This window comes from Cervus canadensis, chromosome 26 (assembly GCF_019320065.1).
Source record: "Cervus canadensis isolate Bull #8, Minnesota chromosome 26, ASM1932006v1, whole genome shotgun sequence".
Classification (NCBI taxonomy): Eukaryota; Metazoa; Chordata; class Mammalia; order Artiodactyla; family Cervidae; genus Cervus; species Cervus canadensis.
In genome coordinates, this window is record NC_057411.1 from 921929 (window position 1) to 1052469 (window position 130541).

The following is a 130541-nucleotide window of genomic DNA, read 5'->3' on the forward strand; positions in this document are numbered from 1 at the left end:
ATATGATCCAGCAATCCCACTCCTAGGTACATACCTGGAAAAGACAAAAATTTGAATTTTGAAAGATACATGAACCCCAATGTTCATAGCGGCAATATTTACAATAGCCAAGACATGGAAGTGATCTAAATGTCCATGGACAGATGAATGGATAAACATGTATATATATTTCATTGGTACAATGGAATTTTACTCAGCTATAAAAAGAAATGAAATCTTGCCATTTGCAGCAACATGAATGGACCTAGAGATTATCATACTAAGTGTAGTAAGTTATAAAGAAAGACAAATATTATATGATATCACTTATATGTGGAATCTTAATAAATGATACAAATGCACTTATTTATATAACAGACAAATATAGAAAAGAAACTTATGGCTACCAAAGGAGAAGGGGGGAGGGATAAACAGAGAGTATGGAGTTAACAGATGCACACCACTGTGTATAAAATAGATAAACAACAAGGACCTACTGTACAGCACAAGGACCTATATTCATCATCTCGTAATAATCTATAATGGAAAAGGATCCAAAAAAAGAATATAGATGTACACATATATATACATAGCTGAGTCATTTTCTGCATACCTGAAACTAAAACAGTATTTAAAATCAACCATATTTCAATGAAAAAAGAAAGAGCCTCTCCTTCTTAAAATGTACAATTAGTTTTTTAGTATGTTCACAGACTAGTCCAACCATCAACACGCATTCCGCAACATTTACATCACCCAAGAAAGAAACCCCGTAACCCGTTTGCAGTCACGTCTGTTTCCTCCTCCTTCAGCAGTCACAAACTTAGCTTCTGTCTCCACAGACTTACCTGTTCTGGACACTTCACATAAACAGAATCACGTAATACGTGGCCTTTTGTGACCAGCTTCTTTCACTTACTATAATGGTTTCAAAGTTTGCCCAGACTGTAGAATATGTTAAGAAAGCACTAAAAACCCACTGTATATAAAATATCCAGTATATTCAGTATATAAAAGTCCACTGTATATAAAATATACAGTCTATTGTTTACAGGTAGAAATCAGTAGAATTGGAAGATTAGAGATCTCTTCAAGAAAATTGGAGATACCAAGGGAACATTTCATGCAAAGATGGGCCCAATAAAGGACAGAAATCATATGGACCTAACAGAAGCAGAAGACATTAAGAAGAGGTGGCAAGAATACACAGAAGAACTGTACAAAAAAGGTCTTCATGACCCAGAAAACCATGTGGTGCAATCACTCACCTAGAGCCAGACATCCTGGAATGCGAAGTCAAGTGGACCTTAAGAAGCATTACTACAGACAAAGCTAGTGGAGGTGATGGAATTCCAAATTCCAAATCCTAAAAGATGATGCTGTTAAAGTGCTGCACTCAGTATGCCAGCAAATTTGGAAAACTCAGAAGCGGCCACAGGACTGCAGGTCAGCTATCATTCCAATCCCAAAGAAAAGCAATGCCAAAAACTGTTCAAACTACTGTGCAATTGCACTCATCTCACACGCTAGCAAAGCAAAGCTCAAAATTCTCCAACCAGACTTCAACAGTACTTGAACCGTGGACTTCCAGATGTTCAAGTAGAATTTAGAAAAGGCAGAGGAACCAGAGATCAAATTGCCAACCTCCGCTGGATCATTGAAAAAGCAAGAGAGTTCCACAAAAACATCTACTTCTGCTTTATTGACTATGCCAAAGCCTTTGACTGTGGATCACAACAAACTGGAAGATTCTTCAAGAGATGGGAATACCAGACCACCTTACCTGTCTCCTGAGAAATCTGTATGCAGGTCAAGAAGCAACAGTTAGGACTGAAGATGGAACAGCAGACTGGTTCCAAATAGGGAAAGGAGTATGTCAAGGCTGTATATTGTCACCCTGCTTCAGTTCACTTCAGTCACTCAGTCGTGTCTGACCCTTTGTGACCCCATGAACCGCAGCACGCCAGGCCTCCCTGTCTATCACCAACTCTCAGCGTTTACCCAAACTCATGTCCATTGAGTCAGTGATGCCATCTAACCATCTCATCCTCTGTCGTCCCCTTCTCCTCTTGCCCTCAATCTTTCCCAGCATCAGGGTCTTTTGAAGTAAGTCATCTCTTTGCATCAGGTGGCCAAAATATTGGAGTTTCAGCTTCAACATCAGTCCTTCCAATGAACACCCAGGACTGATCTCCTTTAGGATGGACTGGTTGGATCTCCTTGCAGTCCAAGGGACTCTCAAGAGTCTTCTCCAACACCAGAGTTCAAAAGCATCAATTCTTTGGTGCTCAGCTTTCTTTATAGTCCAACTCTCACATCCATACATGACTACTGGAAAAACCACAGCCTTGACTAGACGGACCTTTGTTGACAAAGTAATGTCTTTGCTTTTTAATATGCTGTCTAGGTTGGTCTTAACTTTCCTTCCAAGGAGTAAGCGTCTTTTAATTTCATGGTTGCAGTCACCATCTGCAGTGATTTTGGAGCCCCCAAAAATAAAGTCAGCCACTGTTTCCCCATCTATTTGCCATGAAGTGATGGGACCGGATGCCATGAGCTTAGTTTTCTAAGCCATCCTGCTTATTTAACTTATATGCAGAGTACATCATGCGAAATACCAGGCTGGATGAAGCACAAGTTGGAATCAAGACTGCTGGGAGAAATATCAATAACCTGAGATAAGCAGATGACACCACCCTTATGGCAGAAAATGAAGAAGAACTAAAGAGCCTCTTGAAGAAAGTGAAAGAGGAGAGTGAAAAAGTTGGCTTAAAACTCAACATTCAGAAAACTAAGATCATGGCGTGCAGTCCCATCACTTCATGGCAAGTAGATGGGGAAACAATGGAAACAGTGAGAGACTTCATTTGGGAGGGGCTCCAAAATTACTGCAAATGGTGACTACAGCCATGAAATTAAGACACCTGCTCCTTGGAAGAAAAGTTATGACCAACTTAAAGAGCATATTAAAAAGCAGAGACATTACTTTGCCAACACAGGTCCATCTAGTCAAAACTATGGTTTTTCCAGTAGTTATGTTTGGATGTGAGAGTTGGACTGTAAAGAAAGCTGAGCACCAAAGAATTGATGCTTTTGAACTGTGCTGTTGGAGAAGACTCTTGAGAGTCCCTTGGACTGCAAGGAGATCCAACCAGTCCATCCTAAAGGAGATCAGTCCTGAATATTCATTGGAAGGACTGATGCCGAAGCTGAAACTCCAATATTTTGGCCACCTGATGCAAAGAACTGACTCATTTGAAAATACCCTGATGCTGGGAAAGATTGAGGGCAGGAGGAGAAGGTAATGACAGAGGATGAGATGGTTGGATGGCATCACTGACTTGATGGACATGAGTTTGAGCAAGCTTCGGGAGTTGGTGATGGACAGGGAGGCCTGGCATGCTGCAGTCCATGGGGTTTCAAAGAGTCAGACTTGCCTGAGCGACTGAACTGAACTGAAAAATCCACTTATTTTCCTTATTTAAAACAAAATAAAACTTCTTATTAGCTTCTGACAGAAAGGTGTCTCCTGCCCTCTCCTTTTCTTTCCTTACGCCTTTCTCTCTCACTCATACTCTCTCTCTCTCTTTCCCTCTTTCTTTTGGAGAATATCTGTCTGCCTGCTCTGGCTTCTCCTGATCTTAGCATATCTTAGCTGGGATGTCCTTCACCTCTTTTCCCTTTCTTCAGTCACCATTTCTTCCATTATTAAAAAATAAGAAGGGACAATCTCTCTCTCTCTTTTTTAGCCACAGCTTTTGCATTTGTATCTGCTGACTGATCATAAGGAAACTTACCGTATTGTGGGAATGAGAGGGGAAGACTTCCTTTCTGGACAATGTTGTATGAAGGGCAGGCAAGCACTTTTTTACAGAATTATCTTAAACAACCTAGAAATATGCATTGTCTTAGTACATGGCACCATAGGAGTTGCTCTGTGGGATATGAAGATGGGAGGACCAAAGACCCACTTTAGGTAGCTTGTATTCTAAGAAAGGATCTGAAACATTCTTGATAATACTGCCCGATAGTCACCCATGAAATTATACTCCTTCAAGGGCTAGAACCATGTTCCGTTAACCTTCTCCAAAACTGCAATGCTTGGCACAAAGCAGGCCTTGTTTTTTGTTAGGATGTTTTAAAGGAGATATGCGTAAGGTACTGAGAAAGGTCAGGTGAGGTAGGGGTTACTTCTGGCTGGAGAGCCCTAAGAAGGCTTCATGGAGAAAACAGTTTGTGTGGTGAGCAGTGAAGGAGGAATGGATTTAGGCCCAGAGTACTGGAAAGAAACTTCTAGGGAAAGAGAAAATGCATAGAGATGAAGCTGTGCGAGGTGTGGAAAGGGAGTGTGAGTCAAGTGAATGAGTTAACTTTGAAGCAGACAAAGAGGAAGTGGAGAATTTCACATCAGATGCCCCAAACTTCCAAGTAAGGAAAGAAGCAAGAGTGTCTTCAAAACAGGAAAGGAATGGGAGTGGAATCTGGGTCCAAAGGAGTGTGAAAAAGGTTTGGCTGTAGGATGTGCTTGGAAACTCAACTGGACACAAGGCTTGAGACCTTGAGGTGTTTGTGGGTCATACATATGGAGACATCGACAAATACTGAATCATCTAGGTTATCATTCAACCAATATCTTAAATATATTGGTACACATATTTTGCTTTTTAATAAGTTGCATTCTATTAAAATTAAAATATAGCATACATTCCTTTTCTTACCAACTAGCAACAGATGTTATTAAACACTGTTTTAGACTCCAGAAACATAGCAGTGAACAAGATAGACAAGATTCCTGCCTTTTTGGACATTTACATTCTAGTGGGGAGTGGGGAGACAGAGAAGAACAAAACAAGTAACAGAAAGGTGTGTAGTAATAGCAGAGACAAGCATAGCTAAACATCATTAATTCAGAACTGTTTATTCAAAATAATACAGAAACATTAACAAAGACTGTTTTCTAGCTAACTAATCACCATTTTCTAATATAAATATTGGAAAATCCAAACATAGTTTATTTACTCATGTTTTCTCAAACACTTCGTGTGTCAAATTCACAAGGTTTTATTGTACCAAAGTGAAAAAGTTATTCAGCACAATATGAAAAGCAATTTGAAAATGTCTGGGACATGTCAACACAGAGTACATCTGCAATTAATTTCCAGAAAACTGTGCTAGGAGTCATAATGTCTTGGTAACAATAGATAACACTGTGTAATTTTTTCCTTGTGAATGTATTTATGTACATAGTTAGATGCAAAAATACATAAGACACCGTTCCTACTTTCAAAGATCTCCCAGCGTATAGGAGGAAAGAATCCATTAGAAAGCTAGCAAAATACACGGTAAAAAACTGGTCCAAGTCCCCTCTGAGGTGTGCTAGGCCTTGCCTTGAACCTTCACTAATGTCACAGAACCTGACCTTGAAGGATTCGGGATGGGGATGCAAGAGGTCTGCATGGTAGAAAGAACTGCATTAACAAAGATGAGGCAGAAGCAGGTGTAGAGAAAAGAACTCATATTTATTGAGTTCCGAGCTCAACCTTATGTACATAGTAAGCCCTTTGTAAATGTTCGGTGAATAAGTATTCTTGTAGAAAAAGGATCATTAGAGCCATTTTGAAGACAAAGAAACTGAGGCTCAGAGAGATTAAATCGTAGTTCTAAAGTCACCTAGCTAAATGTGGGAGAGTTAGATACTGACCCCCTAGGCAGTCTGCCTAACAAGATTTTGTTCTTTGCCCTGTCCAGACGGATGGCTCAAGTCTAGGGCATGCAGTGAGGGGGCAGAGTGGGCATTGTAGCCAGAGGGGAACTTAGACACACAGGTTGGGACTGAACTGCAGCTGTCCCTAAATGACGTTCTAGGTAACACACGCTGGTCTTAGAGAAAAGCCACCGAAGATCTTAAAGTGGAAGAGTAATGTCATCAGTCTTTATTTTAGAAACAAAGTCAGTCAGTTCAGTTGCTCAGTTGTGTCCGACTCTTTGCAACCCCATGAACCACAGCACGCCAGGCCTCCCTGTCCATCACCAATTCCTGGAGTTTACTCAAACCCACGTCTATTGAGTCGGTGATGCCATTCAACCATCTCATCCTCTGTCGGCCCCTTCTCCTCCTGCCTTCAATCATTCCCATCATCAGGGTCTTTTCCAATGAGTCAGTTCTTTGCATCAGGTGGCCAAAGTATTGGAGTTTCAGCTTCAGCATCAGTCCTTCCAATGAATATTCAGGACTGATTTCCTTTAGGATGGACTGGTTGGATCTCCTTGCTATAAGTGGGATAGGGTGAAAGTAAGAGGGTGGGGATGGAAGCAATGGCTATGAAAGTAGACTAATAAGTTAAAATATGCTATTGAACAGAGGTGATGAGGAGGAATAGATTTGAGACTGAGCAGGGGCTGTGGAAATGGCGACTCAGGGGGAAAGAGGCCTGGAAACATGTCGGAGGAAGCGTAACCACCACTCACAGGCCAGATGGACTTGAGGGGCAGCAAGGGATGCAAGATGGAGCTGGGATGTCTAGCTTTAGTAAAGGGTGATGCTGTGAGCTGAAACGGAGAAAATAAGAAAAGAAATGCAGTTGGTGGGCAGAAGATAATATTTTAGACATTTCTGACTAGAGTCACCCAAAGAGAGATGTATAATGGACAGCAGGGAATACAAGATGAACAGAAAGGAGAGTGGCCGGAGCAAGAACATGTTGGAAGCCGTCAGTCTCCAAGAGACAGTTAGGACCAGAGGATGGGAGGTCCAGGGAGAGGTTTAGAAGGAGAAGAGCAGAGAGGAGCAGGGCGCAGGAGGGGAGGTCACAAAGGAATGGCAGAGAGGCCACAGGAGACCCAGAGGGAGAAGGTTGTGGAGGCCACGGGAAGAGTCTAGGGGAGCTGGAATTGGCTGACTGAAGCTTCTCAGAAGAATGGATAGGGCTGAAGCCAGGGGAGGAGTGAAGAGTGAGTGAATGAATAGGGAGAATCAGTAAGGTGGATTCTTTCAGAGTTTCCCAGCAATGAGAGGAGAGACCGGGTAACTTGAAGGGAGTACAGAGGAGAGAGAAACCTTAGCGTGCTCCTGTGGGAAGTCTGTGAGCTGTCAGCCGCCTTGGTCAGCCACCAGAGGAGGAAAGTGGGTGAAGCAGAGTTCTTTCTCATCTACTCTTGTGCAAAGTAGCTTTCTTAACAGGGAGGGGGAGAATCTGATTTAGTAGCAGCATCGTCTCTACCACTGTTAAAAGACTAGAGTATTGCAATATTGCGCTTCTCACAGTATAGTCTACTGATCGCTTTATAATGATGTTCTCTTTGGGAGGCGTAAAGATAGAACTGGACTTGTAGCAAAAGGTTATTGGAGGCGGCCAAGTGCTCCGATTCTTGAACCAGGTTGCCTAGACTCAAAGCCCAGCTCTGTCACTTGCTATGTGAACTTATCAATTATTTAACTTCTCGGAGGCCCAGTTTCCTCGTCTGAAAACAATAATAATAATAGTGCTGCAATAGTGATGGGTTGTTGTGAGCATTATCCGAGACAATATGAAGAACTTAGAACAATGCCTGGCATACAACCAGCCTCATGGAGGTACTGGCTATTATCCTTAATGGTTATACCAAGGATCTTGGGCATCAGTGCTGGAAATGACCCAGGGACACTGACCCTGACTTTTCCACCTGCCACCAGCTCATAACAGTATAACTGAATAAATAATTATAATACTGGAGAGGAGGAGTCTACATGCTATTGAATATCTGACTCTTATTTTAACTGATTAGGGAAGCTATATTTATGCTTCATACACTTCTTAAAGCATTCTTCCTCTGAAATATTCCAAAGCACGGAGGTGAAACATCTGGCACCAGGCAGTATGCAAAATAATCTTTTGCTGTTATTTTTCATGGCAGTGTGAGCTTACTTGGAATTGTTCTACCTCACTGCCCCCTGCTGGTCGAGACTCTACAAACCAAAGCCCTGTCACCACACTGGTTGACTTCCGATTGTGTGCTCCCCACAGGCAGCGAAAAGATAGCCCAATTTCTTCCTATTAAGAAAATAAATTGCTGGGACTTGCCTGGTGGTCCAGTGGTTAGGATTTTGCCTTCCAATGCAGGCGGTGAGAGTACAATCCCCAGTCAAGGAGCTAGGATCCCACATGCCTGGTGGCCAGAAAACCAAAAAACATAAAACAGAGGCAACCTGTAACACATTCAATAAAGACTTTACAAATGGTCCACATCAAAAAAATCTTAAAAAAAAAAATGAAAAAGGAAAATAGATTGCCATTTTAACTTACTTCCTGGTCAAGTACTGGTTTTGTGGAACTTGTAGTTTATTCAATTCGGGGGACCCTCTAAAAGATTAAAGAATACAAAGTAACAAATATAATGTCAAAGGTGGAAGAAAATATCTACTTTAAAATAAGAAAAGAAATGACAACAGATTACAGATTTCAAAATGCTGACAGCTGCCACAAGCATTGCACTATCCAGAAAACAAAATATTTTGTATTAACTAGCTGTCTTACACACCTCCCAACCTCTCTTTTATCTTACATTAAAAAATTCTTTGCCTCTTCTTTTTAAAAAAGGTTTTGCAATGTTTTCTGTGGTGAGAATAGAAAGACAATTCAGATTTTCCTCAATGATGCTTCATCTTTTTTTTTTTTTAAACTGTTGATGGTTGAGAAGAATTTCCCTCAACTTCACAATCCATTTGCAATGTTCTGTGTATTTCAGGTTGATGGTCAAATTTGGTAGTCAGTTTCTCAATCATAAAAAATCTATGATTCATACATGTGGTTTCAGGACATTTTCTAGTTTTCTACTACAATATGTAATCTTGAATACTGCTTGAAATAGGTAGCACTTATTAACCAGTTTATCTCTATGTCCCCCTTGCAGTGGATACAATTTCTGTTTTTTAGATGGCAGCATTTCATGTTAAATTAGCAAGGTATCTAAATACTTTTCTAATTAAGTGTATTTTCACTTCTCTTCCTTAATGGAATCATCAACCATCAATCAGTCCAAAAACTGATTACTTCTGTTTGACACTTGTCTCTTCTTTTTTAAAATTTATTTTTATTTATTTATTTTGCTGTACTAGGTTTAAGTTGCAGCATGTGGGATCTAGTTCCCTGACCAGGGATCGAACCTGGGCCCGCTGCATTGGGAGTGCAGACTCCCAGCCACTGAACCATCAAGGAGGTCCCTGTCTCTTCTTCTTGATGAATTACTGCTTTTGGTATGATCTGGAATTTTTTGGTCGCAATTTGTTTTTCAATATCAGGCTAATTTCTCCTGATTTCATTCTTCTTAATAACCACTTTTCTTTCATATTCCACTAAATTTACTACCTTAATTTTCTTTCAAAATGGTAACTGTGTGAGGTGGGTGTGTTAACTAACTTTTTGTGTTAATCATTTCACAACAGATATATATATCATCATGCTGTGCACCTTAAGTTTTATACACAACTTTGTACATACTTTACACAACTTTGTAAAGTATGTCTCAACAATGTTGGAAATTATTTTTTCAGTTCTTTAATAAAATAAGTAAATGTCTATTGCTTCTCACTTATTTTTACAGAAAATTTCCAAAACAACATTCAAAATTGCAGCTGACACTTCACCCCCTCAGTTTCTCCGCAGCAGGACCCACAACTGCCTGCCGCCACTCTAATGCCTTTGATATGAGAAAATGTGACAGACAGGACGTTGAAGTGGAAGGGACAGCTAGCTGGCTGGACCAACTGTGTTTAAAATAGCTTACTTTTGAAAATTTTATGTAAACGGATGACCACGTGAGCACAGTGCTGGAGCCCCTCACAGGCCCATTAACTCCACAGGGAAACTTCCACGTCTCTCTGTGATCCCTCCTGTTTCCAGGCAGTGCCAGGGTTTGGGGACAACTCTGTATGGCTTATTGAGTCCATTCTGCTGTTCCTGTCCTTGCAGAAAACTGTCTTAATTTAAATCAAGTGGATGGAAAGTGAAAGTCGCAGTCGTGTCCGACTCCTTGCAATCCTTCAGACTGCAGCCTGCCAGGCTCCTCTGTCCGTGGGGATTCTCCAGACAAGAATACTGGAGCAAGTAGCCGGTTCCCTTCTCCAGGGGATCTTCCCAACCCAGGGATCGAACCCAGGTCTCCTGCATTGCAGGCCAATTTTTACCACCTCAGCCACCATGGAAGGCCGTGGATGGAAAGTCAGTCTAAAGGAGAGAAAATTCAGAATTAAGAAATATTTTTAAATGTACCTTTAAAAAAATAGGCAGATCCACAATTATATTAGATGATTTCACTCTCTCAGTAATTGATAGAGCAAGCAGTCAGTAAGGATATAGTAAACTTGAACATTTTGAATAAGCTTGTCCTAGTTGATATTTGTAGAATACTACATACTTGAATATGTATATTTTAAGGTAGGAAATAGAAATCAAGAGACTGGTCTAGTTTGTCCCTTCAATAACTTGACGTTGGAGTATGTCACTTATTTGTAGAATAAGAGAACTGGGGTATCTGCTTATCTAAAAAATGGATTGTTTCTAAGATCCCTTTTAATTCTAAAACTCCATGAACTTGATGTACATATTAGACACTAGGATGATTGCATGAAGAAAGCAAATCAGACCATTTTTGCTATTATGAAAATGTATTACTATCATGCTCACCATCAAACTTATGTTCTTGGCCTTTCCTTCTAGCCTTTGTACAAGGTCAAAGAGAGACACTGGCCACTTTGACAACCTGAAACTGGACTCCAGGAATGTCACCAACAGCATGACCTTTGCAACCAAATCCAGCAACCAGAACTTCATCCTTTTCCTCAATAAAATTCAAACAGCCATCATTGGTACAAAGGTTGCGATTTTTTTTTTTCCTGCCATTTCTGATCACTGAACCCTGACACACTTCCTAACGGCAGAATTTGGCTCTGGCTTCAACTCCTACTTTTTCAACCACAATTCCCTAGGCATGACATGCACCTCCAAAAGGGTTGGCTGTCAGAGTTGTGCACAAATGGGCTTTCTTATACTGTTTACTGGGGCTTCCCAGGTGGTGCTAGTGGTAAAGAACTCTCCTGCCAATGCAGGAGCAGTGCAGGGTTGGATCCTTGAGTGGGGAAAATTCCCTGAAGGAGAGCATGGCAACCCACCCCAGTATTCTTGCCTGGAGAATCCCATGGACAGAGGAGCCTGGCAGGCTACAGTCTATAGGATCACAAAGAGTCGGACGTGACTGAAGCAACTTAGCATGCACGTCCTGTTTATCAAGTCATTTCCAGTCCAGTCTGTGGCTACGGAGCTTCCTGGCAATATGAAGGCCAGGATACTTGCCCGTCATCCACAGGCCTGAGCAAGAGAGCGAAGAAGCACAGGAAGGAGCCACAAGTCACTGCAAGCCCAGACCTTAAAAAAATGAAAGAACTTGCACACTTGCAATAATTAGTTGTAATTAGTGTGACTATTGCTTGTGTGTTATTAGGCTTGAAAATTCTGTTTTTCATAAATGGACTAAATGTTTGCTCTCACTATATTATTATATTGCAAATATTATATCATATATAGTATTAATTGACTTAGAACCCACATTTTTCTGTTGTAGTATACGATTTACTTAGCCCAGTTCTGTGGTAAATTACCACTGATTTAATATTGTCAGATTAATTTTGTATGTATATATTCTTAGGCAGAGCATCACTGGGTCATTAGACTTCCTTTTTATTGCTGAAAATGTTCACCTTCTAGGATGAAAGGCGGATATTTTAGGAAGGTGGATACTAAATGAAGGAATGCTTTAAGGAAAAAGTATTGTTTTTAAAATAATTTAAATAGAAAATAAAAGTCTTGTTGCTATAATCTGCTTTGTATTCTCAACTTTTATTTCTTCTTGGAAAGATTGATAGTATATTCATCTAGGCAGCCAGTTTGCAAGACTTCAGATTTCTAAAAACAGGTATTGAGGCCCAAAATGTTGGGATTCCAACTCATTCTCTCTCAGAAGGCTCTGAGGTCCTTATGCAAATTCCTTCTACTCCTCTCCAGCAACCAACTTTGCATACTAGAGACCTCCAGGAGGAACAGTGCCAGGATTCCTTCTGATGCATCCTCTGCCCTCCTCTTAATGCCTCCTGGACAATGCATCTATCTCATAAGTATTAGTTTGGTACAGAAGTAATTGCAGTTTCGGACTGTGAATTTTAAAGCATTATGACTAGGCTCAAACACATCTTTATTAATTAATAAGAACCATTATAATCAACACATTTTTGCCAATGAGAAGTGTTTGTTTATTCTTGTAGTGTAAAAATCCTCGTTTCAGGATTCAACGAACACTTGGAAAACATTCTGCCTGCTGTCGTTATGGAAGGGTTTTCCCTGCAAACGTTGTGGAGATGCTTGAAGAAGTGGTAGTCAGTTGGCGAGAAGTCAGGTGAATATGGAGGATGAGGCAAACTTTCATAGCCTAATTCATTCAACTTTTGATGCATTGGTTGTGTGATGTGTGGTTGGGTATTGCCGTGGAGATGAATTGGGCACTTTCTGTTGACCAATGCTGGCTGTAGGTGCTGTAGTTTTTGGTGCATCTCATCGATTTGCTGAGCATACTTCTCAGATGTAATGGTTTCACCAGGATTCAGAACACTGTAGTGGATAAGACCACAGCAGAGCACCAAACAGTGACCATGACCTTTTTTGGTGCAAGTTTGGCTTTGGGAAGTGCTCTGGAGCTTCTTCTTGGTTCAAAAGCTAAGCTGGTCATTACCGGTTGTTGTATAAAATGCACTTTTCATCACACATCACAATTCAATGGAAAATGATTCATTGTTGTTGCCTAGAATAAGAAGATGACACTTCAAAGTGATGATTTTTTTTGGTTTGTGGTCGGCTCATGAGGCACCCACTTACCGAGCTTTATCAACTTTCCAATTTGCTTCAAATGCTGAATGACTGTAGCAGGGTTGACGTTGAGTTGCTTTCTTTTTTTTGGCAATTTCTTGTGTAGTTGTAAGATGATCAGCCTGGATGATGGCTCTCAATCGGTCTTTGTCAGCTTTCGACAGATGGCCACTACACTCCTCATCTGCAAGTCTCCCGTCTCCTTGACAAAACTTCCTGAACCACTGCGGCACTGTACCTTTATTAGCAGCTCCTGGGCCAAATGTGTTGTTGATGTTGCAAGTTGTCTCCACTTCCTTATGACCCATTTTGAACTCGAATTAAAAAAAAACACTCAAGTTTGCTTTTTGTCTAGTGTCATGTCTATAGTCTAAAATAAATATAAAATAAACCACAAGTAATGTCAGTAGCAAAAAACATAAAGTGAGAAATATGCATTAAAATGATGTATAACGTAACCCATTTATTTAGCATGTATTCCAATATCAAATGGCAAAGTTCAGCAATGTAAACCATGATTACTTATGCACCAACCTAATAAAAGGGGCTAATCAATTGATTCTTACCAGGACAAAAAGGTGCACTTTTGGCTCCTATCACTGGACAGAGGATCTGCTAGAATAACTGAGCACTTTTGCTCAACAGACCTCCTGTTTCTTAGTTTGGCCTTAGCAAGGTCCCCATCATATGGAAGGAGAAGGAAATGGCAACCCACTCCAGTGTTCTTGCCTGGAGAATCCCAGGGACGGAGGAGCCTGGTGGGCTGCCGTCTATGGGGTCGCACAGAGTCGGACACGACTGAAGTGACTTAGCAGCAGCAGCAGCATCATATAGAAAACCCAGTGCACACATGGTTAGTGATGCTATATATGGGGCAGATGTCTTGGCCTCTAGGGACATGTTGTAGGATAACACATCTGTCCTCTTTTGCCACCTTGCTCCAATCTGCTGCTAGGAGATGCTGGTCGTCTGGGAAGGAATTGCTGGTATACAACCCTCACACCATCTTCTTCCTTTTCTTTCTGGGGTGGCTGCAGAAAGTACCTGTCCTATTCTGCAATTAACTACCCAGTAAAAACTCTGCCCAGTGGGGTGAGGCCTGTGGTTTTCTAGGCTTGCCTGTGGCTTACTCCCTCAAATCTTGCACAGGGGACTAATCAAGATGAAACGAATCAGTTCCTTCCCAGGACGATCTAGTAATTATGAAGATATATACATTAGAAACTTGTGAGTCAACCTACACCCCAAACTGGGTGATCCCAACCCTTTCCCACTTAATCTACTAGCATAGGTTATTCCACCTCTGGATGAATCATCTCATAGGACTACTCCCAGCTTAACTGCATACAATGGTGTGGGTGGTGTTGCAAAAGGTTTTTTTAATGCCTGTTAGAATGGGAGAGGATAGGGAGGTGAGGGAAGAGGAGGAGGAGCCAAACTGGAAACATTGCAAGCTGACTCTGGAGCTGAACTGGTTTTCACTAGCCAGGGTGCTGTGGAATGTATCATCACACCTGCCTCATCCTGTTTGTGTAAAGTCAGCAAGCTTCACTTAAGCATGTCCTAAGTGGGAGGTACATTTCACATTCTTTGTCCTTGGCTTCAAGCTCCCTTCATTAGATCATGCCATCATATGTGGTGAAACTTCTGAGTTCACCTGAACGTCCAACACAGCTTCGTTTTTCCTGACTTTGTCTCTTTTCTAGACGTTGCTCCATTTACCTGGATGGCCTTCCCCCAGTTCCTGCCCTTTGTAATCTTCTCCATCCTCCCAAACCCACTTGCCTTGATCATCTTAGCTTTTGCTCTGTGTAAGAAAGACCCATCCTTACTGTTTCTGATTCGGTTTCCTTAGTGAGTCACCAGCAGAATTTGACTTTTTTCTCCAGGTTTCTCTAGTGGGGACGTGAATTGGCTTCTCATAGTTCTGTCATGGCAGGAGTCTAATGTGTAGTGACCTCACAGATACAGAAGCAATCTCTTCTACTTCTCAAAAAAGACACATCTCTAGATAGCTACTTAATTGATTTGTTCATGTATCTTCTTTCAGTTCAGATTATATACTTTTGGAGGGGTATATATTTTGTATCTTCTAAAATACTGTTTCAGTGAAAAGAAAAAAAAAGAGGACTGAGTTTTTCTCTTTCCCTTTCCTGAGAACAAAGAAGATAAAGAGAACAGTGAGCAGGTCTGAACATTCCTAGCTTTTTAAATTTTAACTGCTCTTAACTCTGCATGTCTGTAGCTAGGTTTGCTTTTCTGCCTCCTAACTGTACAGGTGCTACAATTGACATTTTTTCCTTTGACTCTATGCTAAATACATCCCCTATCTTGTGTTTACCCTTGCAACACCCTCCCTTGTAGTTACATATCAGAAAAAAAAAAAAAAGGCCAAAGAGCCACCACCAAACTGCCAGACTCAATTACCGGGTTACTGACGCCAGTTTATGACAGTCTTTGAAATAATGCAAGAGGAAAAAAATCAAGATCCTATCACCTTGTTCCTCATCACTGACTCCTGACTGTGAGCCCTTGGCTTATGTAAGTCCCTAGAATCCTCATGGAGCAGGGAGCACAGTTCTTGAGGCATAAGCCTTGTGTTCTCTCTGCCAGCTGAGAATCAAAGCCATCTTTCTATTTCCTCCAAACTCTGTCTTTGTATTTTTTTGATTCAGCTTTGGTGGATAGAGAAGGCCAAGAGTTTGGCCAGCAACAATACTTATTTAACAACTCATGTTCAATTAATTGCAGAAGAGAAGGAACTAATTCCACCTGGATCCTGTAAGACATAAAGAAGTCTACCATGAGCCTGCAAAGCTTTATCCTAAAACTTTGTATGCATTTTACAGCACTGTCTGTGGCTTACCCCTGTTTGTTTTAACATGAAAATGTTATGAATTGCTTACACTAGGTAAACTTATGGGTATCCCAGGTGGTGCTAGTGGTAAAGAACCCACTTGCCAATGCAGGAGACATTAGAGATGTGGGTTTGATCCCTGGCTTGGGAAGATCCCCTGGAGGAGGAAACAGCAATCCACTCCAGTATTCTTGGCTGAAGAATCCTATGGACAGAGGAGCCTGGTGGGCTACAGTCCATGGGGTCGCAAAGAGTCAGACACAACTGATGAGACTTAGCATGCACAGAGGTAAACTTAATGCTTTGGAAAGATGTGCAATATTAAATTTCTGAGTCTCTATATCCTCTTATGGGCTTCCCAGGTGGCTCAGTGGTAAAGAATCTGCCTGTCAATGCAGGAGATGCAGGAAACTCAGGTTTGATCCCTGGGTCAGGAAGATCCCCTGGAGAAGCGAATGGCAACCCACTCCGGTTTTCTTGCCTGGAAAATTCCATGGACTAAAGAGCCTGGTCAGCTACAGTCCACAAGGTTGCAAATAATCAGACACGACTGAGTGACTGAGCACTGGGCACATATCCTCTGATAAACTGCTGCTCACCCTTGTTGTATATTCCAGTTAAGAAAGCATGGCAGAATGGAGAAATATACCATGTTCATGATTGGAAGTATCAATACATTGAAAATGAGTATACTACCCAAAGCAATCTATAGATTCAATGTAATCCCTATCAAGCTACCAGCAGTATTTTTCAGAGAACTAGAACAAATAATTTCACAATTTGTATGGAAATACAAAAAAAACCTTGACTAGCCAAAGCAATCTTGAGAAAGAAGACTGGAACAGGAGGAATCAACCTGCCTGACTTCAGTCTCTACTACAAAGCCACAGTCATCAAGACAGTATGATACTAGCACAAAGACAGAAACATAGATTAACAGAACAAAATAGAAAGCCCAGAGATAAATCCACACACCTATGGACATCTTATCTTTGATAAAGGAGGCAAGAATATACAATGGAGAAAAGACAACCTCTTTAACAAGTGGTGCTGGGAAAACTGGTCAACCACTTGTAAAAGAATGAAACTAGAACACTTTCTAACACCATACAAAAAAAATAAACTCAAAATGGATCATAGATCTAAATGTAAGACCAGAAACTATAAAACTCCTAAAGGAGAACATAGGCAAAACACTCTCTGACATAAATCATAGCAGGATCCTCTATGACCCACCTCCCAGAGTAATGGAAATAAAAGCAAAAATAAACAAATGGGACCTAATTAAACTTAAAAGCTTTTGCACAACAAAGGAAACTATAAGCAAGGTGAAAAGACAGCCTTCAAAGTGGGAGAAAATAATAGCAAATGAAGCAACTGACAAAGAATTAATCTCAAAATTATACAAGCAACTCCTGCAGCTCAATTCCAGAAAAATAAGTGATCCAATCAAAAACTGGGCCAAATAACTAAACAGACATTTCTCCAAAGAAGACATACAGATGGCTAACAAACACATGAAAAGATGCTCAACATCACTCATTATCAGAGAAATGCAAATCAAAACACAATGAGGTACCATCTCATGCAGGTCAGAATGGCTGCTATCAAAAAGTCTACAAACAATAAATGCTGAAGAGGGTGTGGAGAAAAGGGAACCCTCTTACACTGTTGGTGGGAATGCAAACTAGTACAGCCACTATGGAGAACAGTGTGGAGATTCCTTAAAAAACTGGAAATAGAACTGCCATACGGCCCAGCAATCCCACTGCTGGCCATACACACTGAGGAAACCAGAATTGAAAGAGACACGTGTACTCCATTGCTCATCACAGCACTGTTTACAATAGCCAGGACATAGAAACTATCTAGATGTCCATCAGAAGATGAATGGATAAGAAAGCTATGGTACATATACACAATGGAATATTATTCAGCTATTAAAAAGAATGCATTTGAATCAGTTCTAATGAGGTGGATGAAGCTGGAGCCTATTATACAGAGTGAAGTAACTCAGAAAGAAAAACACCAATATAGTATATTAACCCAAATATATGGAATTTAGAAAGATGGTAACGATGACCCTATATGCGAGACAGCAAAAGAGACACAGATGTAAAGAACAGACTTTTGGACCCTGTGGGAGAAGGCGAGGATGGGATGATTTGAGAGAATAGCACTGAAACATGTATATGTGAAATAGATCACCAGTCCAGGTTCAATGCATGAGACAGAGTGCTCAGGGCTGGTGCACTGGGATGACTCCGAGGGATGGGATGGGGAAGGAGGGTGATGATGGGGAACACGTGTATACCCATGGCTGATTCATGTGAATGTATGGCAAAAACTACCATAATATTGTAAAGTAATTAGCCTCCAATTAAAATAAATTTAAAAAAAATAATAAAATGAGAAATCACAATGCACAGAACTAAATTTAAAAAAAAAGAAAAGAAAGCATGGCAGGGACTTCCCCGGTGGTCCAGTGGTTGACTCTGTTATGCCAATGCATGGGGCATGGGTTCGGATCCCTGGTCAGGGAACTAAGATGCCATGTGCCACACAGAGTGGCAAACAAAAACAAAAAAACACCCTGCACACACACAATGTAGACTAGCACAATAAAACAGAAACACTAAAATATACATAATTTAAAAAAAGAAAAAACATGGTGAATTAAAGTTAAATGTTTACAGGATGAATAAATGAATGGAAAATCTGATATTGAAACCTATTTAGGCAACTTCTTGCAGAAGTTTATATATTGGCAAATATATAAACAGCCTTCCAAGGGAGTCAACTCACCAACAAGAGTCTGGTCTGTATTTCTTTCAAGTCTGGCCAGCTAGCGCACAGATGTGATCACTTCTTACTATAACTAGCTTCATTTCACAGGTGGGAAAGTGGAGGCTTAGGCAGGTAAATGGGCTTCCCAGGTGGCTCAGTGACAAAGAATCCACCTGTCACTGCAGGAGACACAATTTCCATCCCTGGGTAGGGAACACCCCCTGGAGGAAGAAATGGCAATCCACTCCATTAATCTTGCCTGGGAAATTCCATGGACAGAAGAGCCTGGTGGGCTACAGTCTATGGAGTCTCAAAGAGTCAGATTCAAGGGAGCATGCACACACGAGGCAGGTTAACAAGCCCCACAGTAGCTGGAGCTGTAAGGAAGCAGACCATACTACCAGGGCTCCCAGGCTCCCCAGGAGACTCAGGCCGCTGGGCCAGCTCCCTTCTGTGGAACTCCAGCACCAATTCAGGACTTCACATATACTTTTCATGCTGGGTTGAGATTATTGGAGCACTTCAGACTCCACCCCGGGTCAAGAGCTCCTCCTTGCTGGGACTATGTCTTATTCACCTGTCTCTGTGCACTCAGCCTGCCACACAGAGGGTTCCCAGGAAGTATGAAAATGAATAAGTAAAAATGTATAAATCTAAGAAACTGATGAATGATTCTTCATTTTACAAGCCTATCTTTTTAGAAAAGTTTTTATTGGATTATCGTTGCTTTACAAATGTGTTACTTTCCACTGTACAGCAAAGTGAATAACTTATACCTGGACATGTAACCCCTCCTTTTTGGATTTCCTTCCCATTTAGATCACCACAGAGCGCTGAGTAGAGTTCCCCGTGCTGTAGAGCAGGTTCTCATTACTTATCTATTTTATAGTCGTGTATATACATCAATCCCAATCTCCCAATTCTTCCCACCTCCCCCTTCCCCCTTTAGTTTCCGGAGGTTTGTTCTCTACATCCGTGTCTCTATTTCTGCTTTGCAAATAAGTTCATCTGTATTATTTTTCTACACTCCACACATATTAGCAATATTATACGATATTTGTTTTTCTCTTACTTCATTCTGTATGACTGGATAGCCTCTAGGTCTATCCACGTCTCTACAAATGTCCAGGCCTGTCTTCTATAAGCCCTTTTGTGTTTAACTTGTGCCAAGATTATAAGTCTAAATGAAAAAGAATCTAATGCTTATATGAGAACGTGAACTCAGTGTTTCTCAAGATTTTCTTACTGTTTTCACTGTATTGAAAATGTTCACTCAAGCAGATCTTCTTGACTTTGGATTGATCTCCTTTTACCTCTTTGGGAAACCCCTGTGACCCAGGACACAGTGATTGTTTCTGTCTCAGAACAGGCACTTCCTATTCTGCTACTGCAGGAACACAACTTGCCTGTCTTCTGTGGTGGTGGTTTAGTCACTAAGTCGTGTTCTACTCCTGCGACCCCATGGACTGTAGCCCGCCAGACTCCTCTGTCCAGGCAAGAATATTGGAGTGGGTTATTTCTTTCTCCAGGGAATCTTCCCAACCCAGAAACTGAACCTGGGTCTCTTGCACTGCAGGTGGATTCTTTACCGAGAAGCCCTATGACATAGATCATCTTGGTCACCACTCTCACAGGACCCCAAGTTAAATCAACTTCAGGTAGATACAGGGAGAATCCCTTCTTAACTATGTTATAGGTACAAATGGTAATTCTACAACTTAAAATAGTTTTTAAAAGCAGCTTTATTGAGATATAGTTCACATGCTATGAAATTCACCTATTTACCCCATTCAATGGCTTTTGGTATGCTCAGAGTTGTCTGAAGTTGTCATCACCACCTTCCACTTTGGAACTTCTCCATCACCACATAAAGAACTTCTACTCTTTGGCCGTCACTTTCCAACCTCTCCCAGGGCTGGGGGTGAGGAACTGGTCATGTGTATGAGGAGAAAGCTCTGTGGCAACACAGGCATCTATTTTGCTTGGCTATGAATCAGTCAAGATCATTGTTTTCAAGTGACAGAAATATGAATCAAACTGGCTTGGACAAAAGGGAGCATTTATTTGGTTTTTTAATGTTGATTTTTTTAATTAAAAATTTATATTGAACTATAGTTGATTTGCAATATTGTGTTAGTTTCAAGTGTGCAGCAAAGCGATTTAGTTATACATATTTTTGACTTAAATGTATAACATGAGAGTTGCAAGTTAAGTTTTATTTGGGGCAAAATTAGGATTGCAGCCTGGGCGATGGCACCTCGGAGAGCTCTGAGAGACTGCTTCAAAGAAGTGAGGGGGAAAAGGTCAATATATATGATTTTTGGTGGAGGAATACATGCAATCTAGCACATATATTTCCTTAAGGTTTCTACTAGTCTTGTGACGCTCTGCTAGTCACGAGGAGCAGTCATCACCATGAAGGATTTCAGTGCTTTTCTAGATATGAGAAGATACAAGAACTGAACTCATATAATCAGCTCCTGAAAATATCTAAGTATCTGAAGACCTGAGACCTGTCCTGCCAATTTTTCCCTGAGCACAGAGTACCTCATTTCTGCTCTCCGCCCTGAATTCCTTTCAGGGGGTATTGAAGGTCGGCAGCTTCAGCAGCACATGGCTTAATCCTTGTAGAGGTAGATAGGTAGATGGCAAGTGCCAATTTATAATTCACAATACACATATATCTATTCTATTTCAGATTCTTTTCCCATATAGGTTATCTTAGAGTACTGAAGAGCGTTTCCTGTGCTATACAGTAGGTCCCTGTTGATCATCTATTTTATATATAGCGGTATGTATATGTTAATCTCAGTCTCTTAAGGGAGCATTTGTTGACCAACAGGATCCATGAAGTTTGAAGCGAGCCATGGGAAGGGCAAACAGGCAGCTGGGTCTCAGAAACAGAAGAGGGGTTTGAATACTGCCAAGACTCTTCTTTCTCCTTTGCCCTTCTTTTCATCTTTTTTTCTCAATGAAACCATTTTCCTCCATGTGGCAGGAAAGAGCAGCATCTCCGTTTCTTCATGTCACATGCTCTCTACCACCAAGAAACGTAAAAATAACTTGGAAGCCTAAAGCCAACAACATAGGAAAATTCCCCTGGTCAAACTTCAAAAATTATTGATTTGTGAGGTGAGTTTTCTTCTGGGGGTAGAACGACAATTCATCTATATGACAGAAAAGGTGGTTGATGACAGCTGACATCTGGTTATAAATTAAAGATAGAAAGTGATACAAATTAAGAAGCATATTTACATCATACCATGTGCTTAAAATCCATTAATAGTCACGATGCAGATATAGGGGTACCACAAAAATCTGTTGTAGATACCATGAAAGTAAGCATAAAATAAGGATAGAATGTTAACACAATCACATGACAAAGTCCTCATCAATGGGATATAAGTGGAAGCAGTGTGTGCAACTTTTAGGAAGTGTCCTTCAAGGGTGTCCTTTTTCCTTCCCCTTTCTTATTTTTTTTTTTTTAATTTATTTTGTAATTAGAGGAAAATTGCTTTGCAATGTTGTGTTGGTTTCTGTCATACAACAATGTGCATCAACCATAATAAGACGTACATTCCCTCCCTCCTTAACCTCCCTCCCCTCACCCTCTTTCCCCTTTCTTATTCTTGACAGTTTGAATGAGGATGCAAAGCCTGGCACTGAAGGAGTTATCTTGAATGGTGAAGTGGATTCTGTCTGTAGAGGATAGTGAGCAACAAGATTGAAATGGCCTGGGTTCCCAAAGACTGTGGGGCCATTGTAACAGCCTAGGATAACTTTATTAAAAATTTATTTAGTTATTTATTTATGGCTGTGCTGAGTCTTCGCCACTGTGAAGGTTTTTCTCTAGCTCTGGAAAGTTTGAGCTACTGCCTAGTTGTGTTGCATGAACTTCTCATTCCGGTGGCTTCTCTTGTGGAGTACAGGCTCTACGGCTCACGGGCCCACTAGTTGGGATTCCTGGGCTCTGGAGCACAGGATCAATAGTTGTGTCAGTTGGACTTAGTTGCTCTGCAGCATGTGGGATCTTCCTGGCCCAGGGATCGAACCCATGTCTCCTGCACTGGCAGGCAGATTCTTTACCACCATGGAAATCCAGCCCAGGGTTACACATGTCAACATTATTAAGAGAAAGACAAAACCTGAATCTTGTTCAAGCCACTGTTATTTTAGAATTTCTGTCATACTTGTTCAAAGCTTGGGATAAAGATTGAAAAAAAAATGTTTCCTATTCTAATAATTTCTCAATCTCAATGGATTGTACTGACAAGGTAAGACAATAAAATTTGCAGGTAAATCCTCAAAAAAGGAAAAATAACCAACTTTCTGGTGGCTCAGTGATAAAGAATCTGCCTGTAATGCAAGGGACCCTGGTTCATTCCTCAGTTGGGAAGATATCCTGGAGGAGGAAATGGCAACCCACTCCAGTATTCTTGCCTGGGAAATCCTATGGACAGAGGAGCCTGGCAGGCTACAGTCCACGGGGTTGCAAAGAGTCGGACATGATTTAGAGACTAAACAACAGCAATGTACTCTTTTTTAGGAAATCACGGGAGTAAACCAGTTAAGAGGAAGACACAGTCCTGGCAATGGAGAATCCAACACAGGAGACAGGTGAAAGTATTTCTCAAGTGGGACTCGAGGGAAGCTCCAGGACAACAGGCATGCAGCCAACCTGGGAAGCAGCCTGTTCAGATTAGAGAATGAGCAGATTCTTCTCAATTATAGAGTCTTCTCCATTTTAGGTCATTGTAAAATATTGACTATAGTTCCCTGTGCCATACAGTTGGACCTTGTTGTTTATTCTGTATGTAATAGTTTATATCTGCTAATCCAAAACTCCCAATCCATCCCGTCCCCCTTCCCCTCCCTGTTTGGCAACACAAGTCTGTTCTTCATGTCTGTGAGTCTGTTTGTTTCATAGATAGGTTCATTTGTGTTGTATTTTATAAGTAATATCATATATGTTTGTCTTTCTCTATCTATTTACTTCACTTATATTACAAGTCCATCCATGTTTCTGCAGATGGCATTATTTCTTTTGTTCTTATGGCTGAGTAGTATTCCATTGTATATATCAATACATACCACATTTTCTTTATCCATTCATCTGTCAGTGGACATTTAGGTTGCTTCATGTCTTGGCTATTGTAACTGGTGCTGCTCTGAACATGGGGGTGCATGTAACCTTTCAAATCAGAGTTTTCTCAAGATGTATGCCCAGGAGTGGGATTGCAGAATCATACTGTAACTCTATTTTCAGTTTTTTAAGCACCTCCCATACTGTTCTCACAGAGGCTGCACCAACTTACATTCCTGCCAGTAGTCTAGGAGGGTTCCCTTTCTCCCCACCCTCTCCAGCCTCTATTGTTATAGACTTTTCGATGATGACCATTCTGACTGGTGTGAGGTCCCCTCTTAACAGTTGTATTACGCTCCTCACTTTGCCAGTTCAAAAGAGCGTGGCATTTCACCTGTAAGCTGAGTTTAAAATCTGAAAAAGGACTCTGGGAGTTGAGCAGATAGGCTCCCTGCCTGTACTGACCCGCCTAGGTGTTATTTACTAAACAAATATTCATTCAAGGCAGCATAACAATTTCTAGAGGAGAAATTATTTTGAGCACAACACTCATATTTTGTAACTTGAATATTCCTCTTTCTCTCTTTCCTGTGCTCAGAGGGGCATAGGATGACTGCTGAAAGGTATTCCCTTTATTATTATTTTTTAATTTATTTTAATTGGAGGCTAATTACTTTACAATATTGTGGTGGTTTTTGCCATACATTCACATGAATCAGCCATGGGTGTACACGTGTTCCCCATCCTGAACCCCCCTCCCACCTCCCTCCCCAACCCCATCCCTCAGGGTCATCCCAGTGCACCAGCCCCGAGCACCCTGTCTCATGCATCGAACCTGGACTGACGATCTGTTTCACATGTGATAATATACACATTTCAATGCTATTCTCTCAAATCATTCCACCCTCGCCTTCTCCCACAGAGCTCAAAAGTCTGTTGTTTACATCTGTAAGGTATTCCCTTTAATTTGTATACCCTTTAGCCTCTGGGGAAAGCACTGGGTGGGATGTCTTGGTCAGGGCAGTGCTAGTTCAGTAATGAATAAGCCCCAACACAGCTATGGCTCAGTCACACAGAGCAGCCTGAGACGCGCGCCCCCATCAAAGGGCTGGCTTTCCTCTTGGCAGTGATTCAAGGACGTAGGCTCCCTTCTTCTGGTGGCTCAGCCTTTCCCGCAGGCCTCCTTATCACAAGCAGAAAGGGAGAGACAGGAGAAATAACACTTTCTGCTGGGAGCTGCCGGGACGAGAAAGGAACCTGCAAGGCAGCTCGTCCCTTTGAGGTTGTCCTAGTTACGGGACGAGAAAGGAACCTGCAAGGCAGCTCTTCCCCTCGAGGTTGCCCCAGGGGCCCGGTATGTCCCTTTCTTCCTTCTGTCTTACTGTTGTTGGGCTTTCTATTAATTTTTGGAAATTATAATATATAGTAATAAGGCCTCGCTGGAAAAGTCCAAGCCTTTTTGGAAATGCTTAAGATTGCTCTGGCTCAGGACACGACCATAAACATCAAGTCATAAAAGAAAAGGCCATAGGTATAGTTTGGCTGCTTGCTTAAAAGATTATAATGTTCTAGAATAGAAAAGAGTAGAGGTGTTTAGATTTAGAAGTAGATATACTGCTTTAGTTTACTTTCTCCTTGGTTGAAAGGGTTTTCACTATTGCTATTTCCTTGCTGCTACTTGTTCATTGTTTCCCTTTCTTTAAACCACATGGGATATTGTGGGTATTTTTGTAAAGTTAGAAAATGGGGTATATAAGATTTTAATAGAAGATTTATATTAACCAGCTTTACTGCCATTATTTTACTATTAATAGAGGTGTTTTGCTGCTTTAGAGGTGTTTTTGCTGTTTAATAGTTAATTGTTGTAAATTGAGATTTTGTGGTTTCAGGTAAAGAAAAATATCAGGTTTTTCTCATGATACTATTTTCAGAAATGTCAAACATGTTACTGTAACCCTTCCCATGTATTGTTTTATTGTCCAAAGAATTTACACTATACCTGAGATTTATGAAACATTGTTTTTGTTAGAGTGAGAATGTTAGGCCATTGAGGCAAGAAGATTATGTACGGGATATTTAAGTATAAACCCTGTAATTGGAAACATTCTAGATGAATGCTTAGGGGAAAAACATGGGGAAAAAAATATTGACGGAAGCATAAACCAATATCTGATGTAACATGTGGTGACTTAAGGGGGAGGTAACATTCATTCTATAAAAACTGAGCTATCCTAAAAATAAAAAAAGAAGCTACCTCTTCTACTCAACGTCTCTGTGTGTGTGTCTGTCTGTCTTCTCTCGCCGACGCCGTTCATCCTGAGGGTTCCTCTGGATTCTGCTGGGGCTGGACCCTGGCAACTTTCTAATCTCCTTGTCTGGCAGTGACACGTATTACTTGGTCACCTTCTGCTGGTGACAACTAGTCACTCAAGACTCCATGAAAATGGCAGGGGAGCTGGGAAACACAGCCCCTGTCTGGCAGCCCCTTTCCAGTAGCAACTCTACTGTGTCACAGGGAGGACCAACAGGGAAGTTTAGTAGATAGCTAACCTTCTCTGCCATAGGGAGATTCCATTCAAGAAAAGACACTTATCTGTGGAGAAAGGCAGGCAAAGCATATTCCTCCATTTCCCCATAGAAAGTCTAAAGTCTGATAATCGCAAGCAAAATCGCAAGCCAGTGCCTTGAGACTTGGCTAAAACAGGGTCGAAACCCACCACCTTCTTAGAGAAGTTCATTACTTTTTCCATTTATCAAAGACAAATAACCTCTCTCTCTCTTTTTTGATATCTATTTTTTCTAATTTTATTTTTTAAATTGAAGTATAGTTGATTTACAAAGTTGTACAAGTTTCAGGCATATACATACATACATACATATATATACATATATGTATGTATATATACAGCACAGTGATTCAGTGATATATATGCATATATCCCTGGTGGTTCAGCTGATAAAGAATCTGCCGGCAATGCAGGGGACCCCGGTTCCATCCCTGAGTCGGGAAGATACCCTGGAGAAGGGATAGGCTACCTATTCCAGTATTCTTGGGCTTCCCTGGTAGCTCAGACAGTAAAGAATCTGCCTGCAATGAGGGAGACCTGGGTTGGATCCCTGGGTTGGGAAGATCCCTGGGTAAGGGACCAGCTACCCACTCCAGTACTCTTGCCTGGAGAATCCCATGGACGGAGGAGCCTGGCGGGCTATGGTCCATGGGGTCCCAAAGAGTCGGACACGACTGAGTGACTTTTCATTTTCACCTATGTATGTATCAATATGTGTATATTCTTTGTGAGATTCTCTTCCCTTATAGGTTATTATAAAACACTGAGTATCCAACAAGGACCTATATGGTAGGTCTATTTTATATCTATTTTATATATAGTAGTATGTGTGTGTTAATCCCAACCTTTTAATAACCTCTCTCTCTTTTGAATAGACTGTATGAAAAAAAAAGGTGTTCATGATTTCTAGGTATTGAGTCTGTCCATTTGAATGTAACCATAAACAAAGCCACTTAAATATCAAAAGAGGAACGTTAAGTAAATTAGACATAACCATGCTATGGAGTATTAACCAGCTGTTAATAGTTATTGTGCACAAGACACTTTATCAACATGAGAAAATATTCATAATGTATTAGGTAAAAAAAAAAAGCAAAGAAACAAAGATAATTAAATAACTACTAATCAAAGGCTAACTAAAATTAAACAACTAACCAAACTATACATATCTTCTTCTTGTTTTTTTTTAAGAAAAGAGAATTGTAACAGACTGCATTATTATCCAAAAACACTTTCCACCTCCTCGAGCAGACTCTGCCCCATTGAGACTGGCTTGGCCAGTGTAGGTGGAGGTGATGTGGTCCTCCCAGGAGACCTGCAGGTAGGCACTGCTCCTAAGCTTGCGTCCCAGATGCACGATGATGGAGCATAGGTGCCGTCAACCCACTGCGGACACACGATTCGAGCGAGAAATAAACACTTGTCAATGTAAAACAGGAACTGAGCTTATCCTAGAGTCAGAGAATAATCTTTTTTTGAAAAAATTAATAAGCATAATTGAGAGCCTGAAGTAACATGGATGGTTTCTCCTTATTTCACCTCTTCAAAGAAAAACACTTCTGTTTTTTGCTAGATCAGAACATCTTTATTATACCATAAAAGTACTATCTGTTAGTAGAGATTCTTGTCTTCTGATAAAAAGAAAAATAGTCTCAACATGTTCTGACTGAACTTGATGTGCTCATGCTGCAAGAAATAGGGGAGGCAGGAGGAAGCAGTGGGCAGTGCCAATAACGGGCTTCATTCATTTCCATGCAGAGTAAGAATGCAAATGGCGATTTGAGGTCCTAGAACAGACTCCGACAGAAATGAAAAGGCCATGGCCTTTGAAATGAAATTTAAACCAGGCAGATTGTAAACACAAAAACTGAGGTAGCAGCAATGAATTTACATATAATGGATGCATTCACAGAGCAGGGCAAACTGGATGATGCTGTTATCAGTTATACAAGTAACTCATATCCTATGTGTGATGAGTAAAAAAATATACAGTAACTGTTTAAATAGCAATGACATTCAATGAAGAACAAGGTAATTAAAAATTCATATGAGCATTCTATTTGACTTATGATATTTGGGAAATAAATTAAAAGCAACTTCATAGTTAACTGACTATAGGGACAATATAATTCAGACTTACAAGGTACAAAGGAAAGGATCTGGAATCATAAAATTTCTTGCTATGTGCCACCAAGGGACAAAATGATAAATCATAATAATTATTATAAATTAAAACATTACCTTTTTGTAAAAAGGGAGGAGGAAAAAACCTCTGATGAGATGGCCCTTTGCATCCTGATTACCTATCTTGTTTCTGCAGTTGGAAAAAAAGTCAGAATGAGAGAAAATCTGATTAAGTGAAGTGAAAGTTGCTCAGTCGTGTCCAACTCTTTGCGACCCCCTTGGAATTCTCCAGGTCAGAATACTGGAGTGGGTAGCCTTTCCCTTCTCCAGGGAATCTTCCCAACTCACGGATTGAACTCAGGTCTCCCACATTGCAGGCAGATTCTTTACCAGCTGAGCCACAAGGGAGGCCCAAGAATACTGGAATGGGTAGCCTATCCCTTCTCCAGCAGATCTTCCTGACTCAGGGATTGAACTGGGATCTACTGCATTATAGGCAGATTCTTTACCAACTGAGCTATGAGGCAACCCCCAGAGAAAACCTAGCAAAGGTAATGATCTCAGGATGGAGAGGTAACTGATGTAATTGCCAAACAAGCTTAGCACAAGGCCCACAGGATATATAAGGTAGGTTTTTACAGCAGAAATGGACGGCTGCTCACCAAAACTTGGTTTCTTTCCTTTCTGGGCTCATAGCTAGACGGCATTTTCCAGACTCCTTTGTAGTTAGCGGTGATCAACCCTATCCCCACCCCCCACCACACCCTACCCCCTCCACGGTGGGGAGCAGGTAAATCTGTTGGAGATTCACCCAAAACTCCAAGACAAGAATAGCAAGACAATTAAGGGAGGAGGCTGGGCCCTGCCCAGACAACATATTTCTCATTCTTGAAGTCAGGAGACCTCCCTGACCCGCACATGTGCAGAAGGCTCCTCGGAGGTCAAAGGGGAATGATGCTAATACAAGGCTACCCATGGGCCTTTGAGGTAGAATCCATCTTGGCTAAGAGATGTGTGCACACACATGGGAGGGTCCTGAGATATACCAGCTATGGACTGTGAATTGGGCAAATTGAAATGACTGGCCTTGGCCTCCCTGGTGTTCCAGTGGTTACGAATCCACCTTACAGCATTTCCCATCTTCCCTTTCGATCCTTACAGTTGGGGGAACAAGGTCATGAGGAAGCAGCGCGCGGTTTGCAGCCGCCATTTCTTCCGCCTTCAGTCTCTGGATCTTTTGTAGAGCTTCCAATAGCGCTATGTTGGGACAGAGCATGCAGAGGTTCACAACCTCTGTGGTTCGTCGGAGCCACTACGAGGAGGGTCCAGGGAAGAATATACCATTTTCAGTGGAAAACAAGTGGACGTTACTAGCTATGATGACTTTGTTCTTTGGGTCTGGATTTGCTGCACCTTTCTTTATAGTAAGACACCAACTGCTTAAAAAGTAATCCATGAGACAGATAGGAAGAGGAACATATTAAGAGGTACAATCTCTTAAAAGGATCAAACCCTTGAACTCAGCATCCTAGATATGTTTGTAAATAAACTTATGGCATAAATCCTTAACGCCTCTTCTCTGAAATATAGACCATGATAATTGAACACGTGCTTACATTTTATTTGGGTAATATTGCATTATTAGTTTCTTAATTAAATATGTATTTGATTAAAAAAAAAAAAAGAATCCACCTTACAATGTAGGGGCATTTGGGGTTCTTCTTATGTCTGGTCTGTCACCTCACTGTATGCCCAGAAATCTACTATGAGAATTTCTCTGCCTCCTGGCCTGGCCCTCAAGCCTTGAACCCCATGCCATCTTTCCTAATCCCCTTAAGAAACATTTATATTTAATGGTCCATTTTCAAGAATAAAGGTTAACTTAAGAATGAGGAACTATTAATAACTAGCTTGAATAATGACATTGCTGCTGTAGCAACCGCAGGAGTTACAAGACTGGAAAGTCTGGGCAAACAACGGGAAGGTGGGATACCTAGGGTTTCGGGCGGGCTCATGCTATTGGTGAATTCAAAACTTAAGAACAGGAATAACTGCATGGGAAAGAGGAAAACAAGATGCTAGTGAGGGGCCAGCTCATAAGGAGGAAGGGAATAAACTTAGGCAACCTCTGGGAAGACTGTCCACCCCATAGTACTCAGCCAATGAGGAACTGGGGGAGGGACTTGCACTAGAGAATAAATTGTTGCTGAAACTGTCCTGGGTGTGCCTGCTCACCAGACACCTGATCTTACAAGACAGTCACTAAAGTCTTGCTTTCGCTGTGTTTTGTGTGTCCAAGTCCATCCTTTGGTTTTGGGCTAGTGAGCATGTTTCTCACATGCCTATCTCCAAGTTTTCCAAGGGTTCCTCTTTGCATCTATTGGCTCCCCTTCACTCCAAGCCTTGGCAGCCTGCACATTGCTACAGACAGCCTATTGGGCTGGCAGCTAACCAGAAGCCCAAATTATAAACTTTGTGGATGCTCAGTCTCAAGAAATACACTCCAGCATAAACTGGAGGGCATAAGCTTTACAGACAAGGGATCTCTCTTCAGGAAAGTCCTGGAAACATATCTGGACTGGTTCAAAAACACTTCTCTGGCTGTACTGGGGCAGGCACCTAGTGCAAGGTCACAAGGAGGGTGTGAGACGTCTGATCAGAAATCAACTGGCGCATAGAGGATGCTTGAAACTCAATCTGGTTCGAAGGGAATTTGGGGGACACCCTAAATCCCTTCAGGTTTCCTGGTCAATGCTTCTAGGATTCCATTTTAGGAGTGCTCTCTTTTTATTGGTTGTAGAGTACTACATGGGAGAATCCCTTTCTAAGCCAGAAGAAACACCTCTGGAGTGTATCCTTAAGAATTGGAAATTCTTTGAAATCAGAGGATTAAAAAGGGAGAAGCTTCAGGTCTACTACAGCAGTGCCTGGTCTTTGTATAATTTGGGGAACAGAGACAAATGATCTGAATATGAGTTTCTAAAGTATAATGCCATTCTGCAACTGGATCTTTAATGCTGCAGAATGGGAAAGTGGAGTGAGATTCCCTATGTTCAGGCCTTTGTGCTCCTTTACCAAAATCCCACCCTATACAACTCTTGTCATTTAAAACCCGGACAACCAGAAGACTCTCCTGACATTTTGGATGTTCCCCTTCTAAGCTCTCCTGTCTCTCAGCAGGGCAACTGAGCTCTCCCTGCTCCTGACAGTATTCCTACCTCTCCCAAGTCACCTACTTCTCCTGGCCCCTCTGACCAACTCCAAACTCCACCTCCCTATGTCCCTCAAACTCCACCTCCCTATGTCTCTCCTTACCCTCTGTTACCTTAAGAAACAGAGACTAGTCCTTCTGGGGTAACACACAGTGGAGCTTCCTATCGCCCAGGACCAGAGAAATTGTATTGTCTTAGGGAAGTGGCAAATGCTGAAGGGACAATCAGAATACTGGTGCCCTTCTCTTTAACCGAGTTAGCCCAGTGCAAACAGGAACTGGGTAGATTTTCTGAAGACCCTAGTAAATTTGTTGAAAGGTTTCATGCCCTCATTCTGGTCTATGATTTAACTTGGAAGGATGTGCAAAGAGTTCTATCTACCTGCTATACTCCTGAGGAAAACAGAAAGTCTGGATAGTAGCTCGGGGCGTGCTGACCAGCTTGCCGGAAATCAACCTGAACATGATGCTGCGAGTGAAGATGCAGTCTCAAATCAGGAACCCTCTTGGAATTATAATTCCCAGAAGCACATGATCCAATTAGAAGGGATGGGAAAGTATATATAAAAAAGTCAGTTAACTAGGAAAAGGGTTAAGGAGTGACCCAGGAAGAAAAGGGAAATCCAGTCCTTCTTCACGGGCGGCTTATGGAGACATTTAGGAAACATACCAGTAAAGAGCCCTCCAGCTCTGAAGGTCAGTCCCCGCTGGGAGCATAGCCAGTCTGCCCCTGATAATAGGAAACTCCTAAAGTTACAATTTGGCTCACAAACGCCCATGCCCCACTCCTGGATGTGGCCTTTGGGTGTTTAATAACAGAGAGCAAGCTCAGGAGAAGAGACAGCCCAGTGTGAGAAGAGACAGGCCAGGGCTCCTGTGTAACTGACAGCCGTTGCTGTCAGCCATACCTGTGACCCCAGGCCAACCCAAGGGGTCTGAGAAAGTCCAGCTATCTGTCTGGAGTTAAGACCAACAAGGAGCAACATTATAAATGCAAGTTAACTGGCCACTGGGCCTGGATTGCCAGAAAGAGCCCCCCAGACCATGCCCAACTTGCAAACAAAGAGTTCATTGGAAGAGAGACTGCCCTCAGTCCTGTAGGAGAAGGCAGCTCCTGCTCCTGAGACAGCCGTGCTGGATGACTGAGGTGGCCCGGGAATTCTGATGGGTCCCCCCCACCTGCCAATGAGAAGTCTATCTCTATCAAGGAGCCTTGGGTAGTCCTTGACGTGACAATTGATTAATTGATATGGGAACCACTTACTCTGCCTTAATTTCTCATGTTGGACCTCTCTCCTCCAAAAGCTGCACTGTGACTGTTGTCAGTGGAAAGCTTTGCACCCATTATTTCACTGGGCCTCTCACTTGCCCAGTGGTTGATTTCACACGTCTTTCTAGCTATACCTCAGTGTCCTACCCCTCTCCTTGGGAGGGACCTCCTGAGCTCCCTTGGTGTCCATTAGGAGGCCATTGAGAAGCCCCTTATTTTGACTCTAAGACAGACCAGCCATAAGAGCAATTCTATTCCCAGCTATAGACTACAGGCAGTAGACTCTTCAGTATGGGACAAAGGACTCCCTGGAAGGGCCATAAATGCCCAACCTCTAAGGATTAGCCTTAGGCCAGAAATTGCCTATACTAACAAGGGACAATATCCTACAAAGTTGGAAGTGAAGAAGGGTTTACAACCCTTCGTGGATAAAATTCTAAACACGGCCTCTTGGTGCCCTGCCAGTCTCTGTGCAACACTCTTATTCTTCCGGTTGTTAAGCCAGAGGGGGATACAGGGTGGTGCAAGACCTGACCACGGTGGTCCCTACACAACCCCTCCTGGCCAATCAAGCATTTTAACCCAAATCCCTGAGGACACCACAAGAGTAAGGGTAAGGACTCTAGTAGTGTCCTCAGGAATTTGGGTTAATATGTTATGATTGGCCAGGAAGGGGATGTAAAGGGACCACTTTATTTTCTTGGGCTCCAAAATCACTGCAGATGGTGACTGCAGCCATGCAATTAAAAGACACTTGCTCCTTGGAAGAAAAACTATGACCAACCTAGACAGCATATTAAAAAGCAGAGACATTACTTTGCCAACAAAGGTCCATCTAGTCAAAGCTATGGTTTTTCCACTAGTCATATATGGATGTGAGAGTGGGACCATAAAGAAAGCTGAATGCTGAAGAATTGATGCTTTTGAAGTGTGGTGTTGGAGGAGACTCTTGGACTGCAAGGAGATCCAACCAGTCAGCCCTAAAGGAAATCAGTCCTGAATCTTCATTGGAAGGACTGACGCTGGAAGCTGAAGATCCAATAACTTTGGCCACCTGATGTGAAGAACTGACAACTTTTTACAGGGAAAGGGCTCCTGGAGACAAAAGAGCTACTTAAGCCTGTGCCCTTTGAGCCACCCATAATCCAGGAGGCAATAAGCCTCTTCCTCTTGCTAGTCTTGTCTCGTGATATGGGACGTACCCAGGAGAAGACTGGCAAATAGATTTCACTCAGATGCTCTCTTTCCAGGGCTTCAACTACTTATTAGTCTTTATAGATACGTTTGGGGGCTTCCTTCGTAGCTAAGTCCGTAAAAAGTCTGCCTGCAATGCAGAAGGCCTGGGTTTGATTCCTGAGTTGGGAAGATCCCCTGGAGAAGGAAGTGGCAACCAACTCCAGTATTCTTGCCTGGAGAATCCCATGGACAGAAGAACCTGGCAGGCTACAGTCTATGGGGTTGCAAGAGTCGGACACGACTGAGTGACTAGGCACAACATACATACCTTTACTAGACAGATAGAGGCCTTACCCACTAGAACAGAGAAGGCAGCTAAAGTGACTAATTCACCGTTAAAGGAAATTATTCCTAGATTCAGATTGCCCCGTCACCTTCAGAGTGACCAATGGACCTTTTTGGTAGCAAAGGTCATGCAACAGCTTTCACAGGTTTTAGGAATTAATATCATCTCGATTCATTCTGAAGACCTCAGTCCTCAGGAAAAGTGGAACAGGAAATCATACTCTAAAGAAAATCTTGGGTAAAAACTCTGTCAGGAAGTGTCAAAGTCAGGGTATGGGCTCCTGCCAATAGCCATCTTAAGGGTCAGGGAAACTCCTAAAGCAACCACTAAGCTAAGCCCTTTTGAAGTGACATACAGAAGGCCATTCCTTACTCTGGATGTGCTAACTGACCCAGAAACTCAGGCTCATCTTAAGTACATTATAAATCTGGGCCAGGTCCAGAAGGCTATACAAGAATATGGCAGCAGAGTGCAGCCTGCTCCAGATGACAGTCCCAGCCACCCTGTTGTAAAATGTGGAGACTGGGTACTTTTAGAGACCTGGAAGAATGAGTACCCTGGCAACCAGCTACTCCCCAAACGGAAGGGTCCTTACCAAGTCTTGCTGAGCACTCTTATAGCAGTCAAACTCCAGAGGGTCACCAGCTGGGTTCATCTGTCCAGGATTGAACCTGTCCCCAGTGATAGGTTACAGGAACCTGAAGAACCACATTCCAGCCACCCCTGTGAATCCACCTCTTCCTCTAAGTCTCTACAGGATCCAGAAGACCAGAACAGCCTGAAAATTCCAGGTGGATGGGTGAGCCACTAGAAGACCTGAAGCTACTATTCAAAAAGAAAATAAACACTTCTTAGACTCTAGGCTTCTCTTGTGGTTCAGCTGGTAAAGAATCTGCCTGCAATGCAGGAGACCTGGGTTCGATCCCTGGGTTGGGAAGATCCCCTGGAGAAGGAAAAGGCTACCCACTCCAGTATTCTGGCCTGGAGAATTCCATACAGTCCATGGGGTCACAAAGAGTCAGCCACGACTGAGCGACTTTCACTTTGTACTAAAAAACCTAAAACAGACTCTAGGCTAAGTACAGGCTAAGTACCCATAGTTACTATCTTCATTTTGCCTCCTGGTACTCCAGTCCACATACAGAGTAATTGATATGCTCTGGTAACTTCAGATAAGTATTGTTTTCTCTGTTCTCACTCTTGCTCTTGGAATTCACTGAACTTCTCTGCCCATGCTGGGTGATTTAAATATGACCCTGACTGGTGCTACTACGAAGCTACTAATTGCCTTAGCTTTTCTATGTGTATTTCCCTTATCTATAGGCTGGACAGAAAACTCTGGTTCACATTGCACAAACTCTTGCTTCCTCTACTAGGTTGACAGAATGCTGGATTTGTTTACCCAGAGCAAAGTTCATCATGGGCCATGGCGACCCCTTTATCCATCCCATAAGGGATTTTAGCCAAATTCCTGATGGAAAATGGTCTTCTACTAGAGACCCAAGTCTCCAAACAGTAATGTACAGGGTCAGAATTGTTCATTTTCCTACTGAAGAAAATCTAATGTCTCTTGCCTAACCCAGCCCTCCCAGAAGGAGACCTGGGACCAACAGGTTCAGAGCTTCCATTTTGGAAATAGAGAAAGATATGCTGACCTTGTACAACCAGATTCCTACCCTTGCTTGAGCCTCTGATTATAATAGTCTTACTGATCTTTAGCCCCTGCTTCTCTAATCTAATTATTTAGTTTGTTTTCTCTAGAGCATCACAGGACAATGATGCTATGCAGGGACTCCAGCCACTCCCCACAGCAGATCCTGCTGAAACCACAACAGAAGTCACACTGGGGCCCATTTAATAAGACAGAGTGAGAGCTCTATGACCCCAACTAGGTGGCGTCTACAAGCCTCTATCTAGCCTGAAGAAGTTACAGAAGACAGACCTTCACTCTTTATTTTCCCAATAAAGTTTTTTTTTGTTTACATCTCTCAGGGGGGATTTGAGACAGGGGGTAGACGGGCACCCCCCAAGGTAAAGTGATTGGAGATTTACCCCCTAAGGACCAAAACTCCAAAATAAGAATAGCAGGACAAGTAAGAGAGGAGACGGCCCTGCTCAGACCATATATTTCTCATTCTTACAGTGAGGAGACCATCCCAACCACACATGTGCAGAAAGGCTGCTTGGAGGTCAAATGGGTGTGATGCTAACTAAGGCCAGGCCACCCATAGGCCTTTGAGATAGAATCCATCTTGGCTAAGACATGCATGTACACATGCATGGGAGGATCCTGAAATACACCAAATATGGACTGTGAACCAGATAAATAATAATCGGCTCAAGGAAACCTTGGAGAAATGCCCCATATAAGTGATTTAAACTGCCATGAGGGTACAACTCACAGACTCTTCCTCTGAGTCTGCCTGTGTGTCTATCCATATATATTGTACTCTTTCCTCCTAATAAATAAAACTTATTTCACTACTTTCCGTCTTCAGGGGAATCATTTCTGCAAAGCTGAAGGGCCAGGGCCCTTGTCACTGACCACTGGTTTAGTGGCTAAAATTTGGTGCTCTTTCCACCGTGACCCAGCCTCAGTCCCTGACTGGGAACCTAAGTCCTGCTTCAAGGTGTTGCTGGCTGAGGTCACCTGAGATCAAAATTATTAAAGATTTTAAAAAACCCCAAAAAACCACTAAGACAAAAGTTGAGCTTTAAGTGGACAAGAAAACACTTTGCATCCTTAGTAGAAACAAAGTTTTTCCTACCACTTAGCTTAGAAAAGGGACAAATTTTGAAGGGCACCCACAGAATTAAATGCTTTTCATATAGGTGCCTGGAGAAGAAACATATTTAGGCAAAGAGAAAGGAAAGTGCAATGTCTGATGTTTTCAGTCCCTGAAGTCTCTCACACGTTAAAGAATGGGTGATACTAAATGACTGGGATCCAGTCAAAACGTTTTTACGTGATGTAACTAGAATGACTTGCATGTTAAAAGTTGTCTTACTGAGATATCACTCACACTCCGTATAATTCACCCATTCACTCAACATGCACAGTGCTGTTTTTAGCATATTCACAAAGTTGTACAACCGTCACCCATCTAATTTTAGAAAATTTTCATCCCCCTTGGAAGAAACTATATACTAATTAATTCCTTTTCCTTCACTATCCATTCCCACAACCCTAAGTCACTTCAGTCGTGTCCGACTCTATGCGACCCCATAGACGGCAGCCCACCAGGCTCCCCCATTCCTGGGATTCTCCAGGCAAGAATACTAGAGTGGGTTGCCATTTCTTTCTCCAATGCATGAAAGTGAAAACTGTAAGTGAAGTCGCTCAGTCGTGTCTGACTCTTAGCGACCCATGGACTGCAGCCTACCAGGCTCCTCTGTCCATGGGATTTTCCAGACAAGAGTACTGGAGTGGGGTGCCATTGCCTTCTCCATCCTCTACTCTAGATCACTACAAATTTGCCTATTCGGAACATACAAATGGAATCATATAATATATGATTTATTTATTGGCTGGCTCCTTTCACTTTGTTGTTGTTTAGTCGCTTACCTCTATGTTTTTGAGGTTCATCTATGTCATAGTATGTGTTGGTACTCCATCCCTTTTTATTGCTGGGTGACATTCTATTGTGTGCTTATACCACATTTTATTTATCCATTTATCGGTTGCTGAATATTTGGGTTGTTTCCATTTTTGGCTATTATGAGTAATACTACTCTTTGTCCACAAATTAGGTATGTTTCATTTCTCTTGGGCATAAACACCTAGGGGCCTTCCCCGGTGGCTCAGTGGTAAAAGAATCTGCCTGCAATGCAGGAGACCTGGGTTCAATCCCTGGGTCAGGACAATCCCCTGGAGAAGGGCATGGCAACCCACTCTAGTACTCTTGCTTGGAGAATCGCATGGACAGAGGAGCCTGGCAGGCTACAGTCCATGGGGTTGCAAAGAGTTGGACCAGACTGAAGCGACTTAGTACGAGCATTCTTGCCTGAAGAATTCCGTGGACAGAATAACCAGGTGGCCTCAGACCATGGGGTCGCAAAGAGTCAGACACAACTGAGCGGCTAACACATACATAAACACCTAGAGGTAGAATTGACATGTCATAAGGTAATTCTACGTTTAATCATTCGAAGAATTATCAGACTGTTTTCCAAAGTGGCTGCACCATTTTACATTCCCATAAGCAATGTAAGAGTTTTCACTTTTTCCACAACCTAATCAACACTTGTTATTTTTTTAAGTTTTATTTTAATTGGAGGATAATTACAATATCATGATGGTTTCTGCCATATGTCAACATGAATCAGCCATAAGTATACATATGTTCTCAATACTTGTTATAATCTGACTTTTTGATTTACAGTCATCTCAGGGAGTGTGAAGTGGTATATCACTGTGGCTTTTTTTTTTTTTTTAGTAGCCAAACTCTTTTGTCCCGCAGTATTTTTCTCTGATTACATACTTATGATGACATCTTTTATTTTTACAAAGTACTTTTTTTTTTTTTCATGAAAATTATAGTAGCTTTATTCATAACCACCCAAATTAGAAGCATTCACGATAGGCTTCAATAAGTGAATGGCTAAAAAGACTGTGGCATGTACATGCGACAGAACATTATTCAGCCACAAAATGATATAAGCTAATCAAGCCACAAAACAACACAGAAAGTGAAAGCGAAGTCACTCAGCTGTGTCTGACTCTTTGCAACCCCACGGACTATAGCTGACCAGGCTTCTCCGTCCATGAGATTTTTCCAGGCAAGAATACTGGAGTGGGTTGCCATTTCCTTCTCCATATCACTGTGGCTTTGATTGGTATTTCCCTAATTAAATAATGTCAAATATCCTTTCCTGAATATATTTTGCTTATCGGCTACTTGTAGATGTTCTTTGCAAAAAAGCCTATCAAGTCCTTTGTTCATCTTTAAAGTGGCTATTACTGAGTTTTAATTTTTAAAAATGTATATTCCAGATACCAGTTCCTTATCAGATGCATGAGGGCTTCCCAGGTGGTACTAGTGGTAAAGAACCCACCTGCCAAAGCAGGAGATCTAGGAAACTCGGGTTCAATTCCTGAGTTGGGAATATCCCCTGGAGGAGGGCAAAGCAACCCACTACAGTATTCTTGCCTGAAAAAATCCATGGATAGAGGAACCTGGTGGGCCGCAGTCCATAGGGTCCCACAGAGTAGGAAATGACTTAAGCGACTTTAATTCAGTTCAGTTCAGTCACTCAGTCGTATCCAATTCTGTGACCCAATGGTCTGCAGCACGCCAGGATTCCCTGTCCATCACCAACTTCCGGAGCTTACTCTAACTCATGTCCATCGAGTTGGTGATGCCATCCAACCATCTCATCTTCTGTCATCCCCTTCTCCTCCCACCTCCACTCTTTCCCAGCATCAGGGTCTTTTCCAGTGAGTTAGTTTGTATCAGGTGGCCAAAGTATTGGAGTTTCAGCTTCAGCATCAGTCCTTCCAATGAATATTAAGAACCGATTTCCTTTAGGATTGACGGGTTTGATCTCCTTGCAGTCCAAGGGACTCTTAGCATGGGCTAGATGTATGATTTTAGAATATTTTCTCCCATTCTGCACATTGTCTTTTCACTTTCTTCAACTGTCTTTTGAAGCACAAAACCTTTTAATTTCCATGAAGTCTAACTATTATTTCTTTTTTCACTTGTGCTTTGCTGTTGTATCTAAGAATTCACTATATAACTAAAGATAATGAAAATTTGCTCCTTTGTCTTGTGATTTTTACAGTTTCATCTCTTACATTTAAGTTTTTATCCATTTTGAATTAATTTTTATCTATTGTGTGAAAATGGGGGGGTGTCCTATTTGTTCTCTTTCATGTGGATATTCAATTGTCCTAGACTGATTTGTTGAAAAGACCAATGTTTCCCTCATGTATTTGTTGAAAATCATTTGACCTTAAACAAGCCGGTTTATTTCCAGAACTCTCAATTCTATTCTGTTGATCTTTATCTACTGACAATGAGAACTCTGCTTAAAACTGCTATGGACTTACCCCAATAACTTCTCTTCACCGATTCTTATGCTTTTAGACAATCCATCATTGCTTAATTCCACGGCAAATCTTCCAGAAATGCTAAATGACAAACTGTCCCCACCCCCCAAATTAAAGCGAATTAAAGTACATCTGCTTTGAGAAGGTTCTAAAAAAATTCCAAAACACTCTGGGGTGTGGTAGTATTTGAGCAAGAAATAACCGGCCTGGTTCACTGGCTCCATTGTTTCTTAGAATGTCTCTCCCTGTCTCCTCAGGGATGGGCACTCTCAAAGATCATTATCCATAGAGAGGAGGAGGGCAGAGTTTCCACTACCATTAGTTGCTTTCTTTCCCATGAGCAAGCGTTGGGACGTCTCTGAAAGCCAAAGAAAATTCTGTAATCTGTAGAATTTTTCAACCACCTTTCCAGAATGTGATTTCTTAACTGCCAAAGCTAAGAAGGAGAAGCGCACACAGGTGGCCGTCGCAGGTGCCCGCCCGCCCGGGAGCGTCGCCGGGCCTTAGGAACGCCAAGGTCCTGTTGGCACCTGCCCGCCGGAGGCGCCAGAACCCCTGGCTGCTCAGCTCCCCATCCCGGTCTCAGCTTTGCCCCCTCGCCACGCGCCCTCGGGCCTGCTTTAAAGAGCACCGCGGGTCCAGAGTTGCCACGGTGCCGTCCTCCTGCGCGCTCGCAGCGCGCCATCCCCGGGGCTGCTCAGCTGGCTGGCGGAGAGATCTGTTTTTTACCCGGGAGACAGGTGGGAGGCCCCCGGCTCCTTCGCGTTGGCTGCGGCGGTGGCGCGGGGCACCTGGCGCTCAGAGAAGCCCCGGGGCCGGGCGGGCGGCGCCGGGCGTGGCGGGGCGGAGGCGGCGGGCCCCACCCTCGCCAGGGCCGGGCGTGCGGGCTGGCTGGTGCCGGTGGCGTGGGCGCAGACTCGGGAGGACGCGGCGGCTGGCCCGGGACGTAGGGGCTGCGGCCATGACCTCGCCGTGGAGAGAGGTGCTCCTGGAGAGCCTCCTGGGTAAGCCGAGGCCGCCCGCCGCGCATTCCCCGGTCGGTCCCCCTTGCCCTGCAGGGGACCACGATGCTCGGCGGGCTTGGCTGAGCCCCGGGAGGAAGGAAGGCAAGCTCGGAGCCCGGAATAGAGATGCTTATCGCCCCCTGTCACCTTCTGCTGCTGAAGGAATCTAAAAAAGAGAGAAAAGCCCTAGATTGAGGTTCCGAGGATCCGGCGCTCCCCCGAGTCGTCCCGAGCTCCTGCGCCACCCTGGTGTTGCGCCCAACGGGCACCCCGAGTCCCCTCACCCATGACCTTTACCTGAATAAATTTCAGTACCGAGCTTTGGCTTCCCAAGCGGCTCAGTGGTAAAGAATCTGCCTGCCAATGCAGGGGACTCCATTCTGGGTCAGGAAGATCCCTTGGAGGAGGAAGTGGCACCTTTCAGAAGGGGGCTCCGTTCCCCCCTCCCTCGGCGCCCTGGCTGTAACACTCAGGGCCGTGCCGCTTGGGTTGGCCCGGCACGAGTGGGCTTGGGTGGTGGTCGCACATGTGGGCATTTGGCCAGAAACATCCGACATGGGACACGAGTCGCGTCGTGTGCTTCCTTAGCAGCTTTGCAAAAAGTACCAGGAACAACTGCTGTTGTTAATATTGTCTGAGTTGTGTGGTTGAAATCAGAACTCCCAGGCAAACGTTTGGGAGATTGGTAGTTCACAATGAAAGGAAGGGGTGCCTTCCTAAGAACTGGGTTTTCTGGGAGCTGGTAATGCTGGGGGGTGGGGGGTAGCGGGGAGACTCATTATTTGGCCCAGTCTGTATCTCACAAGTACACGATGTAAAAAGAATTGTGCACTCAGTAGGTACCTAGGGTGCTAGGTACTCTGTGTACTTGTTCTTTTTTTAATCCTAATAACTCTGTGAAGTGGTTAAAAGTACCGTTTTCAGTGATTAAGAATAGTTTGGAACTGGATTCCTTGGTTTTCAGTTCACTGCTATTTGCTACTTTTGTGACCTTAGGCAGTTACTCAACTTTCAGGATCTCCAGAGTTTTTGTTGTTTGATTTTGCATTTGTAAAGGAGGAGTAGAAATAGTGTCAGTTTCATAGGACACAGGTTGTCTGAGGAATCAGAAAGAAGATCCCTGTGAATACTTAGAGCCTCACATGTGTTAAATGTCCATTGGTTAATTGTCATCACTGTAGAAGATTACAAGGTCGGCAGATGTGACAGTAACTTCAAATCTGGTTTTTCCACTACCCCACACTGCCTCCTAAGGCTTAGGCTTAAAATAGCCTACTCACAAGAAAAGGATTATTTCCTAACTAACCTGCCTTTGGCTGTAGTCTGGAGTGGGAGGAAGGAGTTCTATTCTTTTTGCTCTTTTTGATTTTCATCATATTTCTCATTGAAGAAAGGTCAACTTAGTTGAAATTTTTGCAGGGTCCTGACAGGAAACCAGATTGAACCTAGATGGCTGAGATGAAGAGCCTTTAATAAAGGGATTGCCACCTTACAGGGCTTCCTTGGTGGCTCAGGTGGTTAAGAATCTGCCTACAATGAAGGCGACCTGGGTTTGATCCCTGATTTGGGAAGATCCCCTGGAGAAGGGAATGGCTACCCACTGCAGTCTTCTTGCCTGGAGAATTCCACAGACAGAGGAGCCTGGGGGACTACAGCCCATTGAGTTGCAAAGAGTCAGACACCACTGAGCTACTTTGACTTTACCTACATGTATGAACCTAGACAGCATATTAGAAAGCAGAGACATTACTTTGTCAACAAAGGTCTGTCTAGTCAACGCTATGATTTTTCCAGTAGTTATGTATGGATGTGAGAGTTGGACTCTAAAGAAAGCTGAGCGTTGAAGAATTGATGCTTTTGAACTGTGGTGTTGGAGAAGACTCTTGAGAGTCCCTTGGACTGCAAGGAGATCCAACCAGTCCATCCTAAAGGAAATCAGTCCTGGGTGTTCATTGGAAGGACTGATGCTGAAGCTGAAACTCCAATACTTTGGCCACCTGATGCGAAGAGCTGACTCATTGAAAAAGACCCTGATGCTGGGAAAGATTGAGGGCAGGAGAAGAAGGGGATGACAGAGGATGAGATGGTTGGATGGCATCACTGACTCAATGGACATGAGTTTGGGTGAACTCCAGGAGCTGGTGATGGACAGGGAAGCCTGGCGTGCTGTAGTTCTTGGGTTCTGAAAGAGTCGGACATGACTGAGTGACTGAACTGAACTGAACTGAACTGATGAATGAGGTTAAAGGGACAAACCGGGGATATTGAGGGACTGAAAACAGCTGGAAGCCATTCTCATCCTGGGCCTGAGAAGGGGGTGGAATTCTCTTATTGGAACCCAGTTAAGGCCAGAGTCATGAACGAGGGCAGCCAGTCAGAGCAGTTGTAGGAGTCGTTGTTGTTGTTGTGTAGCTGCTAAATTGTGTTCGGCTCTTTGCAACCCCACGGACTGTAACCCGCCAGGCTCCCCTGTCCGTGGGATCCTCCAGGCAAGAATACTGGAGTGGGTAGCCATTCCGTTCTGCAGGGGATCTTCCCAACCCAGGGATTGAACCTTGCATGTGTCCCCTGCATTAGCAGGTTAAGTCACCAGGAAAGTAGTCCAGTTGTAGCGGAGGGAAGGGCTGTTGTCTGAAACAGACTTTCTCTCTCTCTTAAAAACTGTTTTTTCCCTTTTTCCCTCCTAGGATATGTTTCTTGGTCTCTCTGCCATGACCTGGGCCCAATGATCTATTACTTTCCCCTGCAAACACTGGAACTCACTGGGATGGAAGGTTTTGCTGTAGCATTTCTTTCTCCATTAGTCGTCACAATTACTCCTGTCTGGAAACTGGTTAATAAGAAATGGATGCTAGCCTTGCTGCGGATAATTACAATTGGTAAGATTTAAAAGTGATTCCTTAAGTTTCTTTTTTTTTTTTTTTTAGTTAAAAATCCAGGGAAAATATGTAGACTGTTCTTTGAATACTAAATGATTAAGTAAAAAATAAAAGATGTCTCTTTCTCTTATTACTGCCTTGAAGAGTTTTAGTAGAATTGTAAGTCTAGACCAAGAGTCAACATATTTACATTTTTAACTTTTCTGTCAGATTGAAAAATTTTAAGGACCCCTGAACTGAGAGGGGAAAGATACCTTGGGGAAATGTGAAAGTATTAAATATGTTTTTGTTCTTTTTTCCAACTATGATACAAAACTCAGAAGTCATTAAAAAGTTGTTAAATGATAATGCATAAAATATGGAGATTATGCATGACGAACATTGTAGTAAGCAAAGGCAATCAATAAGTTAGGAAAAATATTGCAACTCTTCTAGTCAAAGGGCTAATTTCACTAATACATGGAGTTTTTACAAATCAGTAATAAAAGGACCAATAACTCAATAGAAGAGAAAGCAAAGAGTATGATCTCAGGAAGATCCACTGGAGAAGGGATAGGTTACCCAGTCCAGTATTCTTGGGCTTTCCTTGTGGCTCAGCTGGTAAAGAATCCACCTGGAAAAAAAAAAAAAGAATCCACCTGGAATGGGGGAGATCTGGGTTTGATCCCTGGGTTGGGAAGATCCCCTGGGGAAGCGAAAGGCTACCCACTCCAGTATTCTGGCCTGGAGAACTCCATGGACTGTAGTCTATGGGGTTGCAAAGAGTCGGACACGACTGAGCGACTTTCACTTTCAATAAAAGGACCAATAACTCAATAGAAGAGAACGCAAAGGATATGATCAGTTTACTGGAAAGGAAATATAGTTGGATCTTTAAAAGATACTAAAGGGTGTAGAATACAAATCATATATATATATATATTTATAGATAGTTTCTCATATCAGATTGATAAAGAACAAACTTGAATAACACTATTGTAAGCATGGGAAAACAGGCACTCATGCACTGCTGGTGGGAATGTAAATTTGCACAGTTTCTGCAAAGGATAATTTGGCAGTGTTTATCAAAATTACAAATCTGTATTTTTCACTCAGCAATTCCACTTCTGGGCATATATCCTATAGATAAACTTACGTGTGTGTCAAATGATAAAAATAAAAGGTTATTTAATCACTGTAGCAATATTTATAATAACAGTGTCAGAAATAATCTAAATGTCATCTATATGGGATAGGTTATGTTAAATAAATTTTGGTTATGAAACTGGGAGTACTATAGAATACTATGTGGCTATACTAAAGAATGAGAACATTTATGTAAGGAAATGGAATGTTCTTCAATATTAAGTGAGAAAAAAAGAAGCACTAAACAGTATGTTCAGAATGCTAACTTTTGTGTTAAATAGGGTAGATGAAATATATTTAGTAATTAATTGAACATGCATTAAATAGGTCCAAAAGTATTTTAAAAAACACTGATAAAATTTTTGTTGCTTCTAAGGTGAAAAATTTGATATTGAGACAGATATAAAGATGAAACTTTGCACTGTATACCTTTCATAGTATTTGAATTCTGGATTTCAATATGTTACATTGCCAAAACCCAGTAATTAAGAAATATACACTTACTATCACAAAGACTTGAGGTTATTATATTAATAAATATTGAGAGACCCTGGAAAAGTTCTGGAGGCAAAAAAAAGTAAGAATGTGAGGTCATGGAGAAAAAGTTTGAAAAACAAAAATACCAGACTCCAGTCTGGTTGAATCTGTAGCTGAAGAGTACTGCCTGTCTTGCCCTTTTGCTATAACACAATTGGTTTCTCTGAGTTTTCCAAGTGGCATTTGTTCATGAACCAACCATGCTGTGTGCATTTCTTCTGTCTAGGAACAGTGACTGAAATCACTAGGAAATTCATCTTCTGTTTTTCTGTACATCAGTCCCTGAAGGAGGCACAACATGGTTTAGTGAGTGTAGCAAGCTCTGTGGTTGCCCACAAAGATCCGAAGCCCTAAACTGCAGTGGGAAAGACCACTGGAAAGTGCACCCTTTTAAAAGATGATGTCCGTAGAAATGAAAAGAAATATCAAACGATCATGAACTTTTCAGCTCCAGAAATAATAAAGATGAAACTTCCTTCTTCCAGAGTATATGTAGTAACTAGTTAAACTATCCTTGGCTCACAGAACCCTTTTATGAATTCTTTTATGACTGGCCTCATCACACTCCTTGTCTGGCTTTATGGGGCGGAGCTCATCAGGGCGCTGTTTTGTTGCCTTTGCTCAGCGCTGCCTGTGACAGCTTTACCTACAGGGCCACTCACCACACAGTTTCTGGGACAGTTTTTTGTTTTTAGTCTAGTTCTGGCTCAGTAGCCTCTGGAGGCTGTGATGTAATGGGAAATAACTGGAGAGTGTGGTGTCTGAGATACTTATTGTTGGTCCCTTTCATCTCTTTTCTCCCTGAAAGCCCATTACTTCAGTAAAGGTAGAATTGTATTTGAGAAAGAGGAGTGGGTAGGAAAGTGACTTCAGGATGAAGAAACCAGTTTGTGTCATATGCTCTTCCAGTTGCCCACTGAGTTTGATGATGCCAAAGAGAGGCTGAAGTAAGTCATGCTTTGCCTTACACTCTATTTTCAGGTACTTTTTTTTTTTCTGACTTCAGATACTTAAGAAGATGAAACAATGTTGTTTTTTACAGAGTCCCAAGGGATTCTTACACAAGGACAAAGATGATCTGAGTGTTACATGCTGTCTCATTGCTGTTCCTTAAGATATTTTAGGTTAATAAGTACATATTTAACTATTAAACCGTTAAACTAGTTCATACTATTGAGTTGGTCAAAAAGTTCATTTGGGTTTTCTTTAAGATCTGAAAGACCCGAATGAACTTTTTGACCAGACCAATACAATTGATTTAGATTAGTTTTGATCTTAATTACTTTGAGTCACTAAAATAGCCCTGATTAAAAAGATTAAAGACAATATTAAGTGTTGACAAGAAGATGAAGAAACTGAAATCCTCACACATTGCTGATGGGAATGTAAAACGGTGTAGTTGGTTTGGAAAACAGTTTGGCAGTCCCTCAGGATGTTAAACATAGTTGTCATATGATCCAACAACTCCACCCCTTGGAGTTAGACCCAAGAAAAATGGAAACATTCACGTAAGACCTGGTACATAAATGTTCTTAGCAATATTACTCATAATACCCAAAAGGTGGAAACAATCCAAATGCTCATCAATGGGATGAATGAATAAACAAGAAGCAGTATATCCATGCAACAGAATTGAAGCTCTGACATATGCTACAACATGAAGTTTTTTTTAAAAAAGGTTTTTATTTAAGTTTAATTGGTTTACAATGTAGTGTTCGTTTCAGGTATAGTTGTGCAACTTTGTAAACATATTAAGAACCACTGAGTCATACATCTTAACACAGTGAATTTTATGGTATGAATAATACCGCAATAAAAATGCTCAAAAAGATTTATACATACACAAAATTATACATTAACTCTACCTTCCTGAGTGTAGACATGGTATTAGACACAACAGGCATCAGAGGCAGATCATAACTAGCAGGGCTTGCTTACCAGAAATGTCTAGCTCTCCTTACAATTTGTTTGTAGGTAGCATCGCCTCCTTCCAGGCTCCCAATGCCAAACTTCGGCTCATGGTCCTTGCGCTTGGTCTGTCTTCCTCCCTGGTGGTGCATGCTGTGACGTGGTGGACAGGAAGTGGCTTGCAAAGGTATACTTGCATCTTGTGCAACAAGTGTAGTCAGTTACCAAAGGGAAGTTGGGACCGGGCATTCCGAGATATAGAATTTAGCTTTCAGGAAGGCCTTGTCGAAATCTCACTTTTTTTCCTTTTCACAAAACCAGGATATGAGTATTTGCCATTACTCTCAATAATGTTGTGAGAGTGGAGAAATTATAATGAGCTGCCCAGGTAACGGGCTATATAAAGGCTAAGTTGTGTAGATTACCAACAAAACTACCTCATATACTCCTTCTGTGACACTGTGAAATTCACAATGGAAGGAGTACATTGAAACCACTCACAAAAAAAGTTGTTAAAAATATTTCTGTACTTACAGGTACTTCAGAATCTGGGGATTTATTTTAGGACAGATTCTTCTTCTTGTTCTCCGCATTTGGTACACGTCACTGAACCCAGTCTGGACTTATCAGATGTCCAACAGAGTGATACTGACGTTAAGTACCATTGCCACACTTGATCGCATTTACACAGGTAAGCATAGGCCCAGTTTATTTAGGGGTTTTTCTCTCTTGCAGTTTATTTACCTTTCTTATCTGAAGGTCACAAGTCTGCTTTTCCTCCCTCTGCAGGAGTAGCTGGCCTAGGAAGTGGGCTATCATCTGGGCAGAAGGCACCTTTGCCTTGGCAGCATAGAGGGTGGCTGTAACCGTTCATCTCTGACTTGTCTCATTGTGGAGTGGGAGAGTAGACCCAGGCCTCACGTTCCCTGCTGGCTTTCAGCACTGTCTTCTCCTCCTGTCCTCTGAACAGGGCTTTCCAGAATGAGATCCGTCAGCCTTCTGCCTCCTCACTGACCCCAGCCCATCTGTAACACTCTGAAAAGTTATTTGTTAGCAAGGGCTGTGAGAACTGCATCAGTTTAGTTCAGTCGCTCAGTTGTGTCCAACTCTTTGCAACCCCATGGACTGCAGCACTCCAGGCTTCCCTGTCCATCACCACCTCCTGGAGCTTGCTTAGACTCATGTCTAATGAGTCAGTGATGCCATCCAACCATCTCATCCTCTGTTGTCCCCTTCTCCTCCTGCCTTTAATCTTTACCAGTGTCAGGGTCTTTTTCAATGAGTTGGCTCTTCGCATCAGGTGGCCAAAGTATTGGAGCTTCAGCTTCAGCATCAGTCCTTCCTATGAATATTCAGGACTGATTTCCTTTAGGATTGATGGTTTTATCTCCTTTCAGACCAAAGGACTCTCAAGTCTTCTCCAACACTATGAGAACTGCACGGGTTTGTTTTTTTTTTTTTCTTGGTTTGTGTTTTCCTTTTGCTCCCCTCCCCCAACTCACCCCACCCCACCCTGCCCTGCCCTGCCCTTAAGTCTGAAGGTATTTAAACTCCAAACCTGAAACGTAAAAAGAAAGGAAATCCTGAATATTCATGTGCGGGCTAAGTCGCTTCAGTCACGTCTGGCTCTGTGCAACCTTATGGACTGTGGCCCACCAGGCTCCTCTGTCTGTGGGATTCTCCAGGCAAGAATACTGGAGTGGGTTGCTGTGCCATCCTCCAGGGGATCTTCCTAACCCAGGGATCGAACCCTTGTCTCTTACATTTCCTGCACTGGCAGGCAGGTTCTTTACCACTAACTCCATGGATATTCATACCACCTTTTGAATCACCTGTCCGGAGCTTGCAAGCAAACCTGGACATTTGCATTACATGCTAACTCCAGACTTCTGAAGAAAAGGAAGGAGTGTTGCTAGATTCTACTTACCTTGCTCCTGGCTTTGTGTGTAACTCTTAATGAGTCACTGTACTTCTGTGAATACAAGGAGAAATCTCACAGATTAATAAAAGTTTAGAGAGTTTAGCTCACCATGAACAAAGAGTCTGTTTAACTCCTCCAATTTTGGTATGAAGTGGGAATAGTGAGAACAGGGGAACATCATGCACGTAAATTGATCAAGAGACATTGATATTGATTAGAACATTTCGAACTCGGTTCTAGTGCCCTAATACATGTTTTGTATTTTATAAAATGCTCACATGTGAAGTAGAAGCTCAGGCAGCTAACTTCACAGGGACAGCCTGGTGAGGATCTGGATTCAGGGTACCCCTTACATTTCTGGACTGGAGTTTTCTTTCTCGATTCTGTTTTACATTTTTGTGACCCAGTTGTTAGTCCCTTCCGGTTTTTGCCCTGTGCCCCATTTACGAAGTTCGACTCCTCTCCAGCTTTCCCAGGATCGCTTGTCATCCCTGGCGATGTTTTTGGGGGTAGTTTGATTGAAGATTTGCTGCGTCTTGCGAGGAGAGTCACACACCATAGTGTGCGGCAGTGTTGTTACTCAGGAAATTCAGCTTAAGCTGCTGTCTCTTCCAGAGACTGTCTCCTTGGCCTCCAGGCCCTGGTCACCATCTGTCTTCACCACCCTCTCCTTCACACCCATAGCTTTCAGCTCTGCTCTTCCTCCCCTTCACTCCTTTCTGGACAGAATGGCTTTCTTCCTGCCTGTGAAATCATGCTTTCATTCCCACAGGCAGACTCTCAGGTGTCCTTCTGTCCTGAAGCAGGCTTCCCAGCGTCATGAAGCATCCGCCCAGCAGGCTCTCTGTTCCTATAGAGGCATTCTTTTGCCAGCATTTTCTGCAGTTGGTACATTTCTGTATGTGAAGTCACTAATGCAACAAACTGAGACCTCACCATTAAACAATCCTAGGAATCACAGTAGGGTAAAGTACACAGGTACTGTCTAGGCTCTCTCTACCAGCTGTGTGATCTTGGATCTGTTTTCTCTGGGCCTGTCAGTTTTTCAGTCCGTGAAATGGGGTTAGTAATAGAGCCTGCCTCGTAAAGTTGCTGTGAAGATTAAACGAGTTCATGTGAGGGGCTGGCCGCAGTAACTGCTCAGTCGATGCACTGTTAACACTCTGGGGGCTCAGAGGGTTAGACGAGGACCTTGTTCTTTTTGGGAGAAGCAGCCTGGTATACTGGGAACGTTCTGTTCCAGGTGGACTGCATTTGTTTCCTGAACTTACCTTTCACTTTTCATACAGATATTTTAGCTCATAACTGTTTGTTTCACAAGAAGTACATAGCTTTCTGCATTTTCAGTTGTCAGATTCCAAAATGATTTATTCTCCTGAAATCCTGATCTAGCTTCCCACTCCCTGCCTCCTGGCATGTTCTGATTGTTATGGGGTCTCACCTTCCCCTCTAAAGTAAGCTCCTTGAAGCCAGGTACCATTTCCTACTTGTTTAAAGTCTGCTAATATAGAGGGTAAATTTCTGTGTAACTGACCCTTTTCTGTTTTTTATTCTAGATGGTGCCTGCTGTAAACCTCAACAGAAAAAGAATGGTGAGGCAGCCAAGGCAGTGGCTTCTTCTCTGGACTGGTTGTTGGCGGGCGCTGCCTTTGGCAGCCTCATATTCCTCACCCACTGGATTTTTGGAGAAGTGTCCCTTGTCTCCAGATGGGCAGTGAGTGGACATCCCTATCCAGGGCCAGATCCGAACCCATTTGGGTGAGTTTGGGTTTGGAAGCAATCCAGAAACTGGCTGGTGTGGTTGAAGACCTTGCTTCTCTGCGTGAGCAGCTCGACAAGCAGGACATCACTGTGTACTCTGGAGATGAAGGCGCTTGAGGGCTGTTTGCCCCCATGCTGAGGGGACGCTGGGAGGTGACAGGGGCGATCGAGGACTGTGTGTGGCCAGGTGAGCGGTTCCTCGGACTGTGAGCATGTAAAGGCAAGGGCTTTTTGTTCACAGACGCAGCCCAAGCCCCTGGGACAGAGCCTGGCACACAGTAAGTCCTCGTCAACGTTTGTTGTTGACTTGGAGATAGACAGTGATCAGCCGTGTCCTCTCAGGCTTTTTGCTGTCTTCTGAACACCAAGGGCCATCCTTCACCTTAGAGGGAGGGAGCAGGCAGGAGAGTGGCTGAGAGCCTCACTCCAGAGCCGGAGGGCCTGTTTCAGATTCTTTGTCCCACGTGGGCGGCGATGTCTAATATCCAGCAGGTTACTCAAGTGCTCTTTTCCCCAGTGTCCTCCTCTGTGAAATGGGGATAATTACAGCATTTATTTTGGGCTTCCCCTGTGGCTCAGACAGTAAAGAATCTACCTGCAATGAGGCAACACCTGGTTTCGATCCCTGGTTTAGGTTATTCCCTGGAGAAGGGAATGACAACCCACTCCAGTATTCTCTTCTGGAGAATTCCATGGGTAGAAGAGCCTGGTGTTCTACGGTCCATGGGGTCGCAAAGAGTCGGACACAACTAAGCAACTAACACTTTCACTTTTTCATAGCATTTACTTTACAGACCTGTGAGAATTAGCTGAGCTAGTATATGTAAAAATCTTCAAACAATTCCTGCTATCTAGTAAGCACTCTATATTTTTTAGTTTATTTATGTTATAGCTACTTCATTGAGTGCCATGTTGTAATTTCCCGCTATAGTTTAGTTAAATTCTTTTTTTAATATTATATTTATTTATTTCTTATTAAAATTTATTTGGTTGCACTGGGTCTTTGCTGTAGCATCCAGGATCTTTAGTTGCAGCATGCAGACTCTTAGTTGTGACATGCAAACTGTTAGTTCCAGCATGTGGAATCTAGTTCCCTGACCAGGGATTGAAACTGGTCTCCCTATGTTGGGAGTGTGGAGTCTTAGCCACTGGACCACCAGGGAAGTTGTGTTTAGTTCAATTCTTTTTTCCCTCCCCATCTCCTACAAGTTTTTGCCAAAGTAGTTAAAGAATGAAATAGTTTGTGGTTATTTTCAAAGACACAATTTATAATTATTTATCAAACTCACCTCAGTCCTAGGGAGGCAGAGACTATTGATAAAAGCAGGACTGAGGTTGAGAAGAGAATGAAAAGAGGTACACTAAATAGAAACTATTCCCAGTGACTTTTTCTTTTTGACTTCGGCAGAGTCATTTAAAATGTCCCATGGCCAATATGAACTATAATAGTCTGAGAAAGCTCAGTTGCTTTGTTGACATTGACCATGAAAGGCACAGATGTCAGTCATGACAAGTCAGAAGTGCTCTTATGTCAGTGTTCTGGACGTCTGTAATATTGTTTCCCAGTGGGCTTCCGTGAGCTCGTTGGTTGCCTCACACTCACGTTGTCTCTTGGATGTGCCTAGAGGTAGAAGATACATTTCCATTTTATATTTGGGGCAATGGAATAGTAACAGATGTCCTGTAACATGTCTGTTTTTTTTTTTTTTTTTTTTACAGAGGTGCAGTTCTGCTGGGCTTGGCGAGTGGATTGATGCTCTCACCTTGTTCATGGTTTCCTGGTTCCAGTTTAATCTGGTGGATTACAGGTGTGTGGTTTCTCTGCAGAAATGCTTGGTTGTCCAATTTACTCATGAGTACGTGCCCCTGGGATGGAAGGAGATGACCATATAGGCGTGTGCTCTTGTGGGTGGGACAGTCTCACCAGCTGCGGCCCCTGGAACTCAGATGTAACCCCCCTACCAGGGGTTACTGGCTCCAGGCTCTTGCTTCCTCCTCCTCATTCCCCCACTCCTCCTTAGCTGTCTTGTCTGCCTGATGATGCTGACATCCTCTCCCTGTCTCCTAGATAACTTATCTGGGTACAGATGTCTGTAGCAGTTTTACAGATGGTCTGAGGAGATGGAGGGTTGGACATGCTATGTGGCCAAACCGCTTCCCCTGTCTTGCTTCTCTGGTTTTCAGGAAATGTGCTCCTTTGGGACTTCACAGTGAAGTTCAATTTCCCTTTCTCTTTTGCGGGTAACAGTTTCACTCCCTACTCCTCTATTCAGCCTTGGGAGGGTCCACGTTTGTTTATTCAAAAGCCTGTACCCTTTCTGCCCAGTCACATCCTTTAGGATTGTAGACTCTTGATGAAGACTATCATATTTCCAGAAAGATCTACTTTTGTTTTTTTAAGGTTTTTTTGGTATGGACCATTTTTAAAATCTTTATTGAATTTGTTACAATATTGCTTCTGTTTTATGTTTTGCTTTTTTGGCCCCAAGGCATGTGGGATCTTAGCTGCCCACCCAGGGATTGAACCGTCACCCCGTGCATGGGAAGGTGAAGTCTTAACCACTGGATGGCCAGGGAAGTCCCCGGTCTACTTATTTTAATGATTGTGACTGTTTTGTTTGTAAGGTACAGTTCTGGCGAGGCAGAAAAGGAAAGACGACCTCAACAGAAGTAGGTTACCTTTATTCAGGCAAGGAGGGGCGACAGTCGGCCTAACGACCAGGCTGAGCACCGAAAGGGATCAGGGAGGCTTCATACTTATAGGGAGGTTTGTGGAAGTGATAAGGGAAACGTCAATCAGGTGGGATATTTTGAGTATTCTTTTGTTGAGATGACACTTCTAGTTGGGCAGGGGGTGATAAGTCTTCTGAGCGGGTGTAGGGGGTGGTAGGTTTCCGAAAGGGGGTGCTAAGTCCCAGATAGATGCAACTGGCCTGGAGCATCAGGATGGAACTAAAGTTATGCTTTGTTTTCTCTGAAGTTAGATGATTCAGCAAGGGGCCTTTGAGACTGTTGTTCTCTTTTCTAGGCCCAAAAGACTCCTTCATTGTTACTGTGACTGAATTATGCAACTCTTTTCCCTTCCCCTTAAAAGGCGGGACTGGTTAGAGTCAGTTTTAGTGTTAAGTTAAAAAAGAAAAAAAATCCACTCTGCGACAGTGCAGATGCTGTATTTGGTTTATGTGAACAGAGATGTCCTTACACATGTTAATGAAGCAGGTGATTCAGAGTTTTGTACTAGATGCTGGGTATGGGTTTGTGAGATAACGTATAACGATAATGGAAGATAAGGTTTAATAGCCTCATAGGTGGTGGTGGTTGTGGTTGTTAAGCCGCTAAGTCACGCCCAGCTCTCTGCAACCCCATGGACTGCAGTGGTCCAGGCTCCCCCGTCCTTCAGCACCTCCCAGGATGCTTCTGTACACCCTCTGTGCCGTCAGCCCCGCATGGAGGCGTGTGTCAGCCCACTGCTGCTGCTGCTGCTAAGTCACTTCAGTCGTGTCCGACTCTGTGCGACCCCATAGACGGCAGCCCACCAGGCTCCCCCGTCCCTGGGATTCTCCAGGCAAGAACACTGGAGTGGGTTGCCATTTCCTCCTCCAATGCGTGCAAGTGAAAAAGTGAAAGTGAAGTCGCTCAGTTATGTCCGACTCTTCGCGACCCCATGAACTGCAGCCTACCAGGCTCCTCCGTCCATGGGATTTTCCAGGCAAGAGTACTGGAGTGGGGTGCCATTGCCTTCTCCGGTGTCAGCCCGCAGGCTGCGCAATTCCTGAGGTTAACCAGGTCCTCATCCTCCCGGAGCTGTGTGAGCAAACTGTTGCAGTCATGTTGAGCTGATTTTACTTGTTTCTGTATTTTCAGGTAGACATTCCTTAAGGGAATACTTGGTGTGAATATAACATTAGGAGTGACCTTTCTTCTCATCAAAGAAATGCCTCCTGTAATTGCACGCAAAAATGGCCAGAGAACCTTTCAGTGCTGAGTGTGCAGTGAGCATATATAGCTTCTTAATCTGTATGCAATTAGGAAAAAAAACATGAAATGCATTGAAAGTTGTTCAGCATTTATATCATGCCTTTTCTCATGGCATAGGAGCAAAATGTTAGTTGGGCATGTAATTAGCAGCTTCATTTTATTTTATTATTTTTTTTTTTTAGCAGCTTCATTTTAAACCTGGGAAAACTGAGGTCCACAGAAACGTAAAGAACAGGAAGCCTTGAACTTATAGTTTTATGCTTATATTTATTTCCCCAGATAAGTAAGCAGAGCCTGACGCATTAAACCTAATCTAGTTTGACTATCTCTCTGAAGTATTAAATAAAAGGCCCTAGGGGCGAGCCGATTTAAGGCTTCTAATGGCTATTTGCACTAGAGAGGAAAGCAGGGCTGTAATTCATGAACTCGATCACCCTCTCTGCGTGCTCACCTAAAGTAAGCTGGAACTCACACTTAATTATCTGGAGATGGTGCCCACTTTTCACTGTGATTCATCTCTGGAAGACATCTCAAACTCGAGTGAAGAAAAAGAAATCATATATTTTCATTGTACAGTTTAAGTCCCAACTAGATCCAAGTATGAAATTCATTATGGCAGCGACCAATAGAATTTCCCAGATGCGAAGAGGCAGGAACTTTTGATCTTGATGCCAATTAAATTAGTAAAATCAAAGTTCTATTTAAAAAGACATCTATGTCCTAAATGCACTGATAGGACCCCAGGGTACTATACAGAATGCTTATAATTTCATTGTATGAGGAACTTGGTCAATTGAAAAGGAACGTGTTGGTTATTATAAGTATCATTGGAATATTCAATTATTATGAATTCTGCTTGTTGTCTTAGATATTATAAAGATTTGGGGGAGATTATTTGGTGTTGGTCCTTTAATGGACCGGAACCTGGTGGTCTGGAGTCGACGATAAGAAAGTAAGAGAGAGGAAGAGGCTGACATCCCCTGGTTTATGCGGAAAGCCAATAGAGCCCTGTTCTTGGGCTCACGCTGCTGCACGTAGGCACCAGGCGCCCTCTCGAGGGGGTGAAGGCACAGGCGCCTTCTCAAGAGGGTCTTAGAAGCCCGGGCAAGAAAGTGAGCTCAGCGGGCCTCCGCGCTCCAAGGAATTAGCCAGAAATAGAGAGAGAGAGAAAGAAAGACAGACACGGGGACCCAAGCTCTGATGGAGCAAAGGTGTTTTAATCAACATGGTGTGGGCATATATACTGTCTTACAAGGTAGTTATTCTCAACAAAGATAAAGATTAAAATTCCAGACTTACAAAACACAAGGCGATCCCTATCAAAGAGAGAAGAGGGTACTTATCACCATAATGAGAAACTAACGAAGGAAATGCCTGGATTCCTCAGCCCCAGGAAAGGTGTGCCTCTCCTCTTAATTAGGAATTAATAAGGGCCAAAGGTTTCCTGACAGATCCAAAACAGCACACAGGAAGCCTCCTGTTAAATGCTTCCTGACAATTTGGGAGGACTCAGCCTCAAACAAAACACTACTTAAGCTACATGGTTAAGAGAAATAGGCAAAGTAACAGTGTATCGTATGCTCCCAGTGGTGTACAAAAATGCACACATATGCCTTTTTCTTCCTGTGTACAGACCGCCTCCCGGAGGATGGCAAAGAAAATACTAACATTGGTCTTCTTCACTAAGGGGAACTCATAGGGGACCAGAGGGACTCTTTTTCACCTTCCAGATTTTTGGGTTTTGAATTTATAACCTACTTAAAAATACAATTTTAGTGGATTGAAAATATGTAGCCTGTTTAAAAATAGAAATGAAATTAAAAATGAAAGTGATCACTGTCAAGGGTAATTTGAAGAGACATTTTCTTTCCCTTCTTTGTAGTAAGATGGATGCAACAATGTCATAGATTAAAATATCTAATTAGGACTCATTTTTTGGGAAAACAGTCATTGTAAGCTGGTAAACTTGGAGCTTCTCTGGTCACTCAGCTGGTAAAGAATCTGCCTGCAATGTGGGAGATCTGGTTTGATCCCTGGGCTGGGAAGATCCCCTGGAGAAGGGAAAGGCTACTCACTCCAGTATTCTGACCTGGAGAATTCCATGGACTGCATAGACCATGGAGTTGCAAAGAGTGGGACATGACTGAATGACTTTCACTTTCACTTAAATTGGTAAATAGAAAAAATCCCTCTCCCTAATAATCCTGATGCTGGGAAAGATTGAAGGCAGGAGGAGAAGGGGATGACAGAGGATGAGATGGTTGGATGGAATCACTGACTCAATGGACATGAGTTTGGGTAAACTCCGGGAGTTGGTGATGGACAGGGAGGCCTGGCGTGCTGCGGTTCATGGGGTCACAAAGAGTCAGACAAGACTGAGTGATGGAACTGAACTGAATAATCAACTAAACAAAAATCAAAGTATGCTATAAATTTCATCATTAATTTGGTAAAACTTTTTAGAAAGAAATGCTTTTGGCAGTGTTTCTGGAGGAAGTGAGGACTGCTATAATCTCTCAGGAAAGCACCACAAGTACTGACTCTTTAAAATGCTTTTGTCTGCTGACGCGGCAGTTGTACTTCTAAGAATCTTTTTAAGAATTATTTTAAGGAAATAATCAGAGATGTAGTGAGAGATTAATTGACAAAGAAAGGTGTTCCTCACAGTGTTGGAAGCTTTCTAAATGTCCGTCAGTAAGAAAATGATTGTTTATTTTTTGTTGTGTATTTATCCAGTGGAAGAATATACATACATAAACATGTTTTAGAAGAAAAATATTAATGACATGAAAAAAATGTTCTTGATATAATGTCCCACAAAAAGCAGAATATAATCCTTAATATGTGGCTTGGTTTCATTTTTTTTATGTAAAAATACTTCTGTATATATACAGAAAATGACATAGGGGAAATATATAGGAGTATTAGCGGGGATTGTCTTATCTCAGTCCTATGTGAGCCTTAATTGCTTCTTTACAGTTCTGCATTCTTAAACTTCTGTGGTGAATAGGCTTTACATTTATTTATTTCAAATTAAAAAAAAATTGCTCTTGAAATAACCATGTTAAAAATTTGAAGGTCTAACGATGTAATTAAACTCTGTGGGTTGTAGCGGGCCCTGGAGCCGGGTTCTCACTGTCATCTGAGTGATGTTCTTTCTGAAGCGGGGGAGGACAGTCCCATGGCCGTGTCCTGTGATGGTGCAGGGGCGCTTACCGTGGATGAGAGCCATGGGGTGCCAAGATGCTGGCTGGACCCTCTTCCTGGAATTCTCGCCCCAAGCAGTCAGAGGCTACTGTAGACATCCTTAAAGGGTGGGTCTCTATTATATATACTATTGACGGAAATGTCCAGTGTCTAGAAAATGTCATATTCTGTGCAAAGGCATTATATTGATGGTTCCAAAATGGGGTGCTGTGCTGCCATCTCAAAGCCGATTTCATAGGAATATGGAGAAAGGTCATATTCCTTCAGATCTGGCTCAGTGAGTTAGCAAACATTTACCAAGTGCCTCCAATGGACCAGGCAGATTCCACAGCCCCCAGCACTTCAGAGGCTGATGTGTGCATGAATGAACTGCCTGCAGAACTATAAAGCAGTGAGTCCAGGAATGCAATCTCAGTCACAGCTTCCTTTAGGACTGTGAGATTGAGAAGGTCAATTTATGTATTGTGGGTTGAGGGGCAGCATTTACATGGATGGAACCTGCTTTAGAAAATTTCTTAACAAAAATGTTCAGAAACTACACTGGCTTTACCTGTTTTCTAATGTCCTAGATCTGGCTGGTTAAATTAAATTAACATATTCTTGGTATTTCATATAATTTCATTTTTTTTTTCAGTTTTGGCTGTATGAATCTTTACACAAATAACCTAAAAATGCCTTCTTCTCTTCCACTGCTCTTCTCGAAGACCTAGCACTGGACTGAGATTTCCTGGACCTACATTCCACCTCCAGCCGTGCAAGTAACTAGCTGCGTGACCTTAAGCAAAGCATATTAACCTTGACAAGACCTTAGTTTCTCATCAGTCTAGAAATTGAACCAGCATGCCCCCTGAGGTCCCTTCTGGCTCTGAATAGCATCCTATAAGTTTATTATTCTTTTTTTTTTTTTCAAAGAAAGTGGAAGAGACTATTACTGCTTTCCTGTCTGACTGGTTTTCCTTCTGTCTCTCACAAACAGGAGCGACCTCGGCGGCAGGACTCCTTTACCTGCCCACATGGGCAGCCGCTGTGTCTGGCTGTGTGCTTGCCCTCTTCACGGCATCCATGTGGCCTCAAGTGCTTGGACACCTTGTTAGCTCAGGCTCAAGCCCTGGGAAAGCCATGACCACTGCCATGATGTTTTATCTTCTAGAAATATTTTTCTGTGCCTGGTGCACGGCTTTTAAATTTGTCCCAGGAGGTGTGTATGCCCGAGAAAGATCTGATGTGCTTTTGGGTGAGTACATTTGAAAGATCTGCATTCAAGTCACTACTCAAACATTCCCTTCAGGACTGACTGAGATTTAACACTTTACATGACTGATTAGAATAAATAGGATGATTTTGTCTTTCTTATTGAAATAGACTGTTTTGGTTAAAAAAAAAAAAAAACAACACTAGAGGAATGTCTTAAATTACTATTTAAAAAGAAATTTCTTGGGACCTTCCAAGCGTTTCAGTGGTTAAGACTCCCTGCTTCCATTTCAAGGGGTGCAGATTCAATCCCTGGTTGGGGAACTAAGATCCCACATGCTGTGTGGCTTTAAAAAATGTAAGTTGAAAAAAGAAAGAAATTTCTTATTTCATTGATGACTTTCAGTAATATTTATTACTGCAAAGGCCTTGGAAGTAAATTTGTTGTTTAGTTGCTGAGTCATGTCTCACTCTTTTGCAACTCCATGGACTGTAGCCCTCTGCCCGCGGGATTCTCTAGGCAAGAATACTGGAGTGAATTGCCATTTCCTTCTCCAGGGGCTCTTCCAGGCCCAGGCACTGAGCCCAAGTCTCTTGCTTGGCAGATGACTTCTTTACCACTGAGCCACCTGGGAAGCCGTTGGAAATAAATAACTGTGAAAAAACCAAGTTTAACCCATAATAAGGTATAAAAGAGGCCCATGAAACACTGTATTATATGATACGTAAGGAAAAAATATGAGCATGGTGCTCATATCGCTATTTTGATGGTAGGCTTGTAAATATGTATATAGGAAGTACTATTTTTTTGGTTCTCCTGAATTTTATGTATGGTTTTTATTTACCCTCTTTTTACCAATAAAATAGATTTTGCATATGTGAATCTTAGTGTAAATGATAAATGATAAGTGAAATGTAAATGATAAAATCATAGAGTTCATATCTTCCATTTCAATTATTATGACCTTACATACCAAAATTAAATTTCATAGGCTTAGCTCAGTTTAATATTTCAGAAATTGTCTTCTGGCAGTAATGAAATTACTGATGTGTACCAAGCAGACACAGATCAAATGTTGCCTGTCATTTCAGTTTTAAGTAAAACATGTCCAATGCCTCCAAGATAAAATCTTTGAAAAATTGAGGAGATAAAACATATTTTAATAAGGGATTCCCTGGTGGCTCAGATGGTAAAGAATCTGCCCTCAATGCCAGAGACCTGGGTTCAATCCCTGGGTCAGGAAGATAAACCCTGGAAAAGGAAATGGCAACCCACTCCAGTATTCTTGCCTGGAGAATTCCATGGACAGAGGAGCCTGGTGGGCTACAGTCCACGGGGGTCACAAAGAGTTGTACACGACTGAGCAACTAACACTCAGTTCTTGTTTGTTCACACATTTTTCTACTTGTTCATTTATTCATTAAAAAATTATCGCGCATCTACTGTGGTCCAGGCCTAGTGCCAGGTACCGGAGATTTAAGAGACAGAATCCTGGCCACCTGGAGCGTCTGTGTTGTGGGGGAAACACCACGCATCACATTAGACAGACACTTAGGGAGCTATGCTGGGGTGAATGCTGCATGGAAGTCTGGGCTTGACTTGTGTTTGTCTGTCGGTCCCCCTCGTGCCCGTGGAATATATCCAACCACTCTGTGCATGTGCACATAAACTTTTCTTCTCTGTGAGCTAGACATTTGTCAGGACAGTCCAGTTTGGAAGAGGTATTTTTTAATTATGTGAAATACTTTAAAACAACTTTTGAGGATTTGCTGATTTTGGTAGATATCAAAGCTGTGACCCAATCAGAGATATACACTGCTGTATTTCCTCTGCGGTAGTCTTGGCTTTGCGAACTTTGTGTTTTTTCTGATTTCTTTCAGGTGTGTGTGCTCTGTCCTGCTCTATCTTCCTGTCCAATGCCCTGCTTTTTTTCTTACTCCATCTTGCTTGGGGGTCTGCCATGTGGAGCAATGGAACGAAAGTAAGAGCCATTCTAAGCGTATGTTTCTTTCTTTAGAATGTTATGAGCAACAGGCATTTTGAGTTCCTTCTAACTACTTGTGGAATTGCAGAAATCATGCTTTATTACAGCTTCAAATACCTAAGAATTCTTTTTAGTAATAGTGACATTATGTTGATAAGGCCACAGAAACTGAGGAACATCGGTGAAGTTCAGAGTAGCTTTGAATAACCATTGTAAAGAATCTGTATTAGATCAGAAACTAGTTATAAAAGTATCGTCTAGGTTTCTCCTGCTGTTTCCTAGCACATAACTGTTTTTTTAGCCTTCCACCTAAGCATCTTTTACCTGACTCCCTAATTTATATATTGCTCAGTCACACCTCTAATTCTCATTTTATACCATGTTAGAAATATGCAGACTTCACGTGTAAGCTACACAGAAATGCATCCCAGTTGAGCTCATCTTTCTCGGCTCCGTGTGAGTTCCAGCATGCATCCTCTGCTTGGACACACAATCCAGGCCGTGAATGCTGCCATATTAAGAACCTCTTCTTGTTATTAATACTCTTCATATTAAGTGTCCTCTTCTTGTGCTTCTCAACTCGGTGCATGTAGTCCCTTCTGTGAAGACCAAGTCCTTGAGGCAGTCCAGAAGATGACTTTCTTTTTGTCCCACCCTTCCCTGGACGATCAATAGTCAGTAACCAAAACTACTGCCAACCTAACAACTATGAAATACTCAGGAAATTATAAGAAGCCCCTTATCAAGAAAAGATTGGGGTCTTTTAATGTACAGCTTAATTTCTAGAACCCTTCCTGATTTCTAATGATTATCCCAATAATTAAAAGTAATATTGGAGTAACTGCTTAGGTACTGAGATAACTCAGTAACTGAATTTTCAGGATATATCCATTTAAATGGAATTTAGGCTCCTGGAATTTGCCACTGGAAATAGTTTTGGATCAAAATGTAATATATTCATCTTTCTTTTTTGACAGGGACAGTGATGCTAATTATTGGGCTGAATATGCTATTTGGTCCCAAGAAAAGCATTGATTTTCATTTTCAAACAAAAAACAGTCCTAAAGTGCTTTTCAGGAAGAGTGAAAAATACGTGAAACTTTGTGAGTATAGTTTTGCTTTATTTTAAAAAGCATTTTATTATGAATATAAATTTTCAAACATGTGAGATTAAAAAGTATAATGAACCCGCATGTACCCTTTAACCCAGTTCCAACAATTATTAACATTTTGCCCGTGTTGTTCATACCTTTTTTTTTTATGAAATACTTTAAAGGAGATATTTGATTATTGAATCATTTCAACCATAAATACTCTGTGTTAGTTTTGTTTCACTTCTAAGGTAGATTTAACTAGGATTTCCAGAATATTTGTTGAAATCGTTGAGACTATTTATTTTGTTTCTTGTTCTCCTTTTTTGGAAATTAAATATGTTAGTGTTTGAAATACTGTTGAGCAGAAACAAATATCAAATTAGTTTACTATTCAGTCTGACTCATCTCAGAATATACTAGATTAAATAAAAACGTTTATTGAATGTATAACATTTGCAGATAGTGTCTTAGCACACACCCATCCATACTTAGTCATGTCTCTGCGACCCCATGGACTGTAACCCACTAGGCTCCTCTGTCCACAGGATTTCCCAGGCAAGAATACTGGAGTGGGTGGCCATACCCTCCTTCAGGTATCTTCCCGACCCAGGGATTGAACCCAAGTCTCCTGCGTTTCCTGTGTCTTCTGCGTTGCAGGTGGATTCTTTATCACTGAGCCACCGGAGAAGCCCCAGTATACTGCATTGTTGCTGCTGTTTAGTTGTGAAGTCGTGTCTGACTTTGTGATCCCATGGACTGCAGTGCTGCAGGCTTCCCTGTCCTTCACTATCTCCCAGAGTTGGCTCAAACTTGTGTCCATTGAGTCGGTGATGCTATCCAACCATCTTATCCTGTGTCACCCCCTTCTCCTCCTGCTCTCAACTTTTCTCAGCATCAGGGTTTTTTCCCAATGAATCGGCTGTTCATATCAGCTTCATTGGAGCTTCAGTTTCAGCATCTGTCCTTCCAATGAATATTCAGAGTTGATTTCTTTTACAATTGACTGGTTTGATCTCCTTGCAGTCCAAGAGACTCTCTAGCACCATTAGTTTGAAAGCGTCAATTCTTTGGCATTCAGCCTTGGATTCTAAAAATTTTAATATAAGAAATATTTTGGGCTTGATTCTGCACAGGGTTTTTGCAGTGGTTCCTGCTTGTGGAGAATTGTTTTCTTGTATATACTTATGATTTTATTTTATTTATTTGTTTTATTTTCGTGGTTCTTGGAAATGTTTTTAGCAAAGCTTCTTTGATGTCTGAGTTTAAAGTATGGGTTATATATGCATGTCAAACATGAAAATTAACCCGAGAAATAGACACTTCCCCTTTACATAAAATCCATGGCTAATAAATTCAATAATTTCATTAAAACTATTAAAAAATAAGCTTAGTTTCTTCTTCTTTTTTTTGATGTTAATAATTGTTGTATTAAGTGTTTTTTTTTCTTTTTTTTTCATTTATTTTTATTAGTTGGAGGCTAATTACTTTACAATATTGTAGTGGTTTTTGCCATGATTGACATGAATCAGCCATGGATTTACATGTGTTCCCCATCCCGATCCCCCCTCCCGCTTCCCTCCCCATCCCATCCCTCTGGGTCTTCCCAGTGCACCAGCCCTGAGCATTTGTCTCATGCATCCAACCCGGGCTGGTGATCTGTTTCACCCTTGATAGTATACTTGTTTCAATGCTATTCTCTCAGAACATCCCCCCCTCGCCTTCTCCCACAGAGTCCCAAAGTCTGTTCTGTACATCTGTGTCTCTTTTTCGGTTTTGCACATTGGGTTATCATTACCATCTTTTAAAATTCCATATATATGCGTTAGTATACTGTTTTGGTCTTTATTTTTCTGGCTTACTTCATTCTGTATAATGGGCTCCAGTTTTATCCATCTCATTAGAACTGATTCAAATGAATTCTTTTTAATGGCTGAGTAATATTCCATTGTGTGTATGTACCACAGCTTCCTTATCCATTCATCTGCTGATGGACATCTAGGTTGCTTCCATGTCCTGGCTATTATAAACAGTGCTGCGATGACCATTGGGGTGCACGTGTCTCTTTCAGATCTGGTTTCCTCGGTGTGTATGCCCAGGAGTGGTATTGCTGGGTCATACGGCAGTTCTATTTCCAGTTTTTTAAGGAATCTCCACACTGTTCTCCATAGCGGCTGTACTAGTTTGCATTCCTACCAAGAGTATAAGAGGGTTCCCTTTTCTCCACACCCTCTCCAGCATTTATTGCTTGTAGACTTTTGGATAGCAGCCATCCTGACTGGCATGTAATGGTACCTCACTGTGATTTTGATTTGCATTTCTCTGATAATGAGTGATGTTGAGCATCTTTTCATGTGTTTGTTAGCCATCTGTATGTCTTCTTTGGAGAAATGTCTGTTTAGTTCTCTGGCCCATTTTTTGATTGGGTCATTTATTTTTCTGGAGTTGAGCTGCAGGAGCTGCTTGTATATTTTTGAGATTAATCCTTTGTCTGTTGCTTCATTTGCTATTATTTTCTCCCCTTCTGAGGGCTGTCTTTTCACCTTGCTTATAGTTACCTTTGTTGTGCAAAAGCTTTTAAGTTTCATTAGGTCCCATTTGTGTATTTTTGCTTTTATTTCCAATATTCTGGGAGGTGGGTCATAGAGGATCCTGCTGTGATTTATGTCGGAGAGTGTTTTGCCTATGTTCTCCTCTAGGAGTTTTATAGTTTCTGGTCTTACATTTAGATCTTTAATCCATTTTGAGTTTATTTTTGTGTATGGGGTTAGAAAGTGTTCTAGTTTCATTCTTTTACAAGTGGTTGACCAGTTTTCCCAGCACCACTTGTTAAAGAGGTTGTCTTTTCTCCATTGTATATCCTTGCCTCCTTTATCAAAGATAAGGTGTCCATAGGTTCGTGGATTTATCGCTGGGCTTTCTATTCTGTTCCATTGATCTATTATTTCTGTCTTTGTGCCAGTACCATACTGCCTTGATGACTGTGGCTTTGTAGTTAGAGCTCTGAAGTCAGGCAGGTTGATTCCTCCAGTTCCATTCTTCTTTCTCAAGATTACTTTTGGCTATTCGAGGTTTTTTGTATTTCCCATACAAATTGTGAAATTATTTGTTCTAGTTCTGTGAAAAATACCGTTGGTAGCTTGATAGGGATTGCACTGAATCTATAGATTGCTTTGGGTAGTATAGCCATTTCACAATATTGAGTCTTCCAATCCATGAACACGGTATATTTCTCCATCTATTTGTGTCCTGTTTGATTTCTTTCATCAGTGTTTTATAGTTTTCTATATATAGGTCTTTCATTTCTTTAGGTAGATATACTCCTAAGTATTTTATTCTTTCTGTTGCAATGGTGAATGGTTTTGTTTCCTTAATTTCTCTTTCTGTTTTCTCATTGTTAGCATATAGGAATGCAAGGGATTTCTGTGTGTTAATTTTATATCCTGCAACATTACTGTATTCATTGATTAGCTGTAGTAATTTTCTGGTAGAGTCTTTAGGGTTTTCTATGTAGAGGATCACGTCGTCTGCAAACAGTGAGAGTTTTACTTCTTCTTTTCCTGTCTGGATTCCTTTTATTTCTTTTTCTGCTCTGATTGCTGTGGCCAACACTTCCAAAACTATGTTGAATAGTAGTGGTAAGAGTGGATACCCTTGTCTTGTTCCTGACTATAAGGGAAATGCTTTCAATTTTTCACCATTGAGGATAATGTTTGCTGTGGGTTTGTCATCTATAGCTTTTATTATGTTGAGATATGTTCCTTCTATGCCTGCTTTCTGGAGAGTTTTTATCATAAATGGATGTTGAATTTTGTCAAAGGCTTTTTCTGCATCTATTGAGATAATCATTCAATAAATTCAGTAATTTCATTAAAACTATTTTTTTTTTTAATTTTTTTATTAGTTGGAGGCTAATTACTTCACAACATTTCAGTGCGTTTTGTCATACATTGATATGAATCAGCCATAGAGTTACACGTATTCCCCATCCCGATCCCCCCTCCCACCTCCCTCTCCACCCGATTCCTCTGGGTCTTCCCAGTGTACCAGGCCCAAGCACTTGTCTCATGCATCCCACCTGGGCTGGTGATCTGTTTCACCATAGATAATATACATGCTGTTCTTTTGAAACATCCCGCCCTCACCTTCTCCCACAGAGTTCAAAAGTCTGTTTTGTATTTCTGTGTCTCTTTTTCTGTTTTGCATATAGGGTTATCGTTACATCTTTCTAAATTCCATATATATGTGTTAGTATGCTGTAATGTTCTTTATCTTTCTGGCTTACTTCACTCTGTATAAGGGGCTCCAGTTTCATCCATCTCATTAGGACTGGTTCAAATGAATTCTTTTTAACGGCTGAGTAATATTCCATGGTGTATATGTACCACAGCTTCCTTATCCATTCATCTGCTGATGGGCATCTAGGTTGCTTCCATGTCCTGGCTATTATAAACAGTGCTGCGATGAACATTGGGGTGCACGTGTCTCTTTCAGATCTGGTTTCCTCAGTGTGTATGCCCAGAAGTGGGATTGCTGGGTCATATGGCAGTTCTATTTCCAGTTTTTTAAGGAATCTCCACACTGTTTTCCATAGCGGCTGTACTAGTTTGCATTCCCACCAACAGTGTAAGAGGGTTCCCTTTTCTCCACACCCTCTCCAGCATTTATTGCTTGTAGCTTTTGGATAGCAGCCATCCTGACTGGCGTGTAATGGTACCTCATTGTGGTTTTGATTTGCATTTCTCTAATAATGAGTGATGTTGAGCATCTTTTCATGTGTTTGTTAGCCATCTGTATGTCTTCTTTGGAGAAATGTCTGTTTAGTTCTTTGGCCCATTTTTTGATTGGGTCATTTATTTTTCTGGAATTGAGCTGCAGGAGTTGCTTGTATATTTTTGAGATTAATCCTTTGTCTGTTGCTTCATTTGCTATTATTTTCTCCCAATCTGACGGCTGTCTTTTTCACCTTACTTATAGTTTCCTTTGTTGTGCAAAAGCTTTTAAGTTTAATTAGGTCCCATTTGTTTATTTTTGCTTTTATTTCCAATATTCTGGGAGGTGGGTCATAGAGGATCTTGCTGTGATTTATGTCGGAGAGTGTTTTGCCTATGTTCTCCTCTAGGAGTTTTATAGTTTCTGGTCTTACATTTAGATCTTTAATCCATTTTGAGTTTATTTTTGTGTATGGTGTTAGAAAGTGTTCTAGTTTCATTCTTTTACAAGTGGTTGACCAGTTTTCCCAGCACCACTTGTTAAAGAGGTTGTCTTTTTTCCATTGTATATCCTTGCCTCCTTTGTCAAAGATAAGGTGTCCATAGGTTCGTGGATTTATCTCTGGGCTTTCTATTCTGTTCCATTGATCTATATTTCTGTCTTTGTGCCAGTACCATACTGTCTTGATGACTGTGGCTTTGTAGTAGAGTCCTGAAGTCAGGCAGGTTGATTCCTCCAGTTCCATTCTTCTTTCTCAAGATTACTTTGGCTATTCGAGGTTTTTTGTATTTCCATACAAATTGTGAAATTCTTTGGTCTAGTTCTGTGAAAAAATACCGTTGGTAGCTTGATAGGGATTGCATTGAATCTATAGATTGCTTTGGGTAGAATAGCCATTTTGACAATATTGATTCTTCCAATCCATGAACACGGTATGTTTCTCCATCTGTTTGTGTCCTCTTTGATTTCCTTCATCAGTGTTTTATAGTTTTCTATGTATAGGTCTTTCGTTTCTTTAGGTAGATGTACTCCTAAGTATTTTATTCTTTTTGTTGCAATGGTGAATGGTTTTGTTTCCTTAATTTCTCTTTCTGTTTTCTCATTGTTAGCATATAGGAATGCAAGGGATTTCTGTGTGTTAATTTTATATCCTGCAACATTACTGTATTCATTGATTAGCTGTAGTAATTTTCTGGTAGAGTCTTTAGGGTTTTCTATGTAGAGGATCACGTCGTCTGCAAACAGTGAGAGTTTTACTTCTTCTTTTCCTGTCTGGATTCCTTTTATTTCTTTTTCTGCTCTGATTGCTGTGGCCAACACTTCCAAAACTATGTTGAATAGTAGTGGTAAGAGTGGATACCCTTGTCTTGTTCCTGACTATAAGGGAAATGCTTTCAATTTTTCACCATTGAGGATAATGTTTGCTGTGGGTTTGTCATCTATAGCTTTTATTATGTTGAGATATGTTCCTTCTATGCCTGCTTTCTGGAGAGTTTTTATCATAAATGGATGTTGAATTTTGTCAAAGGCTTTTTCTGCATCTATTGAGATAATCATTCAATAAATTCAGTAATTTCATTAAAACTATTAAAAAATAAGCTTAGTTTCTTCTAAACAATTATTTTCTGTTTTCTGTTCAGTTTTGTGGCTGCTTGTTGGTGTGGGATTGTTGGGATTAGGACTACGGCATAAAACCTATGAGAAGAAATTGGGCAAAGGGGTAAGTAATTAAAAGTTTTGATATAGAATTTTAAGTGATGCCTATGTATATGCATGCCTTTGTATACTTCACCATTATGACTGAACCCTACACCTGGGTCTGAGGACTTCAGGGCTCTGGATTCCACATTCTTAACCTTTAGGTTGGGCTTCCCCATTGGCTCAGTGGTAAAGAACCCTCCTGCAATGCAGGAGACCGTATTCGATCCTTGGGTCGGGAAGATCCCCTGGAGAAGGAAATGACGATACACTCCAGTATTTTTGCCTGGATAATCCCATGGACAGTGGAGCCTGGTAGTTACAGTCCATGGAGTCACAAAGTGTTGGACACAACTGAGCAACTAATCAGCAACAAAAACAGCAACAGCAAACCGTTAGATCACAGGCTGACAACATAGTGGAACTGATTTATGAAGTTAGGTTCTTGGGACAGGATAGACCCATATATTAGAGTTAAACTCATCATAATTTCTTATGTAAAGTTATTTTTGTCATTCAATGACTTAACATATCCAAACTATGAGATAAAAAACTATTTTATAGTGGACTTCTTTGAACTGTTTGGTATATATTTCTGAAGGCAACATATATGATTCTTTAAGAAAAATCTTAAAGATAATTCTAGATTTTGTGGATTGTGCTTGGTATTGATGGGTCATGAAAGTTTTCTCATCTCTTCCTTTCCTCTCTTGTCTATAGTTTAATGTTTTATTGTCCTTTTCTCTTCTAGGCAGGTGGGCAGAAGCAAGAGTAAGTCATTGCAATATGGTGCTTTCCATCTGCTCTGATTAAAAGTTTGATATGTTTCATAATGCAGTTAGAATTATAGGTTGCCAAAAATAGAATTTGAGGGTTACCTTTGAATTTTGGCAATCTGAATTATCAGGCAAATTTTCCCATTAATTAAAAAGCTATAGTGAGGATGAAGCCCATGCTCCTTTTATTTAGCTTTGTATGTCCAGCACGTCACAGAGTACTTGGTACATAGTAAAAACTCAGTAACTATTAAAAAGTAAATAGTTCATTACATGGTCTCTTTCTTTTGCCCTTCAATTGTTAATTTAGTTATTGTAACAAGATGTCAATTAGAAGAAGATCCCCAATGTCAGTAAGGGGTTCTTTTAAAAAGGAATCATTTCATTTAGATTTAATGCCTGTTTTTTTTTAATTAGCTCATTCATTGATTAATTCATGTGATACATGAATGTTACTTGATAAATGCTTATTGAATGTCTCTTATATGCCAGGTATCAGGGATATAGAGGTAAACTAGTTGGACAAGATTCCTGCCCTCATGGTAATGTAAACTCATGGAGTTTACATTCTAATTGGGGAGAAAGATGGTATTCAGAGGAATGAGTAAATAAAGACTATCACTTTAGATCTGGTGGCTCTGAAGCATGTAAGATGATGGAGTAGAGAGTAACTGGTCTGGGTGGTTAGAGAAGGCTGGTCTGAGGACGTGACGTTTGAGTTGAGATAAGAGAGCTAGGAGTAAGGATTCAGGTAGAAGGAACACAAGTAAAGAATGGAAAGGAAACAGACTTGGAGTGTTTGAAGGGCATCAGAGTGGGCATTGTGGCTGAATCTTGGCGAGCAAAGGGCAGCGTGGCAGAAGATGAGGATTGGGACACAAGTGAGATCACATCATGTAGGGCCTATAGAGCACAGGAAGGAATTCCGATTTTAGTTTTCTTGCAGTGGAAGCCACCAGAATATTTCAAGCATTAGCACAAAGAAATATGATATGATATATATATATGTATGTGTGTGTGTGTGTGTGTGTGTGCATGTGTGCTAAGTCAATCCAGTTGTGTCAGACTCTTTGTGGCCCTATAGACTATAGTCCACCAGGCTCCCATGTCCATGGGATTCTCCTGGCAAGAATGCTGGAGTATTGCTATGCCCTCCTCCAGGGAATCTTCCTGACCCAGCATCTCTTACATCCCCTGCATTGGTAGGCAGGTTTCTTTACCACTGGCACCACCTTGGAAGCCTGTATATATAAATTTGGCTGCTTTGTAAAGAATGGATTAACGGATTGTAGAGTGGAAGCAGGGAGATAGGTTATAAGGCTTTTTCAAGTGTCCAGGGGAGAGACCCTGGAATTTTGGATGGGTGCCATGGTACTGGAATTGGAGAGGAGTGGATAGACTTAGAATATATTTTGAAAGTAGAGCTGATAGGATTTACTGATGGGTTAGATGTAGATGGATGAAGGGAAGGGAAGAATCGAGGATGACTTCTATGCTTTTGGCTTGAGCAACTGGGTGGAATGTGGTGACATTTACTGACATGGGAATAATGAAAGAATAACAGATTTTGGAGCGATGAAAGCCAGAGTGAATCATAGGTATGTAGTGATGTGAAAAAGTAATCATGCCTCTGGAAGTCTCTGCTGATGGCTCCATTCTCTTTATAGGACGTTGCTAAATGGACTCATCTTTCTCGTGTAGAGATGAGAGGCCTGCTGCAGCACACCGAGCCGCTTGGCCCTCCTCTGCCAAGAGGCGGCATTCATTCTTCTCTCAACCTGACCTTTTATGTTCCACTTTGTTTTTCTCAGTTGTGGTAGTACAGTTGGTCTAATCTGGCCATACTCCTTCATGGGATCCATGCTGTTGGTCAGCTGGAGTTAGTCTGAAATAGTTAGGGTTGGGTACCGCATTCTCTGACTGGGCCCATGGACTCAGAAGAGGAATTTTCAGAGGGTGCTATGCTCCTGAACCTCAGCCTTGCCAGTGCAGAATTGGCAGGCCACTCTGCAAAAATAGTAAAGGACTCTGTGTGCCCTTCTGTGATCCCTTTCTTCTCTAATGCAAGGGTAACCCCAACCCCAAATCATTCATTAGGGCTGAGTAGTCTTCCAGTATATGTATGATCTTTTTTTTCATTCATTTTCTTATTTTTCCTACTGAAACAACAGCCAGATTGTTTCTAATTCTTTGCTGTTATAAATATCCCTTTCCAAACATTCCTCCTAACTTCCAAGCCTAACCTAGAAACTCACAAATTTATTATGATAACACCGACTAGCAAATATCTCCTTATGATTATGCATTGCGTGTTAGTCGCTCAGTCATGTCCGACTCTGAGACCTCATGGACTATAGCCCACCAGGCTCCTCTGTTCATGGAATCCTCCAGGCAAGAATACTGCAGTGGGTAGCCATTCCCTTCTCCAGAGGATCTTCCCAACTTGGGGATCAAACCCAGGTCTCCTGCATTGCAGGCAGATTCTTCCCTGTCTGAGCCACCAGGGAAGCCCTGATTATGCATTAGCTGTGGGCAAATGCCTGAAAATTCCTTTGCTGAAAAATGAATTTGGGTAGACAGAGGTGGAGAAAAGTGGTTCACTGAAACTGCCATTGTTCAGTCGTCCTAAATTATCATTAAAACAATTCCTCAGGCACCAGCCACAGAGGTCTCTGCTGCCATCTGGCCTTTCAGGTTTGGCTTTGACAATGACGGATGGTCTAGTCTAGAAAGATCAGCTCAACTGCTCAATCAAACGGGTAAGTTGTACTGGAATTAATTTCAGGCTTTGAGAAACTATTATTGTTATTTTCATTTTATGCAAGATCATAAGTAATCGGAGCAGGATGTTCTGGGTCATAAACTAGTCTCTTAAAAAGGCTTTACTTTGGTGGGTGGCTACAGGAGGATGAAGCTTCTGTAACCACATCTGTGTTTGCTTGAAAGCAATTTTTTTTTTCTTTTTTTTCCTTTATTTTTATTAGTTGGAGGCTAATTACTTTACAATATTGTAGTGGTTTTTGTCATACACTGACATGAATCAGCCATGGATTTACATATATTCCCCATCCTGATCCCCCCTCCCACCTCTCTCTCCATCCGATTCCTCTGGGTCTTTAAATAGTGATTCTAGGACAAGGTCTCATTCTAGGTGTCTGCAGGAGAGTCTTGTCATGCCTTTGCTCTTGGAGATGCCCCTGCTGGGGGCTCCTGTCGCTTGGGAACCTGCTGTTGAGGACCAGAAAACTGTCAGATTTAAAGGCAGAATGGGGTGCAGTGATGCTTATTTGCAAAGCAAATTGCTTTCAAGAGCCTGAGGGCCAGTTTTACTTGTTTCCGTTCCCTGGGGCGCTCATCTTTGGATGAAGCCTCCTTTAAAATATGTGGGTGTTTGGCCCTTAGGTTAACTAGAGGTCTCTTGCGTGGAGTTATTCCTAAAGATAAGCTTGTCTTCTGAGAAATAGCTGAGGGTTTCTATGATTCTAATGCCGTTAAGAAATTTTTTGGGCCCTTAATCACGTAGTACTGATTATAGGCTTCTGCAGCACATCCAACCAGGGTATCTGAATAAATTCACCTCTGTGTCAGTACCATGGAAGTGTTTGCCCAGGAATAAAACACTATTGTACGCTATTTTGTGTCCAAACATAAATCAGATATTTGAGAAAGGCATTAAGCATATTTGAAATTTTGGAAAAGATGTGAATATTTGAAAATTTTGGAAAGTTATGTTTTGATCTTTTCCCCCATTTCCACAAGGTGTCCCATACATTCTAAATATGGTAAATATGTTTTTAGCTCAGATTTGAGCCAGTTCACTTTAGTAACTCGTTAGGAATTACTTGGTTTTTTTGATCTATGACTAAAGGTAGGGGATTACAAGAATCAAGTTTTGATAATTGCTTTTACATTGCTGTGGTTAATCACCATGTCCATTTTTTCCCTGCTGAACAGGTGCAGATTTCATAACAATTTTGGAGAGTGATGCTTCTAAGCCCTATATTGGAAACAATGACCTGACCATGTGGTTAGGGGAGAAGTTGGGTTTCTACACTGACTTTGGTCCAAGTGCACGGGATCACACTTGGGGGTGAGTGTACCTTGAGAATGAATCCTGAACATATAAAAGACTAGGCAGCATAAGCTTGGAGTGGACAGTTGATATTGTTATGCCTTATCCCTAGGAGTATGTCCCAGTGATGCTTCTTGGGGGATGAGGAGGTGCTGAAGATAGGCATATTCCATCATTGTTTTAATAGTCTCTCTGTTGCCGGATATTTTCAGTTCTTCACTAGTATAAACCATTCCACGTAGGAACTGAGGTTACAGCACTAAACGTGTCTGCCCTGCATGCCGTCCTCATGGAGCTTACATTCCAGTGTGACAAGACAGAAAATAATCATGTACACACAGAAATAAACAAGATAATTTGAGATAGTGGTGAGTGCTGTCTAGAAAAGGAGAGTGGCAGGGTAGGCAGGGCAGTGGGTGATGATGTTGTGGGCAGCGTGGTCAGGAGGGGTCTTTCTGCCCACCCCACAATGGGGAGGACTAGGACAGCTATGGGAGGAGCCAGTGTGGACTCGAGGCAGATCACGTGTGGTGTGCCTGAGCACTGGGATTGGGGGGGAGCTAGTTAGAAAGGAGGTCAGGAGTGGGCCCTTGGCCTTACAGGGTCCATAAACCATGCTTAGCACTGACTTAACTCGGTTTTGATGGAAAACTGCTGGAGGCTTTTAAACATGGGAGCAGTCTGATCTGGTATATGTTTTTGGAAGATCATTCCAGCTGTTCCTGGAAGACCAGATTGTTGGGGGCAAGAGTGGGAGCAGGGAGACAGGTGATGAGGCAGAGGCGCTAACACAGGTAGAAATGACAGTGGGAGTTGTGGAGATGGAGAAGAGGGCAAACTCAGGAGCTCTTTTGGAGCAGAGCTGACAGGACTTCCTGATTTGGGGGTTTGGGGGGTTTTGTGTTTGATTTTTTGTTTTTGTTTTGTTTTGGTCAAGCTTGTGAGATCTTAGTTCCCTGACCGGAGATCAAACCCAGGCCTATAGCAGTGAGAGAACCGTGTCCTAGCTCTGGACCATCAGGGCATTCCCAGGGCTTCCTGGTGGTTTGGATGCCAGGAAGGGACGAGGGCAGCTCCTGGGCTTTTTACCTGAGTCCCTGGTAGGAGGTGATGCTGTTTAATGGGACGGGAATGACCAGGGGAACAGCAGGATTGTGCTAAGCTCGAGATGCCCTGGGACAGTCAAGTGATGTTCATTGGGCAGTTGTGGGCAGCTTGGAGGGCCGAGGTGGCCAGCAGAAGCTGGGCATGTGCGTTCAGGACCATCACTGTAGAGATGGTTCTGTGCGAGAAACTTCACGAGGGGCCAGACTGTGTGCGAAGCCAGGGAGGAGAAGCCGGCTGAGGTCTGAGCTCTGGTCACCCTTTCCATGTGTAGTTTTCTGACTTAGAGTGAGGTGGAACATGTTTTCCTATCTTTATTGGACCATTTGTAATTTCTGATTTTGTAAATTGTTGCTTTGAGTCCTGGCTAGCAGGATTGTACATTCCTAAATGTGTTGATTAACATTAGAATTGTTTATGCAGATCAGTTGCCAGACGAATAATGCAAGTAACATGGAGTGTGTCCATTTGTGTGGCCCTAATCCCGCCCTTTTCGTGTCTCCATGGCACTTATGAGACAGAGTTGATAGCGTTGTGCCTGGTGACACAGTGAGACATGCTGAATAGTCCTCTTGCCGTGAATCATTCTATAGAAGGTCCCGTCCGTCTTCACCACACTGTTGCTCTCAGTACCCCTGGTGAGATGCTTGACGTGTGCGCATCCCTAAGAACACATATTCTTAGTCCTGTTGGCATGAGATGGTGGGACCAATAGTGATGCACATGTTTCTTTCCATTAAAATACAGGATTATGGTTTTGTCAAGATACCCAATTGTGAAATCGGAGCATCACCTTCTTCCATCACCAGAGGGCGAGATTGCACCAGCCATCACGCTGACTGTCAACATTTCCAACAAACTGGTGGATTTTGTTGTGACCCACTTTGGCAATTACGAGTGGGTTTCTTTGGTCTTTCTCATAGTGCACAAATGCCAAAAAATAATATTAACACATTATTTTGATTTCCATGCATTGACCTTTCCTACTTTTTTTTTTTTTAATTATTATTCTCAGAGTGGTTTTCTGGTGGTGGTTTTTGGTTTTAAAAATCAGGCATAGAAGTAGTTCCCTGATGGCCTAATGGTTAGGATTCCAGGCTTTCACTGCTGGGGCCTGAGTTCAGTCCCTGGTCTGGGAAGTGAGATCTCACAAGTTGCACGCTGTGGCCAAAAAAAAAAAAAAAGGAAAAAAAAATCAGGCACAGAAACATTTGAGATGCGTGCAGTCCTTAATGGTGTGCAAGACAGCAGTGATGGCCATGTTAGCCAGCAATTACTGAGTAGGTGATGTGCTAAGTGCGCTGTTGTATTTAATCTACATTTTGTATAACAGTATATAGTCCCATTTAACAGAGAAACTAAGCTGAGAAGTTAGATGACTTATCCAACCAGGGTCACACAGGTAGGAATCAGGTAGACCTAACTCAGAGCCTGCAAGTGCTAGAAACCCATGGTAAACCAGACTACAGAAAGATGGAATTCCCTTTTTCTAAGGATTACTCCAGTTGGAAGTACCAGAGGGATTTGAGCTACTAAATGACATTTCTTTCCCTCTCATGTTTCCAATCAGCTGAGAGGTAGGCAGAGGAATCTGGCAGGGAGATCAACATCTCTTTTGATTCTGATAAACCTATTTGGACAACATGGCTTAAGTGTGGCCACATGGACCTGCTAATATATCCATCCCTCCAGTAATACATGACGCCAGCTCCCCCAAAGCAGCAGAACCCTGAGGCAGGGACTGAGTCCGCCCTGTCACACTCTCCCCTTAGTGAAGAGAATAACACAAGAAAACGCCCTGTTGGCAAACCGGCAGGTTCCAAGAAGAAATAGGAAGGGTTTGAGACAAGCGTTCTTAGTTCATTCTTCCCAACTTGATTTATTAGAAAAATCCTCCCAAGAAGTAAAGGATGAGACAGAGAGGGGCCAAGATGGTTTTCTAAGTTGGTTCCCCTCCAAGGTGACATGAGGAATGGGGAATGAGTTTTATCTACAAAGAATAACACTCACAACCAGTGGCTTAGCATTGAATAAATCACAAAAAATGCCAACATTATGGTATTAAAGCCAAGATAAAGGTATATAATTTATATTCTACCATACTGAACATCTGGAGAAGGAAATGGCAACCCACTCCAGTGTTATTGCCTGGAGAATCCCATGGACAGAGGAGCCTGGCGGGCTACAGTCCATGGGGTCGCAAAGAGTCAGACACGACCGAGTGACTAACAGCGATACTGAACATTCTGTAATAGTCACTGAAGACACACATGCGACGTGCTTAGTGCTATAAAATATGGCAAATGGGCATTGTCTGCATGACTCAAAAGGCCACAGAGCTTTACCGCGAGGTAGAGAGCATGGACAAAGCACAGACAAAGGTAACAGCCACATTTGTTTCGTTTGGATGAAGCCGACAGCACAGCAGAGGGCTGCCCCGGCGGCTCAGCGCCGACGCAGGCTGTGTGGGTTTGGCCCCTGGGTCAGGAAGGTCTCCTGGAGAAGGAATGGCAACCCACTCCAGTATTCTTGCCTGGGAAATCGCATGGACAGAGGAGCCTGGCAGGCTACAGTCCATGGGCCCCAAAAGAATCAGACACGACTTGGTGACTGAAACAACAGTACAAAAAACCCAACGTTGTGCGCAAGTTTCACCCAAACAAGATGAGTGTGTTTGCCCTTCTTACTTCCCGTCACCTCTCTTTTCCTCAGAGTGTTATGTGCATCTCTGAAAGTGCACCTGACTTTTCTGAAATAAAGTCAGAGCATAAGTAGTATAAGCCAGACATTCAAATGTGATTAATGGGGACTCTTTGCTAATTGGACTCTTGCTGGTCTTTTTAGAAATGAGAAGGTGTTTGGAGCACGGATGGTATAGACAGTCCATATCTCTGTAAAAAACTGTTTAAAAAGAAATGCCTTCTGTTTCTCCTAGCAATTTTCATGTCACAAGTATAGGCATTCAGCAATCACTCCACTGAGCTTAAATTGCAGTTGAATTGGGTTTATCTTTTGAAAAATAGGCATTTTTGTGTTTAAAGCTGGCAAGGTCTCAACCTAAGAAATAGTTGAACACACTCCTTCCCCTTTTCCCTTTGCTTTCCCCTGGCTGTCTCCTTTAACTCCTTCTGACCTCCTCTGAAATGTGAAGAATAGACTGGAGAGGGAAGAGAGAACAAAAGACAGCCCTCAAATTGTTTGGAAAAGAGCAGAGAAGAACTACCTTTTCTAACTCTATTAACCATATATTTAACTCTCTGTAACTAACAATGTACCTTTGCTTGCTAGCTTACTCTCGTGATTTAATAATGATGACAACAATAGCAGTAATGATAAGAACAAACATCTATTGAGGAGTTGTCACTTCAGGGAGGGAAGTAGTCTGGTTAAATGGCAAAGAACAGGAAACTCCAGAACCTGAAATCAGACAATCTGGTCTGAATCCTAATGCAAGGTGTATCCATCACCAAATTTGTTAACTACCTTAAGTCTGAGTTTTCTCTCTAAATTAGGAGCAATAATCCTATCTCATAGGATTCTTGTGGGAATGAAATAAGATATATTTATGAATAGTTTTATCATGAAAAGTATAAGACTAGAGTAACTGCTCAGTTAATACTGGCCATTATTATGAAACTAAATTGGACACCTCTAAATGTGTGGTACATTGGGCAGCTTAAAAGATTATTTATCAAACACAAATCAAGCATCTGTCATGTCCCAAGCACAGTGCTGGGTGCAGTCTTTTCCCTGAGAGCCTTGGCCATGCCCAACAAGTGACATGAGAAAGTTCACACTTCAAATAGCTTGTAAAGCCATCATTACATATTTCTGTTGCCGTTGTTTTCTATAATACTACATAAAATTTTTAATTCTGAATAAATATTTAAAGATTTTACTTTATTGTCATTATGGCTTATAAATATGAAATCAGATTAATATTAAGAATGAATTACGAAATGCTTATGCATGTTATCAGCTGATTCAATGGGATTTCTAAAATTACCGACTATACAAATGTCTTTACAACCAATTAACAGAAAACAGTGGCATTCGTTAATTATTTAGGTATACACCATAACTAAAATTGGTATTATTTTAGGTAATTAACTGAGTCACCACTTAATTACTGTGTTTTTTTCCCCCCATAACAGGCAGAAATGTACAAAGAAGAACAAATATACAAATGTACAGACACGTACAGAACCTGTAGTCTGTAGTTATAGTTTTGGTTCTGTTGTAAGGTAAACTCAGTGAGTTATAGTTCCCTTGTCTCTGAAAATCAGATAAAATTAGTTTTTTCAGCCCACATCCACAGATGAGGAAACATAAAACATGCATTCAGTCGCCCTGTGTTTCTCCCTCTTTCCTAGTCCCTCCTCTTTCTTTATAGCTATATATATATACACATTTTAATTATTATCACTGGATGAAATTTGTCTCCTGAGAAAATGTAAAGCCAAATTCATAGATTATTTTCCAATAATATATTGCTAAAACATATTTGAATGAAAACTTTCTATCTGTGGAGCAGTAGCTTTGGCAGGCTCTAGACTTGATTTGAATCCCAGCTGTCAGAAGGTGTCAGAAGGAACAGAATTCACTGCAGACCTAATGAAGGGGCTACTTACAAAGATGTTGGAAGGGTCGGGGGAATAGGTAAGAGATGCTAAGGAACTCAAACACTAGTTAACAGTGGAGAATCATTATGATACTTAAGGCTGAAGGGACACAGAGAGAAACAGTGTTCTCAGAGCCCTGTTTGATCTTGAACCAGAAAAGGGCCACCAGGCATGAAGAATGCAGCTCCTGCGGAAGAAATATCCCAACTTCTCTCTCTTCCTACCTGTTCATCTCCTGCTAGTGTCTTCACTTGGCCAGACCTCACTGGAAATTAGCAGACAAGGGAGCCCATGAGAAGAAATCTGCTGGGTTCATCCTCCAGGGCATAGAGAAGGGTTGGCAATGGATCTGGGCAAAGATGTTCAACAAATGGTCATTCTTTTACTCTTCTACTTCTTGAGACATCTTTTGATAGTGCTCAGCTGTCTGTGCATAAGAATGGATAAGTTTAGTCCTGTCTTCTACTTCAGTGAGTTTTTTCCAATCTTCTCAGTCCTTGGTGATCTCTCTCTATCTTCTTTTCCCACTGCTGTTTCTTAACGGTCATGTATTAGCTGTCTCCTGCTTCCCAGGTGGCTCAGTGGTAAAGAATCTTTCTGCCAGTGTAGGAGCCACAGGAGACTTGGGGTCAATCCCTGGGTTGGGAGGATCTCCTGGATTCTTGCCGGGCTAATCCCATGGACAGAAGAGCCTGGCAGGCTATGCAGTCCATGGGGTTGCGAAGAGTCGGACGTGACTGAGCAACCGAGTGTGCACATTAGCTGTCTTACTCTCTAAATGCCTGTGTTGGTCTACTGCCTGTTTGCTCTTGGATCCATTCCTGGTTCATCTCCCTTCCAGCTACAGAGTGCTGGAAACCACATTTCCCAGAGTCTGTTGCCTTCTGGCTTCTGAATAGGTTGAGCCAATGGAATGCACTAATGCAAGGCTGGAGGGTTGGAGGAGGGGAGGAGATAGAGTATTTCTCATTCCCTCTCTCTGCTTTCTTTGTTGTCTGTGGCAGCAGCTGAGTCTCCACTGTGGCTCCAACTCCTCCTTCAGGGGTAGCAGATCCTTCTAAGTAGCCTTCTCCATAGTACCATTTCCCATCAGCTAGTACTGGCTTGTGGATTCTGGGAATATCACCTCTTCCTGTTGTCCCTCTGGCCCTCAAGGTGGTAGTCATTTCTCACTCAACTCCAGTTGCCTCACTGAGTCCTATTTGGCTTCCTGTCACCTAGTAGCCAATCCGCTTATATTAAATTCACTTTGTTTGAAATGCCTAGAGTGGTTTCACTTTTCCTCTCTGGATCATACCAACTATGATGTCCCTATTTTTCCCCAGACTGACGATAACCCCCCAAAAGCTTGATGTACCTGCCTGATTGTCAGTTACACACTTAGAGTGCTCAACATAATAAAAGCAGCATGCTTAGTTAGTATTTGACCAGGAGAGCTATGGAGGCTTTTAGAAAGTGTTCAGTTGAAAGAGTTGAGTAGGTTAACAAGCCTGGTATGTTCTGTGAATATTAGGATTCTCCCTCTTACTCCTTGATTTTTTTAAACTACTAATCTTTAGCTCTAATATCAATGACCAAGTCTTAAGATTATTAATATAATTTCCTCTGATGAAAAGTTGAACAAATGCTGCTTTTAGTTATTTAAGTCCACTCGATTCCAAATGATCTGTCGGGAAAGGTTATATCATTCTTAGTAAAAATTTTATCAGCTGCTCAGTTGAAGCACAATAGCTGTCTTACTCATTTGCATAACAGTCAAAGCTGTGGTTTTTCCAGTGGTCATGTATGGATGTGAGAGTTGGACCATTAAGAAAGCTGAGCGCTGAAGAATTGATGCTTTTGAACTGTGGTGTTGGAGAAGACTCTTGAGAGTCCCTTGGACTGCAAGGAGATCCAACCAGTCCATCCTAAAGGAGATCAGTCCTGAATATTCATTGGAAGGACTGATGCTGAAGCTGAAACCCCTTTACTTTGGCCACCTGATGCATAGAACTGACTCCTGATGCTGGGAAATATTGAAGGCAGAAGGATAAGGGGACGACAGAGGATGAGATGGTTGGATGGCATCACCAACTCAATGAACATGAGTTTAAGCAAGCTCCAGGAGTTGGTGATGGACAGGGAAGCCTGGCGTGCTACAGTCCATGGGGTTGCAAAGAGTCAGACATGACTGAACGACAACTGAACTGAAGTTAATGTGTCCTAATAGGAATTATTCTGGGTTTGCACACTGTTTGAAGATATTATTTGGAAACTTAGGTACCTAGTATTTTTTTAAAATTGTTTTGCACATACAATAAAGAGGTATATTTTGGCATTTTTTCAGAGATGACCTCGACAGGAAACTTCAAGCTATTGCTGTTTCGAAACTACTGAAAAATAGCTCTGAGCAAGTGATATTCCTGGGATATATCACATCAGCACCTGGTTCCAGAGATTATCTACAGCTCATTAAACACGGCAATGTGAAGGTAACACAACCTTAATAGGTGTTCCAGTTTCTTAAAGTGTTGCTTCTTCAGGTTTCAAAAAACCCAACCCAACATTTTAATATGTATCTTGATTATCTAACTGCTGCATGGAAAAGTACCAAAACATACTGGCTTTAAATAGCATTCGTCTCTCTGCTCATGAATCTGCAAATTGGACAAGACCCAGTGGGGACAGCTCATGTCTGTGCCACAGAGAGGTGGCTCAGCTGGGGACGGAGGAGCCACTTTGCAGATGACTCGTAAGGGGCAAGTTGGTGGGGCTTTGGACTCAGAGTCCTGGTTCTTCTCTGTAGGCTTCTTGGGCTTCTTCCTTGCATGATGGCTGGGTTCTAAAAGTGAGTGTCCCAAGAGACCCAGGAAGAAGCTGTATTGTCTTGTACGACCTTGTAAGTCATATAGTATCATGTCTGTCGTCATCACAAGCCTGCTCACATTCAAGTGAACAAAACATAAACCCCATCTCTTGGTGAGGCGAGTGTCAAATTCACATAAGAATACTCTATGGATGGTGGATTACTGTAGCCATGTTTAGAAAATACAATCTGTCACATTGTGCAAGTTAATCATGATGAGGGTAGAAGATAATATGTCATATAGAGAGGCTGGCTGATCAGGGCGTCACTAAATGACACTGAGTTTGTCCTTAACTGTTCAGGTCCCAAATGGTTGAATTTGTTGGTGTATCCAGATATAATCATGCTCTGGGAAACTGACAGTTAAATCCTTGATATATATATATATATATATATATATATATATATATATACACTAGAATGTTAAATGCATTATTTTATTTTTATTTATTTGTTAAAAAATAGCAATGGATCTTTTTTTAAAAAAATTATTTATATGGCTGCACTGGGTCTTAGTTGCAGCACTCAGGATCTTTGATCTTTGCTGTGACATGTGGGATTTCATTCCCTGACCAGGAATCGAACTGGGACCCCCTGCATTGGGAGTGAGGCGCCTTAGCCACTGTATCACCAGGAAAGTCCCAAATGCATTAATTTATAAAGAGAAATGTAATTGTTATATTTAGTTAAGCCCTATGTAAATTTCTTCGTCCTTTACATGTCTCTTCTTAGTTCATTGTCTTGAGAGAATATCTGCAAACAAAAAGGCTTATCCATCTTATCAAGTGCTTAAAGAGAAGGTGAGAGAGTGTGGCATGATGCAAGTTTTCTGTATGTGAGAAAGCAAAATGACAGTGGCTTAAATAAGAGAGGTATGTTTCTTTATGTGAATGTCTGCGAGGTGATTTACTGCGAGGATGGTCCTTGGGGATATTGAGAATGTGCTCCTTCTATTTTGAGGCTCCTTATTACAAGGCCTCCACGCCCAAGTTTGCTTCATGTTCCAAGATGGCCACATCCTTGTTCTAGTTAGCAAGATAGAGGAAGGGATCAAGAAGGGGCCAGGAGCATATACAAGTTCTCTCTAAGGCAAACTCCAACACTCATACTTACATTTCGTTGATTAGAATGTAGTCGTTGGCCGTATCTCACTGTTCAGGAAATTGAGAGATGCAGTGTGCGTGCATGTGTGCTAAGTCGCTTCAGTTGTGTCCGAGTCTGTGTGACCATATAGACTGTAGCCCCCGGCTCCTTTGTCCATGGGGATTCTCCAGGCAAGAATATTGCAGTGGGTTTCCATGCCCTCCTCCAGGGGATCTTTCCCACTCAGATCAAACCCTCGTCTCATATGTCTCCTGCATTGGCAGGTGGGTTCTTCACCACTGGTGCCACCTGGGAAGCCTGAGAGATGCAATATTTAATTTTTTTTCTCTTTTTGTAGTTGAAGTATAGTTTATTTACAATGTTGTGCTAGATTGATTCTCTTGTTTAAATTTTTTTTTGTTGGAATATACTTACTTTAAATGTTGTGTTGGTTTCTGCTGTACAGTGAAGTGAATCAGTCATATGCATACATATATCCCCTCTCTCTTGGACCTCCTTCCTAACTTACCCCCATCCCACCCATCTAGGTCATCATAGAGCACCGAGATGCGCTGCAATATTGAATCTTGATACTCTTAGACCTAGCTAAAAATCCTACAACTTTGGAATGGGACAAGGCATATATTAGGGAGATGAGTTAATCTCTGCCCTAGTGGATAAGGCAGAAGTGGAGTCAAGGTGGACTCCTAATTTTGGCTTTGGTCAGAGGGAGGGTTTACGATGGTGACACATTATTATAGAGAACACAAAAGGAACAAAGCTAGTAGATGTGATGGAATTCCAGTTGAGCTATTTCAAATCCTGAAAGATGATGCTGTGAAAGTGCTGCAATCAGTATGCCAGCAAATTTGGAAAACTCAGCAGGGGCCACAGGACTGGAAAAGGTCAGTTTTCATTCCAATCCCTAAGAAAGGCAATCCGAAAGAATGCTCAAACTACCGCACAATTGCACTCATCTCACATGCTAGTAAAGTAATGCTCAAAAATCTCCAAGCCAGGCTTCAGCAATACGTGAACCGTGAACTTCCAGATGTTCAAGCTGGTTTTAGAAAAGGCAGAGGAACCAGAGATCAAACTGCCAACATCCGCTGGATCATTGAAAAAGCAAGAGAGTTCCAGAAAAACATCTATTTCTGCTTTATTGACTATGCCAAAGCCTTCAACTGTGTGGATCACAATAAACTGTGGAAAATTCTGAAGGAGATGGGAATACCAGACCACCTGACCTGCCTCTTGAGAAACCTGTATGCAGGTCAGGAAGCAACAGTTAGAACTGGACATGGAGCAACAGACTGGTTCCAAATAGGAAAAGGAGTACGTCAAGGCTGTATATTGTCACCCTGCTGATTTAACTGATATGTAGAGTACATCATGAGAAACGCTGGGCTGGAGGAAGCACAAGCTGGAATCAAGATTGCCAGGAAAAATATCAATAACCTCATATATGCAGATGACACCACCCTTATGGCAGAGAGTGAAGAGGAACTAAAAAGCCTCTTGATGAAAGTGAAAGAGGAGAGTGAAAAAGTTGGCTTAAAGCTCAACATTCAGATAACTAAGATCATGGCATCTGGTCCCATCACCTCATGGGAAATAGTTGGGGAAACAGTGGAAACAGTGTCAGACTTTATTTTTTTGGGCTCCAAAATCACTGCAGATGGTGATTGCAGCCATGAAATTAAAAGACGCTCATTTCCTTGGAAGGAAAGTTATGACCAACCTAGATAGCATATTAAAAAGCAGAGACACTACTTTGCCAACCAAGGTCGTCTAGTCAAGGCTATGGTTTTTCCAGTGGTCATGTATGGATGTGAGAGTTGGACTGTGAAGAAAGCTGAGCACCGAAAAATTGATGCTTTTGAACTGTGGTGTTGGAGAAGACTCTTGAGAGTCCCTTGGACTGCAAGGAGATCCAACCAGTCCATCCTAAAGGAGATCAGTCCTGGGTGTTCATTGGAAGGACTGATGCTGAAGCTGAAACTCCAATACTTTGGCCACCTCATGCGAAGAGTTGACTCATTGGAAAAGACCCTGATGCTTGGAGGGATTGGGGGCAGGAGGAGAAGGGGACGACAGAGGATGAGATGGCTGGATGGCTTCACTGACTTGATGGGCACGAGTTTGAGTAAACTCCGCGAGTTGGTGATGGACAGGGAGGCCTGGTGTGCTGCAATTCATGGGGTCGCAAAGAGTCGGACATGACTGAGCGACTGAACTGAACTGAGAGATCAGAAGAATAAGAGGAAAATCTGGAGTGTGGAGTCACAGGCGCTGCATTAGCTATTCATTGCTGTGTATCACTGTGAAAGCTACAAACCTTAGTGGCTTAAAAAGAACAGTGGCCTAATAACCTCATGACTCTGTGGGTCTGCTGAGTGGTGTTCTGTTCTTGCCTGAGTTTACTCGTGTAGTCAGCTGGTGTCTGTGGCTAGGGGTTCTGACATGTCCCCCACTCACTTGTCTGGGCCTTGGTGCTGGTTGCTGGCTGCTGGGTGGGCCCCTCTCTCCATGTAATCTCTTCATACACTAGCCTACCTGGTGTCACATTTACCAGCTTTGTGACCTTGGGGCAAGTTACTTAGCCTTTCTGGTTAACCATCTGTAAAGCAGGGATAATAATACCTATCATGGGGTTGTCATGAGGATGTAAGATAAGATAATGTCTAAAAAGCCCTCAGCTTTGTATATAGGATACACTCAGTAAGGGGTAGCTATATATTTGTATTATGTATGTCTGATTGTATAAAATCATATTAGATAAACATGTAAGTACATGGTCTATAAAGTACAGGAGAATATTAGACAAGATGATATTTGGCAAGTTTAAGAAAGAATTGATTGTATCCTAGTAAGAGAGGGAATGTGTGTGTGTTTGTGTGTGTGTGCAGGGAAGAGGAATTTTATTTCATTTTAATTTAATACTCTGTTGGGTTCCACTGTCATGGTCAGAAACTGTGTCAAGATTGGCAGCAGATTCTTATATAACTTTTTCTATTAGGAACTTTATTAATGCAGAGAGGAGTTTTAATCATAAATGCTTGAGTGAATAGATATTCCTCTTTAAGAAATGAGTATTTAAATTCTGCAGTCTTAAAATTTGAGAGCAACTTTTAAAAAAAATCTAGTAAAATAAAAAGATAGTAAAACATATTCCTAATTGATTATTCCCACTACATACAGGTAAATGACTAAATTTTTATCTCTTCCCAAGGCAAGCCAGAGCAGTACTTTTAAAATATATTTGCTTTTTTCATCATTAAAATATTAAATTTTTTTTTCTTTTTTTTTTGCCCTGCTGTGTGCCATGTGGAACTCCCCAACCAGAGATTGAACCTGTGCCCCCTGCAGTGGAAGTGCAGAGTCTTAACCATTTAAATTTAATTTTTAAAAATTTAATTTTTAAAATTTATTATAATTTTTCTATGCATACAAAAGCCATATTGTATGTATGTGATATGTAAATAATAGTAAAGATTAATTAATAAGAATCCATAGTTCCCTGGTGGTCTAGTGGTTAGGATTCCAGGCTTTCACTGCTGTGGCCCAAGGATTCAACCCCTGGTCAGGAACTGATATCTCACAAGCTACACAGAGGGGCCAAAGAAAAAAAAACTAGCATTTATGTGTCCACTACCAGTCTTAAGAAAAAAATTTATAAATACATAATAAATTGTGTGTATTCTTTTAGTTATTTAAAAATATATTTAAATTATATTTAATAGTAAAATTTAGCCAAAATAGTAAAAAGTAAGGTATATTTTTTAAAAGAAGAAAATGAAGTTTTCTTTAGTATAAAAGCTCCCTGTTTAGAGTTTTCCTAATACATAATAGCAAAAAATGCTTGTGTTCTGATTTTCTATTGAAAAATAATGCTGGTCTCAAGCTTTCTACATCAAAGAGACTCATGATTACTCCCAAAATGTGTGTTTTTCCAATGAGTCCATTTAACAAATACAGACTGAACTCTTGCCAGATGCCAGGCTTCATGCTAAGCACCAGGGAGCCAGGGTGATTAAGAGGCTCTCTGCTCAGGCAGGGGAGAGTGGAGACTATAAACAGTTAAGCAGAATGGTGTAGCTGGTGGACCTACAGGACTACACAGGGTGACCGAGGAGCAGGTACTCAGTGCCGCTTGGGATGCGAGACTCGGGAAGCTGTGGGGAGCCACGTGCTCTGTAGTAATTACCAATTTACTTAACTCCCTCTCTAGACCACCTTCCTGTTTTACAGGGGCTAGAAGGGGAAAAGGTAGGTGTTTTGGAAGTATCTGTAGAATGAATAAATAATTTGGACCTTAAAACATCAGTAGGAGTCAGGTGGAGTAAACAGCATGTACAAAGAAAGGCATATTCATTACTGCAGTTCACACATTTTCCTGGCAATTCAAAATAGAGCATTGTTTTTAATGCTTTAAACATTCTCTTCTCTCTCCATCGTTAGGATATTGACAGCACAGATCAAGACAGATGGTGTGAATACATTATGTATCGAGGGCTGATCAGGTAAGCATAGGTGTTTGAGAGTTGTTCTTCTGAATCTGTTATTATTGTGATCTTTTGGGTCTATCCTGGAAGGAAAAACTTTATGGAAGCAATTAATTAATTTTGTTACTTTTCATAAAGATTGATTTTGTTAGTTACCCAATTTAACATTTTCTTCAGGGCATGGCCTAATGATTTAAGAAAGAGTTAATGGCTAAGCAAATCAACGTTAATTATACAAAGAGGAAACTGTGTAAGCTGTTAAGCATGGTAACTGTTAACTGTCAAAACATGTTAGGAATGGCACCATTTTTGACTGTATGACATGGTAGAAACAGCATGAACCCTGGGCTTGAATGCCAGCTTTGCTGACTTCTAATCCTGTAATCTTGGGTAAGGTAGAGTCACTGCTATGTTGTGGTGAGCTCTTTAGGTAGATTATATTTTTTAAAAAAGATCACCCCATATAAAAAAGTAAACATTATCCATATATATAAAATTCCACAATAGTACAGCTGAAAAATCTCAAAATTCAAGCATGTAACTGTAAATCTGTTTTGAAGGCAGTGTTTCTTTAAACAAAGCAAAGGGCAGTTTAATACCAAAAGAAGAGACTGATATCTCAGATTGAAAATACTACTTCTGTTTAAATTCATATTAAAGTGGTTGCTTTAATGGGGATATTCAGTTCAGTTCAGTTCAGTCGCTCAGTTGTGTCTGCCTCTTTGCGACCCCATGAATCGCAGCACGCCAGGCCTCCCTGTCCATCAGCAACTCACGGGGTTTACTCAAACTCATGTCCATCGAGTCGGTGATGCCATCCAGCCATCTCATCCTCTGTTATCCCCTTCTCCTCCTGCCCCCAATCACTCCCAGCATCAGGGTCTTTTCCAATGAGTCAACTCTTCGCATGAGGTGGCCAAAGTATTGGAGTTTCAGCTTCAGCTTCAGAGGAGCCTAGCGAACTACAGTCCATGGGGTGGCAAAGAGTCAGACATGACCGAGCAACTGAGCGCAATGTGCGTGCACAGACACACACACATATAGTGACTGTGACTGTGAGAGATGGTATCTTAATCTGCTCAGGTTGTCATAACAAAGATACAATAGACTGGGTATCTTTAACAACAGAAATTAATTTTCTTATGGTTTTGGGGACAGAGGGAAAGAGTGCGCATGTTCCGTGATCTCTTCCTTTTGTTGTTGTTTAGTCACCAAGGTGTGTCCAACTCTTTGGGACCCCAGGGACTGCAGCCCGCCAGGCTCCTCTGTCCGTGGGATTTCCCAGGCAACAATACTGGAGTGGGTTGCCATTCTCTTCTCCAGGGGATCTTCCTGACCCGGGGCTTGAACCCACATCTCTTGGATTGGCAGGTGCATTCTTTACCACTAAGCTACCAGGGAAGCCAATATGCTTCCTATAAGGACACTAATGCTATTGGATCAGGGACCTACCCCACTTCATTTAACTTAATTACTTCCTTAGAGGTCAAAATGTGGCTGCACAGGGCAGGGGGTAGGGTTTAGGGCTTCAACATATGAATCTGGGGGGACGAGACACAAACATTTAGTCTGTAACAGATGGGAAGGTAATTTTGAAAATATCAAAATTAATGCAGTTAGGGACTACTGTTATTCAGTTTCTGTCCAGAAAACCAATTCTATAAACTTTACCTGGATCATCTAATTCAATGCCCTGCTCTCAGTAGGCACTTAATAAATACTTACTGGACAACAGTGAAAGATTCTCTGCTTTGGTAGAAGATTTAGATTGTCAGGTTCCTTATCTTCAGTGGATTTTTGAAGGCAGAATCTTTGAAATGGGTTAAACTTTGATCTTAGAGATTTGGGAAATAAATGACCTAGATTTACGAGAGAGTAACGCTAAATTACAGGGAGCTACACAGAATTGGGACTTGAGCTTTTAGACAAATGTGTTAACCTGTCAGACAGCTCAGACCCACGTCTGACGCTGAGATTGTGCTGCTCTCATCTGCCGTCTGGGCAGGCTTGCTTCTCCACTTCTCCCAGCTCTGGGTTTCTGTCTCTATTCTGGATGGGGCTACAGAGGTGTTCCTCCTTCTGCCACTGTGGCCCAAGCCCCTGTTGGTCTTTCATCTAAGTTATCTCTGTGCCCTTCTAACTGGTCTCTCTTCTTTGACTGTTACCTTGATGTCTGCTCTCTACACCATAGCCACTGCATCTCTGCACAATGCCCCCTCTCACTCTCAGAGAAACTCTGAAGTCTATTAGGAAGGCTTTGCATCATCTGCTACCCCATGCAAACTCAGGTTCCCCTTCGGCCCTCCATTCCAGTCATTGTGGAGCTGGTTCTCAGAAAAACCAAGTACATTTGACCTCAGGACCTTTGCATTTGCTGTTCCCGTTCCCAAGAACACCCTTCCTCCAATACCTGTGTGGCTTGCTCCCTCACTTCATTCAGCTTTTTGCTCAAGTGTCACTTTGTCAGAGAGGTATGCTCTGACCATTCATTATAGAATAATAATCTTTGCCACAAGTGTTTTCTGTCCTCTGTCCTCTGCTTGTTATCCCATAGTACTTGGGTACTTATCACCATACATATATACATATATTTGTCCTCCTCAATTAGAATGGAAACTCTATGAGGGCAAGAAATTTGTTTTAGTTACTGTTTGTTTCCAGTACTTAGAACGATGCCTCCATGTAGTAGGGACTTGATATATATTTATTCTTTGAATAATGAACAAATGAATATATTTGTTCTTTGAATAAAAGTCAGACTGAAGCTGACTTTTAAAGAGGCAAACTATAAATAAAACTAATTCTTGGCTGTTCATGGTTCCCCCATTTTTCCATCTGAGCTTCTGATAACTATTTGGATAACATCTACAAAGTGCTTTGAAATTCCTGGAGAACTGAAAGCTTGAAGCAAAAGCAGGATGTACATTTCTTTTTCCAGACATTAAAAACGTGCAGTTTTTCAGATGTTGTTGTTCAATTGCTAAGTCATGTCCGACTTTTTGCGACCCCATGGACTGCAAGCACGCCAGGCTTCTCTGTCCTTCACCATCTCCCAGAGCTTCCTCACACTCATACCCACTGAGTCAGTGATGCCATCCAACCATCTCATCTTCGGTAGCCCCCTTCTGATCATACCCACAATCTTTCCCAGCATCACGGTCTTCTCCAATGAGTCAGTTCTTTGCATCAGGTGGCCAAAGTATTGTAGCTTCAGCTTTAGCATCAGTCCTTCCAATGAATATTCAGGGTTGATTTCCTTTAGGATTGACTGGTTTGATCTCCTTATTGTTTAAGGGACTCTCAAGAGTCTTCTCCAGCACCACAGTTTGAAAGCATCAATTCTTGGGCAGTCCAGTCCTTTGGATCATAAAGAAGGCTGAGCACTGAAGAATTGATGCTTTCAGCCATTAAAAATCTTTTCTTTAGATGTTTAATTGTGAATGAAAATGTGCATGTGGTCTTTGGATTTTTTTTTAAGGTAAAAAAGAATTTAGGACTATGCTCCTAAATTATGGAGGATTTTGCTCCTAAATTCTCCAGGAATTCTGGAGAATTCCTGCTACTGACACAAAACAATTATGTGAGAGGCAATTTATATATATAGAATATTTGTTAGTTACTATAAAAAAGTAGAGTAAGGTTGCCAGTTATGTTAATTAAATCTATGTGCATGTTCCTTATCCATTTATATCATAAAAGAAATATTTTGGTAAATATTTAGAGTAGTAAATCAAGTTCATTCTAGTGATATACAGTTAGAAATAGGAAACTGATTTATTAGTGCAAGTATTATCTGCCAGATCTCATCAGACTTCAGTATGATGATAAAATCTTCACAAACCATTTCTGTTTCTGCTACAGATTGGGTTACGCAAGAATCTCCCACGCTGAACTGAGTGACTCTGAAATTCAGATAGCCAAATTTAGGATTCCTGATGACCCAATTAACTATAGAGACAACCAGAAAGTGGTTACAGACCATAGGGAAGTTCCAGAGAAAATTCACTTCAATCCCAGGTGAGTGAGTTCCTTTATGTGAACTAGAGCTATAAGCTCATGTATCCCCTCTAGGGTTGTAAATAGTACCTCACAGTGAGCTGCCAATTAGATTCTAGAGGTTTATTCACGTTAGGAGCTCCTGGTAAACTTTATAACATCTCACTTGGGCTGAAGTTATGGTCCCCACTCTCTGAGACAAAGAAACGTGCTGAAGTCCCAGCCTCAGGTACAACCGACCACATGGTCCCACAACATCGCCATTGTAAATGCTAATATTAAAGGGTTGCTGCGACCCAGACCCTGTCCTGGGTGTGTCAGGTGCTATCTCCATAATCCTCATCGGATCGTTCTTCTCGTTATGTCCATTTTGGAGGTAAGGAAGCTCAGGCTGAGGAACATAACAGAACTTCACCAGGGTTATGTGGCTAGTCAGTGACAGAGCCAACAAATGGGAAGGAAGCCTGTTGGCATCACGGGGTTGCTGTGATTCTCAGTGTTGGCTGCACTAACACTCACCTGGAGAGCTTTTAATAACTCCCTCTGCCTGGTCCCACCCCAGACCAATTCATTAGAGCCTCTTGGTGATACCTGGGCTTTGGGTTAAAAAAAAGCCTTTGCAGGTTATTCTAAAGTGCAATTATGATTGCGACTATGGAGAATGGATCATTCATTTCCATTACAGATATTCCACCCTGTGAAACATATTGGGTGCCGTTTAGTTTTAAATAGAGGTTATCTGAGAAATCTGTTTGCCAAAAAAACATGTGATTTGGAGTAAGTACTTTGTGCTTCTCCCGTGACTGGATAATGAAAGGCAATATCTATCTCAAAGCAGGCTCAGAATGAATCATATATTCAATACATTGTTCGTATTATTTGACATTTCTACTACTTTTACCAGTTAATAGCTATAGAAACATCTCAGACCTCATTTTGTATGGGGGGAAAATGACATTTAGGTATCCTCTTTTTTTCCTTGTCTCTCCTTACAACAAGACACAACTGTACTGTAGTGTAGGCAGTGGATTTAAGGAGCGCTCGAGCCCAGCCTGGATTGGCGTCAGTCGCTGTATTTGACCTTGCCCTTGTAATTGGGATGTGCTTGTGGAGAGCTCAGGCCCTGGGGTGAAGCTACCCACTTGCGAGCCTCAGCCTTATCAGTGAACAGCTGGGCAACTGTGGACAAGTTGCTTAACCTCTCATCTCAGAACTTCAAATCTCATTTGCAAAATGGGAAAAACAGTAGTGCCTGACTCTTGAGGGTTTTTGAGCTTTGAATGACACACGAAGTTCCTAAAATAGTGCCTGGTAAATGCTCCACAGCCAGCAGCTGCAATGGTGGCAACAATATCTGTAGCAGTAACAGTAGGAGTAAAATAGAAATCTTCCCTCCTTTTGTTGACTGAGTGAAAGCCGCTCAGACCTGTCCGTGTCTTTGAGACCCCATGGACTGTATAGTCCATGGAATTCTCCAGGCCAGAATAATGAAGTGGGTAACCTTTCTCTTCTCCAAGGGATCTTCCCAACCCAGGGATTAGAACCCAGGTTTCCTGCATTGCAGACAGATTCTTTACCAGCTGACCCACCAGGGAAGCCCAAGAATACTGCAGTGGGTAGCCTATCCCTTCTCCAGCAGATCTTCCCGACCCAGGAATCAAACCAGGGTCTACTGCATTGCAGATGAACTTTTTACCAGCTGAGCCATCAGGGAAACCCTTTGTTGACTGACGTGACTTCTTAAGTGGAAGCTCAGAGATCTGGGAAGAAAAAAAATTTTCCTGTTTCCTTATTCTCATATCAGGAGTGTTAAAAAGTCCAAATAAAGGGTTTTTGGCTAATCACAACTGCAGATTGGTCCAAGCCGACTGTGAAAGGGTTTGATCTGCTTTCTCACTCAGTTTAATTATGAAAATAACAGAAGCATAAGTAGAAGGCCTGCTTTAAAATTTCTTATTATAAAAATGTGTACATATGAAAATTTATAAAATAGAAAGAACCAAAGAATACCAAGTTAAAAAAAATCCCATTCCTTAATTCAGCAAATAGCCATTGACTATCATGATGCCAGTACCATGCTAGCATCAAGATATGTTGGAAACTGGGGACAGCGTGGTGAATAAGACCACATATTTGTCCTGTGGAGCTTATGTTCTAGGGGGAAATCAACAATTCAAAGATTATCACTGGTAATATTTTTGGATACATCTTTGCTTTTTTATATGCATATGTATCTATATATATCACACAAATATATATGTATATTTATCTATATGGGCTTCCCTGGTGGCTCAGACTATAAAGAATCTGCCTGCAATGAAGGAGAAGCGGATTTGATCTCTGGATCAGGAAGATCCTCTGGAGAAGGGAATGGCTACCCACTCCAGTATTCTTGCCTGGAGAGTTCCATGGACAGAGGAGCCTGGAGGGCTATAGTCCATGGGGTCACAGAGTTGGAAATGACTGACTAACACTTTGACTTTTTGTGTATCTGTATATCACCCAGCTTTGTAAATTTATGAAACATACATGTGTGTATATGTTCATTCTATTTGTTAATCTAATTTTTTTCATCCAAATAGTATATGATTAACTTCCTTCTATAAAAAAGTACTCTTCTGAAAATATTATTAATGATTGCATAATATTCCATTATATGGCTATACCAAACTTAGTTACCCAATTGGGTTTTTGTACCTTTAGTCTTTCATTATTACAGAAAGTCTCCAAGGGACTCTTTACATCTTTGGGTATATCCTTGATTACTTCCTTAGTACTTGGTTTAGTTGTGGAATAGTAAAAAGGTTATGCAAAATTTTAATATCTCTTATTTTTGTTTTGTGATGACAAAGTATACAGATCTCCTATCTCCTACATTATTGAGGCCTTTTGGATATTGCAATTGCTGATGAAGAAAAGGGAGTCATGGCTTCCTTTCCAGTGCTTTTTGTATTTCATCATACCAACCAGAGTTATATAATTACCTAAGTATTCATTGGTAAAGTAAATCATCAATTTGTAGAACCTGAGCACTGTAGAAGACTTCAAAGTTGCAAATGTACCAAAATAGATTTTATAGATCCACACATGTAACATGAATAACTTCCTTTCAACTGTAAAATGGATATTATTCCAACTGAGCATAGGAGAAAATCCAGACTTATTTTTCACAAATATTATCAGCCAATAATTCTTAAACAGCTGTGTTTGTGGACTGATCTGTAATCAGGGAATGGGGACTTTGAAGGTTAAACTTAATATGCCTTTTCCAGAGGCATGAATCCTTTTTTTCCCCTCTTCATTTGCTGTTTTATAAATTAATCACATCTCTGCAGGTTTTATGATAGATAAGTAAGCCACAATAGATTATGGTTGAAATTTTACATAAGAACCTATCTTTTGGATAGTTTTTACATATCAATTACTTTTTCTTTTTTTTTTTTTTAGATTTGGATCCTACAAAGAGGGGCACAACTTTGAGAACAATCATCATTTTCATATGAGTACTCCCAAATACTTTCTATAAACTATTTAAAACAAGAATTCACTGACTGAATAGTCCTAAGGAAAAGAAAAATATTATAGGATAAGAAGAAGAGATGAACTAAAGTGGGAAGATACACACAAAAAAACCCCTCAATTTTGGAAAAATACAGTATCTACCCAGTGGGAAATACTATCAGTATAACGTGTGTGCTAAGTTGCTTCAGTTGTGACTGACTCTTTGCAACCCTATGGACCGTAGCCTGCCAGGCTCCTTTGTCCAGGCAAGAATACTGGAGTGGGTTGCCATGCCCTCCTCCAGGGGATCTTCCCAACCGGGACTGAACCCGAATCTCTTATGTCTCCTGCAATGGCAGGCAAGTTCTTTACCACTAGCACCACCTGGAAACCTATCAATATAACATATGTTGCTAAATACAAGCATTTCTCCAAATTGTTTTTCTTAATTTTTTAAATAAAAAAATAGAATGTGGGATAATCTAAGAAAGTTTTACTATGAGAAATAGAATAACAAAAATGTCTTAAGTTTTTAATGCTTAAAAATAGGAAATGGATTTTTTTTTTTTTTTAATGAGCCAGAAGGATTACTTACAAAAATCAAGCAGCTTTAAATCCCTGTTGGGACAAAGCAGGGGGAAGATGTTTAAGGATTAAGTCTAATTGTTAGAAGAATACTGTATACACACAGCTGCTGAGTCAGCAGCTGCAGCATGCCTATCGCCATCCTGCCCTGAGCTGTGATAGAATCGTGTCTCTACTCTGTGTTTATATCACTTCCTGGCTGTAAAGGACACACTCTGTTGATGTCTCCAGTCAGGACACACTCCATTAATGTCTCCAGTCAGGCCACATCTGTCAGGGAACACATCTCTGCACACAGAGGGGTCCCACAGAGAATTTTCTTCCCACCGCCAAGCAGTGGGTGATGGGGAGAATTCATCCAACAGCATCATCTCCACAGGGTATGGTGATTTGAGTGTTGCCTAGGAAGGCACACATACATCTTAGAACTGGAGAAGGCCCTGCATGTTGTTCGATCTTTGGGGGCAGAGATAAAGATTATAAGAGAATTTCCAAAAGTTCTATGTCACAACCTAAGGAGGTTCCTTGGATCTATTTAATAGAAACGTATCGAGCACATGGCCATATGCGAAACATGATGTTGCTATGAGGGTTTTTTTTTTTTTTAACGCTAATGCAGCTTTTTTTTTTTTTTAATTAGTTGGAGACTAATTACTTCACAACATTTCAGTGGGTTTTGTCATACATTGACATGAATCAGCCATAGATTTACACGTATTCCCCATCCCGATCCCCCCTCCCACCTCCCTCTCCACCCGATCCCTCTGGGTCTTCCCAGTGCACCAGGCCCGAGCACTTGTCTCATGCATCCCACCTGGGCTGGTGATCTGTTTCATAGATCATAGATCATAGATAATATACATGCTGTTCTTTCGAAACATCCCACCCTCACCTTCTCCCACAGAGTTCAAAAGTCTGTTCTGTACTTCTGTGTCTCTTTTTCTGTTTTGCATATAGGGTTATCATTACCATCTTTCTAAATTCCATATATATGTGTTAGTATGCTGTAATGTTCTTTATCTTTCTGGCTTACTTCACTCTGTATAATGGGCTCCAGTTTCATCCATCTCATTAGAACTTATTCAAATGAATTCTTTTTAACAGCTGAGTAATATTCCATGGTATATATGTACCACAGCTTCCTTATCCATTCATCTGCTGATGGGCATCTAGGTTGCTTCCATGTCCTGGCTATTATAAACAGTGCTGCGATGAACATTGGGGTGCACGTGTCTCTTGCAGATCTGGTTTCCTCAGTGTGTATGCCCAGGAGTGGGATTGCTGGGTCATATGGTAGTTCTATTTCCAGTTTTGCTATGAGGGTTTTAAAAATGTGTTCACAAGTGATTTGGTACTTTCTTCAAAAGGTGGGACCTAACTGGCCTCTTTTTGAGGGTGGGGTAAACTTGGTGACTCACTTCTTTTCTTTTAAAATTAAAAAAAAATTTTTTTTAATTGGAGGATAACTACTTTACAATCTTGTATTGGTTTCTGCCATACATCAACATGAATCAGCCATAGGTATACACATGTCCACTCCCTCTTGAACCTCCATCCCACTTCCTACCCCCTCCCATCCCTCTAGGATGTCACAGAGCACCAGGCTGAGCTCCCTGCACTATACAGCAACTTTCCATTAGCTGTCTTTTTTACACATGGTAATGTATTTCACTGCTACTCTCAATTCATCCCACCCTCTCCTGTGTCCACTGCTGTGTCTATAGGTCTATTCTCTATGTCTGAGACTCTTCCTACCCTGCAAATAGGTTTATCAGTACCATTTTTCTAGATTCCATATATATATGTTAATATGCGATACTTGTTTTATCTTTCTGACTGACTTCACTCTGTATAACAGGCTGTGACTCACTTCTGATGAAGAGAAGAAAGTGAAGCAGAGGGCACGTGACTTCCAAGCTTGGGTTATAAAAGACTGTGGCTTCTTCTACCTTAGTCTCAACCTCTTGGATCTGGGAGAAGCCAGGTGCCATGTTATGAGCAGCCTGGTAGAAAGGTGGGGAGGGATCAAGGTCTCTTGCCAACAGCCATGGGAATGAGTCACCTTCCACCTCCAGCCCCAGCTAACCTTCAAATTGTATTTCAACCCCTGTTCACATCTTGACTGTAACTCATGAGAAACCCAAGTCCAACCACCTGGCTTAGCTGCTCCTAAGTCCCTGACAGATAATAACTGTTGTGTTAAAGCCATCTGCGCTTAGGTCTTCTTCAACTTATGATAGGGTTATGTCCCAAAAAACCCATGTAAATCAAAACTGTATTTAATAATCTAACCTACCAAACATCATAGCTCAGCCTAGTCTGTCTGAAAGGTACTCAGAGTTTTAGCCTACAGTTAGCCTGGAGCTGTGCAAAATCATCTAACAATGGTTAGATTCCAGACTGAGTCTGAATGTCTGAAAACCAGGAGTGCTGAGGGCTTGAAAAGGTCGGTGTCCCAGCTCAAGTAATCAGGAAGGAAGAAAAAAGGGTGAATTCCTCCTGCCTCCACCTTTTGGTCTGTGTAGGCCCTCAACTGATAGGATGATGCCCACCTACACTGGAGAGGGCAGTTTACTGTGCCCATGGATTCAAATGCTAATCTCATTCAGAAAGTGCTCAAAGACATACCCAGAAATTATATTTAATTTGGGTACCCTGTGGTACCCAAATTAATTATCCCACTGACATGTAAAATTAACTATCCCACTGACATGACTTGGGTTGTTTCTTTTCTTTTTTTTCAATTGTGGCTTCCTGAGGCTTGTCCCAATTCTACTAAGTAAGACTTTTCACTTTAACAAGATCCATAGGTGATATGTGTTCACATTAAAGTTTGAAAGTCCCTGATTTTGCTGGCCCCACAAAATCTCAAACTCTGAACTGAGATGAAGCTGATTCTTGATGGCTCATGCCCCTTGACACCTGACAAAACAAGTAAATAAAGTAAAGTAAAATACAATGAACAATCCTCTTATGAGGATGATAACACATCTCAAATGATTTCTATAAATAATTTTTTCATATACAATGTCTAGTACACAATCAAAGATGACAGAGCACATAGAAGATAAGATACCATAATCCATGATCAGCAGAAATAACAGGCAAAGGGAAACAGACTTACTGATGTGGATTCCAGCTACTGGATGAAGCACAAGCTGCGATCAAGATTGCCAGGAGAAATATCAATAACCTCAGATACGCAGATGACACCACCCTTATGGTGGAAAGCGAAGAGGAACTAAAGAGCCTCTTGATGAAAGTGAAAGAGGAGTGAAAAAGTTGGCTTAAAACTCAACATTCAAAAAACTAAGATCATGGCATCCAGTCCCATCACTTCATGGCAAATAGATGGGGAAACAATGGAAACAGTGACAGACTTTATTTTCTTGGGCTCACAAATTACTGCAGATGGTGACTGCAGCCATGAAATTAAAAGATGCTTGGTCCTTGAAAGAAAAGCTATGACCAACCTAGATAGCATATTAAAAGGCAGAGACGTTACTTTGCCAACAAAGGTTCATATAGTCAAAGCTATGGTTTTTCCAGTAGTCATGTATGGATGTGAGAGTTGGACCATAAAGAAAGCTGAGCACTGAAGAACTGATGATTTTGAACTGTGATGTTGGAGAAGACTCTTCAGACTCCCTTGGACTGCAAGGAGATCAAACAAGTCAATCCTAAAGGAAATCAGTCCTGAATATCATTGGAAGGACTGATGCTGAAGCTGAAGCTCCAATAACTTTGGCCATCTGATGCGAAGAACTGACTCATTTGAAAAGACCCTGATGCTGGGAGGGATTGGGGGCAGGAGGAGAAGGGGACAACAGAGGATGAGATGGTTGGATGGCATCCGACTCAATGGACATGAGTTTGTGGAAGCTCTGGGAGTCGGTGATGGACAGGGAAGCCTGGCGTGCTGTAGTCTTTGGGGTTGCAAAGAGTCAGACATGACTGAGTGACTGAACTGAACTGAAGTATGGGATTTATCAGATATAGACCACAAAGCAACTGTGCTTCCTGTGTTCAAGGGCCTAAAAGCTAAGTTTGAACATTCCAGCAGGAAAACTATACTTTTGCAAAACTATCCAGAGTGACACAGCCCATTTGGAAAAAAAAAGAAAAGTTCTAGGCCTCTCAAAAAAGCTATAAAAATACTCTACAAAAATACACTGAAATGAAGAATTCAGTGAACATCAGAAAACATCATTTCTCTTTAACATCAGAACAGACAAATATCTGAAGAGCTGGAAGGTAGGTCTGAAGGCACTCAGGTTCACCAGTGGAAGGCTTCCAGGGAATAAGGATAAGGGGAAAGTTCCAGCACATCTGCTTGATATTTGCAAAGATACTATCCTTGTTCTCCATTTAAACAGACACGTGTGTAATCATCTCTTTGTACCTTCACACCAGAGTGTGCTTTGAGCAGTGTACATCTTCCACTGGTTGTAACAAAAAGTTCACGGAGCCCTGATGGCATGTGATCCCCCTTAACCTGATGATGCTTATTTCAATGCAAGTCCAGAAATTCAGAGCACCTCTAACTAGCTCAGCCTTACAGATGCTTGCTGTTGCTGAATCCTGGGGTAAAATAAAGGCCCTCATGTTTTGACTGGGGTGAGGATGTGGCTAACCACAGTTTCTCTGATGACTGAGCCCTTCTGAGAAGACGCCTTGGAGTAGGAGGCTGATGCTGGTTGTAAACTGGGGTGGGGAGGGAGAGGGAAGGTTGCCATCCTCGGACTCAGGACACTGCTTTGGCGACTTTGGTAATGTGAATGCACTTGAAATGATTGGTAAATGGGTATAATCTGTCAATCCAGCAAAATACAATGTGTTTTTAGTTCTTACTTTTAGGGTTTCTGCAGAAATCTATAGACCTAGTTCTTCTTCACATTCAGCTTACTGGGTAGAGAAGGTATACAGATTCTTTATGTTTGCACTGTTTCCTAGTAGAGTAAAACACTAAAGTTTTCTGTTTTTTTTTTTCCCTCTAATTTGTTTTTTTTTGCAATAACATAAAATCTCTAAGGGTATCTCTGTAAACATTTTCTAACATTTCTGGCAATTTTCCACCTAGATTTTTTTTCTTTTTAAAAACGAGCTTGCAAGCAAGACAACAAATGTTTTCCCACCCCACCCCCCCCCAGATTCCTTTTAAATTTAAGATGAGAATATATTTGTTTCTTGAATAAGCCCTTAAGGGAACAGGGACAATGGATTGAGTGCTTTTGTCTTCCCAATTCATATGTTGAAATCATTACCCCCAATGTCATGGTATTAGAAGGTGAAGTCTTTAAGAGGTCATAAGGTTATGAAGGTGGAGCCTGCATGAAAGGAATTAGTGCCCTCATAAGAGACAAAGGAGTGTTCTCTCTCTCTTGCCTCCACCATGTGAGGATACAAGAAGAAAGCCACCTGCAAAACCAGAATGAGGCTGTCACTATACACTGGATCTGCTGGCACCTTGACTTTGTACTTCCCAGTCTGCAGAACTGTGAGAAACATGTTTTTTAAGTCACTCAGTCCATTGTAATTTGTTATAGCATCATTAAGTGACCAAAAGAACAGGTCTGATAATACAGTGACTATACAGTCTATAGATTGAAGAGGATAGAGTCCCATGGGGGGAAGGGAAACACCCAAATCTCTCCCCCTACTTTACAGTGGACATATTCTTAACAGCCAATGTCTCCTCCACTCTGGAGACCAGGCTCTCCTTTTCCCCCTGCTTTCTCTCCAACTGATTTTCTCATTTTGTTTTTGAATTCTAGTACACTTTTTAAATGATCAAATGGATTCTGAGGATAATGGAAGAGACAAGAAAAAAGAAAAGTGCTGATCTGCTGTATTGTAGAGTGGTGAATTTATCTTATTTTATAGAGCTGGATCAGTAGTTATTTCAATTTTTGTGTATTTGGGAAGCATCCGATTATTTTAGCCATAGCTTCTTATGAACTAATAATGCAATCTCTCTCTCCCTTTCTCTCTCTTTCAGTTAGAACATTTTAATCAGTACCAGGGAACTCTGAGTTAATGCCTTGAGCTACTTTCATTATGTGAGTAGCTAATAGGAGCAGTAACACAGTCAAGTTAGTTCAGAGTAAAGACATTAAAGAAGAATCTAGAAGGGGAACCACCTAGTCAAACATTGATTGATAACACAAATAACCAGACAACCTTAATAGACTATAACTTTTCTCTGCACTCAATGTGTAGGCATAAGAGGCAATTCCTAAGAGAATATGCCCCTTTCAGAATCCTGAAATTCATGATCACAGGGCTGGAAGGGAACCTAGAGATCATGTAAATTAGTTCTCTTTCTTTTCAGATGACAAAATGAATTCAGAAGCTAGGTGCCTACACAAGGACATAGCTAAATAACAGAAAAGCTGAAACAAGAACACAGTTTTCTTGACTCCCTGGTTCAGCACTGTGTGTTCCATACAATATTGCCTCCTATAAAATTTGGGATTGAGAGGGGGAATATTTCCAGGGTATTTATATCATGAGTATCTGATGGACAGTCCATGCTTATACACCATAAAAACTGATACACCAAATTGAGTTATGTCTGTCTATCTGTCTGCCACACATCTCTAATCACAGATGGTGACCCAATCCTGGACTCACCACCCTACAGGGACATTCCTGACCTTCCACCTGCATCTCTGTTTCTCCTTCCTTTCCCCTCCCCCCAGGCACCAGAATAGGGCCTGTATCACTGATGGAGGAGATTCCCTTCCCAACCACTTTTTGGACCTCATTTCTTCCTTTCACTCTATTCATCCAGCTCTCAGCAACACCATGGAAACTCTGCTTAACACCCCTGCCCCCCACCCTACCCCACCATCTTGTTGAGACACTCTGAGCAAAGGTAGTCCAAACCCATTTGCTGGCTGATTTCATCACTGATGCTTTGCCTGGCTGGCTGGTTGTCTGTTAGAATTCTTCCCTTCCTCTCTTACTATCCTTTACTCATCTACTCCTCCAAGGTCATTCCCTTAAGAAAGCAGGACCTTGTCTTTGTTGGAGGCTGGAGGATAGAGACTCAAGATCTCACTTGTGGCCAAGAACGTTCAGTTCCCTCTGCTCACAGCTGGGCTCCTTCCTTGAGGCAAGTGTCCATGTCTGCCTGGCTTCAGATACAGTCACTTTTCTGAAGAATTAGGCCAAAACTTTACAAATATTTTGATGTATGCAGCCCTATAAGTAAAAAAAAAATAAAATGAGCATATACTCTCAATATATTTACTTATAAGTTCCATACATGTACTACAATGAACCCATATGTTAAATATAAATAAAACTTAATTGATCTCCAATATTTGGGGGAAAAAGAAATATAAATAGAAATTGTCACAAATACCCTTTGCAGATCCTCCTTCCTCCCACCACTCCCCAGAACTGCTGAAATGGGCAGTGGATGCTCTGGGAGCCACACCTGGGATGAGTCTGTGTTCAATAATAGTAATAATGATTACTGCCACATTTTGAGCCCTGACTATGTACCAGACATGACAAGTCTTTACATGAAATGTCCCATTGAATTTTTTTTTTCCCCCACACCATGCGGCATGTGGGATCTTAGTTCCCTGACCAGGGATTGAACCCAAGCTCCCTGCAGTGGAAGGGCAGAGTCTAAGCCACTGGACTGCCATGGAAGTCCCCCACTGAAATTTTGCAGGAGCTCCATGTGGTAGGCACACTCGATTCTCAGGTTAATGTTGAAGAACTGAGGCTTAGAGATGCTGACTTTTGCCCAACGTTGATACTAGCAAGAGGTAGGGCAGAATGAAAGCCAGGTCTCTGACTTGAGGCACACCTTAGGCACTGTGCTGAGTTGCTTCAGGGATGACAGCAAGCTTTTGAGGTCTGTGCTCTGTGCTGAGCACAGGGAGCCGGGACACAGCCTCCGCCCTTGAGAAACTGCCATCCTACTTGGGGTCTGACATCCAGGGGGCTCCCTAGATCTTACTGAAAAGGGTTTGATCAGGCTGAGTGCATGTTACGAGGCTTAAAAAAAAGTTCACAGCATAGAATTGGTTGTAGAAATTTTAAAAAACTTTAAAATGTACAATTATGCCGTGGGGCGCAGGAGGGCTGAGAGGAGCTACTCCACGTTCAAGGTCAGGAGGGACAGCTGTGAGAAGATACCCCTCATTCAAGGTAAGGAGCAGTGGCTGCTTTGCTGGAGCAGCCGTGAAGAGATACCCCACGTCCAAGGTAAGAGAAACCCAAGTAAGATGGTAGGTGTTGCGAGAGGGCATCAGAGGGCAGACACACTAAAACCATAATCACAGAAAACTAGCCAATCTGATCACAGGACCACAGCCTTGTCTAACTCAATGAAAGTAAGCCATGCCGTGTGGGGCCACCCAAGATGGACAGGTCATGGTGGAGAGGTCTGACAGAATGTGGTCCACTGGAGAAGGGAATGGCAAACCACTTCAGTGTTCTTGCCTTGGGGACCCCATGAACAGTATGAAAAGGCAAAATGATAGGATACTGAAAGAGGAACTCCCCAGGTCGGTAGGTGCCCAATATGCTACTGGAGACCAGTGGAGAAATAACTCCAGAAAGAATGAAGGGATAGAGTCAAAGCAAAAACAATACCCAGTTGTGGATGTGACTGGTGACAGAAGCAAGGTCCGATGCTGTAAAGAGCAATATTGCATAGGAACCTGGGATGTTAGGTCCATGAATCAAGGCAAATTGGAAGTGGTCAAACGAGATGGCAAGAGTGAATGTCGGCATTCTAGGAATCAGCTAACTAAAATGGACTGGAATGGGTGAATTTAACTCAGATGACCATTATATCTACTACTGTGGGCAGGAATCCCTTAGAAGAAATGGAGTAGCCATCATGGTCAACAAAAGAGTCCGAAATGCAGTACTTGGATGCAATCCCAAAAACGACAGAATGATCTCTGTTCGTTTCCAAGGCAAACCATTCAATATCACGGTAATCCAAGTCTATGCCTCGACTAGTAATGCTGAAGAAGCTGAAGGTGAACAGTTCTATGAAGACCTACAAGACCTTTTAGAACTAACACCCAAAAAAGATGTCCTTTTTCATTATAGGGGACTGGAATGCAAAAGTAGGAAGTCAAGAAACACCTGGAGTAACAGGCAAGTTTGGCCTTGGAGTACAGAATGAAGCAAGGGCAAAGGCTAATAGAGTTTTGCCAAGAGAATGCAAACACCCTCTTCTAACAACACAAGAGAAGACTCTACACATGGACATCACCAGATGGTCAACACCGAAATCAGATTGATTATATTCTTTGCAGCCAAAGATGGAGAAGCTCTATACAGTCAGCAAAAACAAGACCAGGAGCTGACTGTGGCTCAGATCATGAACTCCTTGTTTCAAATTCAGACTTAAACTGAAGAAAGTAGGGAAAACCACTAGACCATTCAGGTACGACCTAAATCAAATCCCTTATGACTATACAGTGGAAGTGAGAAATAGATGTAAGGGACTAGATCTGATAGACAGAGAGCCTGATGAACTATGGACGGAGATTCGTGACATTGTACAGGAGACAGGGATCAAGACCATCCCCATGGAAAAGAAATGCAAAAAGGCAAAATGGTTATCTGAGGAGGCCTTACAAATAGCTGTGAAAAGAAGCAAAAAGCAAAGGAGAAAAGGAAAGATATTCCCATTTGAATGCACAGTTCCAAAGAATAGCCAGGAGAGATAAGAAAGCCTTCCTCAGCGATCAATGCAAGGAAATAGAGGAAAACAATAGAATGGGAAAGACTAGAGATCTCTTCAAGAAAATTAGAGATACCAAGGGAAATTTTCAGGCAAAGATGGGTTCGATAAAGGACAGAAATGGTATGGACCCAACAGAAGCAGAGGATATTAAGAAGAGGTGGCAAGAATACACAGAAGAACTGTACAAAAAAGATCTTCACGACCCAGATAATCACAATGGTGTGATCACTGACCTAGAGCCAGACATCCTGGAATGTGAAGTCAAGTGGGCCTTAGAAAGCATCACTACGGACAAAGCTAGTGGGGGTGATGGAATTCCAGTTGAGCTATTTCAAATCCTGAAAGATGATGCTGTAAAAGTGCTGCAATCAGTATGCCAGCAAATTTGGAAAACTCAGCAGTGGCCACAGAACTGGAAAAGGTCAGTTTTCATTCCAATCCCAAAGAAAGGCAATCCGAAAGAATGTTCAAACTACCGCACAATTGCACTCATCTCACACGCTAGTAAAGTAATGCTCAAAAATCTCCAAGCCAGGCTTCAGCAATACGTGAACCGTGAACTTCCAGATGTTCAAGCTGGTTTTAGAAAAGGCAGAGGAACCAGAGATCAAATTGCTAATATCCACTGGATCATCGAAAAAGCAAGAGAGTTCCAGAAAAACATATATTTCTGCTTTATTGACTACGCCAAAGCCTGAGAAACCCTGGGCTGGAAGAAGCACAAGCTGGAATCAAGATTGCCAGGAGAAATATCAATACCCTCAGACATGTGGATGACACCACCCTTATGGCAGAAAGTGAAGAGGGACTGAAAAGCCTCTTGATGAAAGTGAAAGAGGAGAGTGAAAAAGTTGGCTTAGAGCTCAACATTCAGAAAACTAAGATCATGGCATCTGGTCCTATCACTTCATGGGAAATAGATGAGGAGACAGTGGAAACAGTGTCAGACTTAATTTTTTTGGGATCCAAAATCACTGCAGATGGTGATTGCAGCCTTGAAATTAAAAGATGCTTACTCCTTGGAAGGAAAGTTATGACCAACCTAGATAGCATATTAAAAAGCAGAGACATTACTTTGCCAACAAAGGTCCGTCTGGTCAAGGCTATGGTTTTTCCAGTGGTCATGTATGGATGTGAGAGTTGGACTGTGAAGAAAGCTGAGCACCGAAAAATTGATGCTTTTGAACTGTGGTGTTGGAGAAGACTCTTGAGAGTCCCTTGGACTGCAAGGAGATCCAACCAGTCCATCCTAAAAGAGTTCAGTCCTGGGTGTTCACTGGAAGGACTGATGCTGAAGCTGAAACTCCAGTACTTTGGCCACCTCATGTGAAGAGTTGGCTGATTGGAAAAGACCCTGATGTTTGGAGGGATTGGGGGCAGGAGGAGAATGGGACGACAGAGGATGAGATGGCTGGATTGCATCACCGACTTGATGGGCATGAGTTTGAGTAAACTCCGGGAGTTGGTGATGGACAGGGAGGCCTGGCGTGCTGCGATTCATGGGGTCGCAAAGAGTCGGACCCGACTGAGCGACTGAACTGAACTGAACTGGTAGCACATTTGGAACTCTGTTGCCTCTGAGTCTTGGAATCTTATCATTTATAGTTTTATTTCAATGGGAAAATGTACTCTATTGAAACACTCAACTTACAAGCTTTTTAATAAATTAACTTTTCATGATTTTTTCAAGAGTTTAGACTTTCCAAACAACATACTAAGACAAAGTTATTATAGCATTTAAGAAAGATCAAGGAGAAGCATTGATGAAGTTTTCAGTTAATTAGAATACCATTTTCTTTGAATACTCTGGTTAATTGAGATCATTGCTTCAAAATACTCTATGGTGAATAAGTCATAGGAAAAGAAATCACTCCCCTAAATTCCTTACTGAAATAAATAAAAGCCTGATGGCATATTCTTTTCCCAGCTGGAAATAGCCTTAATATCCCTTACTCACAAAGCCCTGGCTCCCATCAAAATAAAGAACTAGGAGCTGAATGTATTTCTCTTCATTTCTACCACAGATACCTGGTGGCAATTGACTTTACATCCCTCAACAGGAATGGCAAATGTCAAAAAATTAATCATTGTAAACACCTGTGTTCAGAGACTGTGTTCTTTTATATACTATTGACAAAACATGTTGCTTTCTAGTCTGCAAATCCTTTTGCACCTGCAATTTCTTTTTGATTATAGCAGTCACCTTTTTTAGCTGATGTCCTAATAATATATTATTGTATAATAAACTATGTCTCATGATTTTGTGGTATTGACATAAAACAAATAGACTGCCAGATATTTCTCCAGCAGAGATAGGTTTATTCTGGATCAGCAGACAATTGCAATTTAGGGTCTGTGACCACGACAAGCCACATGGAAGTCCCCCCATGGCAAGGGAAGGAGACCCCTTGTATAGATGAGAAAAGGAAGTCGGGAGTGCTATAGTAAACACTCCAAGGCTGAGTCTTGCCAGGAAAGAAGAGGAGTCTTTCTTCTTCCTGTGGGTCTCTGCTATTATCACAGGGCATGAGAGCACCCCTCTGGTCTCCTCGCTTTAACTGTGTGAGTGCCTTAGTTGCTCAGTTCTGTCTGACTCTTTGCCACTCCATGGACTGTAGCCTGCAAAGCTTCTCTGTCCATGGGACTTCCCAGGCAAGAATACTGGAGTGGCTTGCCATTCCCTACTCCAGGGGATCTTCCCAACCCAGGGATCGAACTCACATCATGGCAGGCAGATTCTTTATGGTCTGAGCCAGCAGAGCAGCCCCACTTTAATTGAGGTTTATTAATTTTTCATACTGGGTTAGAAACTTAGCCAGAACTTGGCTGGACAATCCTTCTGTCCCCTGTGGCACTGAGTCGCTTGCTGGCATATGGATGGTAACTGGGCTGGACCAGAGATTCCTGGCTGGCTTTACCCATCTGACTGTATCTTGATGAGGAAGGCTGGAGAGGAGGACTCATCTGAGTCTCTTAGCTGTCCTCTCTATGTCGACTAGGTGAACTTTATATATGGTGGCTCAGGGCTCCTAAGCGAGTATCCCAGGGGATAGAAAATGGAAGCTTCCATAAGACTAAGATGTAGGCTTGGATAGACTAGTCACTTTTGCCATATCCTACTCACCAAGGTAGTTGCTAAATTCAAGGATAGGGGACCAGGGCCACACTTTCAATAGTAAAGGTATAAAAAAGTTATGTGAGTGTCTTTAATCTGCCGCAGTTAGATTTCAGGAGCTTTTCTTTGCATTTTCTAGATGAGGAAACTAATCCTCAAGCTAATTGAGTTGATTTGACCAGAAGGGCATGTCTAGGAGATGGGGAAGGTGCAACATTGCCCACGACTGCTGATTCCAAGGCCAGTATACCTGTACTGCTGGAGACCTTGCTGGGCTCAAATATGTATTTTCTGATGAACATAATATGCAACCCTTCTTCTTCTTTTTGGCTTCTGAGCTTTTCAAGTATATTGGGGGAATTCAGGACATTTGAGGACCCAAGCATGTTACCTTAAGTGCCTGCATTTCTGATGGTGCATGCGCTCTCTTTTCCCACGTGACCTATTTTCTTCCTGAAGCAGAAATGAGATGAGGGTTGAGGGAAAAGGGGGAGTACTTTCTGTAAGAATTGGGGGTCAGGATACTTGTTGTGGCGTCAGATGCTGCTCTTAGCCTAGGCTGCCGGTCCCACTGCGTTGAGTTCTGAGCAAGCAAGGGGCTCCACCCAGGAAAGAAGTGCCATTTAGTTGGGGGTGAGAAACTAGTCAGGAAATAAACAGCTGTAGGGCGAGGGAATAAGGAGGAGTCATTTCACTGACCAATAAAAATCAGTCCTTTGGAATCTGGCTTTAAATTGAGACATTAGTTAACAAAAGTCCAAGCACACTTCACAGTACTTTTCCTGTACAGTACAAATGATTTTTTTGAAAAGCACCACCCAGTACATGACATTTGCTCTATTGCTCAGATTTGGTCATGGGAAATTCTGGGGTTTTCTCTGGTCGAAGGCACTTTGTCTTTACTAATAAGTTATGCTTTCACTTTTCTTTATCTCAAAATGCCAAAAGATGCTTCTTTGCCTTTTCCAGTGAAGCAATGGCCATACTAACCCTCTTTTTTCTTACTATAGCAGAGCCTATTGCTATATTATCCAGTATTATTTTATATTATTAATTATGTAACATTATCTAACTTATAGTATAATTATATTGCTATAATAGCCTATTGCTATGGCTTCTATGACTTTGATAGCTTATTGCTGTAGTAGCCTTTAGATTTAAATTCATGAACCAAGTCTTTGCAAATACCTCATCGCTCCTCTTCCAAAGTACTGAAATTTGTTTTCTTTACTGAATAGAACCTGTCCTATATTTTACCAAGCAGCAAAACCACTAATGAAATCTACAAAAGCACTTTGGAAATCTACATCAGATGTAAACAGGGGAAAATTCCCTTCCAAGTGCTTCTGAATGTAACCATGCGGAACAGAATATTGCATCCCAGTAGCTCAGGACTTCAAAGTAACAGCAAAATTAAAGTTCAATCAAAGCATCCTTCACTCAGAACATTTTTGCTTTGTGGATATCAAGTACCACATGTACTTGCAGTGGCTAGAATTTCCATAAAAGGAACAACAGGAGTGCTAGATTGCATCACCTAAAAGCAATGGTGGCTGTTATCACAAAGGGAAACAAATTAAAGCAGAGGAAAGATGATAGGAGTGGTTAGCTGGAAATGAAAGGCAGACAGCTGGAGTGCTACCGGGGAGTATTAGTGAGACCCTGAGCTGTGCCCATCTGATGTGTCCCTTTATCATCTCCTTTATCCACAGTGTCTGAGGCTTGGGAAATTTCTGTGATTTATGAAAGTGCCACCAAGCTTACCTCTCTGCCAGGGAAAGCTACTGTGGCTCAGTTTAGTGTAGTGGTTTCCAAAATGAGTTCTTTCACTCCTGGGGTGCAGGAAAAATACCAGAATTACTATTTAAAAAAATATTTATGTGTTTGAATGTGTTGGGTCTCAGTTGAAGCATGCAGGATCTTATTTGCATCGTGCAGAATCTCTCGCTGAGGTGCACGGACTCCAGTTGTGGTATGTGGGCTGTCCTTGCGGTGCTCAGCCTTTTTGCTCTTAGTTGCATGTGGGATCTTAGTTCTCTGACCAGGGATCAAAACCGAGTCCCTTGCATTGAAAGGCAGATTCTAAATCACTGGACCACCAGGGAAGTCCCTAGAATTACTATTTTATTCCACTGTATTTTAGTGTTTTAGAATCTCGATTTGGGTGTTATGCTTATAGCAATGCTATTGAAAACGAGGCTCATCACAGGCAGCGTCGCTGTACCCTGGGTTGTTGCTGTTCAGTTGCTAAGTCGTGTCCGACTCTTTGCGACCCCATGGGCTGCAGCACACCAGGCTTCCCTGTCCTTTACTATCTTCTGGAGCTTGCTCAAACTCATGTCCATTGAGTCGGTGATGCCATCCAACCATCTCATCCTCTGTCGCCCCCTTCTCCTCCTGCCCTCAATCTTTCCTGGCATCAGGGTCTCTTCCAGTCCCCTGGGAACCTGCTAGAAGTTCAGATCCTTGGGTCTCATCTCAAACCTACTGAATCTCTGCCCCTCTCGGGGATCCCATGAGCTGTGCTTGAACAAGTTCTCTAGGTGATTCTGATACCCATGAGAGTTTGAAAAGCAAACTGGTTTCTAATGTGGATATTTATTTAAAAAACACACAGAGATGGGAGAGGCACCCAGACATATTTACTGATGGGATGCTCAAACAAAAATTTGGAAGGCGACGCTGTAATGGAAACCTGCTGACTCAAGAGCCATATACCCTCCTCCCCACCCTTTTATCTCCCTATTTTGCTAATTAAACTTGGGTTGGGAAAAGTATAAAAATTTAGCCTCTTTCACTTTCTGGGTGAACTTAAACAAGTTACTTAGTCACTCTGGAAAATGAAAATAAAGTGAGATGCTTTATCGCACAGGACTGTTAAGGAGAATTAAGTAAGCTCGTGTGTATCAGAAGCATGTAACGAACCTTGAGCACAAAACAGACCTTCAGTTCCTCTTTTCCCATATACTGTGGATGCCCTAGCATCAGTAGCGTAAGTTCTTCTGTCTGCTAAGATAGATCTATTAGCCCCCAAATACATCAGTATATGTACAAAAGCTAAAAACAGAAAAAAATCTCCTACAGTCTGCAGACTATAACCTTGTATATTACATTTTGTGATACCATGCCAATACAGACAGGGTGGGGAGGGTAGCAAGTGAGTATACTCAACATGTTTACCCTAATCAAGAGGTGTATGTAATTTTCCACTGAAACTCCGAGCTGCAAAGAACAGCAGTGTCAGTGATGCTGCAGACCATAGCAGTTCAACATCATGCTGTTGTGAGGAACAGCTAGTAAAATCCATTACTGATCATCCTCTGGAGCAGATATCTCCAAACGTTTTGGCACTAGGGACCAGTCTGTGGAAGACAAGTTTTCCCACAGACCATGCTGGGGATGGTTTTGGGATGATTTAAGTGCATTTCATTTATTGTGCCCTTTATTATTGTCACATCAGCTCTACCTCAGATCATCAAGCATTAGATCCTGGAGGCTGGGGACCCCTGCTCTAGAAGCAAGTAGCCTCTGACTCAAGCTGTGCATGTTTCAGCCTGGCAGCTAGATGCAGCCGAGTTAATTCATGACAGATGATAAAAAGTATTAGCCAGAGTTTTTCTCAGAGACCCAGGAAATGCACTAAAACTTTTGTGCTCCTAAGAATCACCTGGAGAACTTGTGCAATTGGCACATTTCTGGGCCTCACTCCCCTCGACTTTTATTCTATCAGTATGCGGTGAGCCTAAGAATCTGTATTGTTAACAAGCTTCCTACGTGATTCTATTTCAAGTGGTCCATGCACAAGAGAATTTATATGCCCTGAATCACGATGTTTTAGAACTGATTAGCACTTCAGAGCTCATTTGGTGTAAGATTTCTTAACCTTTTTCCCTTCACGAGAGCCAAGATGATTGCCATTAAGATAAATGCATGACACTTCTCATTAATATATTCACATCTGACAAAACCACAAAGGTTTGGAACAACTAAAACATGCCATAACTATTAGCAGCAGTGATTCACAGCAGACCGAGACATCGATAAGATTGTGTTTTACTCAATTCCCTACTGTGGAATTTAACACTACCTCTCAAGAAAACTTATCAAAATATGAGGGAGAGAGAGTAAGTGTTAACAAAGAGGTGACCCTGCATCTATCCTGTTTTAGAAATACTAATAATTCATTCGTAATCTTGAGTACTTTGTTAGTAACAGATTTCCTGGTGATACAAATGACAATTGAGATACACCACTGTGGCAGAGCCTGCTAGTTGGCTTCTGATATTTCTTCTCCTCCATCCTTTGTAAGAACCTCCAAATTTTAGCTGGGCACATGGACAGTGAGGGAAAAAATGGCTATATTTCCCAACCTCCCTTGCAGAGAGGAACAACCGTGCGTCTGAGTTCTCGATAACAGGATCTAAGAGGAGAGAGTGTGTGAGACTTCCAGGCAGTGTCCTTAGAGGGAGGGGGTGCCCAGGAGTGGGAGGTGAAAGCTAACGAGCCACTTTGGACTATGATGGGGAAAATATGTGCGGAGGGTGGCAGAGGGAAAAAGTGAGGAGAAGCAGCTGGGGATCCTCAGTGCTAAGAAATCCAGGCACCAGCCTTGCGAGCCACCTTAGAGCATGATGTTGAGGGAGAGTCCAGGTGCAGGTAAAAATGACTGTGGCTGCAATGAGGTGTTGAGGCTGATTCAGGAAGGAATGCAGTGAGACCTCCACTTCCTGTCTTTAGTCTGCTCAGGCTGCCATAGCAAAATGTCTGGCTTAAGCAGCAGACACTTATTTCTCACCCATCGGGAGGCTGGGATATCCAAGCTCAAGATGCTAGTAGATTTGGTTCTTGGTGAGGGCCTCTGCTGGGCTTGCTGACTTCTCACTGTATCCTCATATGGCTATAAGGACACTAATCCCATCATAGGTCTGATCTTGGGATACACGATTCTGAATGAGCAGGTGTTAAAATAATTTGAGTTTAGATACTTTGTGTCGCACACTACAGTCTGGCACAGTTAATCAATTTTGTGAATCACAATACAGGGTTTTTGTTTGTTTGTGGGGTTTTGTTTTGGTTTTGTGCAAATCATGGTTTCCATTTCTCACTACAGTATCTCACATAGTGCCCTAATGGGCACTCAATATGTTCGGTTGAATGAATTAGTAAATTAATTATTAAAAGTAAATCAAGACTAAAACTAATAGCCCAAGTACCTGCATCCTTAGTCACTCAGTTGTGTCCAGCTCTTTTTGACTCTGTGGACCGTAGCCCGCCCCCCCCTCCCCCAGGTCCCTCTGTCCATGGGGATTATCCCAGCAAGAATGCTGGGGTGGGTTGCCATTTCCTCCTCTAGGGGATATTCATGACCCAGGGATCAAACCCACATCTCCTGTGGTTCCTGCATTGGCAGCCAACTTCTTTACCCACTGAGCCACTTGGGAAGCTCAATGTCCCCGTATCTGCACACAAAAAGCATATGGCAGTGGTACTTAGAGTAAAAATGCACATTCCTGAGGTCACCCCCTAGATAGTGTGATTAAGTAGGACTGGATTTGGGGCCAGGTGATTCTGATGCTAGTGATCCACAGTTTTCACTTTTGAGAAACACTAGTACAGTGGCATGGTGATAAAGTGGGCTTAAGATGTTAACAAGGGGAAGGAAACACAACTTATAGGTATCTTTAAGACTTGGTTAAACAGGATTGATAACTGAACTAAGGGCTTCCCAGATGGCTCAGTGGTAAAAAAAAAAAAAATCTGCCTGCCAAGCAGGAGACCTGAGTTCGATCCCTGGGTCATATTCAGTATGACTGAGCATGCACACACAATTGAACTAAAGAAATCAAGAGTTATGTCCCCATTCCAAATAAGCTGACTGATAGAAAAGGAAGCACCATGACTTGTATGCCTACAAATACAACACACCTACTAAAAAATCCATGCATCTTTATGTACACAGTGATGAGCACTCAGCTGAGAATTAAAGGAAAGAGAAATAGAAGTGATACGGTCATGGTAGCGCACTTCAGATTACAGTGTCTTCACAGCTTTAGCTGTGTCACTAGGTTCTTATTAGTAAAAATAAAATGCCTAAATCTGAATGCTTCATTATGCTTTCTATTGAGGTGAAATTATCATAATATCAAATTAAACATTTTAGAGTGAACAATTCAGTGGCATTTAGTTCATTCACAATGAGATACAACCACCACCTCTATCTAGTTCTAAAACATTTTTATCTTTCAACAGTAAAATCCTGTACCCATTAAGCAGTTACTCCCCGACCCTTGTTTGTTTTAGGTATATACCTAGGAGTAGAATTGCTGGGTCATATGACAATTCTTGGGGCTTCTCTGGTAAAGTATCTGCCCGCAATGCAGGAGACCGGGGTTTGATCACCGGGTTGGGAAGATCCTCTGGAAAAGGGAATGGCTACCTACTCCAGTATTCTTGCCTGGAGAATCCCCATGGACAGAAGAGCCTGGCGAGCTACAGTCCATGGGGTCACAAAGAGTCAGACACAACTGAACAACTAACTTTATTATTTTTTAATGATAATTCTGTGTTTAGATTTTTGAGGAACTGCCAAACTATTTCCTGCAATGACTGAACCATTTTATATCCCCACCAGAAAAAGACGAGAGCCCCAGTTTCCCCACATCCTCTTCCACATTTTTACTTATTTCTTCTTTTTTTAAATTTTTATTATAGCTATCCTAGTGGATACAAAGTGGTATCTCATTGTGGCTTTGATTTGCATTTCCCTAATGACTAATGATGTGGAGCATCTTTTCATTTGCTTGTTGGTCATTTGTGTATCTTTTTTGGAAAAATGTCTAGTTAAATCCTTTGCCCATTTTAAAATTTGGGTGACTGTGTTTTTGAATTTTAAGCATTAAAAAAATATATTCTGTATACCAACTCTTGTTAGATATGTGAATCAAAAATATCTCCCCAATCTGTAGGCCATATTCTTCTAAAAAAATTAATTAATTTGATTAAAAGTTTATACTAACATAAACTTCACTCCCTTGTGTTCTGATGTGCTTTCTTGAATGGAAAACAGGGCCACCTGCATATATACAAATCTATGGTATAATATTGCCTTACTCCTGATGTTAATAAGTTTGTGGGAACAAGTTGCTGATGGGAACATATTTTTCAGGTGTATTATGGCAAAAAAAAAAAAAAAGATTTAAAACTGCTTTTCTAGACCAAAGGTTCAGATTCAAGAATAGGATGATGTATACTGATTCCTGTGTGCCAAAATCTGGTTCCGAGGTATGAAACAACAGCAGGACGGAGACCACCTAACATGACATTTCACAAGGAAGAATCAGCGATCTTTATTCTGTCTCTGCACGCTTCATGTCAGTGGGCCACCTTTAAGATGAAGCGCTGTTCCTCAACCCTTGAGTCTTGAAACAGTGAAGAAAAGCAATCGAATTCTCTGATTCTTATTCCTAATGTTGGCTCATTCACCAGTCTCTGTAGAACAGAGTGCATTCAAGCATTAGAGTTTGGCTTATTAAAAGGAGACATGAATCTCAAAAAGCCTCAAATACCAGATTTAGAAAAGAACCACAACAACGAAGCTAACAGCAGCAGTGGTGGCATGGGCTATACCATGAAGCTGAAATGGTTCAGGCCCTGGGGTTGGAAGGGAAGGAAGAATGACTGCCCTTAGTTTGAGAATAAAACAAAGACCAACGGGAAAGCAGACTGTTCCTGGCTCATAAAACCACAGAGGAATTGAAGTTTCCTGACACTTCTAGACAGGGCTCTAGCAGATATTAAGCACAGAGTGAAAACCATCTTTAACATCCGACTACAGACTTTCAGGGGTCTCCCTGGTGACCCACTGGTAAAGAATCCACCTGCCAATGCAGGAGATGTAATACATGTGGGTTCGATCCCTGGGCTGGGAAGATCCTCTGGAGGAGGGTATGGTGACCCACTCTAGTATTCTTGCCTGGGAAATCCCACGAACAGAGGAGCCTGGTGGGCCACAGTTCCATAAGGCCACAAAGAGTCGGACACGACTGAGCAACTTAGCATTCACACATGCATAGAATGTCATATCTGGAATGTGCTTCATCTTAAAGGTGGCCCACTGACATGAAGCGTGCAGAGACAGAATAAAGACCGCTGATTCTTCCTTGTGAAATGAACCCCACTGGCTCCCCATAGCCAAACTCAAACAGACAAATCAGAGCTTTCTATCAGTATAAGTATAAACTGGAGGCTGTATGCTCAGAGGCAGTAGAAACCATGGATGAACTTGGTGGGTGATGACAAAGGTACGGAAAAGCCACTGTGTCCTCTAATTCTTCACCACATCTTTTAGTCCTAGTGGAAACAAAGATCACCAGCAGATTAAACAACCCTTGATGGATGAGATATTTATTGAGTTTCTAGTTACGTACTGGAGACAGCGCTAGATCATCGAAGACAGAGCTCCTGCTCTGAAGGTGAGGCGGCCACACAGAGTGGAGGTTCTCCAGACGGGAGGGCAGGGCCTGGCAGGGCGAGGGGGCCCGCTGGACTTGGGGGGAAGGAGAGGTGGTCCAGCTTGGCTCTGAGTCAGAACTCTCCTGATTGCAAGTGACAGAAACCTAACCTGAATTGCAAAGAGGGAATGTATGGTCAGGACAGCAATCCCTTGGAAGTGTAGGGGACCTCTTAGGCTTCAGAAGTGATTGGAGTCAGGGACCAGATAGCCATCAAGACAAGGTCAGTGCACAGGCTTATGTCTGAAAAAATTCTTCCCCCCAGCTTAGTTTATCTACTGCTCACTGGAGACCCAGGTTCAATCCCTGGGTCGGGAAGATCCCCTAGACAAGGGAATGGCAACCCACTCTAGTATTCTTGCCTGGAGAATTCCATGGACATGGCTGGCGGGCTACAGCCCATGGGGTCCCAAAGAGTTGACATGACTGAATGACCTTGATTTTCACCTTCGCCTTCATTATTCATGTGTCCAGTCACTTCCTCAGGAAAGCCTCCACTCCCCCTGCTCAGCAGCCTGACTGAATCACACCCAGAAAGCCGGCTAGATTTATTCAAGTCTTTGGGGGCCAATTAGAAAAAGGTGACCCTTTTGAGGGGACAATGCCAGTGTGTGAAAAATAGGGTCTCCTGCCTCTTGGCACATACAGCTTTATACCAGGCCCTGCGGCTTGGTTAGGAGACTCCAGGTGGGGTTTCAGCAGTACAGCTTCATGCCAGGTACCAACTAGCCCATCTGCTGTGGACCCCGCAGTTCTCAGCTAGTTTGGCTGGCACTTGGAGACCTCAGTCTTTCTGTTGAGCCTCTCCTCAGAGACCGTGGCCATCCTCAGTGAAGGACGACACCACTGACCAGTCAAGTGAGAGACTGAATTGGCACTGTCTGAGAGGGAAGTTGGAAAACCAAAGAAGTAAAGTGATGTGGTGCTCACACACACAAAATACAAAACCAAAACCAAAACCCTGTATTCTACTGTGTGTTCTCAGAAGACTGTTGCTTTTCTCCTTACTACTTGTCAAAATAGCAGTTTTACTTTGCTTGCATGATTACTTAAGGAATGTCTCCCCTGCAAACTTGTAAGCTCCACAAGGACAGCAGTTGGGTCTGCTTTTGCCCAACATGTGATTCCAAGGGCCCAGCAGTGTCTGGCACATGGGAAGTCCTTAATAAATAATGTTTGTTTCATGAATAAATGGATGAGCAAACAAACGAGTGTGTGTTTCTTTATTTCTCTGGGACTGGCTTTTTTTTAATGAACAAGGGGCTATGGTTGCTGGCGGCTTATAAGCCCACAGACAGAGAAGGCTGCTCCTTCTTATTTCTGATTTTTAGAATTCCAGGGAAGGATGCTAGCCGGCCCACTTGAGATCACATATCCACTGGGAGTGGGAGCACCCTGACAGGCAATTCCTCTCCAAGCTGTTTGGTGAATGGTGGGGTGAGCAGTTCCCCAAAAGAAGAGGAGGCCCTTGCTAGCGAAAGAGGGGAAGGCTGGACAGAATCAACTCTGATGGCCCCCACACCGCTGCTGACTTGCCCTGGGCCGGTCACTTGCGTCTTTGTTTCCTCACCTGTGAAATGAGGGAATGAGCTGAGCTCACCTCTGAGATCATCCAGCCCAATGTTCTATTCCCTTTTGTTCTGGTTCTGTTTCCTCCTGCCAAATTCTGTTCCAGTGCTACAGGTGTTAAGTGGAAAAAGATATGACTGTGGGCAGCCTCAGTCAAGGAAGGCTTAATGGAGGTGAGCTTTACACTTAGGGGGCAGGCAGGGGAAGGAGGGATGGCATCTCAGGGTGAGGGGCTGGCTAGGGCAGTATCTTAGGGATTGGTATTGAGTCATTTGTTTGCCAGAAGTATTTTTTTTTTTAAGAGTAAATATCTTTGTAAGGGATACCATGTTAACTCACCTATATTTTCTCCTGAATTAGCTTATCCAAGAACAGCAAGCCACTCATCCACAAGGATCTGAGGGAATGAGACATTGGACAGGTAAGTTTTGATAATCAAAATAGGTCCTGAGTATAAGCATCTCTTGCATGTATGAATTAGGCTGATCATCGTAGGGTTGACCCTTGAACAGCATGGTTTGAACTGCACGGGTCCATTTTTATGTGGTTTTCAATAAATATACAAAAATATACTTGTAGAACACTGTGTGCAAGATCTGTATTGAAGTGATCAGCCTTTCTTTATGTAGCTAGGCATAAGGTGAGTGATAATATAAAATTAATAAAGTGTTAGTTGTCTTACTGTTTTATAACTTTGCTTTCAAAGAATTACATTACTGTAAAGTATGCTTCTCTCTCTCATAATTGGAGACACTGCATATCAGCCTATCATCACAGGTAAATGGTTTTTAAAAAATATGTTGCAATGTTTCCAACACTGTATTATGAATATGACACTATATGCCATAGAAATTTTATAATGATTCATTCACATGAGAAGCATGTGAAGCAATGCTTCTGAGAAGGCTACTGAGAAGCAATCAAATGAATTACAGAAGCTACATGGACATGAACTTGGGCAAACTCCAGGAGACAGTGAGGGACACGGATGCCTGGTGTGTTGCAGTCCATGGGGTCGCAAAGAGTCAGACACGACTTAGCGACTGAACAACAACGGCAACAAGCTACATTAAAGCAATCATACTGTTGCTTCTTCATTACCAAAATATGAACTTATTTTTCACATTATCTCTTCCTTTTTTGATGACTAGTGTTAGTAATACATAACATTTATAGTGCTCTGTATCATATTAGACAATATTGATGTTGATACTAACAGATGACTCATAAAGCTTAAGGTTACAGTATTGATACAGTATTGTAAATATATTTTCTCATCCTTATGATTTCCTTAATAACATTTCTTGAGCTTACTTTATTGTAAGAATACAGTATGTTAGATATAATGTACAGATATGTTAGTCAACAGTTTATCAGTAAGGTTTCCGGTCAATAGTAAGCTATTAGTAATTAAGTTTTGGGGGAGTCAAAAGTTACATGCAAACTTTTGGTGCTCCCAACCCAGCCTCCTCCAATAGTTCAAGGGACAACTGTACTTTGTATGTGTGCTGGTTGGGGGTTGAGGATAGCTTTGCTCCAGGGATGAGAGTGACTAAGGGAGGCAGGGAGCAAAGAAATGTCTCCATTTCACGATGCTAAAATGCTTGAGGCTCTTATGGACACAGTTGGCCCTAAACCCTTCCCATGTCCATTAAGTACAATAACCTGTTGGTGTCTGTCTGTTCCTCTTCCAATTTTTCAAGCAACTCCTTAAGGATGTTGTTTAAGCTAAGCTCAGTCTTTGTCAATCTTGTTCCTATTGGGGAACAGTGAGGTATGCCTTCATTCCCTAAGGATGGGTCTTGTTCTGAAAGTGGGTTTAGTCTGTCCAGGAGGGCCATCTACCAGTCACCAGGATACAAGCTCCTGGCAGCTGGGAGGGAGGCTGGAAGAGGGAGAGAAGGCTTCCAAGGGGATGTGGCAAGAGGGGAATGAGTGGCACAGTCTGGAGCTGGGTTTGGTGGCAATCCTATAACAGCACCGCTACCCTGGGCCCTCTCACACACCCCAACACACCGTCCTATTGCTGCACCCAGGGCTCTGTTTAACAAAAGAATAAAATTCCATACCTAGAACTGGGGAAACTGTGTCCCATGTTACCACTAATGATGACTGGTGAGAACACAGGACATTGCTGGGACTTCTAGAACTATACAAGGTGTGACTGCTTACAGCTTCCGCATTAGAGGTCCTGAAGTGTGTGTTGGCAGAGAGGGAATTGGGTGGGTAAGCAACCCCTTGTAAAATGCTTTACAAAGATGCAATGTAGCATAGTGACTAAAAGTATAGATCCGAAGCCAGTCTGTGTCGGTGTAATTCCCTTGCTTCTGTCACTCACTAGCTGTATGACTCTGGGCAAGTTAGTTTACCTACTTACGCCTTGGTCTCCTCACCTGTAAAATGAGTTGAAAGACGTTTCTGCCTAGTGAGATTGTTGGGCTTTCCAGGTGGTGCTAGTGATAAAGAATCTGGCTGTCAACATAAGGGCTGGAGGAGCCATGTGTTCAATTCCTGGGCTGGGAAGATCCCTTGGAGAAGGGCATGCAACCCACTCCAGTGTTTGTGACTGGAAAAATCCCATGGACAGAGGAGCCTGGTTAACTACAGTCCATGGGGTCGCAAAGAGTCGGACATGACTGAGCAAACACGAGCAAGTGAGCAAATGGGCTTGTTGGGAAGGTTAAACGAATCCACACGAGCACTAGAACAGTACCTGGTACCAAGTGAGTGGTATTGCAAAACTTAAGTGTTTGCCAAAATTTATATCCTTCAATCCACCGCCTGAAACTTGAAATGTTTCCCAAAGTTGAAGTTACAGGATTTGAATAGAGGCTTAGAACAGGCTGAAGTTGTGGTGATAGAGCTTAGCAGCCAGAAAAAGTGATCATGAGGATGGAAGAATGGATAATAAAATGGAAGCACTTATAGAGATGCAAGGCAGGACTTACAGGATAAACCCACCAGATCCTGAGGTGGGGGGTGGAGGAGGAGGGGGCTGCTGGGAGGCCTAGAGCCCAGCTGGAGCTGAGGAGAACCTGGGGTTGGGGATGTGGGGAAGAAACAAAGGACACAGAGGGCATGAGGCGACAGTGGGCAGCGAAGGGCTCACAGGCTGAATGTGGGTGATGCAGAAAGAGCAGTTTTGACTGCAACCCAGTTTGGAACTGGAGGTAAGCAAAATTTGTAGAGATGAAATTTATTTTTGGCATATCCTCTCCAGAGAGCCCCTCTGTGAGACACTCTCTGTGTCTGCTACATGCACACCACCCTGAAAATGCTGCCCCTCCCCACCTGAAATTGCTCACCTCATCCTCCACTCCCCTTATCTGAATGCAGGCTCAGAAGTCAGCCTGCCTGAAGGAAAGCTAACAGAGAGGAACTCATCTCTCAATAACTAAATTACTGCTAGCCACGGACTGTCCCTAAGGTACATGGATTTTAAAAAGGAAAAACTTATAAACTAAAATGAATTTCTCATCTAGGAATCCTTAATTTAGGGGGTGATGGGGTGGATGTAGGTAGGTTTCAGGCCTTTGACAGAGAGTCATCATTCTCAGTGATTCTTAAAGGGAGTCTGTGATTCTCAAAATGTTAAGGGCATTTGCTTTAACCTATTTTGGTTAAGGCAGTGGAACAAACTAAAATGGAAGCATTCAGATTAGTTGGAAGAACATAGTTTTCAATTCCGTTGGTGGTTTGTCTGTGTGTCAAAATTCTTTCCTGTTTCTTTTTTGGAACCATAGTTTTTTTGTTTTTTTTTTCTTAAATGCTTGGATTCATGCTTTCTTCCTACCGATATGGCTCCCGTGGTAGCTCCGACTGGGGTTCAGGTGTGACTGTCGGGAGGTGTGGGGTGTCTGAGGCGGTGTACCCAGGTTGTAGGGGCTGGAATCTGCTCAGTCACAGGTTTTTTTGACATCCTACATAGTCTTTTCTTTGTAAAACAGCATATTCATACTTCCATAACGCGGAACCAAGGAAGTGGGCATGTCTTTTCCACAGCTTGCCTCCTCCTCTTCCCTCCCCATTTCCTGCTGCCGTCTGCAGCTCCATCCACCCTCCCGGCATGCTTCACTGTGCCCTAATGAGATGCTCGGCTGCTCTGCAGCCACAACGTCTGGAGATGGATGGGGCCTCCTGTACTGCCCTGAGAGGGATGTTAAAAAGACATTGTATTCATGGAAGCGGGCTAGAAAAGGCAAGGAGAAATGAAGAGCCTCATTTCAACAACACACAGCAGCCGTTGTCCAAGTAAAATGGTTTTTCCTTCTGTCTTATCCCCTGCTTACTGGAGTAACTAAAGCAATGCTATATTTCTGAAAGTCACTCTAAAGGTCATCCATTGTTTAGATTCTATTGGAAAATTATACCTTCTGAGATTGAATTTAATGCACCCTCATTAGGACTTGATTAGCTCAATGCGATTAAGGTGAAAACACCCAATACAGAGAAGAACTTGTGGTAATGAATGAATACATTTTTATTCAAATATTCTGTTAAATCCCCAGACAGGTATGATTTCCATAAAATAAAAGGCTCTGGATAAAAAAGAAAGGAGTCGTTTTAAGCACCTTACAGTTGGGCTGGAGAAAAGATTAGTTTAAGAAAAAGGCTTATTAATGCTACCCTAATTGTCACATGTCAAGAAATCTTGCAGGTTAGAAATAGTTTTTAAAAATAAATGAAATTTTCTCTACATTGAAGACAGGCAAAAAATTTAGTGCTAAATGAAACTAAAAACTGAAACACTGATGTCAAATCTCAGTGTAATTGAAAAATTCTTAGCTTTACTGAGAGAAGCCTAAGATGGCTGCTTCATAAAGAAACCAGGCTCTTCTAGAATTCAAAAATACAGACTCATTTTTACTTGAAATAGTCCCAAGCATAAAAGTTAGCCAACTGCATCTCATAAGACTGCTTCAGGTTCACAGGGAAATATGTGATCCCATCACATAATTGGTGTTTAAGCATTCATTCATTCGTGTTTCCCTCTGACTTTTATAAAATGCTTTTATTTATTAGTCCTTGCTTCTCCCTTGAAGGTATTAGTCCCATTTTTACAGTTGAAGGAACTGAGGCCCAGACAAGTTTGATGCCTGTTCAAGAGTCTAAGTGGTTGTTCAGTTCAGTTCAGTCGCTCAGTCGTGTCTGACTCTTTGCGACCCCATGAATTGCAGCACGCCAGGCCTCCCTGTCCATCACCAGCTCCCGGAGTTTACTCAAACTCATGCCCATCGAATCGGTGATGCCATCCAGCCATCTCATCCTCTTGTCATCCCCTTCTCCTCCTGCCCCCAACCCCTCCAAGCATCAGGGTCTTTTCCAATGACTTAACTTTTCACATGAGGTGGCCAAAGTACTGGAGTTTCAGCTTCAGCATCAGTCCTTCCAATGAACACCCAGGACTGATCTCCTTTAGGATGGACTGGTTGGATCTCCTTGCAGTCCAAGGGACTCTCAAGAGTCTTCTCCAACACCACAGTTCAAAAGCATCAATTTTTCGGTGCTCAGCTTTCTTCACAGTCCAACTCTCACATCCATACACAACCACTGGAAAAACCATAGCCTTGACCAGACAGACCTTGGTTGGCAAAGTAATGTCTCTGCTTTTTAATATGCTATCTAGGTTGGTCATAACTTTCCTTCCAAGGAGTAAGCGTCTTTTAATTTCATGGCTGCAATCACCATCTGCAGTGATTTTGGAGCCCCCAAAAAATAAAGTCTGACACTGTTTCCACTGTTTCCCCATCTATTTCCCATGAAGTGATAGGACCAGATGCCATGATCTTAGTTTTCTGAATGTTGAGCTTTAAGCCAACTTTTTCACTCTCCTCTTTCACTTTCATCAAGAGGCTTTTTAGTTCCTCTTCACTTTCTGCCATAAGGGTGGTGGTGTCTGCATATCTGAGGTTATTGATATTTCTCCCAGCAATCTTGATTCCAGCTTGTGCTTTTTCCAGCCCAGCGTTTCTCATGATGTACTCTGTATATAAGTTAAATCAGCAGGGTGACAATACAAGCCTTGATGTACTCCTTTTCCTATTTGGAACCAGTCTGTTGTTCCATGTCCAGTTCTAACTGTTGCTTCCTGACCTGCATACAGGTTTCTCAAGAGGCAGGTCAGGTGGTCTGGTATTCCCATCTCTTTCAGAATTTTCCACAGTTTATTGTGATCCACACAGTTGAAGGCTTTGGCATAGTCAATAAAGCAGAAATAGGTGTTTTTCTGGAACTCTCTTGCTTTTTTGATGATCCAGCGCATGTTGGCAGTTTGATCTCTGGTTCCTCTGCCTTTTCTGAAGCCAGCCTGAACATCTGGCAGTCGGGTTTAAGTCTTAGTTCAGGTTGGCCCAAGGGCGATACTTAAAGGCATTTGCCTTTGCCTCCAGCATGCCACTCACTGTGTCTGACTCTTTGCGACCATGGACTATAGCCCACCAGGCTCCACTGTCCATGGAATTCTCCAGGCAAGAATACTGGAGTGGGTTGCCACTCCCTTCTCCAGGGGATCTTCCTGACCTAGGGATTGAACCTGGGTTTCCTGCATTACAGGCAGATTCTTTAGCGTCTGAGCCACCAGGGAAGCCCTGCCTCTAATACAGAAGATTTACACTCTTTTATACCAGTTCCTGCGGCTCTCAGGAAAAGGCAGTAGTACATCAAAGTACAAGTAAGAGAAATTATTCATTATGGAACATAACCGGAGTCTCTATTCAGGCAGAATCCCCATAACTGATGACTCCTTTGGGGTATACCATCTTTCTATAGCCACAGGAACTTCCTGTATCCATTTGAACTTCCAGTATCAATCAATTTTCATTACACAAGTTTTTAAAGAATTTGAACAATGGACATTGATGTTGGGTACTCACTTTTTATCCCTACTGTATGAAGTTTCACATGTCAGTTCAAACTAAACAATTTCACACTGGTGGCATGTCCTAGGTCCTAGTGAAGGATGTTCTTGTATACTAAATGTTTGCTGTGAACTCTAGAAGGGAAGAAGGAGGCCTAGCTAATAGAAAATAGTGACTGTGGAGTTAGGGACTAGATTAGATGAAAAACGAGATTGGGGTGAAAAGCTGGACGTGAAGGGGGAAAAGTTTTTTCTAGAATGTGTTGAGTCCTGGAGAGTGTCACACTGATCACAGCAGCTAATGTTTATTGAGCATTACTCTATGCCAGGTACATGTAAGTGCTTACTTGTATTTACTCATTCATTTAATCCTTCAACATTCCTAAGAGGTAGGTTCTACTATTTTCACTATTTTGCAGGTAAGCAACCAACAGAATTTTAGTCCAGGCAATCTGACAGCAGAAAGCCTAAATTCTGCTTCAAAAAAAGATGGCATAAGTGCTCTGGAGGCTAAAAAATGTCCAATGTAGAGGTGGTTCCAGAAAGTTCCATCTGCTAAGTGTTTTTGTATATTGGGAGACATGATATAACCCCAATGGAGGCTGCTGAAAAAATGGAAGGCTCTTGAATGTGCATTATAAGCCCACATGACCAGAGCATATCAATTTTATGAAGTAATCTGTAGTCACTGTTACTTGCTTGTGTTTAATCTCCAGTGTAAGAGAGGCAGGGGAAAAGGAAGCTGATGAAGGGAAAAGTGTAGTAAAGTAAGACAGAAGGCAAATGATGCTATACTTTTGACTTGTCAATTACTCCCAGTTTTGAGGAGAGGCCGTCCTTTCTGGTGCCAATGAGGAAAATGTCTACTTCTATGCTTGTTCCTTTAACAACCTGATCACTGGGACCTGACTATGATGCAGGTTTGAAAAATGAAACCAACATTTTTATTATCCTAGTAGCATCTGGCAAATTGCTGTTTGCAAAACTGTTCTATGTATATATGTGAAAAGCAAAGTATCTTACTCTGACATACGTAATTAAATTAAGAGCTGAAACCGGTTCCCAATAACACAGGCCTCAGTGGTTAGAAGGTTAATTTCAGTAGGCTGAAGAGGCTTTCCTCTCTTACTGATATATTGGGAATGCGTGCTCAGTCAGAGAGTATTTATTACATTCAGCAGAACCTCATTAGCTACTCTGGATAAATAACCTCATTAATGACATAGCATGAAGTAGATAGATGCTTTTGAAATAAGATCAAAAGGAGCAAATAGATAAGAAAGATGTAGTAACCTGGAAATCATCTTTCTGACTAATATTTTTCATAATGTGTATCTACAAAGGCAGCTGGAGTGGCTAGATACTCTAGAAAGGGGCCAGGTTTCATACACTATTTTTGAAAATCACATTCATATCCATATTATTATATCCTTATAAATGAATCACTCAGGTATGAGGGCATATATTAACCTGATCAAGAAGAGGAAGAACTGAAGCCCAGCATGGGAACACTACAACACAGGGAGTTTGACTTCTTAGGGGCACTGTTACTTATCAGTGGCAAATTACTATGGCTCTTATTTGTCTGAGCAGGCCCAACTTTATTTCAGTCTTGAGGACTACGCTATTTTCCATTCTGTAACCCCAACCCTAAATGCAAGAAAAGCATGCTATAGTGGAATTTGGGGAGAAGTTTTAAAATTTTATTAAAGAGCATTGTTGTTCTTTCTCACTAGACTTTTCCATACCAAATTTCAATCTAGGCTTAAGGTATTTAAAAAAAAATATGATTAAAATTAAGGAGGCTTTCCTGGTGGCTCAGATGGTAAAGAAGCTGATTAAAATTAATGTTGTACAACAAATAAAATAGAAAAATTCCAGTTAAATTATCATTTGAAACAAAGTAACTTGCTTTAGTATTACCTTAAAGCAGTAACTGGGTGAAGCAAAATGGCAGAGACTACATTCCCAAATATCTCTAGCCACCACAGTCCCAAGACTGTGGTTCTCTAAGGACATGAATATAAATGCACAGAATAACATTATTATCTCAGTAAACATCTCCACAGGAATTGAGTGATTTGGGAATGCTACCAATGAGAAAAAGTGGAAATGTATTATATATTTAAAAAATTCCTTATGGAACTTCATAAAAAAGAAGGCAATATTCTAACTCTTAAGTACAGAATTTTAAGTAGACTGATAACTTTCTAATGGAAAAGGAGACTAGTTTATCCATTTTTGGAATTTGAAGATTTGCTATTAGACAGTGTGGTTTAGGAAAAGACCTGGTTTAGGAGTTGGGATACTGGAGTTTAATGCTATTAACTAGCTGAATGACTTGGACCTTATGTTTGATTCTTTTGGACCTCAAGCCTCATATTCTTAAATGAGGAAGTTGGATTTGATCATCTGCAGGGCTCCTTCCACATCTAAAATTACACCTTAGAGTCAACGTGCAGTTCACTCTGAGGAAGAGTTAATCAGTGCCCACTCTGAATGCACTGTAGTTGGTGCTGGGGACACAAAGATTAAAAACAAGCTTTCTACCCTCAAAGGTTTACAATCTTGGGGATTGTTAAAATGACAGGGTAATATATGCAGAATATTATGCAGTCACTTGGGCTTCCCTGGTGGCTCAGATAGTAAAGAGTTGGCTTGCAATGATCGAGACCTGGGTTCGATCCCTGGGCCAGGAAGATACCCTGGAGAAGGGAGTGGCTACCTACTCCAGTATTCTTGCCTGGAGAATCCCACAGACAGAGGAGTGTAGCGGGCTACAGTCCCTGGGGTCGCAAAGATTCGGACACGACTAAGCAACTAACACTTCCACTATGCAGTCACTTCATTGTATCTGTTTTATTATTCATAAAACTTGTGGGCCAGAGAGGCTTAGCAGACTGAGCTTTGCCTGCTAATCCTCAGGCTACAGCTGACTCACTATAAACATCTGTGTAAATTACTCTCTAGATCTGTTTTTTCTTTAAAAATAATCATACGGACCTGACTGAAAGTAATGCTGGAATACAACAAAGGCTTGTATATTCTGTACACTTTTATGGACAGCATGTGTCAGAGGACAATGTTGGGTGTTGGGGCAAAGCAGCTGGCAGGTGCCTCATGTAGATTAATATTAATATATCAATACATTATTATTGGCTGCAAATAAATCAATATAGCAAACGACTACCTACAACAAATTAATTTTGCTCTCATTTTAATTTAGAGGTGACAAGTAACAAGTCCATTTTTGTGCAAAAAAACATGTGTCTCAGCCCTTGAAGTACCATAAGCAGTAAAAAGCCATGCAAATATCACATATTCAACATATTATAAACTTGGATGAACTATAAGTACTTCTTAGATGTGTAGAATAAGTTGAAAACACAAATGGTATAAAGAATGCAGGAGAAGTTTCTCTGCTCAGGCTAAGGACAGACGTTCTTACAATTAGATCTGCCTCAAAAGGATGTCTATTTCAGAGTCCAGAGGTACCTACCCATCTCTGCAGGGCCCAGTTGATGCTCTGTTAGGTTAAAGGTCACCAATGATGAGATTCTTATCTTGTCTGAATTGAACCCTAAGTGGATAAATTCAGGTTCAATTCTGAGAGTCTATGGTTAGATGGAGTGATTCATAAGTATTTGAATGATAGAAGCATGACAGATACAAAATAAGACATTAGGAATTAAGAAAGATGGAGTATATTACAAAGGGAGTGGTGTGGGATGGAGGAACTGGTTTCATTTTGTTCTTTCAAATATGCTGTTTTTGGCCTTAATACTTATGCCCTGATTTGAAACCTAAATTTCAGAACCCTGAAACTCAAAAGCTTTGGCTGTATAAGTCTAAAACCAAAACGACTCATTTGTTACCAGTTGTTTTTAGTGTCCTCCATTCTCTAAGGCGGGAGGGTGGAATGGCCTAGCTGCAGGATGGGGCAAGGCTTCTGCACCCAGAGAAGGGCTGTTTGTGTGTTGCGGCTGGAATAGGAGAGGCGGTCCTCCACTAATATCTCAAAATATTATTCCTCTACAATAATACGGTGAGTGTGATGAGTTGGTTTGAAAGCCTTGCGAAAAACTCGTCGGAACTCTGGAAAATGGTGAGAATTCTTGACTGAGGAAACTCAAGGGTCAGAAGAAGTCATCTAAACTAACGCCTTCCTCTGCCAAATAACAGTTTTCTGGACCGCTTCTTGCCTTCATTGACTTAGGTTCACTTAGCTGACGCTTACTGTCCTTCGAAGGCTGGTGACCTGAGCCCTGGACTTGCTCAGGTGCCAGCCTGAGCCCGAAGCTCAAGAGAGTGGCCCTTGGTTTCCTGCGTGTGGTC

General features: G+C 41.9%; 2 protein-coding genes, 1 long non-coding RNA gene and 1 pseudogene across 5 annotated transcripts; 2 read left to right on the top strand and 2 right to left on the bottom strand.

The window, feature by feature from the left end:
- Positions 1 to 10648: 10648 nt before the first annotated feature.
- LOC122428228 lies at positions 10649 to 11740 on the bottom strand (annotated as a pseudogene).
- A 699-nt stretch (positions 11741 to 12439) lies between these two features.
- LOC122428230 lies at positions 12440 to 18939 on the bottom strand. The gene is made up of 2 exons (XR_006265668.1): positions 18532 to 18939; positions 12440 to 13183 (listed from the first exon to the last, which is right to left on the bottom strand). It is a non-coding gene; the product is annotated as an uncharacterized LOC122428230 (long non-coding RNA).
- A 10557-nt stretch (positions 18940 to 29496) lies between these two features.
- On the top strand, positions 29497 to 29817 carry LOC122428229 (cytochrome c oxidase subunit 7C, mitochondrial-like). The gene has a single exon (XM_043448097.1). The coding sequence runs from the start codon at positions 29547 to 29549 to the stop codon at positions 29736 to 29738; it is 192 nt and encodes a 63-aa protein (XP_043304032.1). The 5' UTR covers positions 29497 to 29546; the 3' UTR covers positions 29739 to 29817.
- An 11381-nt stretch (positions 29818 to 41198) lies between these two features.
- Positions 41199 to 96367, top strand: CWH43 (cell wall biogenesis 43 C-terminal homolog). 3 transcript variants are annotated; one of them, XM_043448482.1, is made up of 16 exons: positions 41199 to 41346; positions 44034 to 44225; positions 47862 to 47982; positions 48332 to 48486; positions 51273 to 51474; positions 53197 to 53285; positions 59639 to 59896; positions 62816 to 62941; positions 69283 to 69362; positions 72770 to 72875; positions 74071 to 74206; positions 76040 to 76189; positions 82241 to 82385; positions 88304 to 88365; positions 92209 to 92364; positions 95791 to 96367. In XM_043448482.1, the coding sequence occupies exons 1-16, from the start codon at positions 41304 to 41306 to the stop codon at positions 95867 to 95869; spliced, it is 2100 nt and encodes a 699-aa protein (XP_043304417.1). In that variant the 5' UTR covers positions 41199 to 41303; the 3' UTR covers positions 95870 to 96367. The 3 variants fall into 3 exon arrangements, with proteins under 3 accessions (XP_043304417.1, XP_043304418.1, XP_043304419.1); XM_043448483.1 differs by lacking the exons at positions 47862 to 47982; positions 48332 to 48486; XM_043448484.1 differs by lacking the exons at positions 41199 to 41346; positions 47862 to 47982 and having other exon boundaries at positions 44044 to 44225.
- The last annotated feature ends 34174 nt before the right edge of the window (positions 96368 to 130541 follow it).

Excerpts from the sequence above, each read along its gene's own strand:
- LOC122428229 (XM_043448097.1), top strand. The coding sequence starts at position 29,547 with ATGTTGGGACAGAGCATGCAGAGGTTCACAACCTCTGTGGTTCGTCGG.
- CWH43 (XM_043448482.1), top strand. The coding sequence starts at position 41,304 with ATGACCTCGCCGTGGAGAGAGGTGCTCCTGGAGAGCCTCCTGG. Across the intron at positions 44,226-47,861 it reads GCTGCGGATAATTACAATTG|GTAGCATCGCCTCCTTCCAG; the intron begins GTAAGATTTAAA and ends ATTTGTTTGTAG. Across the intron at positions 92,365-95,790 it reads AAAATTCACTTCAATCCCAG|ATTTGGATCCTACAAAGAGG; the intron begins GTGAGTGAGTTC and ends TTTTTTTTTTAG.